This window comes from Thalassophryne amazonica, chromosome 10, assembly GCF_902500255.1.
Source record: "Thalassophryne amazonica chromosome 10, fThaAma1.1, whole genome shotgun sequence".
NCBI lineage: Eukaryota > Metazoa > Chordata > Actinopteri > Batrachoidiformes > Batrachoididae > Thalassophryne > Thalassophryne amazonica.
In genome coordinates, this window is record NC_047112.1 from 57,797,476 (window position 1) to 57,941,654 (window position 144,179).

A 144,179-nucleotide genomic window follows, 5' to 3' on the forward strand; every position below is an offset into this window, starting at 1 on the left:
AGCTTGTTAGTAGTTGCAAGTGTACCGGTGACAATACTGGAATTTATCGGTTATCTGTAACCTCCGATACATTTTTGGGTGGTTTATCGTTTTAGTTTTATCGAAGATAACTTTTCAGTTATCTGATTATCTGTTATCGAAGTTAATTTTTTGGTTATCTGTGCCCACCGCTGCTCTACTCTTTGGAATGTTCTACCTGCAGTTATTAGGCAGTCTAAAACGACGGAGACTTTTAAATCAAGGCTGAAGACCCACTTTTTTTTTTTAGACTGTCTTATCATTAATCTATTCTGTTTTTATGTTTACTTTGTAATTTCCTTTTATTCTACTGTGTTTTACCTTTTTATTGTGCCCTTTTGATTTCAAATTTTGATTTTAAATGACTTTGTGTTGTCATAAATTGTGTGTTGCGTGAAGGACCTTGAGGCGAATGTGTCGTGAGATGGTGCTATATAAATTAATAAATTGTATTGAAATTGCTCTCTTTCTAACTCTTTCCTCTTTTCCGTTTTAGCTCTCTTTTTTCCAGTGCCATCTTTATTTTTACTATAATAATAATAATTATTATATTTTTTATTATTTTATGCATTAGTTCCTATGTTTATTTTATTATTTTTTAATTTTAAGCACCCAATCATTGATTTATTTTATATTTCAGCACCCAATCATTCATAGGAATGTAAACCTATTGTTTTTTTCAAAGCAAAGATGTGATTTTTCTTACCTCACCGACAAAGGGCTGCAACACCAAGTGCAAATGGTACTATATCACTGACAGGTGGCAGCAGCTCACACAATTGTTCAACAAATTAAAACGGCGAGGAAGATGTCCTACGAAACTTCCTGTTTTATCTCCGGACGACAACTGAAGTCCTGCGAAAGAATAAAGTTGGAAAAAATGGCTTTAATCATTTTTTGGACCATATGGACTAAAGTTGCTTAATCACTGGCATTCTCCTGCACACTTTCAGCAGAGACCTCACCGAAAACAAAGGGTAATCAGCAACATGCGTAAGTGTTAGCGAAAGCTAGGCTAAAGCAATGTTAGCCAAGCGTTGTCATACCAAATCTAACCATTTAATGTATTCTAAGTTCAACTATCATCAAGCGGACACTTTTGTTTCCGTCTAATAGGCTGTCCGCTTGATCGATGTGAAGTTATACCGTCAAATGTAAAACCATGTTAGTTATTTAAGACCAGTTAGCCAGTTAGCAGTTATTTGTTAAGCTAATGGTAACCGCACGCAAACCATTGATTAGCAGCTAATGGCGGCACACCTACTCACAAATCGACACCACCTCCTAACTGAACATCAGTTTAACATTCCACAACGAATAAACCCGCATTCCTCGTCTAATACCGCCGTACCATCTCCTGGCCCCAAATATCCCCCAAAACAAATAATGAGAAAAATGAGGATTTCAGCAGTTTATAACTGGTAATCATAGCTCGTCAGCTACCTTTCTTCCCCTGCTGTTCAGAAACTTCCCCCATGCACACAGACAAAACAAAATAAATGCCACATGGCCACACTCAGTGGACAAAGAAATACAACATGGCCACACTCACTTGGAAAACAAAGAAACACACCCATTGGCTTCACTCATTCGACAGAAATATTTAGCATGTTATCAGGACACTGGTGAGTGTATTAGTGAAGTGCCATTTGACTGGGACACTCGGCCCTACGTTTAGCGCACAGCACGCGGGCTGTACACAAGGACTTTAACCAATTAGAAACAAAATTTACAACAAAAATCAGGACACCGGTGGGCGTTTTTTTGAAGCGCTGTTCAACTGGGACACTCGGCCCTACGTTTAGCGCACAGCACTCCGGCTGTATACAAGGACTTTAACCTGGATTCTTTAGCAAAAATGGGAATTCCCCTTTTGTGAAGAAGAAATCCAGCTTTGCCAGGCCTTTAACCTTAATTTCTGGAGCATGTATGCCGACACCACCAAGGATAGAAACCCGCAGCACACCGGCTGGTTTTGATAACTCCTTCTCAGTACAAAACTCCGGGTCAACAATATTGATTCAACATCCGTCCATCAGTTTATCATACCAGAATCACGACCGCAGATCTGTTCAACACTGAACAATGTACGAGCCTATAATTGATATAGGTTGAAGAGGATTTGCAAATCATTGTATTCCGTTTTTAATTCACATTTCATACAGCGTCCCCAACTTCATGGAATTGGGGTTGTATTCTGTCCTAACACGCCAATCCAGCAGGGGGTAGTAAATCATCTATATCGTCAAATGAATGCATGTGTGCGTGCGTGATTTTATTTGGTAAGTTTAATGTAAGTACATAACAGAATTGTAAATACGTTAGAAATACATGGATGACACAAAGTGAAAACACTTATTTGCATTATGGTCCATTTAAAAATCAAATGACAAAATAGAAGTAAAAATAAAATAATAATAATACTGATAGTAATAATAATAATAATAAGTATATCATAACAAGAACCCAAACAATTCATACATACATTAAAACACTAAATTCACATTTAAAAAAAAATTACATAATTAACAGGAAATAAAAGGGATGAATTCTTCTAAAATTGGTTGAGGTCTAAGGTTCTAAAAACATTCACACACCATTCCAGCTCATTATAGAAACTTTGCACAATTTACTACCACCCTTGAATATGTCAGCTATCCATTTTCTAAAACATTACTCAATCTAGGTTATTGTGTTATCATTCCTATTCTCTGAAAAATGGCCAAAATCCAAAAATTCTGCCAGTTACGTAAACCACTGAGCACAATTTACTTGCATTTAACTTACTAAATAAAAATCACACAGGCACACATGCATGCATACACATACACAGATGCCACATCGTTTTTAATAAATGGATGATTTACCGCTCCCTGCTGGAATGGCATATGAGTCCAGAATGTAATTAGCAATGTCCATTGTTCAGTGTTAGCTAATATCCCAGTTCCTCCAAAAATATTAGTCCTATCAATGGTCCATTTTGGTGGCGTTCATCCTTGACCTAAAATACACAAGCATACTAAACGGCAATGTCAGTGCAGTCGAACCCCCAACCCCTGCCCACGGACCAAGTTTAACGCTGCTATCGACCACAATGCAAAAATAAGAGTAACACACAGTGACTTTGAGAAGTACCTTAATCTGATTACTGATTTGGAAAGATTAACGTGTTAGATTACTCGTTACTAAAAAAGTGGTTAGATTACAGTACGCGCTAAGTAACGTGTTCCGGCATCACTGGCAGAAGACATCAAACAATACACATTTCAGTTATGGTAACGGCAATATGAGACTTAATTTACTTATGATAACGGCAACATGAGACTTAACTAAACTGACTAAACCATTGAACTACAAAACGCAATTAATCAATAACACTAACAACACTGTTAAACAAACATGAACCCCAATAACATCTAAAACCCAACCAACCCAGCACCACATGCAGTGGATTACTGGTTAGGTAAAACTGCTAATTTCTCCAAAAATATAGTCCTATCAGTGTTCCATTTTGGCAGCGTTCATCCATGACCCCAAATACATAAGCATACAAACAGCGAATATCAGCTCTCCCCGGTTTCAGAGTGATCAAAGCCACACACACAGGCCTCTTGCTGTTACAATATAGATGGTGTTACGGTCAGTATTTGGTAACAATGGCCTTAAGAAGCAGGATGTGACTCACACGAGAGGTTGGTTTCAACAGATGTCCGGTTTAGGGCACAATGTAAACACACCTTTGTGAAGTATGGACAACAAGACAACATCAGGGCAGACGTTCATCACATCACAGATGCTACACCTCTTCTAGATAACCCTCTCAACTTGAGAGAATGTGTCATTATCATAATCGCTTGTGAACTCGCTGAATCAGCGCATCCACATCCTCGCTAGCCATTGTTTACATGGCCTTGACACGCTGAAACGCTGCTACCATCGCAGCGCATTTGGGAAGCACAGGGGGATTATGGGAAATGTTAAAGTACTGAATAACAGGGGTCCGTCATGGTGCCGTGCAGCTCCGCTATGAATAGTGACGCCACGTGATATCTCTTAGTAGGATTTCGTCTCCATATGTGTCATAGTCATTTTTAAAAATACTACATCACATACCTGCCCCAGAGGCCTGCAGAGTGTGTGTGCGCACAGCTGCAGAGAAAAGAGTTCACTGTCTGTTCTTATCGACTCTGTGCCGTCAAACAGAGAGACATCATCCATCACATCCATTTTCTATACCTGTTTATACCAATTAAGGGTTACGGGGGCTGAAGAGGTATTGTGTGTCGAACCCCTGGAGTGCACTTTAAGTGCATCAACTCACTAATCAAAAAACACCATTATTGGACGGATTCTTACTGGATTTGATCGGGAGCTTTCATCCGTTCATGACAGGATGAACGCAGCTTTTGTGGAAACGCTGCGTTCCACAGCCTCACATGAGGCTTTTTTCACAGGTTGCTGTCACAAGGTGCAAAATGTGCACAGCGCTGTTTGGAAAACACCGGAACTCAAAAGGACAAGAAAATAAATGATTTCACCACTTTAGAGAAGAAAAACTGGACTTGTCTGATTTGGGCAAGGTTATAAAGGACCTGTGCTGTCCAATCACATGTTTTACTTGTCCTGAACAAACAGACAAGCATTTTTTTTTCGGGGCTTGCAGCGCACCTTTCAGCAGATGGTGACCTCCGCGACTGTCTATAGGCCGATGCCAAGAGATGGCTCTGATGACGAATGACAAAAATAAATAAATAAATAAATGAAAGTGAATTTGATCTGTCATTGTTGTACAGTGTTAGTAAATCAGCTGTAGGTATATTTGCAGTGGGATGGGTGTTTGTGGCATGTTTTTACCCATGCAAATATTTAGTAAATTGTGCCCAGAATCATTTTGAAATCATGAACTAAGCGTTCACATGCTACATTCTTTGACAACACTAAGTGGCAACAATAACTCCACAAGTAAATTTGAACGCAGCTATTCTGAATAACCAGTAAAGAGGAGATCAGTCTGCGACGTACAATTTACACTTGAATGTTGCTTCTTTATTTTGACATCACAATCACTTAGTGACACAGCTTTAACATACTCACCTAAAGAACCAGCAGAAAACATTCTCAAATAACAGGAAAAAAAAAGGTGATCTTGCTTCTCACAGAGTCCTTTGCACTGTTGTGAAGCAAACTCTTCCTCATGACTACCCCTGGCATGAAGCACATCATTTTTCAAATTTCCTAAATTTTAATATTGCAGACAAGGGCATGCCCGTCTATGTCTTTGTTGGCCTACTCCTCCTAGGTGTTTTGGCAAATTTTTATGAAACTTATTCTATCAATGAAGGCTGACTTCAAATGGCTGGAAATAAAAATAATTTTGGCAAAATTTTGGAATTTTTAGTGCACATGTCAGAGTGAGGCAGAGAGATAGCAGTCGTGATTAAACTGCCCCTTAAAGTGACAGAGGCCAGTTAGCAAGGAAATTTGCAAATGTATAGCTGGATTCCAGAATGGCCCCTGCAGGGTCATTCGGATGAAGATCACTGGGGTTAAATGTCAGATTGCCATACACAAGGACACTCTTCGCACTCATTGGGTACTATTATCTAGAAGAATGCATTTGTTTCACGTGAGTGTATTCAAACTGAATTGTAATTTTGCACCATAGAGCAGGCTTGTGTTTTTTTAAGTTGTAAAAGCGATCACAGGAAAATGAAAACCACAGCGCTGAACACAAGTAACCACTGTGTCAGATGACTCTGTGCACACAAACTGCATTTCACTGAGATGACTTTCATTTGCAACTCTACTCCAAAAAGTATTTGTGATGGAACAAACTGACAGACATAGCATTACATGTCAGTACTGGTGTAGTTTTAGCACCCCCCCCCCCCACACACACACACTAGAAACTTGTTAGCTTACTTATTTGTTCATATTTTGCATATACTTATTTCATTTTCAATTTAATTTCAGCTGGCTCACTGATGATGAACCACCGCCATCAACATATTGTGTTTCCTTTTAATTTTGCACAGTACCTTATGCATGTGAGAGGAGAGCCTATAACTGACATATACATCCATGCACAGCCTCATTGACCATAGAAATTGTTGGAAAAATCTGCTTAACAGTTGTTGATTTTCACAGCTTCAGAGCCGTGAGTCAGTTTAATCTGTGGGATGAAAGGGTTTCTACAGAAACGATGAGGAAGTGATAATGTCTGCTTATCTGAAGCAGGAAATCACCAACATCACTTCCTGCCAACACAAAACGTAAATGCAGAAGTTAAAAGACAGTCCTGTTGAAAAAGAACGCATGAACAGGAAGACTTCTGCCTTACAGATGTGAAGGTAAGAGTGTAGTTATTGTCTTTTAGTACCTAATGTGTCATTAATTTTCAGGATGAAGTTAATTTATAAAACTGAATAAAAAGAGGCTATCAACTCTGATGTAATATTTGGTTTGTTTGTACTACTTGCGTGGTTTTCTTTGGTTGTTTGAGTGTTTGTACACGAATATACAAGGAAAATTTATTTAAAAAGTGTACACTGAAGTAGATTTTTTTTTAAAACTTTAAGTAGTGAAGCAAAGCCTGACTGTGTTTTTTCTGAGGATATCAATCAGTGGTACTGCAGATTTGAGCAGAGGGACTTTTCTGCAGAAAAGACGCTCTCATAACGGACCTCTCAGGCGTTATCTGCACGAAGAGCTGTAATAAAGAAGGAGGATGTTGAATAAGTCTTCGAAGGAGTTTAATCCCCAGCAAAGCACCTGGTCCTGATAACATACCATGTCGCCTCCTGAAGACCTGCCAGAGGTGACTCGCAGGGGTTTTCTGTGTGCTCTGTCCCTGCCCTCTGGACATCTTCCGTCATCTGTCTCATAACCAAAAACAGCAACCCCACTTGCAAAAATGGCTATTGCCCAGTAGCGCTGACATAAAGACCTTTGAAAAGTTAATTCTTACAAAATTTAAGGTGGAAGTGAGTGGCTGTACTGATCCAATTCAATTGCCTGTAGGAAGAACAGAGGGTGGATGGTGCAGCTTGCTAAGGTGAAGCCTTTTCTCGTGCACCAGCACTTCATTACCTCTCGGCTGGATTACTGTAATACACTGCATTTTGAGTTAGCCAGTCCTCCCTTGCACATCTCCAGTTAGTTGAGAATGCTGCCGCTTGTCTGCTAAGTGGAGTACGAATGAGGGAGCACTTTACACCGATCCTGGCCTCCCTGCACTGGCTGCCTGTCAGTGTTGCCACAGTTACTTTGAAAAAGTAATCCAATTACTGATTACTGATTACTCCTTGAAAAAGTAACTTAGTTACTTTACTGATTACTCAATTGTAAAAGTAACTAAGTTAGATTACTAGTTACTTTTTAGTTACTTTTCCCAGCTGCCGACAACAACCCTCTGCCACCTCAACATGACAATGATACCTGTTTTGCCAAAACTTACTTTATAGTCACCCTTTCTTGACTTCAATGAAAATAAATACTTGTTTTATAAAAAGTAAAATAAAGACCTCTTCTTGACCTCATATTTAACTGTTGACAGCACTGTAACAGTAAAACATGCAATTTCGAACCTACATTGTTTATAAATGTAACTATTAAATTCATTCTAGCATTTTTCTAACATTTAAATTCTCTCTAAATATTTTACTTGTAGAAATTAATATTATTTTAAGTAGTATTAGTAGTTGTAGTAAAAAAAGGCTTCAAAACTGGACCTTTAATCTAGGGTGTTGTGAGGGGGGCACATCCTTGCCCGACGCCCCCATTCCATCTGGATTCGCCCCTACTTTGGCGTTTGAGCACAAAGAATGGATAACATTTATTTATGCAGAAAACGTGACCAGATTACAGGTAATAAAGTTTTATTGTGTTTCACATCATGTGTCCTCAGAAAGAGAGTTTAGGTGCATTTGAGTGGAAAATAGTGTTAGTTGTTTGACGCGTCCGCGGAGGATCAGCTGTTTTAACGTGCAAATACGGAGCGGCTCAGCTCAGCTCTAAATAAAGGAGGAAAAAAAGTATAAAAATGTCTTTGTAAAGCTCAGTGCAGGTGTGCTGATCACCGCGCTTTAAGAGACGACGAGTCGAGCAGCTGCAAAAAACCGCGGATGAAAAGCTCACAGCTCACTGAAAGTGGGCAGTTCAGTCGAACCCCGACCTCCTGCCCACAGACCAAGTTTAATGCTGTTATCGACCCACAATGAAAAATAATATTAACGCACAGTGACATGGAGAAGTAACTTTAATCTGATTACTGATTTGGAAAGATTAACGCGTTAGATTACTCGTTACTAAAAAAAAGTGGTCAGATTAGAGTAACGCATTACTAAGTAACGCGTTACCGGCATCACTGCTGCCTGTACACTTTAGGATTCATTTTAACATTCTTTTATATCTTTAAATGGCCTTGCCCTGCCCTACCTCTCTGGGCTACTTCAACCCCTATGCCCCTGCGTGGTTGCCTCCGGTCAGCTGATCAGCTGCTTCTTGAGGGTTCCGACGTCCAAGCGAACGTTCAGAGGGGATCGAGCATTTTCTGTTGCAGCTCTAAAAATTTGGAATGATCTACCTGTGCAAATTAGGCAGGCCTCTTCACTGTCTGTTTTTGAAACCAATCTTAAAACCCACTTTTATTCATTGGCTTTAACATAGTATGAGACTTATTTTCTTATTTCTTTATTTAAAGGGATAGTACATATTAATGAACATATACAATATGTAAATACGTCACATTTTAGCCATAGGGTAATTTCCATCTGTAGTCCCTGACAGGCTGATGTAAAAGTTAACAAACAATTAATAATAAAAACACACAGACGTCACAAGAACTTACAATACAACAGACTATCATACGTAAGAAGCACTAACTGCTACAGCAACAAGACTGGACGAGAGACAAGAAGAGGGCAAAAAAGTCATGGACACTCACAATTAGTGTCCTCAGTTCCCAATGCTTATTGAGTGTTGTTAGGAAGGAAAGGTGATGTAACACAGGGTAACATACACTGTCCCAGCTTTTTTGAAATGTGTTGCAGGCATCCATTTCAAAATGAGCAAATATTTGCAGAAAACAATAAGTTTATCAGTTTGACCATTAAATATCTTGTCTTTGTGGGGTATTCAATTTGAATATAGGTTGAAGAGATTTGCAAATCATTGTATTAATTATTAATACTTGGCTTCCTTACTGACCACCACCTGACATTCAAAAATGGCACCAAATGACTCTTCATGGAATGTCAACATCTGCACTTCCTTTGTAAGCTACGATGGCTGGATAGGTCAACAAGTCAATCCTCCAGTCATTTTACAATTGTTTCATCTTGTCTGCACTTACTTTTGGCATCCTGGCATGCTTTGGCTCCTTGGAGTGAGCTCAACAAAGATTTTCTACACAAAATTGTCAAAATGAGTGAGAAGCTCAATGGACAATCAAAACCACCCTTACAGCCATCTTTTAGAAAAAAAAAAAAAAAAAAAAGCCACCAGGAAAAGTAGATTATTGCATCTGACCTCATTCTGTTATCACGCCCACCTTTGTGCCGGAATCCGTTTTAAATAAACAATAAGCACCCCCCTCCCCCCGCTGCTTCATTTCTTTTTTTATTTTGCATCTGTTTATTACCTCCGCCAAGGAGGTTATGTTTCGGTCGAGTGTGTTGTCTGTCTGTTTGTCAGAGGATAATTCAAAACGTTTTGAACGGATTTTGATGAAATTTTGTGGAGTGGTTGGAAATGACAAGAGGAACAAGTCATTCAATTTTAGTGGTGATCCGGATCACGATCTGGATCCAGGAATTTTTTAAAGGCTTCTTCACCATTGCGGGATAGGGGGAATTTGACATTCTAGTTTCTAACTCCACAAAAACAAGGGTCAGAAGGCTTGAAAAAATAGGGTGTAACATAGTCAATGTTCTATCAAACAACAAAGTTTGGTGATGATTGGATCCGGATTCCGGATCTGGTGATCCAGAATATACAAAAATATAGGGAAAATAGAAAATGTGTCAGTGTGAGGTGACAAATGAAGCTAGAGATGCACAACTAACACCAAACTGTAGCTGAATCTGTACTGATTCAGTAAGGTGTCATCAGATTTGATGTAGCTTCAAATGTAATGGAGCTAGATCCAGAAGAAAACCGCCATTACCTAAAAATTATTTTTATACAATAACTTTTGAACTAATAAAGACATAAAAGTGATTCCAAGTTCTAGTGGTATGTTTTCATGGTCAAGGATGTCAAATATAAAGGAAAGAAAAGTGTATGTATCATAGTTTTGGTTGTAACACTGAATTGTTGAATAGATCACTGTGCCAAGGAGGGAATCTCTTAGGGTCAGTGACCCTATGGTCTTGTGTAGCACATGCAACACTTAAAAAATAGTTCTATTTCAGAATTTATTGTTATTATTTAGAGAAGTGTTTCATAATGTTTAAAAAATTCATATATTTGCAGTTTAGTTGAATAATAAATTGAATTTTGTCTCATTTGTTTTTGTCTATAAGCACATGCAATATCAATATCAGTGCTCAGATGACAGTAGCTTCTGGGAAAGGTGCAAGTTGCAATAAACTGATGCCAAGCGCTAAGGATACATGCTATCCAGTCATAGCAGATGAAACTTTTTTTACTAGCAAACATCATTATTAGACTTTTTTAGGTTCAATGATTCCACGGCGTGTAGATGTTATGGCGTCAGTGACCCCATGGCCTTGGCGGAGGTTTACACTGAGTGCTTCTAGTTGTTGTGTACTATTACTGTTCCGGTTTTCAAGTTTTTAGCATATACATTTATTCTTGTGTATGAATTGCAGATTATTATTGCTGGATGAATGTACGCGTGTATGTTGTTGCCTAACTACAAATAAAGTTCCCTCGTGGGAAAAATATAGTTCTATTGGTTTGATTTCAGATTGATTGAAGAATTTCAGTTTCATTTTATGCCCCAAAACAGTTTATGTGTGTAGTATGCTTTAGTTCAGCTTGATGTTTCAAAGGGAGGAAAGCTGTACAGTAGTGTTCAGGAATAATAGTAGTGCTATGTGACTAAAAAGATTAATCCAGGTTTTGAGTATATTTCTTATTGTTACATGGGAAACAAGGTACCACTAGATTCAGTAGATTCTCACAAATCCAACAAGACCAAGCATTCATGATATGCACACTCTTAAGGCTATGAAATTGGTCTATTAGTAAAAAAAAAGTTGAGAAGGGGGGTGTTCACAATAATAGTAGCATCTGCTGTTGATGCGACAAACTCAAAACTATTATGTTCAAACTGCTCTTTTAGCAATCCTGTGAATCACTAAACTAGTATTTAGTTGTATAACCACAGTTTTTCATGATTTCTTCACATCTGCAAGGCATTAATTTTGTTGGTTTGGAACCAAGATTTTGCTGGTTTACTAGTGTGCTTGGGGTCATTGTCTTGTTGAAACACCCATTTCAAGGGCATGTCCTCTTCAGCATAAGGCAACATGACCTCTTCAAGTATTTTGACATATCCAAAACTGATCCATGATACCTGGTATGCGATATATGGCCCAACACCTAGTAGGAGAAACATGCCCATATCATGATGCTTGCACCACCATGCTTCACTGTGTTCACTGTGAATTGTGGCTGAATTCAGAGTTTGGGGGTCGTCTCACAAACTGTCTGCGGCCCTTGGACCCAAAAGAACAATTTTACTCTCATCAGTCCACAAAATATTCATCCATTTCTCTTTAGGCCAGTTGATGGTTCTTTGGCAATTGTAACCTCTTCTGCACGTCTTTTATTTAACAGAGGGACTTTGCGGGGGATTCTTGCAAATAAATTAGCTTCACACAGGCGTCTTCTAACTGTCACAACACTTACAGGTAACTCCAGACTGTCTTTGATCATCCTGGAGCTGATCAGTGGGTGAGCCTTTGCCATTCTGGTTATTCTTCTATCCATTTTGATGGTTGTTTTCCATTTTCTTCCACACGTCTCTTTTTTTTTGTCCATTTTAAAGCATTGGAGATCATTGTAGATGAACAGCCTATAATTTTTTGCACCTGTGTATAAGTTTCCCCCTCTCCAACTTTTTAATCAAACTACGCTGTTCTTCTGAACAATGCCTTGAATGTCCAATTTTCCTCAGGCTTTCAAAGAAAAAAGCATGTTCAACAGGTGCTGGAGTCATCCTTACATAGGGGACACCTGACTCACACCTGTTTGTTCCACAAAATTGACAAACTCACTGACTGAATGCCACACTACTATTATTGTGAACACCCCTTTTCTACTTTTTTTTTTTTTTTTACTAATAGCCCAATTTCATAGTCTTAAGAGTGTGCATATCATGAATGCTTGGTCTTGTTGGATTTGTGAGAATCTATTGAATCTACTGGTACCTTGTTTCCCATGTAACAATAAGAAATATACTCAAAACCTGGATTAATCTTTATAGTCACATAGCACTACTATTATTCTGAACACTACTGTATATTCTAAAGTAGTACAGCTCTATGGTTACTGCTTAGTTGTAATTTTTGCATTAATCATCATGTTAGATGCCAGAGTTGTTATTCTCTTTAATCTCAACAATGTATTTGAAAACTTCAAAGCTGGGGATGGGTAAATCTGCAGGGAGTATCGGGGTGAACTCCTTCAGGCAAGCAGAAATGCCATTCTTCTGGCGTTGGCTGGTAGACAGGAGAGAACCCAACAAAAAGTCAGAAATGGCTTGCAGTTCCTGTCTGGAAAGGAAAGAGTAACGACTTGGATTGCAACAACTACAGGAGTATAACACTGCTCTCTGTGCCAGCCAAGGTACATGGAAGCAACTTTTTGAACAGGATTTCGTCCCAGTTACATGCTGCTCAGCAGCAAGCACAGTTTTCACTTATCAAGCCAGAAGTCAACCATCAACTGTACGCTACCTTTGCATGTAATCATTGAACTCAACATAAATTGGAAAGAAGCACGGCAGACATTCGTGTTTGTTATTCACAAAGCATTTGTTTTGGTTGCTCAAGCTGCTCTTCCTGAACATCCTAAGAATTCATGGGAACCTTATAATCACTTGGACATATAGCTGAAGAGTCCTTTGAACATGAACCAGTGAATTATGGAATTTGTCAAGGATGTGTTCTGGCTCTTACTCTGTTCATTGTTTGCATGCACTGAGTGCTGGGTAAGGTCATGGAGTCCAGTGCCTTGGGTACCTTTGTTGCAGTGGTGGGCACAGCTAACCAAAAAGTTAGCTTCAATAACTGGTAATCAGCTAACTGAAAAGTTATTTTTAATGCTACACTGTCTAAAACTTATCAAAGCTACAGATAACCGATAACTTTCAATTTTCCCTCTCATTGCTCTCAGCTACTAAGAAGCCTGATTTTTGAGTTTAAACACTGCCAAAGCTTCTAATAGACCAAACGGCGATCACATACCAAACAGCCAATGAGCCAGCACTTCAGTCTTTGTGTGCTCTGCTCCCTGGTGTATGGAAGCATCATCTACCTTGAAAGGATACAGTGGTCCAGCGATGAGGCAGAGGTCTTGAAATGGAAAGCAGGTTTGAGTTATGGTTTTGCTTTATAAATAAAATTATTCCGGATAGAATAACTACATTAAACTCTTAAAATGTACAAAGTGATATGTAACACATATCTGTTAATTTTAAAATAATGCACTAATTCTGAATATTTGAACATTAACACACCAAGGGATAATGGGTAAACTAAGTCTCCGCTCATACTGATTGGTTGATTCATTCATCTCTATGTAAAAACCAACACAAGTGAATCGATGTAATGTGTTGGTGTTTACAAATAATCTGCTTTTGTAAAATGTCCATTTTTCTCATTTGTATATTAAAAAAGAAAGAAATTTTCAAGATCCCGCTAGACAGCGCCTAAGCGCACGCGTGATGACATCACAACTCTATCCGGTTAGGCAGACAAGGTTTCTTTCAATAACAAGAACTGTCAAAAAACTTTCTCGTGTGTGGTTGGAATTGTGTGGCGATAGGAATCGCCATTTGAAGGCTTGAATAACGATGTCAGTCGCACAAAGAAATTAAATAATAGTGAAAACATGTTCGGTGCGGTATCATAACGCATCAATCAGTCACTCCGTGAGGCGTCATGATATCAAGCCTGGTTCACATGGCGAGATAATTAGGCCGATATCAGACCCGATCTTCCCCTTCCGACAATCTTAAGGACGCTCCAACAATCGTGATAACGCTAAATATAATCTTATCAGATATTCCTGCCGTGTGTGGTGTGTTAAGAAGGACGTGAGGAGCTAAATGTGACATGCAGCCAATCAGAAAGCAAGGTGTTTGACCTGGGAATGTTTGTGTGTGATGTTTTTACCGTGTGGCTGACACCACACACTGTACAACTAAACCTGTCAGATCTATGATTTTTTTTACATCTCCATGTGTGTGGTCTCTCAGGTTTTGGAAACCTACAGGTAATTTTAAAATCCTGCGGTTGACAAAACTGTGATATAACCGGTCGCCAGTAGATGGCAGTGTTCTATGCATTTTGACACTGGTTATAGCACACGGCCTGAAAATGTTAGGCGTCTAAAAATTATCAGACCAAAACTTATCGGAAGATAATGGTGTGATGATGGTTTTCAAAGTTATCTGAAAAGCTAATCCGATAATGAAAACTTTATCTTCGATAGTTAGTGGAGCTGTGCCCACCACTGCTTTGTTGGTCCCGAACAGTTCACTGACCTTGACTTTGTGATCTTTGGGGAATCAAGACTCCCTGATTGCATGCACATGAGAAGTGGAGTGAGGAATCAAACTATCTGGGTTTGGCTCTAGGCAAAGAGCCAGCCTGTGAATGATTCTCTGGATTCAGCCATCACTCAGTACGTATGCAATGTATGTATTTGCTGTGTGTAGCAAAAGTAGCAAACTTGTTGAGAAAGTCACTTATCTCTTCAGTGACATACACATTTCTGGAAGCTTTGTCTTTGATACTGAGAGAGGCCTTTGAAGAGCTCATGGTGTCATGAGGTGGAATCATGAGGTTGCTGAACAGTGGTGTTTGGTGATGTGAATACCTTTGCAAAAGGGTGAAGTACAAGGGCTAAGTCTTTGCTGTTTCCAGTCATATTACATGGTTGTGAGACATAGATCCTAACCACTGACCAAAGGCAATGATTGCCTTTGGTCCTAGGTCTCTCTGGAGGATTCTTGTCTACTGTTGAAAGAAGAAGAACAACAAGAGCCTTTTTTGTCATTGTACATATAAACCACAAATTTCTGTCCACTGCATTTAATCCATCCTAATTACAGTTGGATACAATCCAACTAAAGTAGTGGGGTGCCACAGTCCGGCTCACGGAGACCAACTCTAGATGTAGAGACGCTGCCTTGGTCAGGGGCAGAGCAAGGAGCAGACCCTTAATTAGCATGTTTTTGATTGTGGGAGGAAACCAGAGTGCCCGGAGGAAACCCACACAGACACGGGGAAAACATGCAAACTCCACACAGAAAGGGTGGGAAGTGATCGCACGACCTTCTTGCTCTGAAGCACCAGTGTTAATTTCTAAGCCACCGTGCCACCATGGATGACTTTCTGCCCAACTGAACAGTTACATAGAGAGACTCGGATAAAGCTTAATATATGCCTTGAAAACTGAAAATTCTGTGTTAAGTCCATCACTTTTAGCGACTGTGTGGCCAGTAGATGGCAGTATGAGGAGCATTTGCCACACATTCGCTAAAAGTGATGGGGGAAACACTCAAAACCAATTGTGGTGACGGCCACGAAACACCTGACCATCCACATACAGAGACCCAGATCACAATTAAATATCCAATCACTACGTGGCTGGTGTGTTAGGCCAAGACAAAAGTACAGAACATTACCATATGACATGGACCACTCCGGCATGCCAGGAGCCACACGGTGATTGCATGCACCTCAACGGGAAGGTGTCCAGGATGCCGAGCTCCAGGAGAAACAAGGGAGAACCAGTACAATAGAAGGGCCCAGGGCCACGAAGGGCACCCACCAGGGCCTCTGGAGCAGCCCAACGAGCCACCGAAGGAACAGCCCAGGTGAACCCCCGACACACCCCCACAACCGCACCCCCACGGTAGGCACAGGAAACAACCCAGCACACAAGGGGAAGGAAACACGGCACCGGCATGGGCCTGGGGCACATGGGCCATGACACCACAAGGGAGGAAGCGAGCAGTGAGGGGGAGGAGCGAGCAGTGAGGTGACGGAGGGCTGAAGAGCACACATGTTCGATCCCCAAGCCTGGCAGGAACCACAAAGCCGTCAAGGGTGAGACCCAGCCCCAGACAAGGACAGGACCCATTACCCTCAAGCCGGACCACACGCAACAGATCCCCCTGTGGGTCCCCCAACACAGCCAGCAGGACTGCCCCATGAACCCACCCCAGTCTCCCCCCGATACTCCAACCTGCACACAAAAGACCAAGATCAGGAGACCAGCAGGCCCCCACCCCCAGCAAGTGCCCCACCACAACACCCACCTCCCCAGAAGGATGTGACACACTGGCCCCCACAAGCCCCAGAGTAGGGCCACAAGAATCACGGCAGGACAGGACAAACAGCTCACGCCTCACACCAAAGCCACAGACATCCCCAGCTACCTGGGGCTGACCACACATGCACAACGGACCCTAAATACCAGACCCACTCTTTGTATTATAATTAATCTCCCTTGGTGTGTGCGATCCCCTAAGTCTACAAGAATAAAGTGTTAAAAGCAAGACAGGAATGCCAGGTGGCAGACTACCGTGGGAGGCCATTGCACACTGCTGGACCACAGCCTGCCCTGCGAACCCACCACAGTCTAGTGACCCCAAATCTAAATTGGTTCCCAAATGTGCTTACTAAATGTGTAGAAATAAAGTGCATGCATTAAAATGGCAGAGCAGGAGCAGCAGATGGTAGGTTGCAGCACACTGATGCACCACAATCTGCCCTGCAAACCCAACACCAACATCTGACCCCGAAGCTATATGAACCCTATAATGTGCTACTGAAAACCCAATATAATGTGTGTGCAACTACTAAGCAAGTGAAGTGCATTAAAAGGGTGTGACATGTGAGGCTGAACCCCACACAGCCAACGGAAGTGAGAGGCACGGTGCAGGGAGTGGGCTGCACACTCCAGCCCCACCGGGCACTGTGACCCATGAGACGGGGAGGCAGCAAGCAGTCCTGGAGGAGCTCCAGAAGCCCAGGGGAAGAACCAACCAACAGGGGAACCATCAATGTTCCATTTTGGCAGCAGTCATCCTCGACCCAGAATACATACCAAACAGCCAATGTCAGCTCTCTACAGTTTCTCTGTGATTGAAGTTACACACACACACACACAAAAGCACACAGCGTTTTGTCTTTCCCGCATTCAGCCACAAATAGGTGCTTCTAATTTTAGACAGGCAGGAACAGAGATGGTGGCGGAAGACATCAAACACACCACACTCATGGTACCGGCAACGTGAGACTTAATTAAACTGACTAAACCAATTCAACTACAAAAAACAATAAATCAATAACACGCAACAATTTATCCAAAAATACGAGGTCTGTGATGAAAAAAGCGGTCCTTTTTATTTTTTTCAAAAAATAAATGGATTTGATTCATATGTTTTTACATCAGACATGCTTGAACCCTCGTGCACATGCGTGAGTTTTTCATGCGTGTCGGTGACGTCATTCGCCTGTGGGCAGGGCCTTGAGTGAGGCGTGCTCCACCCGGCCCGTCGGAATCTCTTGTATAGCCGCTGCAGACGGCGCGCGTTGCTTTATCAACATTTTTTTCTGGGACCTGTGAGGGATATCCGAGTGGACACTATTCGAGAAATTAAGCTGATTTCGGTTGAAAAGTTTAACGGCTGATGAGAGATTATGGGGTGTTTCTGTCGCTTTCGGAGCAGGATGCGTGCAGCGCTTCCAGGCACCATCGTCGGCCTGTTTCGACCTGAAACCATTCTAATTTAAGGCTTAATTCACCCAGGATGTCGTGAAAGAACAGAGAAGATTCAGAAGAGGGCCGGCATGAGGACTTTATGCGGACACATTCCACGGTTTAAGGACATTTTGTAATGAAAGACGTGTGGCGCAAATTCGCCGAGTCGTTTCCGTGACGACTCAACGAATCTGTGCGCCGCGACAGGAAAAACACCTCCGTGTATGAAAACCATTTGTAAATTCAGGCGGCTTTTGATGTGCTTTCAACAAGTGAGTAACTGAGAAATTGTTTAACAGCTTGGGCATGTTCCAACTTGCCCGTTAAGGTTTCTAATGGAGGTGTTTTTCCTGTCGCGACCCCCCGTGGTCGGGTCCGGCCCGACATGCGACTCTGCCCGCACGTTCTTTCATTACAAAATGTCCGTTAACAATGGAATGTCTGAATAAACTCCTCATGCTGACTTCTTCTGAAAGTTCTGTTCTCTGACGACTTACTGGGTCAACAGAGCCTGAAATGTGGACGTTTTCAACTTGAAACGGCGAGACGACGCCGCCTCGAAGCGCAGATCGCCGTCAGGCGCTGTGGGCTGTCCTTAAAGCGACACTACAGACCAAAATCTCTCATCAGCCGTTAAAATTCTTACCGAAAACCAGCTGAATTTATCGAATGGTGTCCACTCAGTTGTGCCTTACAGTTTTTGAAAAAATTATTATCAAACAAAGCAGCAGTCTCTGAGCCATTCATAAACAATGAAAAAACGACGAGAGGGTGGGCAACTCCTCACTCAAAGACTGCCCACAGGCAAATGACGTAACTGACAGGCGTGAAAAAACTCTCGCATGCCCACGAGGGTTCAAGCATGTCTGATGTAATCACACGTGATTCAAATCCATATGGTGTTTGAAAAAAATAATAAGGTCCGTTACTTTTATCACAGACCTCGTATTTGTCCTATCAACTTTCTGTTTTCGCAGCGTTCATCCTTGACCCAAAATACATAAGCATGCCAAACAGTAAATGTCAACTCTCCCCATTTTTTTGCATGATTGAAGCCACACACACGCCACTTGGCTAATATAATATAGATAACATAGCCACCTATCTTATTACAGTCTGAGATCTATCTGTAGGAGTGGCTACAGCTCTTCTGATGGTGCAGGCTGTCCACTAATCAAAGGGTTTGTGGATGTGAGAGCAGCTGATTGTCAGATTGTTTTTCAAAAAGAACTGAATACCTAAAACTATTCCACTTTGGAAAATATTGCCCCTTAAACCCAACACACGTGGTAAACCGATGTTGACAATGACGGACACATTAAAAGGTCAGCAAACAATGCTGTTGCAATGATGCAAATGCAATACTTTAGCTGGGCTTATGTGATTCAAGTTCAAAATTCCACAACTGTATGCATGTTGTTAACAATGTCACAAATGAGGGCTTTGCAACCATAGTTTTGATGAGCTCTTCTCTGGATTCTTGTAGTGGCAGAAATGAGATCTGTTGTGCTGTGGGCTGTACAAATTCTTACCCTTTGCATTGCTGTAGTGGAGATAGCAGGGTATTGTTTTCACTGTTGTGTGACTGTGGACAAGATAATTCAAAAACAGCTAAATAGATTTCCCTCAAACATGGTGGGAATATTACTTCAATAACTATCTAGAGGTGATTAGATTTTGGAGTAGTTTAGCCAAAGGTCAAAGTGCAAGGAAAACAGTCTGAAAACACTTTTTGTACAGATGAATGATCTCAAGCATATTGATTAGTAAAATAGTTCTAATTTATGAATTACTTCAACATTATGTCACATAGAAGTCATATGAATAAGTCATACACACTCAAAAACACCACTGCAGATACATGTATATTTAATTATATTGTAGTGTGTAGACCACACAAGGCATGCAACTTGTGATGCCTTCATTTTTTTATGTGGATCATAATAAAATTGAATTGTAATTTAAACCAAAAAGGTAAATAATGCACCTTTTCATCGTGTATGCAGTAGGGTTACCTGGAATATGTGTGAAAAAGACAGACGATGGCAGGTGTTTTTCTGCAAAAACTTCAGAATTCAGAAACAAAAATTTACGTCTGAACTAAAGTTAGCCATTTTTTTTTGCTTCAGAAGTACTCATGGATCTTAATGAAGAGGACTCAGCCCCCCTGTTGAACCGAAACAGGGCAGACAGCCAGATGTCCAGTACCAGCACTGGTCCCAGCTTACAAGTACACCTCTATTTCTTCCCTGCAACGAAGGACGCAACAACAATACACATAACCTCCGGCCACATTTCTGCTGAAAATGTCTGCATCAAAGCAGCCAAAAAGTGTGGTAAGTGTAGTAAGATTTTGGTGAATTCATTTATAATTTGTAAGTTTGCGTGTTTTCTACGTAAACTAGTCCACAAGACAAATATGTCCAACAATGCACATGAACTGTGACAGAATTCAGATTTCAAGAGTATTAGGTAAAAAAAATGTTAAATCCCAGCACCTGCTTAATATGTAAATGAGACATATATGATGTAAATATGCAGCCCAGTGTATTATTGGGATGGAGCTTCTTCACCTTGACATGCTCTATGCTAGCAGACTGAGGAAGAAGGCTAGAGACATTGTAATGGACACAACACACCCCGGGAACTCCTTGTTTAAACCGTTACCATCTGGGAAGCAGTTCAGAGCAATAAAGACCAGCACAAGTCATCTGAGAGACAGCTTTTACCCTAAAACCGTGGCCTCCATCACACCTCATCCCCCTGCTCGGACATGAAACACACACAGCTCACAAACTGTGGGTGGAACTATACAGACTAAGATTTAAGCTATACGCTACACTTACCGTCCTCACCTGCAATTCTGCACTGCGAACACAAACTGCTTTAGGTATTCACACCACCATTGTGCATACATTTTTGATCTGCATATTATATTTTGTTGATTTTATATTTTAAGATTTTTATAAGGAGGAGTCAAGGGAGATTTCACTATACATTGTATAATGACAAAGTGATTCTGAAATATGTACGTCAGTTACATATCATAATGTGTACAACTGACAATTTTCATCTGTATCTAATTTAGATACAGTTGAGTGATCTATTGTCAAGTTGTTGGGAAAGACTGAATAGTTACTGAATGAGATCCGTCTCACTATAATCAGTTTTTTTTAATTGTGTTTTTCTTTTTCAGAAATCTTACCTGTATACCAAAGTCTTTTTGCCTTGGTATCTGCTGATTTCTCACATTGGTATCCTCCATCACATATGTTCAACACTGACGAAAACACACAAGTCCACTTTCGAGTCAGGTAAGTAAAGACTCATTGGATAATTATGCATTTACTCATTTATTCTGGAGTGACTAAACGTTGTCCTCCACCAATTATGCCGTATTTGCTGTATTACCTCTGGCAACTAACAGGCTCATAGGTCATGTGCCCATCTGTGTCTGGCTGGCTGTCTGTGTGCACGGTGACTCAAAAATTAGAGGATAGATTTTAGCACTTTGCAATCATTTAGACATGGAGGATTATTTAGTAAAGGAAGTTAAAGACCTGCGGGGCCTTATTGAGCAAAAGGACAAACGGATCACGTCGTTGGAAAGCAGGGTGACTGAGATGGAGCAGTATATACGAATGAACGATGTTGTTGTATCTGGGCTCTACCTCAGACCCAGATCGTGTGCTCGGGCAGCAGCCTCTGGTAACAGGGGGGAGGCCAATGAACAAGACGAACGATCCACAGAGAAACACGTTGCTGCGTTTCTACAAACAAAGGGGATCGATCTGGATATAACACTATTGAAGCATGTCACCTGTTACCCAGGAAAAATTCAGCAGACAAACCTACAGTCATAATGAGGTTTGTTAACAGGAAAGACAAAACAACTCTGCTCAAACAAGGATATAAACTTAAAGGATCCAATGTTTACATAAATGAACATCTCACCAAACAACACAGATATAGCAAAAAAGGCAAGATACTTGAGAAAAACAACAAAAAATTCAAAACACATGGACTACAAACTGTAAAGTATTCATCAAACTGAACGGGTCTCCAGCTGAAGCATGAAGGAATTGGCAAAATATGACTAAAACATGGTAAGTGAAGGCAACCAACTTTCATAATGACTGACAAACATACAGACATTCATCAGTGCTTCTGAACAGTAATAGTATAACTGAGATCATACATGGTTATGAGAATGTGGAATTACAACCTTTTAAGTACACTGAGCATCATATACAGGATCTGGAATATGAGATAGAGCCGGACAATCATTTCTGTTCCTTCATAGATAGTAACTGTCAGTATTATACAGAGGAACAATACAATAACTGCATTACAAGTGATGGGAAATTGTCAATAATCCACTTTAATAGCAGGAGTCTGTACAAAAATTTTGGGAGTATCAAAGACTATTTAAAACAATTTTGTCAACCATTCAGTATAATTGCCATAACAGAAACATGGCTTACAGAGGGTGATGACACAAACTATGAGCTGGAGGGTTATGAATTTAATCATCTGAATAGACGAAATAGAGGAGGAGGAGTGGCTTTGTATGTTGACAAAAGGATTAACTACAAAATTAAAGATCAAATGACTGTGGCTGCGGAAATCTTTTGGAATCCATCACATTTGAAATAGGTATGGAAAAAGGCAAAAATATAATTATTAGCTGCATATATAGAGCTCCTGGCTCAAAATTGAGGAATTTCAAAATTGGACAGAAATTGTTTTCACAGATGGGTAATAAGCGAGTATTGTTTGTGGAGATATAAACATTGATCTCTTAAACCCGCATCAGCATATAGTAACTGAAGATTTCATTAACACTATGTACAGTCTAAATCTATATCCAAATATTACTAGACCTTCAAGAATCACTTCACATTCAGCTACTCTCACTGATAATATATTTACAAACGATAGATACCAAAACACTAAGTGGCTTATTAATTAATGATATTAGTGACCATTTACCAATTTTTATAGTAACTGATTTGAAGTTTAATAAAAAATGTACTGAGAAAAAACAATATTGCAAGCACCTGCAATCTGAAGAAGCTATCACTGCCTTAAAAATGATTTACTTTTACAGGATTGGAATCCTATTTACAATAAGCAAGATGCGAATTTAGCATATTCTGAATTTGAAAACATATTTCTCAATATATATAACAAAAATTGTCCAATTATACAGTATAATAAAAATAATAACTATAAAGCTAACCCATGGATAACAAAAGGTCTCCAAAAGGCGTGTAAAAAGAAAAATAGGCTATACAGAGAATTCATTAAAAGTAAATCAAGAGAGGCAGAGATTAAATATAAGGACTATAAAAATAAACTAACAACTATTATGCGGAAACATGGAAAATATTGAATAGTATTATAGCAAATAAACCCAAATCAAATAACTATCCAACATACTTTACTTATGACAACAAAGATGAATATAACATGAGCCAAGTAGTGAATAGTTTAAATAATTTTTTTGCTAATGTTGGGCCAGATCTGGGCAGCTGAAATCCCACACAGTACATGGGAAAATCAGCAATTAATCGCCTGAAATCCACACACAATGTTTCTCAGCCCAGTATATGAAAGGGAAATTATTAACATAGTTAGTACATGTAAAAGTAAAAAATCAACGGATCATAATGAGGTACATATGTCCTCAGTAAAGTGAATAATTACTGAAATCACAAAACCATCATCATATATTTTTAACAAATCATTTCAAACTGGGATTGTTCCTAACAGTATGAAAGTGGCAAAAGTGATACCTTTATTCAAATCTGGCAGCAAGCATCTTTTTACTAACTACAGGCCTGTGTCTCTACTGTCATAATTTTCAAAGATACTGGAAAAACTTTACAGCATTTTCAGCATTTTACCCGGATATTCCACTGTTAAAGGAGATTTTTTTAATGAAAGACGTGCGGACGGATTGCAGCGTCGGCTCGCAGCCTCCGCGACGCTCCGCCACAGGAAAAACACCTCCGTGTTGATAACCATTTGTAAAATCCAGGCGGCTTTTGATGGCTTTCAGTGGAGTGAGTATCTGAGAAATTGTTTAACAGCTGGGCATGTTCCAACTTGTCCTTAAGGCTTCCAACGGAGGTGTTTTTCCTGTGGCGGATCGTCGCAGCGGCTGCGAGCTGACGCTGCAATCCGTTCGCACGTCTTTCATTAAAAAAATCTCCTTTAACAGTGGAATATCTGGATAAAATGCTGAAACCGACTTCTTCTGAAACTTCTCTGTTCTCTCATGACGTCCTGGATCAATAGAGCCTGAAATGTTGAGGTTTTCAGCTTGAAACAGGCTGACGACAGCGCCTGGGAGCGCTGCGCGACGTCCCGCTCCGTGGGAAGTCCTTAAAGCGACAGTATCACCTCAAAATCTCTCAGCCGTTAAAATTTTCACTGAAAACCAGCTGAATTTTTTGAACCGTGTCCACTTCGATGTGCCTCACAGGTTTTGAAAAAATTTTGATCAAACAAAGCGCCAGTCTCTCAGCAACTTCTCAGACAAAGGAATTCCGACGAGGAGGCTGGACCACACCTCCCACAAGGAGTGCTCACAGGCGAATGACTTCACCGACAGGCGTGGAAAAACTCACGCATGGGCACGAGGGTTCAAGCATGTCTGACGTAAAAACATATGAATGAAATCCATATAGTTTTTGAAAAAAATAAAAAGGACCTATACTTTATTGACAGACCTCGTACATATATATGTGTGTGTAATTATATATGTATGTGTAGGTGTATGTTGGTGTGTATACATGTATACTGTATATGTATGTAAATATGTATGTAGGCGAAGACAGTGTTCACTAGATATGTTTATGATAATGGGATTTGAGTTTGTGTTGTTAAATGTGTTTGTATCATGGCCCAAGCAGAGGGTCACCCCTTAGAGTCTGGTCTGCTTGAGGTTTCTTCCTCAATACATCAGAGGGAGTTTTTCCTTACCACTGTCGCCTGTGTGCTTGCTCTGGGGGTTGGTAATGTGTGTATATATATATATATATATATATATATGGGGGTGGTGGCCAAGTGGTTAATGCGTTTGGTTTCAGCTGTTAAACATTTAACTTCATGAATTTTCCACATTTTTAGTAGAGTTTTAACATTTATCAGAACATTTTAAACTTTGTATTATCCTTTTGTATTTTGTACTTTTTATTCTTCAAACTCCAAATCAAATGTCACTTATTGCAGATCTAAAGTCAACAAAATCAGTTGCAATGTGTTCCTTAACCAACCAATCTAGACAACACTTAAACGTGAAAGTGAATATACAAAGCAGCAAACAACATGAAAGGTAAAGTAAATAATAATATTTTACTGACCACTGGCATCTTTGGACTGAACCCATGAGTGAACTTGTTGTTTCCCTCTGAAGTCTGTTTGTTTGAATGCCTGAAGATTTCATTCCCTTTCAGGTGCTCCAAATCAGTGGTAGTGACTGATCAGGTAATGAGCAGCTGCTTTGCTCCTGCTGGTGCACTCTGGAAAGTTTTTTTTTATTTTTTATTTATTTATTTTTTTAAGCAAAGTAGTATTAAATATAGGGAAAAGCTCTATTCCTGTGATTCAGCTCATTCTGGTTTTGTCCACTACTTATATCCCATGCTATTGCCTGGGGCTTACCAAGTGGTGGAGAATCTTTGGTGTTGCCCATCCTGAGTGTTGTATTTGCAGCAGTTGGTCTCTTCCTTGGGACTCCCACAGCAGTGTTTCTGTAGGTCGTGAGCACTGGAAATAGGTCTTGTAGGTGCAGTGGGGCCCCTCGTCAACACCCGTCTTGTATATGCTTCTGCTTGAGTGGGGGGTTTGACCCAATGTGCCTACTAGAGCTGTGTTTGCTTTGCTGACCCTGTCTTGGTATTACATGGGTGCTGACTTGGTATTCTCATTGTATGCTTCAGGGGTATCAACAGCACCCCTGTTCGGTGACCTTGCAGCTGTAGACGGGGTGTATTTTTTTGTGCTGGCTTTTTCAAGGCAAAAGTATTTTGTGATAAAAGTATTATATCCAGTCCCTGGTTCGGTTGTGACCTGGGGGCTCATGTGTAAAAACATGTGTGGATTTCCTACTGTAACACAGCGTACGCCAAAACTCCACAAACTGCCGTAAGCACAAAAAATTCCAGTGTATCAAAGTGTGCGTAGGCAAGGATCCACGCACATTCGGTTTGTATATCCCACTGAATGTGGAATTGAGCACACAAGCACATGTACCAAGCTCCTCCCTTTCCACGCGCATATTTAAATATGCAAATGTATTTAAATAGTATGGTTGTGTTATTTGATGGTACCATAAATGTGGAGTGTTGTGTGTTTGATGAAGTCCGCCATTGGCTCTGTGTTGTCGTATGTAAAAAGTAAAGCACTTTTGGAGGCAGTGTGCAAAAAAATGAAAGCTGTGGCTCAGTTGCTGTTCTTCCACACAGTTCACTGCAATGTGAATCAAAAATGAAATGAATGTGTCCGTGCGTGTAAATGCTGAGTCCAGAACAGTGTGCACACACGAAAGTAAAAAAATATTAGGTGCATGGCAGCTGACACTGTGTGACATTCACAACATTACAGGTGCATTTATTGACAATTATATAACAGCTGAGTGGATCCTTGTCATTTGAGTGGTGCTTTGTATGTCACGTGAAATGGATTATTCGTCTCGTGTTGCGTTGCATTTAGTGTGCAATTTGGTTCCATTTAGCCTGCAAATTTGGTTCCATACATTTTGTACCATTGCATGCTGCAAACCCTGCCCACTAGTGGGGACAGTGTTTAGCTAAACATGCGGAGTTTGTTTTGCTGACGGATGACGACTTGAGCTAATTGACGGTGCCAATTCTTCTAATACTCGTACACACACACAAACACATCCACTACGCTGTAAGCCGTGTGGAGGGATGAAGAGCTGTTAGGAGGAAGTTAGAATAAAAAGCTGGACTAATTTCTGACATGACTTTTTCACTGCACTGAGGAAGTACACAGTCTTTTTTTCCTTTCTTTCTTTTTTTTTTGGAAGTTGGTGCACGGCATCACGGACTACATTGTCTGAATTATTTTTGGACTCCTACTTAAAGTTTGTGTTGGATTGTTGATGTCAAAGCAGCAGTGATGCACCAAAATGTAAGTCCCTTTGCTGTTGTTTCTAAATTAATATTATATTAAATGACAAGGATCTATTTTAGCCGTTATATAAAACAAATAATGAATGTTTTCACATTCTGTCAATGGAAAGGTGGAACATACCATTCAACTTGGCTTCCCCTCATTGAATAGTATGTTCCAGCTTTCACCAATTAAATATTAGTACAATTGAACTCATAAACATTCATTATTTGTATAATACACAACACAGGGTGACAATCGGGGGTCTTTTAATTAAGAAGGTCTCCATCTTCATCATCAAGAAAAAGAAAACACAAAGTAATAAAAAACATACTTGAATGCACACCCGACCAGCCTCCAGCCTGATGCACATTTGCACATCACATATGATTTGAACACTGATGGAACCTATTCTGATCCTATTAACAAAAACAAATTCATCATGTGATGGTGCTTTTATAGCAATATGTGTGCAGTCAATAGCACACATATAGTTAATAGGGAAACAGGTCCTCGCTGCAAATTGCACTTTAATGCTGGAATGTGACGTATCTGGATGACATTCGGATGACTGCATTCCAAACTTGGCTCGGCGCAAGGTTGACTGGCACACTCCTCATCAATCGGCCAGCTCCTGCTGGAATGCCCCTGTTGCCAGGAAGCCCAGCGTGGTCAGCACCTGTGTGGGCACAGACAATCACTGACTCCTCATCGTATTGCACTCTGGGCAGTACTTGCAGTTCTGTGCGCAACTCCAATAACAGTGGCTTTGGTAATCAACATGGGTTTATGAGCCAATTATTGTCATTTGCAAGTAAATCCTCACGTTCCCTGAATACACGCTCACGTCAGATGGCACCATTTGCAAGGTCCTCTAACAATGCTCACTTTGTGCATGCTTTTAGGCCCACCCATATAATTGCAAACATGTGGGTGTGTTAATTGTTCATCAGTGTGTTGCTAATGTGCACATCGCTCTGATGACTTCTTGTTTTCACACTATTAACAGTGTCAAAGCATCACCTCTACATGTCAGCAGAGGACCAATAGCTGGAGAAACGTGCATACGCCAGACAGGATTTTTGCATGACACATCGCACATTTCCTCTTTTGATACATCTGAATGTTGGAGTGAAGACGGATGTACGTCACGTTTTTGTGTATACGCACGCTTGGTAGATGAGGCCCTTTCTGTAAATGGTCCTTTCTGTGTGGAGTTTGCACATTCTGTTCGTGTTTGCGTGGGTTCCCTCTGGGTGCCCTCACTTCCTCCCACTTTCAAAGACATGCAGGTTGGCTGAAATGGTGACTCCAAATCAAACAAATCAAAAACAGGTCAAACAAATCAGAAAGGGTCAAGAGGGTGCAGTGATGTTCATCAGTGAATGATCTAAACTGACCGTAGGTGTGAGTGAAAGTGTGAATGAAATTGTCTGTCAGCCCTGTAATGCACCGGTGGCCTGTCCTGTCCCTCGCTCAGTGAGTGCTGGGGTAGGCTCCAGCACCCCCATGACCCTGCCCAGGAATAAGTGGGTTTCAAAAAAAAAAATGAATGGATGGAAGCATTATATTCAGTCGTGCACTCTTTTTCCTCATCACTGTCACGTGTTCTATGCTCATGGGAGTGGGTGAAGTCAAGACCTTACTTGTGTACTGCACTTTCAAATAATTTATACTCTGATTTGGTACTGTTTAAATAAACTTTTTGGTATGAAGGTTTTTCTTTGGCAACTGGTTTGGACAAGGACCAAGAACATCATACCGCTACAGTCTGACCAGAGACCAAATCAATCCAGTGCTTGACTACGGTGTCATCGATTATCTCTTTGCTCAGGTGAAGTGCAGAAATATTTAAAAGCATTTACCTCAGTATCTGTAAAACTGATTTGCGATAAATATCCTGGATGCATGTGTTCTCAAGTCAAGTGAACCGGTGACTGTCACACAAATATTTATGACCCCTGTAAGTTTTTAGTGCCCCTGTAATGGTATCATTGGGGGTTAAATGTTGCAAAAATCAAAAAGTTTAAATCTATAACCAAATGGATGCATTCTTCATTGTCACTGACTGTTTTTTTTTGCACATAGTTGCGAAGTGACTTTGTCACTAGTGAGGCAGGAGTGTCTCCACCTTTGAGTGCACAGGAAGAATGTCTTGGGCTGGCAGTCCTGGATTTGTGGAGAATGGCAAAGGAACGTCACCTGAGTGTACGAGAGCTCTGCAAGACTGTCAGGTGACGGCCAAGATTTGAACAAGTCTTGCAGAACTTTCATTTGTCGATGTCTTTCTTTTTTCCTTTCAGTCACTCATTAGCCAAACTATATATTCTTCCTCCCCAGCTACAAATCCTGCCTTCCAAAAACACATTGTCATGAAATCCAGAAGCGAAACCGCCTGGACCGTTTTCGAATCCGAACCACCCTCAAGCGTTTCCTGAAGAAGCTCGGCAGCTGCTCCATAGATGACTATAGCTTGAAGCTTAAGTACCTGATTGAACTGGCCAGTATCGAGCCTTCATTGGGAAGTGAAATGTTCCAAGTGAGTCCTTCTTCCTCACAGATGAACTCCACTTTCACCATGTTGCTGGGTCACAGGAGGAAGCTGGAATTCAAACGAGTGGAAGGTGTCACCCTGATGGTGCACTGGTAAGGACAAGATGCTCAAGTTAAAGTGAAGAATGAGATGGCGTGGTTTTATTGGATCTCAACTCGACAAGCACATTTACCCTTTATTTCAGTAAAGTTGTCTACGTTGGTTATTTTAACATAATTATGGACAGTTTTAACACTTTGATCATGTACGATCAAAGTATTGTTTTGTATTGTATCGTATTGTTTTGTTGTGTAGTAAGGTGTTGAAAATATTTGTTTGATTGTATTGTGTTGACTTGAAGATGACTGAGGATGTAATTTGGCTAATTTAGCTACTTTTCATTGCCCTTTTGGGGCGGGTGGGGAGGTGATGGTTTAATGGTTAAGCGTTGGGCTGAGACCAGAGGATCTTTGGTTCAAATCCCAGCGTAACTGGAAAGTCACTAAGGACCATTCGGCAAGGTCCTTAATCCCCTAGTTGCTCCTAGTGTTTAGTGAGCGCCTTCTATGGCAGCACCCTCACATTGGGGTGAATGTAAGGCATTATTTTAAAGCGCTTTGAGCATCTGATGCAGATGGAAAAAGCGCAATATAAATGCAGTCTGTTTACCATTTTCTTAAAGAAACTATATTGAAATTACTGCTCTTGTAAAACTTATTTGAGTTTATTGTTTTGAAAACAAAGATTAGTGATTACCTAACAGTGCTTCCCGAATATGTGAGGATAAATATGCATAGATACTACATACAGTAGAGTAATAAATCATTTCCTGGCCTCATGGCCTAATCAGGCTGATACTTATTTTGGGTTCCTGTCACATGAAGTAGATGATAGTCTATGACTCCCCCTGGAGAGGATGCTACTCTATTGGAGGTTACTCCCCAACAATGGCTGGAAGCCGTTTACCACTGGTTGTACTGAGACAATGCAGATGAAGTGCAGGTAGCCTCAAGAAAACATACAGGTGAACCTCTTTAACGCATGCAAGTTGGGGTCCACAAAATTGAACCGCTAGTTATCTGAAACCACAACTTAATGACGTTGACCAAAAACATACAGTAGTCTAAATTTTTGCAGTCCACAAATCAACCATGAGTAAAGCCAAAATACAAGTTACGCATACGCAAATTATCAGGGCTCACCTGTACCTAGAATAGAACATCAGTCAATAGGTCGGCAGTTCAACCCCTATATACGCTGCAAAATCATGGGTGCTAACCATACTATGGTTAGCACTCAAGGTAAGGTTCTAATAAATGGATAGTTAGTCATAGTGTATCTTTTATTTCTGTGAAATTATTGTTTGCTGTTGTTTTCTTGTTAGGTATCCCATGGTGTGGCATTTTAAAGTTATACTAATGGTAAATGGACTGAATTTATATAGCGCTTTTTCCACTCAGTATTAGAAGCTCAAAGCGTTTTTACAGTAATGCCTCACATTCACCCATTCGCACACCAATGTCAGGGTGCTGCCATGCAAGGTGCTCACCACACGCAGGGATTAGGACCTTGCCCAAGGGCCCCCTAGTGATTTTCCAGCCAGATGGGGGTTTGAACTGAGGATCTGACCTCAAGCCCACTGCTTAACCACTAGACCATCACCTCCCCATATAAGCATTGTTTTATATATTTTCTCTAGGGGTTCTTATGATCATGTTGATAGTTCGAATAGTCAGCATAAAAGCAACAAATGTTTTCCTTTTTAGGAGTGGCAGACCTTCTGTGACTTCCAAGAAATTATTGACATCAATATAAAGAGGATGTGCCATGAGCAGGTTCCCCAAGACAGCAGGATGGTCACAATAACACGCAAAGATGATAGATGCTTGGTGAAGGGCACATGTAGTATTTATCTAATTTTCAATAATTCAGCACGTTGATGTGATTTGGCCTGACAATATATCAATGTTATGCACTTTAGGAAGCCAACTTCAAGAGTCTCAAAGAAGCACTTTCATTTGTGTCACTTGTTGATGGCTACTTCAGACTGACCACAGACTCCAGCCATTACTTCTGTCAAGACATTGCTCCGCCAAGTCTTCTAGAAGGTCTCAAAAATCACTGCCATGGCCCAGTCACGTGAGTCACATTGCTATATTTTAAAAAAAGATTTCTCTCTCTCTCTCTCTCTCTCTCTCTCGAGAGAGAGAGAGAGAGAGAGAGAGAGCTGCTACCATTCACAAGCAATTTCCGCAGATATTCAATTCTGTGCAATTTTCTTACACCAGATCAGAATTTGCAGTCAACAAGTTGAAAAAGTCACAATTTAAAGGTGGCACATTCCTCCTCCGACAGAGTCCCAAGAACTACGACAACTTCTTCCTCACTGTTTGTGTTCAGGTAAAAGAATCAGATACCCGCAAAACCAAGATAAAATAACAGAAAACCTTTTGATCAGCAATTCTATGTTGTGTGATTGCCTAATATGCAGATGATATGCTCATATATATATATATATATATATATATATATATATATATATATATATATACATACTGTAAGGAAAATAAGTATTTGAACACCCTGCGGTTTTGCAAGTTCTCCCACTTAGAAATCATGGAGGGGTCTAAAATTTTCATCTTAGGTGCATGTCCACTGTGAGACACAATCTAAAAAAAAAAAAAAAGAAAAAAAAAAATCACAATATATGATTTTTTTTTAATAATTTATTTTTAGGTTACTGCTGCAAATAAGTATTTCAACCCCTACCAACCAGCAAGAATTCTGGCTCACACAGACCTGTTAATTTTTCTTTAAGAAGCCCTCTTATTCTGCACTCTTAACCTGTATTAATTGCACCTGTTTGACCTTGTTACCTGTATAAAAGACACCTGTTCACACAGTCAATCAATCACACTCCAACCTGTCCACCATAGCCAAGACCAAAGAGCTGTCTAAGGACACCAGGGACAAAACTGTAGACCTGCACAAGGCTGGGATGGACTACAGGACAAACAGGCAAGCAGCTTGGTAGAAGACAACAACTGTTATTAGAAAGTGGAAGAAACACAAGATGACTGTCAGTCTCCCTCGGTCTGGGATTCCATGCAAGATCTCACTTCGTGGGGTAAGGATGATTCGGAGAAAGCTCAGAACTACACAGGAGGACCTGGTCAATGACCTGAAGAGAGCTGGGACCACAGTCACAAAGATTACATTAGTAACACATGATGCTGTCGTGGTTTAAAATCCTGGCCTGGCCAGTCTCCAGACCTGAACTCAATAGAAAATCTTTGGAAGGAGCTGAAACTTCAAACCTGAAAGATCTGAGAAGATCTGTATGGAGGAGTGGACCAAAATCCCTGCTGCAGTGTGTGCAAACCTGGTGAAAAACTACAGGAAATGGTTTGACCTCTGTATTGTAAACAAAGGCTACTGTACCAAATATTAACATTGATTTTTCACAGGTGTTCAAATACTTATTTGCAACAGTAACATACAAAGAAATTATTAAAAAAATCATAATTGTGATTTCCGGATTTTTTTTTAGATTATGTCTCTCACAGTGGACATGCACCGAAGATGAAAATTTCAGACCCCTCCATGATTTCTAAGTGGGAGAACTTGCAAAATTGCAGGGTGTTCAAATACATATTTTACTCACTGTATATATAAATATATATATTTATTATAAATTTATATATATATATATATATAAACACAAACAAACACACACACACACAGTGGTGGGCACAGTTAACCAAAAAGTTAGCTTCAATAACCACTAATCCACTAACTGAAAAGTTAACTTTTGTAATGGTAAACAAATAAACCACTAAAAACATTTAGCGGAAGCTACAGCTAACTGCTAACTTTTAGGATTGACTCCAGTACACTGTCAGCTACTAACAAGCCAGTTTAAGTTTAAGGACTATTCGTTTTGCTGAATCACACTTAACAAATGAATTTCAGTTTTGCAAATGCCTTTTTTCCCCTCAATGAAGAAAAAAATCACAGATTTTTTTTTACAAATAAATAACCAACCAACCAGTGATGAGGAGGCTCATTTTCCCATAATGCCCTTTGGCATCTGTGAGTGTTAATGCTCAACACCTTCAGAATTAGCGCATTACTTTAAACTAAAGATATGTGTGGATATTTTCACCTTTGTATAATGACAGAGTTGATGTTAATATCAATAAAGGATTCAAGGATTCAAAGGATTCAAAAGGATTCAAAAGAATTTTATTGTCATATGCACAAAAGAACATGTTCCCTGCACAATGAAATGTGTCTACTGCATTTAACCCATCCTAATTGCCAGTAGGAGCAGAAGTCACCATTAGGCGCCTGGGGACCAGCTCCAGATGTACATTCCTGCCTTGGTCAACAGCAGGGCTGAGCAAACCAAGACCGACCCATAACAAACGACACACAACACACATAGGCCGGCCCGGTACATAAACACATATTAAAAAAGCACACACGAGGGAAAAAGGAGAAAAAAAAACCCCTCATAGCCGCTGCGTTACACAGCAGCAATGAGGAAAAAACCCCATCAGCACAGAAAAACAATAATCACACAGACAAACAAAGACGCAGGACGACAACATAAACTGCCCAGAATTAGTTTAGTTTTTAAAACAAACCATAAGTCAAAACTGCTTTGCTTTTGATGCCTTCTGCCACATGTCTGGGGCACTGTATATTGAATTTAAATGACTTTTTTTGTAGCAGACTTCTGCTGGGGTAGGGTTGAGCTCAGCTCCTCACAGCTGCCTGACTTCTGCAATACACAAAACAGACAGGAACTAACATGCATGATTTTAGGGTTTACAGACGTTTTTGACCATTCGGCTTTACCATCGGGTTCCAAGCTACGGTGGGCTCTCATGTTCAAATTGGTTGTCCTGCCTATGGAGCTAAATCCAGGCCAAAATTTTTGTAATCTGAAAAAAAATAAAAATAAATAAATTTTGAAACTGAAAATTCAATGTTTGTTCTTGAATCTTCTAATAATTTAAAAAGTATTATTAAATAAAAACAAGGGTAAGATATTTCTGTGTAGGCTCTCAGTTGTCCAGTTGTACTACTAAAGTGTAAGATATATATATTTTCAGTTTAAATATACTTTTGATTCAGCTCTGTAATTATTTTGATCAAATAATTTATTTTCATTATTTTACTCTGAAATGACTTGACCAATAAACCTTCCATTAATTCATGCGGGGATGCTGCGCTGCGTTCACAGTCTTATGTGAATTTGGGAAACATAGTTTTTTTAAGTGTAGGTGTTAAACTTTACAATCTGGCATATTTTCCAGTTTTTATACATCAAAAATTACCCAGAGTGGTCTAGAATTACTTGTACTAGACATCTTTGTCCTTAGCATCATTTTATTTACAGGTATCAAGACAACACAGTGGAGAGAAAGTGTTGAGTCATTATCTATCAAAGTACCCACGTTTCCTGAAAGCAACATCATGTGAGGACTGATTGCTCTTCTGTCACTCACAATTCCAGCCCCTCTCAATCGAACCAACGGCCCTCCCATGCCAGAACGGGGCCAAAAGTTGCAACTGAAAAATATCGAAAGTGAAAAAAGATCTGATGGTGAAAAAAAGAAATATGAAACCAAACAAGATAAGATTTGATTTCTGAAAAATTAATCCTTGCAACTGATAAAAATGACACATCACATGTTTACAATATATTTCAGAGGAAAGAAAAATGAAAATAAATTATTTGATCAAAATAATTACAGAGCTAAATCAAAAGTATATTTAAACTGAAAAATATATATCTTACACATATTTTTTATTTTAATAATACTTTTTAATTATTAGAAGATTCAAGAACAAACATTGAATTTTCAGTTTCAAAATTTATTTTTTCCAATCATTTTTTTTTCAGATTACAAAACTTTTGGCCTGGATTTAGCTCCATACCTGCCCACCATGGATTTTCCCAAAAAATGAACTGAAATGTTGCTGAAAAATGTACCAATTCGATCACATTTCAAGCTTATTAGATTCATACTTTGTTTTATTTTGCAATTTCAACCAAATAATTAAAGAAATAAGAAATATATTTCTTATTTTCATCGTATCTAAGTACAAACAGCAGTTAGCTGCTTTCAGCGCTCTGTGAAGCCACAGAATGCTGAAAGCAGAGATAAGAGCGGCTAGAGACGCACTCCGCTCTGACTTAAAGGGAAAAAAAAATCCTCCAGAAAAATGTTTCATAATCCAGAGTTGCTTCTGTGTTGGCAGATGCTGATAATATACTCAGAAGTTTACAGTTTATTTTACAGTTTAACGGATCCCTGTTTCCAAAAAGGTTGAAGGAAAACAGACGTGAGAGTGAGGGGGAGGGAAGCAGAGGAGAAAGAGCGAGAGGAGAGGTGGAGTGGGGGAGGAGCCTCAGTGAATCAGTGAAAGTGCTAAACTTACAATCAAATGAGTCCAGGTTCAGCTCTTGTTCAAACAAGGCAATTACAGGTTATATTGTTTAAAATAAAAAAATAAAAAATAATAATGCTATCCCACTGAAACATATTGGAAAAAACTGTCATAACAGAAAAACTCTGCCTGCTCCACAGGATTAAAAGGTAAAGTGTGTCATTTTTGAAGAAGAGAGCAAATGCTATATGGCCATCAAATATTAATGTGTTTTTAACCTTTTCAGCGTTATTTATTTTATTAACTTAGACTTTGACAGCAACCTTTTAAAAAAGAACTTTGGTATTACCACCAATAACCAGCAAAAATCTATTTAAGCATAAAAATTCAAAAAGAAAAAATAATATAGCACCTTCAACTGCACCACAGACTAAAACAGTTAAATGTGGTCTATTAAACATTAGGTCTCTCTCTTCTAAGTCCCTGTTAGTAAATGATATAATAATTGATCAACGTTGATTTATTCTGCCTTACAGAAACCTGGTTACAGCAGGATGAATATGTTAGTTTAAATGAGTCAACACCCCCGAGTCACACTAACTGCCAGAATGCTCGTAGCACGGGCCGAGGCGGAGGATCAATCAATCAATCAATTTTTTTTTTATATAGCGCCAAATCACAACAAACAGTTGCCCCAAGGCGCTTTATATTGTAAGGCAAGGCCATACAATAATTATGTAAAACCCCAACGGTCAAAACGACCCCCTGTGAGCAAGCACTTGGCTACAGTGGGAAGGAAAAACTCCCTTTTAACAGGAAGAAACCTCCAGCAGAACCAGGCTCAGGGAGGGGCAGTCTTCTGCTGGGACTGGTTGGGGCTGAGGGAGAGAACCAGGAAAAAGACATGCTGTGGAGGGGAGCAGAGATCGATCACTAATGATTAAATGCAGAGTGGTGCATACAGAGCAAAAAGAGAAAGAAACAGTGCATCATGGGAACCCCCCAGCAGTCTACGTCTATAGCAGCATAACTAAGGGATGGTTCAGGGTCACCTGATCCAGCCCTAACTATAAGCTTTAGCAAAAAGGAAAGTTTTAAGCCTAATCTTAAAAGTAGAGAGGGTGTCTGTCTCCCTGATCTGAATTGGGAGCTGGTTCCACAGGAGAGGAGCCTGAAAGCTGAAGGCTCTGCCTCCCATTCTACTCTTACAAACCCTAGGAACTACAAGTAAGCCTGCAGTCTGAGAGCGAAGCGCTCTATTGGGGTGATATGGTGCTACGAGGTCCCTAAGATAAGATGGGACCTGATTATTCAAAACCTTATAAGTAAGAAGAAGAATTTTAAATTCTATTCTAGAATTAACAGGAAGCCAATGAAGAGAGGCCAATATGGGTGAGATATGCTCTATCCTTCTAGTCCCCGTCAGTACTCTAGCTGCAGCATTTTGAATTAACTGAAGGCTTTTTAGGGAACTTTTAGGACAACCTGATAATAATGAATTACAATAGTCCAGCCTAGAGGAAATAAATGCATGAATTAGTTTTTCAGCATCACTCTGAGACAAGACCTTTCTGATTTTAGAGATATTGCGTAAATGCAAAAAAGCAGTCCTACATATTTGTTTAATATGCGCTTTGAATGACATATCCTGATCAAAAATGACTCCAAGATTTCCCACAGTATTACTAGAGGTCAGGGTAATGCCATCCAGAGTAAGGATCTGGTTAGACACCATGTTTCTAAGATTTGTGGGGCCAAGTACAATAACTTCAGTTTTATCTGAGTTTAAAAGCAGGAAATTAGAGGTCATCCATGTCTTTATGTCTGTAAGACAATCCTGCAGTTTAGCTAATTGGTGTGTGTCCTCTGGCTTCATGGATAGATAAAGCTGGGTATCATCTGCGTAACAATGAAAATTTAAGCAATACCGTCTAATAATACTGCCTAAGGGAAGCATGTATAAAGTGAATAAAATTGGTCCTAGCACAGAACCTGCTGTTTCTGTACTATGATGAATTCTAAAACCTGACTGAAACTCTTCAAATAGACCATTCCTCTGCAGATGATCAGTTAGCTGTTTTACAACTACCCTTTCAAGAATTTTTGAGAGAAAAGGAAGGTTGGAGATTGGCCTATAATTAGCTAAGATAGCTGGGTCAAGTGATGGCTTTTTAAGTAATGGTTTAATTACTGCCACCTTAAAAGCCTGTGGTACATAGCCAACTAACAAAGATAGATTGATCATATTTAAGATCGAAGCATTAAATAATGGTAGGGCTTCCTTGAGCAGCCTGGTAGGAATGGGGTCTAATAAACATGTTGATGGTTTGGATGAAGTAACTAATGAAAATAACTCAGACAGAACAATCGGAGAGAAAGAGTCTAACCAAATACCGGCATCACTGAAAGCAGCCAAAGATAACGATACGTCTTTGGGATGGTTATGAGTAATTTTTTCTCTAATAGTTAAAATTTTGTTAGCAAAGAAAGTCCTGAAGTCATTACTAGTTAAAGTTAATGGAATACTCAGCTCAATAGAGCTCTGACTCTTTGTCAGCCTGGCTACAGTGCTGAAAAGAAACCTGGGGTTGTTCTTATTTTCTTCAATTAGCAATCTTCCATTCCAGCTTATTAATTAATCAAAAACCCAGACAGAGCTTTAATTCATTTGAAAGCTTGACTCTTAGTCTTGTCCATCCAAATTGGAAGTCCCAAAAACCAGTTTTATTTGTTATTATCTATCGTCCACCTGGTCGTTACTGTGAGTTTCTCTGTGAATTTTCAGACCTTTTGTCTGACTCAGTACTTAGCTCAGATAAGATAATTATAGTGGGCGATTTTAACATCCACACAGATGCTGAGAATGACAGCCTCAACACTGCATTTAATCTATTATTAGACTCAGTTGGCTTTGCTCAAAATGTAAATGAGTCCACCCACCACTTTAATCATATCTTAGATCTTGTTCTGACTTATGGTATGGAAATTGAAGACTTAACAGTATTCCCTGAAAACTCCCTTCTGTCTGATCATTTCTTAATAACATTTACATTTACTCTGATGGACTACCCAGCAGTGGGGAATAAGTTTCATTACACTAGAAGTCTTTCAGAAAGCGCTGTAACTAGGTTTAAGGATATGATTCCTTCTTTATGTTCTCTAATGCCATATACCAACACAGTGCAGAGTAGCTACCTAAACTCTGTAAGTGAGATAGAGTATCTCGTCAATAGTTTTACATCCTCATGAAGACAACTTTGGATGCTGTAGCTCCTCTGAAAAAGAGAGCTTTAAATCAGAATCCGTGGTATAACTTTAAATCAGAATCCATGGTATAACTCATAAACTCGCAGCTTAAAGCAGATAACCCGTAAGTTGGAGAGGAAATGGCGTCTCACTAATTTAGAAGATCTTCATGTAGCCTGGAAAAAGAGTCTGCTGCTCTATAAAAAAGCCCTCCGTAAAGCTAGGACATCTTACTACTCATCACTAATTGAAGAAAATAAGAACAACCCCAGGTTTCTTTCAGCACTGTAGCCAGGCTGACAAAGAGTCAGAGCTCTATTGAGCTGAGTATTCCTTTAAACTTTAACTAGTAATGACTTCATGACTTTCTTTGGCTAATAAATTTTAACTATTAGAGAAAAAACTACTCATAACCATCCCAAAGACATATCGTTATCTTTGGCTGCTTTCAGTGATGCTGGTATTTGGTTAGACCTTTCTCTTCCGATTGTTCTGTCTGAGTTAGTTTCATTAGTTACTTCATCCAACCATCAACATGTCTATTAGACCCCCATTCCTACCAGGCTGCTCAAGGAAGCCCTACCATTATTTAATGCTTCGATCTTAAATATGATCAATCTATCTTATTAGTTGGCTAGGTACCACAGGCTTTTAAGGTGGCAGTAATTAAACCATTACTTAAAAAGCCATCACTTGACCCAGCTATCTTAGCTAATTATAGGCCAATCTCCAACCTTCCTTTTCTTCAAAAATTCTTGAAAGGGTAGTTGTAAAACAGCTAACTGATCATCTGCAGAGGGAATGGTCTATTTGAAGAGTTTCAGTCAGGGTTTTAGAATTCACCATAGTACAGAAACAGCATTAGTGAAGGTTACAATGATCGTCTTATGGCCTCCATAACAGTGGACTGCTCTCTGTGCTTGTTCTGTTAGACCTCAGTGCTGCTTTTGATACTGTTGACCCATAAAAGTTGTTACAGAGATTAGAGCATGCCAGAGGTATTAAAGGCACTGCGCTGCGGTGGTTTGAATCATATTGTCTAATAGATTACAATTTGTTCATGTAAATGGGGAATCTTCTCACAGACTAAGGTTAATTATGGAGTTCCACAAGGTTCTGTGCTAGGACCAATGTTTATTCACTTTATACATGCTTCCTTAGGCAGTATTATTAGACGGCATTGCTTAAATTTTCATTGTTACGCAGATGATACCCAGCTTTATCTATCCATGAAGCCAGAGGACACACACCAATTAGCTAAACTGCAGGATTGTCTTACAGACATAAAGACATGGATGACCTCTAATTTCCTGCTTTTAACTCAGATAAAACTGAAGTTATTGTACTTGGCCCCACAAATCTTAGAAACATGGTGTCTAACCAGATCCTTACTCTGGATGGCAGTACCCTGACCTCTAGTAATACTGTGAGAAATCTTGGAGTCATTTTTGACCAGGATATGTCATTCAAAGCGCATATTAAACAAATATGTAGGACTGCTTTTTTGCATTTACGCAATATCTCTAAAATTAGAAAGGTCTTGTCTCAGAGTGATGCTGAAAGACTAATTCCTGCATTTATTTCCTCTAGGCTGGACTATTGTAATTCATTATTATCAGGTTGTCCTAAAAGTTCCCTGAAAAGCCTTCAGTTAATTCAAAATGCTGCAGCTAGAGTACTAACGGGACTAGAAGGAGAGAGCATATCTCACCAATATTGGCCTCTCTTCATTGGCTTCCTGTTAATTCTAGAATAGAATTTAAAATTCTTCTTCTTACTTATAAGGTTTTGAATAATCAGGTCCATCTTATCTTAGGGACCTCATAGTACCATATCACCCCCAATAGAGCGCTTCGCTCTCAGACTGCAGGCTTACTTGTAGTTCCTAGGGTTTGTAAGAGTAGAATGGGAGGCAGAGCCTTCAGCTTTCAGGCTCCTCTCCTGTGGAACCAGCTCTCAATTGCGGATCAGGGAGACAGACACCCTCTCTACTTTTAAGATTAGGCTTAAAACTTTCCTTTTGCTAAAGCTTATAGTTAGGGCGTGGATCAGGTGACCCTGAACCATCCCTTAGTTATGCTGCTATAGACTTAGACTGCTGGGGGGTTCCCATGATGCACTGAGTGTTTCTTTCTCTTTTGCTCTGTATGCACCACTCTGCATTTAATCATTAGTGATTGATCTCTGCTCCCCTCCACAGCATGTCTTTTTCCTGGTTCTCTCCCTCAGCCCCAACCAGTCCCAGCAGAAGACTGCCCCTCCCTGAGCCTGGTTCTGCTGGAGGTTTCTTCCTGTTAAAAGGGAGTTTTTCCTTCCCACTGTCGCCAAGTGCTTGCTCACAGGGGGTCGTTTTGACCGTTGGGGTTTTTACGTAATTATTGTATGGCCTTGCCTTACAATATAAAGCGCCTTGGGGCAACTGTTTGTTGTGATCTGGCGCTATATAAATAAAATTGATTGATTGATTGATATTACAAATATTACAACATAAATGTCTTTTTTGTCGATTATTCTTTCTTTCAATGCATCTAAAACCACTCAAAATGAGTTAAAATTGGGCTTGCCAATAACATTTTAGAGGTATAAAACCCTATAGCTTCAGGGAGCTCTGCCGTCAGACCCCCAGCCATGAGTCGCGATCACGTAATTTACCCGGCACTAAAATGATTCTAGCTAGAACCCTGCCAACTATACCAGCAAAACAATGTTAGCGGACTAAAAGTTAGCAAAACTAAGTTTAGCGGAAGCTAACTGGTCCGCTGATGGTTTTTGAAGTTAGCTGAAAAGTTAATCTGCTAACAAATAAGTTAGCTTTGCTAATTAGCAGTTAGTAGATTAGCGGATCTGTACCCACCACTGTGTCAATACACACACACACACACACATATATATATATATATATATATATATATTATATATATATATATATGTGTGTGTGTGTGTGTTTATATACAGGGTGAGCCAATAAAATGTTACCACTTTTTGATTGTACACAAGATTTTGAAATGAGAACTTATTCCAAAATTTTGTTTACAGATTTGTAACAGAAGCATCAAATTAACATTTGATACCAAAGGTTTCCCACTTTGTCTCTTGTTTTCCGCACAGTTCATTAATTGATGACATGTTCAATCCATGCTCCCCTTCTTTGGATTACAAAAAGTGTACATATATATATATATATATATATATATATATATATATATATATATATATATATATATATATATATATATATATACACGAGGTCTATTAGAAAAGTATCCGACCTTATTATTTTTTTCAAAATCCATATGGATTTGAATCACGTGTGATTACATCAGACATGCTTGAACCCTCGTGGGCATGCGAGAGTTTTTTCACGCCTGTCGGTTACGTCATTCGCCTGTGGGCAGTCTTTGAGTGAGGAGTGGCCCACCCTCTCATCGTTTTTTCATTGTTTAGGAATGGCTCAGAGACTGCTGCTTTGTTTGATCAAAATTTTTTCAAAACTGTAAGGCACAACTGAGTGGACACCATTCGATAAATTCAGCTGGTTTTTGGTAAAAATTTTAACGGCTGATGAGAGATTTTGGTCTGGTAGTGTCGCCGTAAGGACGGCCCACGGTGCCTGACGGCGATCTGCGCTTCGAGGCGGCAGCGTCTCGCCGTTTCAAGTTGAAAACTTCCACATTTCAGGCTCTGTTAACCCAGTAAGTCGTCAGAGAACAGAGAACTTTCAGAAGAAGTCGGCATGAGTTTATTCGGACATTCCATTGTTAACGGACATTTTGTAATGAAAGAACGTGCGGGCAGAGTCGCATGTCGGGCCGGACCCGACTGCGGGGGGTTGCGACAGGAAAAACACCTCCGTTGGAAATCTTAACGGGCAAGTTGGAACATGCCCAAGCTGTTAAACAATTTCTCAGTTACTCACTTGTTGAAAGCCATCAAAAGCCGCCTGAATTTTACAAATGGTTTTCAACACAGAGGTGTTTTTCCTGTCGCGGCGCACACAGATTTGCCGAGTCGTCACGGAAAATGACTCGGCGAATTTGCGCGCACGTCTTTCATTAAAAAAAGTCCTTAAACAGTGGAATGTCCGCATAAATTCCTCATGCCGGCCTCTTCTGAATCTTCTCTGTTCTCTCATGACGTCCTGGGTGAATTAAGCCTTAAATTAGGATGTTTTCAGCTCGAAACAGGCCGACGATGGCGCCTGGAAGTGCTGCACGACGTCCCACTCCATGGGAAGTCCTTACACCGACAGAAACACCCCATAATCTCTCATCAGCCATTAAACGTTTCACCGAAAACCAGCTTAATTTCTCGAATAGTGTCCACTCGGATATCCCTCACAGGTCCAGAAAAAATTTTGATAAAGCAACTCGCGCCGTCTCGAGCAGCTTGTGAAACAAAGGAATTCAGCCGAGAGGGCGGGACCACATCTCACTCAAGGCCTGCCCACAGGGAAATGACGTCACCGACACGCGTGAAAAAACTCACGCATGCGCACGAGGGTTCAAGCATGATTGGTGTAATCGCACGTCATTCAAATCCATATAGTTAAAAAAAAATAAAAGTGTCGGTTTCTTATCTAATAGACCTCATATATATATATATATATATATATATATATATATATATATATATATATATATATATATATATATATATATTATATATATATATATGTGTGTGTGTGTGTATATATATAGCTTTGTTGAGCCACTAAAACCCATTGATCGAAGTCTACTTAAATATTAAGCCATCCGTGTGCACAAGCAATTCATTTTCAGTAACATTTGTTAAATCCGGTACTTTTGGTATTATTGTGATTAAAAAAGCGATTGAAAAACATTTTTGCAGACTCCGCTTGGACTTGATTATAAAGATTGTCTCATCATAAGAAATGAGCACTACAGCCTCCCTGGTGTCTCGAAGTCATTTTCTAGTCTGCGGGAGCTCACAGGTTTTTACCAACACACAAAGCTGCTTCTGGCTGACGTGCCTGTTAACTTGCTGCACTGCTGTCCACCCCGACCCAAAGGTATGTTCCTTAAACCACAGGTGTGGGCTGTGAATGTATTGCAATTGGATTGAGAAATCATTTATCACTTTCTTCATCATTGTGCTTTATAGAAATAAGGGTAAGAATAATTCAAAAAGTGTTGGAGAGATATTAGTAAATAATAGGGTGAATCGACAGATAAGAAGCATCACTTGTATTGTGACGGAGCATCAAATTTGACATTTTGGCCATGTGGTCATTTCTATGGATGTGATCCTGCGTGTCCTCCTATGTGTACTACTACTGAGTTCATTTTTAAAATTACTGGCAAAGGCAGTATGAAGGGTTTGTATTCCACATATTTTTCACCAACCTAATATATGTCATAGAGTGTGTTAAAAATAGATGTTAGAATTTGTCTTTTAAAAATACACTGAATTAACACTGCAGGTAAAATAAGTGTTGAACACGTGACCATTTTTCTCAATAAATATATTTCTAAAGGCGCTATTGACATGAAATTTCACCAGATGCCGGTAACAACCCAAGTAATCCATAGATGCAAAGAAACCTTAACAAATAAGTACAGAAATTACGTTATGTGTAATAACAATGGAATGACAAGGAAAAAAATTGAACTGAAATGTATTCAATATTTCGTGTTACAGTAAGATGTGTGATGTACTTATTTTACCCACTGTACATTCTAAGATATACACAATTTTAAATCTGTACAATGTGATTTATTTGTAAATTAATTTATTTATTGTCTGTTGCTTTAAATGGAAAGGAATTGATTTTTTTGTTCCCTCACACCTTCTTTGAAGGAAAACACCCCCCCCCCATCCCGAATGAATTTAAAACATAGACTAAACTACATTAAGTGAAACTGCTCCACACCCATGCAACCTCTTGCCATAATAACCTGACAAACCACACCCCACAAGTAGACAAACATGACAGGACATGTCCCTCATGTCATCAGATTGTACAACTCCTCACTCGGAAGGAAGAGGAGTAACAGGAAGACCAAGGATGTGAAGGAGAAGAACAGTAGTAGCCAGTAAACCAGTAGCGGGTGGTATTTCTGGTATTTATATTTGTATTTAAATTTTGCAGATTGTTTTTTATTTTTACTTTTGATAGTCTGTATGCTTCTTACCCTGTGTGCTGCTATAGAATGCTGCAGGAACCTCAATTTCCCTGAGGGAGACTTCCCATAATAAAGTTCTATCTTATATAATCTAATCTAAAGTCAAACAATCTGCCTTGTGTTCTTGTCTTGACATGTCTAGTCTTGCCAAATCAAACAACAAAAGCCACTCCAAGGTGAAGAATTAAGAATGACACTACATAACTAAACAAATCAATCAACAACCACAAAGAAATGCAGATAGGCAAGTAGATTGTCAATCAGTCTACTTGTCTATCTGTATCCACAGTTATTGGGAAACATTTAAATGGTAAATGGCCTGCATTTACAGTAGTGTTCAGAAGAATAGTAGTGCTATGTGACTAAAAAGATTAATCCAGGTTTTGAGTATATTTCTTATTGTTACATGGGAAACAAGGTATCAGTAGATTCAGTAGATTCTCACAAATCCAACAAGACCAAGCATTCATGATATGCACACTCTTAAGGCTATAAAATTGGGCTATTAGTAAAAAAAAAAAAGTAGAAAAGGGGGTGTTCACTAGTGAGTTCATCAATTTTGTGGAACAAACAGGTGTGAATCAGGTGTCCCCTATATAAGGATGAAGTCAGCACCTGTTGAACATGCTTTTCTCTTTGAAAGCCTGAGGAAAATGGGACGATCAAGACATTGTTCAGAAGAACAGTGTAGTTTGATTATAAAGTTGATTGGAGAGGGGAAAACCTATACGCAGGTGCAAAACATTATAGGCTGTTCATCTACAATGATCTCCAATGCTTTAAAATGGACAAAAAAAAAAAAAACAGAGATGCATGGAAGAAAACGGAAAACAACCATCAAAATGGATAGAAGAATAACCAGAATGGCAAAGGCTCACCCATTGAACAGCTCCAGGATGATCAAAGACAGTCTGGAGTTACCTGTAAGTGCTGTGACAGTTAGAAGACGCCTGTGTGAAGCTAATTTATTTGCAAGAATCCCCCGCAAAGTCCCTCTGTTAAATAAAAGACATGTGCAGAAGAGGTTACAATTTGCCAAAGAACCCATCAACTGGCCTAAAGAGAAATGGAGGAATATTTTGTGGACTGATGAGAGTAAAAATGTTCTTTTTGGGTCCAAGGGCCACAGACAGTTTGTGAGACGACCCCCAAACTCTGAATTCAAGCCACAGTTCACAGTGAAGACAGTGAAGCATGGTGGTGCAAGCATCATGATATGGGCATGTTTCTCCTACTATGGTGTTGGGCCTATATATCGCATACCAGGTATCATGGATCAGTTTGGATATGTCAAAATACTTGAAGAGGTCATGTTGCCTTATGATGAAGAGGACATGTCCTTGAAATGGGTGTTTCAACAAGACAATGACCCCAAGCACACTAGTAAACAAGCAAAATCTTGATTCCAAACCAACAAAATTAATGCCTCGCAGAGTTGAAGAAATCATGAAAAACTGTGGTTATACAACTAAATACTAGTTTAGTGATTCACAGGATTGCTAAAAAAGCAGTTTGAACATAATAGTTTTGAGTTTGTAGCGTCAACAGCAGATGCTACTATTATTGTGAACACCCCCTTTTTTACTTTATTTACTAATAGCCCAATTTCATAGCCTTAAGAGTGTGCATATCATGAATGCTTAGTCTTGTTGGATTTGTGAGAATCTACTGAATCTACTGGTACCTTGTTTTGCATGTAACAATAAGAAATATACTCAAGACCTGGATTAATCTTTTTAGTCACATAGCACTACTATTATTCTGAACACTACTGTATATAACGCTTTTCCGTCTGCATCAGACTCTCAAAGCACTTTACAACAATGCCTCACATTCACCCCGATGTCAGGGTGCTGCCATACAAGGCATGACAGTGCTAAAAGAATTACAGGCTTTTGTGGATGTGAGTGGCAAAAGTGGGAATGGTGCAACATTTGCCTGTTGTATCACCAGTTATAGAGCTTCTTCATTAAAAAAAAAAGTTGGGATGATATGGAAAATGAAACAAACCTAATTATGGTTCTAAATATGTTGTTTGCTGTTCTTTAAGAACTCACCAATCTGATCATTGTACGGAACAGCAGCTCTGTAGAACCTCAGGGATTGCTGGTACAGGAAAGGAGCAAATTCAGTCATATCCAGTTCCACATGATCAAATATGAAGACCTGAAATATGTGAGTATAGAACAGTTCAGCCAGACCCAATATGGCTTCTAATGCAACAAGAGGGGCATTCAGTGGAGAGCGTGCCTTTGCTGAGGTGCAGCAGACCCTTCGCCTATATCAAACCCAACCCACATTTGGCCCTTCAACTTCTAAACTTATAAACTTTCCACATCCAGATCATAAATATCTACTGATTTTTAAATTTTCTATAGATAGGACTTTTTAAAAGTGAGGTCATTGCCACAGATGTCTGAGGAGATTCCCAGTCATCTATGATGAGGATGGTGGTGACGGTTGATTTGTTTGCTGTCAGATTTGCTCAAAAACACTGGTGCAGCTTTGTGATTGAAGGGTTGGAATACAGGTTGGAGTTGTGAACATGGCTGAAGGTCCTGCTGTACTTTGGTGGAAGTGTGCACTCTGCTGAGTGCTTCGTGGGCAGTTGACAAAAATGCAGGAACATTACTGCAAACTGTTTCTGTATTGTTCATGTAAGGGTGAAAGCCTCGGACAGGGATCCTTCACTCGAATTTTTAAGGGCCACAAGACAGACACTCGTGACGGGGAGAAACACTTGACAGATGTTCTACTGAAAGAGCTTGATGTTTTTCACAAGAACTGCTGGGAGGTTGGTCTGTTTAGATGTTACTAAAACAATGGAATAGGATTTTTTTATGGGTTGATTATTGTAATAAAACTTTTTTTTGTCTTGTCAGTCATTCTTTGAAGCTGCCAGCATGATGTGTCAGATTTCACACAAACATCTCCTTCATGTCTATGGTGTCAGTGTTCAGGGAGCAAAAAGTAAGTTCAACATAAATGACACACTTATGATTGTGGATAAACATTTCATTACACCTTGGCAGAAAATTTTCCCCAAAGGAGGATGTTCCATTTTTTTAAACAGTAATGACAATAATAATAACAGTAATTACTGATAATTAACACTTTCAAATAAAACATATACAGTGCTTCAAAAATACAATATAATTACAAATTACATGGTGATTAAAAACTAATGGAAAACTCTATTTAAAAATAATAATAACAGAAATGTATCTCTGTTTTATTTTGTCAGATTTTATTGGGTCACCACTTTACATGAACCAAGATGAACACATCTTTAAATTGCACATGGAAGATTCCAGAAATTGATGGAAATATTTTGAAAAGCTTCTAAATGATTAACTGGCAGTCAGAATCAGTGTTTTCTTGTATTTAAGAGCTGCAGGGGGGGAATTCAGCCAAGGCTTCTGAAGCACATGATTTTAGATCTCCATAAGGTTCCTCCTAAGAAGCAATCTGAAAAAAATTAAGAATATCACAAGAAACTGTAAAGTCTATTATCCAAAAATAGAAGATGCTTGGGAGCAGACAGATGGTTTCCAAAGTTATCAGTCAGGATTACAAAAACTTTTGTCCTAAAGATTAAACAGACTGAGGACAACAACAAAGGAGCTGGAGACATCAGATAGAAATGTGACGTCAGCCACCTTTAAGACAGCGCTCCATCACCACGACATCCATCACCACGACATCCATCACCACGACATCCATCACCACGACATCCATGACCACGACATCCATGACCACGACATCCATCACCCCGACATCCATGACCACGACATCCATCACCACGACATCCATCACCACAACATCCATGACCACGACATCCATCACCATGACATCCATCACCACGACATCCATCACCACAACATCCATCACCACAACATCCATTACCACGACATCCATCACCACAACATCCATCACCACGACATCCATCACCACAACATCCATGACCACAACATCCATGACCACGACATCCATTACCACGACATCCATCACCACAACATCCATTACCACGACATCCATCACCACAACATCCATTACCACGATATCCATCACCACGACATTCATTACCATCAATCAATCAATCAATCAATCAATTTTTTTATATAGCGCCAAATCACAACAAACAGTTGCCCCAAGGCGCTTTATATTGTAAGGCAAGGCCATACAATAATTATGTAAAACCCCAACGGTCAAAACGACCCCCTGTGAGCAAGCACTTGGCTACAGTGGGAAGGAAAAACTCCCTTTTAACAGGAAGAAACCTCCAGCAGAACCAGGCTCAGGGAGGGGCAGTCTTCTGCTGGGACTGGTTGGGCTGAGGGAGAGAACCAGGAAAAGACATGCTGTGGAGGGGAGCAGAGATCGATCACTAATGATTAAATGCAGAGTGGTGCATATAGAGCAAAAGAGAAAGAAACAGTGCATCATGGGAACCCCCCAGCAGTCTACGTCTATAGCAGCATAACTAAGGGATGGTTCAGGGTCACCTGATCCAGCCCTAACTATAAGCTTTAGCAAAAAGGAAAGTTTTAAGCCTAATCTTAAAAGTAGAGAGGGTGTCTGTCTCCCTGATCTGAATTGGGAGCTGGTTCCACAGGAGAGGAGCCTGAAAGCTGAAGGCTCTGCCTCCCATTCTACTCTTACAAACCCTAGGAACTACAAGTAGCCTGCAGTCTGAGAGCGAAGCGCTCTATTGGGGGTGATATGGTACTACGAGGTCCCTAAGATAAGATGGGACCTGATTATTCAAAACCTTATAAGTAAGAAGAAGAATTTTAAATTCTATTCTAGAATTAACAGGAAGCCAATGAAGAGAGGCCATATGGGTGAGATATGCTCTCTCCTTCTAGTCCCCGTCAGTACTCTAGCTGCAGCATTTTGAATTAACTGAAGGCTTTTTAGGGAACTTTTAGGACAACCTGATAATAATGAATTACAATAGTCCAGCCTAGAGGAAATAAATGCATGAATTAGTTTTTCAGCATCACTCTGAGACAAGACCTTTCTGATTTTAGAGATATTGCGTAAATGCAAAAAAGCAGTCCTACATATTTGTTTAATATGCGCTTTGAATGACATATCCTGATCAAAAATGACATCCATTACCATGACATCCATTACCACGACATCCATCACCATGACATCCATTACCACGACATCCATTACCATGACATCCATCACTGCAACATGCATCACCATGACATCCATCACCATGACCAAGACTGTTAACCAAAGAGGAAGCATTACACATTTAACTTGATATCAAAAGCAAGATGAAAGTTTGATCATCAGAACAAGCGTCAAGTCTTTTTAATGTCAATTTGAGATTAATGGCTTTGTCGGTGGTTGAGAGCTTTTCAGGTTGTGGTGATGGAGCATTCTCTTTGTCATTAACATCGAATTGAAAGAGCAAAATAAAATGAAAATAATCATATCAATTAAAGTTTATTAACCAGTGGCTGATTGTTTATTAACCAGTTTCATGGAGTATAATTTACTTTATATTTGGTCACACTCCAGACAGAGTTATATAAACTCTTAAATGTGAATGGCATCATATAAAAATGACATTCTCTGCAAAATTTCCTATGCAAATATTTAAGGTGGTTTAGTTACAGTGAGATTTATTTATTAACTATAAACGGGGACAAAACAAATGATTTATTGTCTATAACAGTATTAAAAGCACGAACTGTGAGGCTGATCAGTTGGCCAGTGTTTGCAGTGGTTGAGGTTGACTTACTTGTGTCTGATTTGAAGTCCAGTTGTACAAACAAAGCTCACTGTGTCTTACAGACATCATGGTGCAGGAGTTTGTCAAGTATGGGGCCCTCGATCTTTATCTGAAGAGAGGGCGATCTGTGTCAGTGAGCTGGAAACTTGACATAGCCAAGCAGCTCACGTCTGCCCTCAACTTTCTGGTAAAAAAAAAAAAAAAAAAAAAAGATTTTCACTGAGCTACAGAATCAAAAATATTCAGTAATCAAAGTATTTATAAGGTGTGCACTTTTCATTAGACTTTGCATTTTGGTAATAACTCAGTGTGCAGCAGACTATTATTGTCAGTGTCTTCTCTTCTAAACTGTAATGCTCTTGACAGGAGGAGAAGAACATTGTTCACGGAAATATCTGTGCCAAAAACCTGCTGCTGGCCAGAGAAGGTGACCCATCACAGGGCAGCTCTCCTTTCATTAAACTGAGTGATGCCGGCATCACCATGGCAATGATGGGAAAAGATGGTAAAACAAATAACAGTATCCTCGACAGCACTGTACACATCCATTTATTGTACATGAAAAGTCTATGCAGTGACCAGGAAAATTAAGAAATATAGGTAACACTTTTGTATTAAATTTTTCTACAGTAACATCATCAGGAAATTTGAATAAATCTGACAAATGACATAAAGTAATGCTACAGTTAACTATGTACAGTTTTACGAAACAAATGAACATAGGAAGAAAGCTGTCTACAGTACACACTCACTGATCTGAATGATCACAATCAGATCAGTGTGCACATTCCATATTCAGCTCCTAATATTTCAGAGTGATTATTTCTGTGCTTAGACCCTGGTATGCATCAAGCCAGCAGCTGCTGTGGTTCACATCTCTGGTGTCTGTTTTCTGTCTCTTGGGATTTTGATAACTCTTTTAAAGTTATTATCTACCATTTCATCTTGCTGCTCTGTGTTTCTTATCCTTGTTAATTATTCATTTCATCCTCCTCTTAGTTATTCCTTGTGCTTTTATTTTTTGGCATCTGCTTCGTGTGTATTGTCATTAGCTTTATTTCCTGTTACTCAGGCTTCCGGCTTCATCTGCACTCTGACTTCTTCTCTGATTGTTCCATGAACTATTTAACCATCCACAGTCTATCACTCCAGTGCCACATTTTCTTGCTCTCATGCCTGCTTTGTCGCATTTATTTCCTGTGTTTGTCTTACACTTGCCTACTCTCGCTGCCTTGTCGTGTCTCCTGAGTATAGCCTGCCATTCCGTGATCTGTTACAACTTCATAACTGGCTCTGCACTGACTCTCCTTATCATGCTATATTACTTGTTTGCTGCTCCTCTCATGGATACTGTTACCTGACAGACTGTCTTGTGGTCGAACTCTTGTCAGTGTCCTTGACCATTCTCCTCATGTGGTTCCACCCAGATGATATTGTTCTCTGGACTTCTTGTGCTGAGTATACTGACAGTTCCAGCTGCATCTGTGTTTAATAAAGTACCTTTTACCAAACACTATCAAAGACATCCAGTTGTTGCCTTAGATCACTGGTTAGTGTCCAAGTCTCACAACCATACACCAAGATAGATACAGTGCATCCGGAAAATATTCACAATGCTTCACTTTTTCAACATTTTGTTATGTTACAATCTTATTACAAAATTAAATTCTTTTTCCCCTCAAAATTCTGCTCACAACACCCCATAATGACAACATGAAAAAAGTGTTTTTTTTTGCAAATTTATTACCTCCACCAAGGAGGTTATGTTTTCGGTCGCGTTTGTTTGTCTGTTTGTCAGCAGGATAACTCAAAAAGTTTTGAACGGATTTTGATGAAATTTTGTGGAGTGGTTGGAAATGACAAGAGGAACAAGTGATTAAATTTTAGTGGTGATCCGGATCACGATCCGGATCCTGATGCTAACGCGTTAGCATATCTACGGCATTTTCAATGTTAAAAGTTAGCATTAAGCAGTTGCAGCTGTCATCACGTTTGGGTGCATTGTTTTCAAATTGTAATATTTCTTACATTTATTTTTGTTGAAATTTTGCGGAGTGGTTGGAAATGACATGAGGAACAAGTGATTAAATTTTAGTGGTGATCTGGATCACGATCCGGATCCCAATGCTAACGCATTAGCATGTCTATGGCATTTTCAATGTTAAAAGTTAGCATTAAGCAGTTGCAGCTGTCATCACGTTTCGGTGCATTTGTTTTCAAATTGTAATATTTCTTAAATATATTTTTGTTTATATATTAATAATCTAATGATTATTATATACAATTTTAGAGAAAGAGACAAAAAGAAACAGATCACTGTGCCAAGGAGGGAATCTCTTTAGGGTCTGTGACCCTATGGCCTTGTTTAGAGAAGTGTTTCATAAATGTTAAAAAGTTCATATATTTGCAGTTTAGTTGAATAATAAATTGAATTTTGTCTCTTATTTGTTTTTGTCTATAAGCACATGCAATATCAATATCAGTGCTCAGATGACAGTAGCTTCTGGGAAAGGTGCAAGTTGCAATAAACTGTGATGCCAAGCGCTAAGGATACATGCTATCCAGTCACAGCAGATAAAACTTTTTTTTACTACTGAGCAAACATCATTGTTAGACTTTTTTAGGCTCAGTGATTCCACGGCATGTAGATGTTATGGCGTCAGTGACCCCATGGCCTTGGCGGAGGTTTGCACTCTCTGAGTGCTTCTAGTTAAAAATAAAAGACTAATAAATCATATGTACATAAGTTCATATTCAGTAAGCTCAATACTTTGACACAAGCATGGCATGCCTATCTTTGCGCAGTTTTGCTCATTCCTCTTTGCAGCACCTCTCAAGCTCCATCAGGTTGGATGGGGAGCGTCAGTGCACAGACATTTTCAGATCTCTCCAGAGATGTTCAATCTGATTCAGGTCTGGGCTCTGACTGGGCCACTCAAAGACATTCACACAGTTGTCCACTCCTTTGATATCTTGGCTGTGTGCTTTGGGTCACTGTCCTACTGAAAGCTAAATCGTCGCCCCAGTCTGAGGTCAAGAGCACTCTGGAGCAAGTTTTCATCCAGGATGTCTCTGTACATTTCTGCATTCATCTTTCCCTCAATCCTGACTAGTCTCTCAGTTCCTGCTGCTGAAAACATCCTCACAGCATGATGCTGCCACCACCATGCTTCACTGTAGGGATGGTGCCTGGTTTCCTCCAAACATCACGCCTGCCATTCACACCAAAGAGTTCAGTCTTTGTCTCATCAGACCAGAGAATTTTGTTTCTCATGGTCTGAGAGTCCTTCAGGTGCCTTTTGGCAAACTCCAGGTGCGCTGCCATGTGCATTTTACTAAGGATTGGCTTATGTCTGGCCACTCTACCATACAGGTCTAATTGGTGGATTGCTGCAGAGGTGGTTGTCCTCCTGGAAGGTTCTCCTCTCTCCACAGAGGAATGCTCGAGTTCTGACAGAGTGACCATCGGGTTCTTGGTCACCTTTCACTCCCAATCGCTCAGTGTCGACTTGCAGCCAGCTCTAGGAAAAGTCCTGGTGGATCTGAACCTCCATTTACGGATGACGGAGGCCACCGTGCTCATTGGGACCTTCAAAAGAGCAAAAATATTTCTGTACCCTTCCTCAAATTTGTGCCCTGAGACAATCCTGTCTCAGAGGTCTACAGACAGTTCCTTTGACTTCATGTTTGGTTTGTGCTCTGACATGCACTACCAACTGTGGGACCTTATACAACCCCAATTCCAATGAAGTTGGTACGTTGTGTGAAATGTAAACATAAACAGAATACAATGATTTACAAATCCTTTTCAACCTATATGCGATTGAATACACCACAAAGACAAGATATTTAATGTTCAAACTGATAACCTTTTTTGTTTTTGCGCAAATATTTGCCCATTTTGAAATGAATACCTACAACACATGTCAAAAAGGCTGGGACAGGGGCAACAAAAGACTGGGAAAGTTGATGAATGCTCACAGGACACCTGTTTGGAACATTCCACAGGTGAACAGGTTAACTGGAAACACGTGAGTGTCATGATTGGGTATAAAAGAAGCATCTCCAAAAGGCTCAGCCGTTCACAAGCAAAGATGGGGTGAGGAGCACCACTTTGTGAACAACTGTGTGGAAAAAATAGTCCAAAACTTTAAGAACAATGTTTCTCAACGTTCAATTGCAAGGAATTTAGGGATTCGGTCATCTACAGTCCATAATATAATCAGACGATTCAGAGAATATGGAGAACTTTCTACACGTAAGCGACAAGGCCGAAAACCAACATTGAATGCCCGTGACCTTCGATCCCTCAGGTGGCACTGCATTAAATACCGACATCATTGTGTAAAGGATCTTACCGCGTGGGCTCAGGAACACTTCAGAAAACCATTGTCAGTTAACACAGCTCATCGCTACATCTACAAGTGCAAGTTAAAACTCTACCATGCAAAGTGAAAGCCATACATCAACAACATCCAGAAACGCCACCATCTTCTCTGGGCCTGAGCTCATTTGAAATGGACAGACACAAAGTGGAAAAGTGTGCTGTGGTCTGATGAGTCCACATTTCAAATTATTTTTGGACATCATGGACGTCATGTCCTCCAGACAAAAGAGGAAAGAGACCATCCAGATCAGGAATCAGTGAAATGGAATCAGTTAATCGGTGAAATCACCTGGTGGAGTCGGTGGCTGCAAAGAAAACCTGCACCCTCTTGGCCCTTTCTGGAACAAGTTGGCCACCCCTGATCCATATTGTCAGCAGTGCAAAGTTCAAAAGCCAGCATCTGTGATGGTATGGGGGTGTGCTAGTGCCCATGACATGGGCAACTTACACATCTGTGATGGCACCATCAATGCTGAAAGGTACATCCAGGTTTTGAAGCCACACATGCTGCCATCCAAGCAACATCTTTTTCAGGGACGTCCCTGCTTATTTCAGCAAGACAATGCCAAGCCACATTCTGCACGTGTTACAACAGCATAGCTTTGTAGTAAAAGAGTGCGGGTACTAGACTGGCCTGCCTGCATCCAGACCTGTGGCCCATTGAAAATGTGTGGCCCATTATGAAGCACAAAATACGACAATGGAGACCCCGGACTGTTGAACAACTGAAGTCGTACATCAAGCAAGAATGTGATTGAATTCCACCTACAAAGCTTCAACAATCAGTGTCTTCAGTTCCCAAACGCTTACTGAGTGTTGTTAGAAGGAAAGGTGGTGTAACACAGTGGTAAACATACCACTGTCCCAGCTTTTTTGAAACATGTTGCAGGCATCCATTTCAAAATGAGCAAATATTTGCACAAAAACAATAAAGTTTTTTTTTTCCCTTCCATTTTATTTATAAAGGGACCATGTACAATAAAAACATAAATGTTTCTATTTGATGCATTGTACCAGAGTTAGCTTAAAGCTAATTTACATCTGCAGTCCCTTGAAACATAAATAATAAAACATCACAAAAACATAAACTCAAAACTGCAAAACTATAACTCACCCACACAGAGATATACTTGTACACTCACATCCACACAAAACACATTCACACAATCCTATTTACATAATATTTCAAAAAAAAATCAGTGGTTGCAGAATTGAGTACCTTTCAGAAACTTTTTCAATTTGTTCTTGAGACTTCCAATAGAATCAGAGTTCTTGATGCTGTCAGGAAGAGCATTCCACTGAGTTCTAGCTTTCACAGAAAAAGCTGACTGACCAAAAGCAGTACGATGGAAAGGCACAGAACAGTCTCTTATTGAAGATATTTTGGTAGATCTTATGGACTGCACCGGACAAATATTAACAAATTCACATAATGGGGAAGGAGCCAATCCATTCAAAATCTTGAATGTAAGACACAGATTAGAGAACAGTTTATAGTTCTCAAAACTAAACAGATGCAGCTTTTCTAGAATCCTGCAGTGATGATATTGCATAGATATTTTATCTAAAATTTTTTACGTTTGTTTATATAGAGATTCCAGTGGCTTAGTAGTTGTTTCTCCAGCCTGCCCCCAACATGTGATACAATATGACAAATGAGAAAAAAATCATAGCATGCATAAAGGTCTTTGCAGCATCCATTGAAAGACAGCCTCTAATATGTCTAAAATGCATCAAATTATATCTGATGGTTTTGGTCATTTTTTCCACGTGACTTAAAATTAAGATTTGAATCAATTACTACTCCAAGATATTTAAACTCCCTCACAAGGTCAATCCTCTCAGCTTTTATAATGATTTCATCGCTCACACACTGGTTGGGTTTAGAAAAAAACGTACCTTTTGTCTTACTTATGTTAAGGCTGAGACATGACTGGTCAAGCCACTCCATAATCCTTTCCATAGCAGCTGTCAGCTTCCTAGCTGCTAGTTCAGCAGTTTTTGCATGTGTGTATAAGACAGTATCATCAGCATACATTTGCAGATCCATGCCCTGACACACCTGTGGCAGATCATTAATACAAAGACTAAAGAGAAGGGGGCCCAAAACAGAACCTTGTGGCACACCCATTGTACACTTAAAATTATCAGTTTGAACATTGAATATCTTGTCTTTGTGGTGTATTCAACTGAATATAGGTTGAAGAGGATTTGCAAATCATTGTATTCTGTTTTTAATTTACATGGTGTGTCTTTCCAAATCATGTCCAATTAACTGAATTTACCCCAAGGGGACTCCAGCTAAGCTGTAGAAACATCCCAAGGATGATCAGTGGAAACAGGATACACCTAAGATCAATTTTGAACTTCATGGCAAAGGCTGTGAATACTTATGTACAAGTAATTCCTTAGTTTTGTTATGTTTTATAAATTTGCAAAAACCTAAAAAAAAAAAAAAACAAAAAAAAAAAACATTTTTCCCCCTATCGTTATTATGGGGTATTGTTTTTTGAATTTTGAGAAAAAAAAATTGGTCCATTTTGGAATAAGGCTGTAACATTAAAAAAAAAAGTGGAAAAAGTGAGTGCTGTGAATACTTTAGAGATGCACTGCAGCACCAGGATCCTAAAGACTTGGACCTTGTTTCTGCTGCAAAAGACATGGTTATCGCCAAACACCTCTGTCCAGCCATCTCATGACTCCATAAGCTGGTCCTTCTCAATCTCATAGGCCGAGGACTCGGAGACATAAATGTCACTGCTGAGATCAGTGAATGTCTCCACAATTTCAACACATTCCTGACATACAGATACACCTCTGATGACAGAAGAAGCCATTACAAGCCTGGATTTTAGCCGTGATCCAGGACCATGAAAACCCGGACGCTCCGACTCCTTACACAGCTTCTCAAGCACTGGAATCAGAGTATCCATTCATTCAGCTTGGATCACAGCATTGTCCGCAAAGCCAAGGTCAGTAAATCTGCCCATACCAACAACAGGACCTAACTCAATGGTTTACACGTATACCACCCTGCCCATCACCAACTTCATGGAAACACTTAACAGCCAGAGGTCTCTAGGATGCTTTGGAGGGTCCTTGATTACTGCTGGAATAACTTGCATTCAAACTAGCAGTTACATGGAGAGACTAAAATGAGCAGTGTCACTTGCACGTTGAGGGAGCGTCAGCTTCAACATTTTTGCCATGTGGTCCTTTTCTCTGTGCCTCAGTGTTGAGGACCCCAGAAGATGGAGAACAGCAAGGGGGTGTCCATGTTTCACCTAACTGTGGCAGACAGATGGTTATTGTAGAGATGGACCAATTGTCTGCTTGGGTGGTCGCCACCCAGGACCCACGGCAGTTCTATAGTGTCATAGATGGGACAAGGTGCAGCACCAGCACGTTTCTAGACTTGACTTGACTAAGAAAATACTGTTGTGCTCTGCTTTGGAGTCTTCAGTCCAGCTGTTAGAGTAGCAGTCTGTCTGCTTTTAACAAGCTCCATTCATGTGAAAGCACAACTGCTTTTTCTCCGCTCACACTTTGATTTCACTGCAACTGTGCCTCAAGATCTATGCAAAGATGGTCTCAGGGCACCATATACATGATAGTGGAAGACAAACTGTGTTGTACCATGATAATGTCAACACAGTTTTACCAATTATACTGTAGTCTATGATCCCAAAGCCAATTTTAACCTCACTGGTACCACCCAAGGGGACAACACTTACAGTCAAGCCTCAGTATACTATGACCGTCGCAAATGTACAGTGGCCATCCCAGGGTGGCAGCTATAGGCAGGTAGGGGTCTGATTACACAGGGGTCAACATATAAAAACCCTCCAATCATTTTGAAAAGTGAACCACATCATTTGTCTGATCATAAATATTCCAAAATAGTGTAGTTTAGTGTATCTATGACTCAGTGCTATGGAGTTATGTTGTGAGTGATCCACATTATTGGTTGAGCTAATACGATTAATAAATGCAATAGTTCTGACTGTGTTGAAAGCTTGGTCTCCAAAGTAATAGTCAATCAAGGGTCGACGTCCATTGGATTCTATGAAATATGACCTGTTAGATCGAGCAAACAGTTCCTTTTAAAACCCCTGTTAGCTCAACCAATAGTCCACTTAAGTGGTACCAAAAACCTGCTTGGCCCTTGGACTAATATACAGAAAAAGCTCTTGGGATAAGATTCTCTCTGTCTCTCTCTCCCTCGTTCTCTCTGTCTGCCTGTGTGTGTTCAGTGATCCTGGACAGGATCCCTTGGGTGGCCCCCGAAGTGCTGGAGGCACCAGAGAAACTGAGTCTGGAATGTGATAAGTGGAGTTTTGGTACCACTCTGTGGGAAATCTTCAACAATGGGAATGTACCACTACAAGGCTGGGATCTGAAACGGGTAAAAACACAAACACTGAATACTCGTCTGCCCTGTGATGGACTGGGGGCCTGTCCAGGGTGTACCCTGCCCCTCGCCAGGTGACTGCTGGCATAGGCTCCAGCACCCCCATGACCTTTAATTGAAATCAGTGTGTGTGTAGAAAATGAATGAAGCACTGTTCATTAACCAAGCGGAAACTTTTGTGCAGTAGTTTAGAACACATGCCATAGAGCTATGAATGCCACTGGAACCAAATAGCCATGTCATATGCCACAGTTAAAATGAGTGCAATATTTGTTTTTATATAACGGCTGAGTGGATCCTTGTCATTTGATTGGTGCTTTGTATGTCATGTGACATGGATTATTCGTCCCATTTGTGTTGTGTTGCATTTAGCATGCGGTTTGGTTCCATTTAGCGTGCAAATTTGGTTCCATATGTTTTGTACCATTGTACACTGGAACCAACGCCCACTAGTGGGGGCGGAGTTTAGCTAAACAGCGGAGTTTGTTTTGCTGATGGACAACAATTTGAAGGAGCTAATTGACGGTGCTAATTCTTCTAACACACACACACCCACACAAAAACAAATCCACCACGCCGTAAGCCGTCTGGAGGCATGAAGAGCTGTTAAGATGAAGAGGATGAAGTTAGGATGAAGAGCTGGACTAATTTCTGATGTGATTTTTTGCTGGACTGAAGTCTTGTTTTTTTTTTTTTTTTTTGTATATACACAATGTCAGTGCATGGCATCACAGATTACATCGTCAGAATTATTTTTGAACAATCTAACTGTTTTTCCAAGTTGACTGAGAACAATTTTGGACTCCTATTTAAAGTCCATGTTGGACTGTTGACATCAAAGCAGCAGTGAAGCACATCAAAATGTAAGTCCCTTTTCTGTTGTTTAGAAATTAATGAAATGTCAAATGACAAGGATCTATTTTAGCCGTTATATAATATTTCACCTCATGAAATATTCGGACCATTGAACTCCTAAATATTCATTATTTGTATAATGTACAATATCCACTGCCACTGAAATATCAACAGTTTTGTACATACTTTTCCCTTTCTCTTTTATTAAATATGTAATCTCTTTTTTTGCTACTACATTCATATAATTTTTTTGTTTTTTTTTATTTGCGCTCTGGACATACCTTTTTCATTCTGTTAAATTTTATGTTTATTTTCTTTTCTTCCCCACACCTTTCAAGTCTGTGCATGGTTTACTCAGGTTTATATTTGTACTGAAAGGCTTACCATATCTTTTGTTATACTTGTTACAATGATGACAATAAGGAATCTGTATTTCTGTATCTGTAGTTACTGATGATATCTTCCGTTCATTAGTCCACTCTCAATGCCTCGCATATGTTTGATTGGATTTTGACTACTTGCTTTTTAAGCAGATGGCAAGGATAAGGCCCAGCACAAAAGACCATCTGGCAACTTTTGAGCAAATGTCGGTGGAGAGTATAGGGCCTACTACGGTGTACTAAAGACTATATGTAGATGAATGAAGCAAGGTGACTCCTAGTTCTGTGTCATACACAAGTAGGAGTCACCATGGTTCATTCACCATCTGAAGTTACACGTTGGCAAATGGGAACACATACTTTGAGCAAATTATTAATTATGTATAGAAACGGTAGCTTTTCCATCCATCCATCCATCCATCCATTTTCTTCCGCTTTATCCGGAGTCGGGTCGCGTGGGCAGCAGCTCAAGCAAAGCTGCCCAGACCTCCCGATCCACACACACCTCCCCCAGCTCCTCTGGGGGAACCCCAAGGCGTTCCCAAGCCAGCCGAGAGATGTAGTCCCTCCAGCGTGTTCTGGGTCTTCCCCGTGGCCTCCTCCCAATGGGACGTGCCCGGAACACCTCTCCAGCGAGGTGTCCAGGGGGCATCCAGAAAAGATGCCCGAGCCACCTCAACTGACTCCTTTCGATGTGGAGGAGCAGCGGCTCGACTCCGAGCTCCTCATGAGTGACCGAGCTCCTCACCCTATCTCTAAGGGAGCACCCAGCCACCCTGCGGAGGAGACTCATCTCGGCCGCTTGTACTCGCGATCTCGTTCTTTCGGTCATGAGTCAAATCTCATGACCATAGGTGAGGATCGGAACGTAGATCGATCGGTAAATCGAGAGCTTTGCCTCCCTACTCAGCTCTCTCTTCACCACAACGATCCGATACAGCGACCGCATCACTGCAGATGCTGCACCGATCCGTCTATCGATTTCATGCTCCATCCCTCCCTCCCTCGTGAACAAGACCCTGAGATACTTAAACTCATCCACTTGAGGCAAAGACACTCCACCGACCTGAAGAGGACAAAGCACCTTTTTCCAGTCGAGAACCATGACCTCGGATTTGGAGGTGCTGATTTTCATCCTGGACGCTTCACACTCGGCTGCAAACCGCCCCAGTGCACGCTGAAGGTCCTGATTTGACGAAGCCAACAGAACCACATCATCCGCAAACAGCAGAGACGAGATTCTGTGGTTCCCAAACCAGACCCCCTCTACACCCTGGCTGTGCCTAGAAATTCTGTCCATAAAGATAATGAACAGAACCGGTGACAAAGGGCAGCCCTGGCGGAGGCCAACGTGCACTGGAAACAGGTTTGACTTACTACCGGCAATGCGAACCAAGCTCCTGTTGCGGCCGTACAGGGACCGGATAGCCCTTAGCAAAGGACCCCGGACCCCGTACTCCCGCAGCACCCCCCACAGGGTGCCCCGAGGGACACGGTCGAACGCCTTCTCCAGATCCACAAAACACATGTGGACTGGTTGGGAGAACTCCCATGAACCCTCGAGCACCCGATGGAGCGTGTAGAGCTGGTCCAGTGTGCCGCGACAAGGACGAAAACCACACTGCTCCTCCTGAATCCAGATTTGGATGGATGGATGGCATTACCCTGACCTCTAGTAATACTGTGAGAAATCTTGGAGTCATTTTTGATCAGGATATGTCATTCAAAGCGCATATTAAACAAATATGTAGGACTGCTTTTTTGCATTTGCGCAATATCTCTAAAATTAGAAAGGTCTTGTCTCAGAGTGATGCTGAAAAACTAATTCATGCATTTATTTCCTCTAGGCTGGACTACTGTAATTCATTATTATCAGGTTGTCCTAAAAGTTCCCTGAAAAGCCTTCAGTTAATTCAAAATGCTGCAGCTAGAGTACTGACGGGGACTAGAAGGAGAGAGCATATCTCACCCATATTGGCTTCTCTTCATTGGCTTCCTGTTAATTCTAGAACAGAATATAAAATTCTTCTTCTTACTTATAAGGTTTTGAATAATCAGGTCCCATCTTATCTTAGTGACCTCATAGTACCATATCACCCCAATAGAGCGCTTCGCTCTCAGACTGCAGGCTTACTTGTAGTTCCTAGGGTTTGTAAGAGTAGAATGGGAGGCAGAGCCTTCGGCTTTCAGGCTCCTCTCCTGTGGAACCAGCTCCCAATTCGGATCAGGGAGACAGACACCCTCTCTACTTTTAAGATTAGGCTTAAAACTTTCCTTTTTGCTAAAGCTTATAGTTAGGGCTGGATCAGGTGACCCTGAACCATCCCTTAGTTATGCTGCTATAGACTTAGACTGCTGGGGGGTTCCCATGATGCACTGAGTGTTTCTTTCTCTTTTTGCTCTGTATGCACCACTCTGCATTTAATCATTAGTGATTGATCTCTGCTCCCCTCCACAGCATGTCTTTTTCCTGGTTCTCTCCCTCAGCCCCAACCAGTCCCAGCAGAAGACTGCCCCTCCCTGAGCCTGGTTCTGTTGGAGGTTTCTTCCTGTTAAAAGGGAGTTTTTCCTTCCCACTATCGCCAAGTGCTTGCTCACAGGGGGTTGTTTTGACCGTTGGGGTTTTTACGTAATTATTGTATGGCCTTGCCTTACAATATAAAGCGCCTTGGGGCAACTGTTTGTTGTGATTTGGCGCTATATAAATAAAATTGATTGATTGATTGATTATTTGTTTTTGTCTATAAGCACATGCAATATCAATATCAGTGCTCAGATGACAGTAGCTTCTGGGAAAGATGCAAGTTGAAATAAACTGTGATGCCAAGCACTAAGGATACATGCTATCCAGTCACAGCAGATGAAACTTTTTTTTACTAGCAAACATCATTGTTAGACTTTTTTAGGTTCGGTGATTCCACGGCATGTAGATGTTATGGCGTCAGTGACCCCATGGTCTTGGCGGAGGTTTACACTCTCCGAGTGCTTCTAGTTAATGTAGTAGAGACCCAGTGAAATATGAAACTTAAAAGCAATGAGCAAGACGAGACATTGCCAAGTGCTGTCTAAGCTAGCATGGAGAGCCAACGTAGCGATATGACCACAGTAGCTACTTGAGAACATACCTCGCTAGTCAGATAACAAATTACCACTTACATGAAGGGAGTCTAACACAAGGAACTTCTACCCTGGGAAAATAGGTCCCTGGGAACATCGTCCTATGGGAACATAGAGCAGTGGGAAGACAGGACCTCGGGAGCGTGGTACTTTAATTGTAAGACACCCTAGTTGCTACTGTTAATTCCAGCTGGCAGGCCTGTTGCAGTATGGTTTATGTATAGCTGAGAAATTATTTAAAATTACTTTTCCACTGTCTATGCATTATTTGTGAAACAACACAGCTTGTCGCTAATTTTTAAAAATGTCCTATTAGCTTGGGTAATTAGATTTTTTCCGATTTTTGAAGTTTACTCACACTTACCATTATTAAGCTCAGCCTCGCCAAAGGAAGAGCCTAGTCCCTTGAATTAGGACTTTTTAAAATTAACATTGAATTGAAACCCAGCCCTGCTAAAGCCGCTGACAGTTAAAGATATGTGCCACTGATGTGTTTTGTGCAGAAGCAACAGTTTTACAAGCGGTTTCAGCAGCTGCCTCCCTCCCAGTGGACAGAGCTGGCCAACCTCATCAGCCAGTGTATGGAGTACCAGGCAGACTACAGACCCTCCTGTCGCAGTATTATCCGGCAGCTTAACAGCCTGATCACGTCGGGTAATACTGTAACACACCTGAAGATGAATATGTTCACTACACATCTATGAAAAACATGGCTTCAGTGCTATTCAAAATGTTTCACACCAACAACAGTAACTCTGTGGGGGGGCATAAACCAGAATTTTTCTGGTCGTTTTCTGCAACTCATTTGTGAGAAATAACATAAACATTATTAATAATAATAATAATAACAACAATAATAATAACAATACAAATGATGTTATAATAATAACAATAATGAACATAAAATGTATTGAAATTGTAAAATATAAAATTATAATAATATAAAGCAAACACAATTGTGTATTAAAACTTTTACCATTTATTAAAATGTAATTAAGGCAACATATTTAATATCACAGTTTCATGAATTTAATATGTATATGTCGTGGACATATGCCTGAAAAAAGAGTCCTCACAATCTCATTTAGGTGTGTCACTCTATTTTCAGTAAACATGCTGGGAGCATAAGCATGGCAAAAGTCTTCTGCTTTTGGGGGCTTCGGCCCCCCAGGCCCCCCAACTATGGCCTTCTTAATTGCCGCCATTTTAAGCATTTCCTTTATTTGTATTCTCACATGACTGGAAAAAAAGAGTCCTCATCATCTCAATTAGGTCCTTCAGATGTTTGTTTTTTTTTTTTTCAGTAAATATGTTGGGAGCACAAGTATGGCAAAAATCTTCTGCTTCTGGGGGTAAAGCTCCCCTGACCCCCCAACTACACCCCTCTTAACTCCCTGTCACTTTAACCATTTTGAATGTAAATTCATGTTCTAACTTTTCAGCTACTTCACAGTATGGCCGCACAATATGGCCAAATTACCTGTACTTTCACGCCTTCTTTTTAAGAAAAACCTCTACACCACTCCATCAGGAAGCTGTATTTTATGTTTTTAATTAAATTTATACCAAGTTGTAGAAATTTGCCATCAATTTGAGTTTAATAAAGATAATTTTAGACATTAGAAATGGCTGTTTACTCACTAATATAACTAGGAGTCTGTGGTTCAGACAATGTGTTCAAATTCAAAACTGGCTCAAACATTTTTCTTCTTCTACTAAGGTGGATTAGAACTTTTTTGTGGAACACAGCTCCAACTACTGCACAGGAGGGACCTAGCAGTCAATATGTGTCACCGATTTCAAAATGGCTCTTTTCAACAAGACGTGCAGTGCTGTGACATGTCAGTCATCCGGGTGGCACCTGGGGTGTCCAGTCAGATTTCAGGGAAGTCCAGTGCAACCCAGCAACACCCATGCCAGGAAGTGTTCAATATTTGATATGTCCAGTTTCACTGTGGACACAAAATTTAGCACTTTGTGTTTCAGTCTCAACCTCCCACTGAATTCCTGCAAGATCCCACGAGATCCAGTTTATTGTCAAACCAGGAAGTGTTCAACATTTGACTCTTTTTTTTTTAATTATTTAATGTGACAAACAAAATGTTACACAGAAACCTTACAGAGGATTAAATGCAACAGCAAAAACAACATACCAAAGAACAGGTTAATAAAATAAAAAACAGGTCGAAACCACAGGGGAAGTATTAAAAAAAGAACACTTTCCAAAGTTAAACACATTTGACATTTCCTGTTTGACTGTGGACTCAAAATTTGCCACTTCCTGTTTCAGTCTCAACTTGCCACTAAATTCCCACAAGATCCCATGAGATCCCACCATGCTTCACGGTCTTCACTGTGAACTGTGGCTTGAATTCAGAGTTTGGGGGTCGTCTCACAAACTGTCTGTGGCCCTTGGACCCAAAAAGAACAATTTTACTCTCATCAGTCCACAAAATATTCCTCCATTTCTCTTTAGGCCAGTTGATGCGTTCTTTGGCAAATTGTAACATCTTCTGCACATGTCTTTTATTTAACAGAGGGACTTTGTGGGGGATTCTTGCAAATAAATTAGCTTCACACAGGCGTCTTCTAACTGTCACAGCACTTACAGGTAACTCCAGACTGTCTTTGATCATCCTGGAGCTGATCAATGGGTGAGCCTTTGCCATTCTGGTTATTCTTCTATCCATTTTGATGGTTGTTTTCCATTTTCTTCCACGCGTCTGTTTTTTTTTTTTTTTTTTGTCCATTTTAAAGCATTGGAGATCATTGTAGATGAACAGCCTATAATTTTCTGCACCTGCGTATAAGTTTTCCCCTCTCCAATCAACGTTTTAATCAAACAATGCTGTTCTTCTTAACAATGTCTTGAACGTCCCATTTTCCTCAGGCTTTCAAAAAGAAAAGCATGTTCAACAGGTGCTGGCTTCATCCTTAAATAGGGGACACCTGATTCACACCTGTTTGTTCCACAAAATTGACGAACTCACTGACTGAATAACACACTACTATTATTGTGAACACCCCCTTTTCTACTTTTTTTTACTAATAGCCCAATTTCATAGCCTTAAGAGTGTGCATATTATTAATGTTTGGTCTTGTTGGATTTGTGAGAATCTACTGAATCTACTGGTACCTTGTTTCCCATGTAACAATAAGAAATATGCTCAAAACCTGGATTAATCTTTTTAGTCACATAGCACTACTATTATTCTGAACACTACTGTATGTCGCGGACATGAACGAGCGAAGCTCGTCAGCATCTCACCATGTCATTTAGGTTCTTCAGACTTTATTCTGAGTAAATGCTTCAGGGAAGCATTAGCATGGCAAAACCTTTCAGCTTCAGGGAGCTCCGCGCTCCCCAGACCCCCCGCCTTTTTAAGCATTTTTCTTTATTTGCCTCTCACATACTTGGAAAAGCTCCTCACTATCTAACCATATCATTTAGGTCCTTCTGATGTTTTTCAGTAAAATTGTTCTTGGGAGCATGAGCATGACTAAAAACTTTTAGCTTCTGGGGGAGCTCCCCCCAGACCCCCTGAATTTTTAAGCATTTTCCTTATTTTGCCATACTAATGCTCCCCTGAAGCCTTTACTCAAAATAAGTCTGAAGAACCTAAATGACATGGTGAGATGCTGACGAGCTTCGCTCGTTCATGTCCACGACATATGCATATAATAATAATTATTATTATTATAAAAACAGGGGGTATTAAGCAGTGGATACTGTGTACTTTAATAAAAAATTACACATATTGGGACATTATTGCAATTGGATATTAATGCACATTTGGTACACTATTGCACAAATATGGGGTATTACCTTTTTTGCACTTAACACATGAGTTCGTTGATAGCACTTGGGTAGAACGCTTTCTGGAATCTGGAAGTGCACATTTTTAATGAGCTGTGGCGCCTTCCATAGGGCAACGGGGGAAACAGCAGTAATGTGGGTGAGATGTTGCTGTGGTGATATTTTTGATCGTTTTGTGTTTGTGCATGGCAGACTATGTGATACTGCATGCTTCAGAGCCCGACATGCAGAGAAATGTTTTATCCAGAGTCTTCAGTGCTGCTCAGCACGACCAGATGGTATTTGAGGAGAGACATCTACGCTACATTTCTCAATTGGGTAAAGTAAGTCTGAAGCATAAAGAAAAACCACAGACTGTTAAATACGCAATGATAAAAAACAAATAATACCTCTGGCATCTTGCAGATTTACTGTCTGTAAAAATACTCTGCAGCCTGGGTTAAAGAAGAGTGGCATTCTTACAGCATATATGGTTCAAAATACGAGGTCTGTTAGAAAACTATCCGACCTTTTTAGTTTTTGCAAAAACTATATGGATTTGAATCACGTGCGCTTGCATCAGCCAAGCCTGAACCTTCGTGCGCATGCGTGAGTTTTTTCACGCCTGTTGGTTGCGTCATTCGCCTGTGAGCATGCCTTGTGGGAGGAGTGGTCCAGCCTCCTCGGCGGATTTTCATTGTCAGGAAATTGGCTGATCGACTGCCGCTTTATTGCATCAAAATTTTTTCAGAAACTGTGAGAGACAGCCAGGTGGAAACCATTCGGAAAATTCAGATGGCTTTCGGTGAAGATCTTATGGGAATCACACAGATTAAGGAGTGTTACAACCGGTTTAAAGACGGCGCACAATGGCAGAGGGCGCGCTGCGCTCCGAGCGGCGATCGACAGGCTGAAACGACCAGATCATTTCCAGAGTGAAGGCAGTGCTGATCCGGGACGTTGTCTGACTACTACAGAAGTGGCAGAAGATGTGGACATAGCACTTTTTCGGCACATTCCACTGTTACAGGAGTTTTTGTTATGGAAAGAGGAGTGGAGAAATATGCCACGGAGCCGCTAATGGCGCGGGACAAAAGCACCTCAGTGTTGGTCTCACAGGACATGTTGTAACATGCCCAGCTCTTGCACCATTCGGAAGATTCAGACGGCTTTCAGTGGCTTTTCAGTCGTGTGACTATCCGAGAAATTGTGGACGAGCTGGACATGGTGCAAGAGCTGGGCATGTTAGAACATGTCCTGTGAGACCAACACGGAGGTGCTTTTGTCCTGCGCTATTAGCGGCTCCGTGGTGAATTCCTCCGCTCCTCTTTCCATGCCAAAAACTCCTGTAACAGTGGAATGTGCCAAAAAAGTGCTATGTTCACATCTTCTGCCATTTCTGTAGTAGTCAGACGACGTCCCGGATCAACACAGCCTTCACTTTGGAAATGATCTGGTCGATTCAGCCTGTCGATCGCCGCTCGGAGCGCGGCGCGCCCTCCACCATTGTGCGCCGTCTTTAAACCGGTTGTAACACTCCTTAATCTGTGTGATCCCCATAAGATCTTCACCGAAAGCCATCTGAATTTTCCGAATGGTTTCCACCTGGCTGTCTCTCACAGTTTCTGAAAAAATTTTGATGAAGCAAAGCGGCAGTCGATCAGCCAATTTCCTGACAATGAAAATCTGCCGAGGAGGCTGGACCACTCCTCCCACAAGGCGTGCTCACAGGCGAATGACGCAACCGACAGGCGTGAAAAAACTCACGCATGTGCACGAAGGTTCAAGCTTGGCTGATGCAAGCGCACATGATTCAAATCCATATAGTTTTTGCAAAAAATAAAAAGGTCGGAGAGTTTTCTAACAGACCTTGTATTAAGATAAACTGCATGATTGTAGAATCAGGAAAAGAAAGAAATCAGTGTGAAACTGAGTTTCATAAAACATGGCTGAAGGTTTGATTTATCTATTTAACTCCAGGACCCAGAGTGACATAATCTGAGACTGTGAGAAGTCTATGGTCATTGTACACTGGTTACTCCATCACTGAAGACTCAACTTCTTCAGTCTCAGTCATTATTTGGATTGCTAGAAGAATTTTTTTTTTCTATACCTAGCATTAGCAAAAGATCAGAGTGCATACCTTCACCAAGGCCCATCACTCATCTGTTCGTCTGTTTGTAACCAAGCTGGTGAGTAACTTAGGGTGCTGTTTTACAAAAGTGTAAATAAGGTGTAAATCAATGGGAGACTTCATAAAAATATGAATTAAAACATGGTCCTGATTCCACAACTGGCTCAAAATCTAGTCAATTCTTCCTTGACCCAAGGCCTTCTTCTCCATCAAATTTCAATAATCTGCTCATTTATTTTAGAGATGCCCTGCTAAGAAAGAAAGAAAGAAACAAACAGTTGCTGGATTTGCACTGTTATCAGTTCAATTCATTTTCTCTTATTGACATAAGCTTGGGACTCCGACGAGGGCGGTCGCATCTCCTCCACTCCCTTATCTCTGTTCTCTGCTTTAACCTTCAAGTCTGTACTTCACCAGACTGTGAATTCCTCAAATTATATTGGATACTGTATCTATTGGACTAACCATGGAATTGATCAGCTGGTCTCTGAACACTATTGACACCATTTTTTCTACAATAAGGTCAGGACCGGGGGATCCTACCTGCCTAGATGGAACGCAGCCTGCGGGCTATGTTCTCGACTCCTGGAGTTCCTGGCATGTGGCATGCTTGGCACCTTTCTCTGTTGAAGGCGTCGAGGATTTATTCATTTTTGGTCTTATGGTAGCAGGGCTGGTACTTTTTGGCTTATGTGCTGCCCTGATCTACTGGAAAATTGGCAAGACGGCGGCATCAAGAACCACGGCCCCTCGCTTGTCCGTCATGATCAAGGAGGTTGGCAAGACAGTGCATTCTCAGACTGCAATGACTCTTGAACTCAGACACAAATTGGATGACATCTTGTAGCAGATGCGCGCCTTGCAGTTGAAGTTGAGGCCGGTGAATATTCTTAATTCATAATTGGGAATATTCTTAATTCATAATTGGGATTTTGTTGTTCAAGGCTGTTAAATGTGTTTTTCACTGCTCAAACCACAACACGGTGGGCTTATCAAGCCTGAAGGTCAAATTGCCCGACTGTTTTCCCTCCAGAGGAATTTCTTCGGCCTGGGGAATATTTGGCTGTTTCTTATCTCAACTCACAAAGACAATAAACTGTTTTCACAGGACTGAAGCATGCTCCATTCCCCCACTCCCCTCCTACCCCCCATCAAATACCCCCCACTCTGGCGTCTGCTCACGTCATCCTCTCCCCTTCTGCGGGGGCAGTGCAATTTTAGCTGCAGCTGGCCTCCGTTCTTCCCCACAAGCTGACGGCGCCGTATCTCAGGGTTGCTGCGTGGCCTTCACCCACTTGCCTCAAGTTGGATAACGGACTTCTTCAAACTTAGTGCACATAAACAATGTCAAATGTGTATGTGCTGTCTTTAATTCTGATGTGTGCCATTATTACGGTAAACAAGTAATAATTGTGGACTAATTGCTGTCTGAGATAACTGGAGTGTAAACATAATTTCTCCACTGTGAGATCAATAAGGATATATCTTATCTCATCTGATCTTATACAGTGCCAAAAGGCACTACACACCGAGTCTAGTCAAGGCTGGAAGCGTGGCTGGTGCCGCGCTTTGCTGCATCCACAATACCATGGAATTGTCTTGTATCATGGATGCCAACCACTCAGACAGACAACCGGCCCAGCCACACCTCTCAAAGGTAGCCATGTAACTGCTGAAGCCAGGTCAAATGTGGGTGTCCCCTTGGCGTTCTCCAGCCACTCAACACTCAGGCACCTATGCACTGGATCATGCACAGAGACCATGGACCGTGACCTTCAATCATTTCACGACTGTTAGTGCCATCTGTCAGTTGCACATCTACGTAGTGCTTCTATTATGTTGTTGAAATGTCCCAACCCACACCAGGCAGGGCCTGGTTTCATAAAGCGTCTACTAAATCTACTAAACTTACTTAGTCGACTACGACTGCTAGGCCGGTAGCGTAGATAAAACATTATCCGTCTAATCACAGATTCAGATTAGATTAGATTAGCCCACTTATGTTAGTCGACGATTTTCACGGGCATAACGGCCTTATGAGTGCTGTTGCCAAGAAACGCCTCCAATGCGCAAGAGTTTTGTTTACTTCAGGGTTGGTCGTTCTCATGAACTATCCAGCCTTTGTTTCATTAACTGGCTTTATTAACATTTATGGACACATAAGAACTGCAGAATGATGTGTTTAGCTCTTAGCCGAGCAGTTCTTCTTCTACATACTTACAGCACTTCCTTCAAGCCTTTTTGTGCGCACAACGCTGCTTAGCATAACAGCGACACCCAGTGACTAATGTGAGAAGTGTTGCAAGTGCATCACAACAGCCATCTGCTACAACCATGGCCAAATGGCCAAAAGCAGAGGCTTGTGTGTCATACATCACACTGACAAAGTGAGGAACCTTGGGGTAATTTTTGATCCTTCGTTGTCCTTTGGCCTCCACATTAGAAATATTACTAGGACTGCTTTCTTCCACCTGCGAAATATAGCGAAGATTCGTCCCATCCTGTCTATGGCTGATGCTGAGACCCTGATCCATGCATTTATCTCTTCTAGATTGGACTACTGCAATGTTCTATTTTCTGGTTTACCGCAGTCTAGCATTAGGGGTCTCCAATTGGTTCAAAATGCTGCAGCCAGACCTTTGACATGAAGCAGAAAGTACAACCACATTACACCTATTTTGGCATCTCTTCAGTGGTTTCCTGTCCCAGTGAGATCAGATTTTAAGGTTCTGCTACTAACCTATAAAATTATTCATGGACTGGCACCTCCCTACCTAGCTGACCTAATTAAACCTTATGTACCGGCCCGGGCTTTACATTCTCGGGGTGCAGGACTACTTTGTGTCCCAAAGGTGAATAAGAAGTCTGCGGGTCACAGAGTTTCTCTTATCGTGCCCCTGTTCAAAGCGCATATTAAACAAATATGTAGGACTGCTTTTTTGCATTTACGCAATATCTCTAAAATCAGAAAGGTCTTGTCTCGGAGTGATGCTGAAAAACTAATTCATGCATTTATTTCCTCTAGGCTGGACTATTGTAATTCATTATTATCAGGTTGTCCTAAAAGTTCCCTAAAAAGCCTTCAGTTAATTCAAAATGTTGCAGCTAGAGTACTAACGGGGACTACAAGGAGAGAGCATATCTCACCCATATTGGCCTCTCTTCATTGGCTTCCTGTTAATTCTAGAATAGAATTTAAAATTCTTCTTCTTACTTATAAGGTTTTGAATAATCAGGTCCCATGTTATCTTAGGGACCTCGTAGTACCATATCACCCCAATAGAGCGCTTCGCTCTCAGACTGCAGGCTTACTTGTAGTTCCTAGGGTTTGTAAGAGTAGAATGGGAGGCAGAGTCTTCAGCTTTCAGGCTCCTCTCCTGTGGAACCAGCTCCCAATTCAGATCAGGGAGACAGACACCCTCTCTACTTTTAAGCTTATAGTTAGGGCTGGATCAGGTGACCCTGAACCATCCCTTAGTTATGCTGCTATAGATGTAGACTGCTGGGGGGTTCCCATGATGCACTGTTTCTTTCTCTTTTTGCTCTGTATGCACCACTCTGCATTTAATCATTAGTGATTGATCTCTGCTCCCCTCCACAGCATGTCTTTTTCCTGGTTCTCTCCCTCAGCCCCAACCAGTCCCAGCAGAAGACTGCCCTTCCCTGAGCCTGGTTCTGCTGGAGGTTTCTTCCTGTTAAAAGGGAGTATTTCCTTCCCACTGTAGCCAAGTGCTTGCTCACAGGGAGTCGTTTTGACCATTGGGGTTTTTACGTAATTATTGTATGGCCTTGCCTTACAATATAAAGCACCTTGGGGCAACTGTTTGTTGTGATTTGGCGCTATATAAAAAATTGATTGATTGATTGATTGTTCTGTGGAATGATCTGCGTCAATAAAACAGTCAGATTCTGTGGAGACTTTCAAGTCGAGACTTAAGACGCACTTATTTTCCCTTTCATATGGCTAGCATACTGGTACAGTTTTGTTTTACGCTTTTTACTCTGTTAATTCATTTATTAGTAATTGGAGCGGGCTGCGGCCTCAACTTTACCTAAATTCTGGGTCTTTTAGTGAAGTTTAGGGCTACTGGCCGGCAATCACCTTAGTATTTCTCTGTTTTTCTTGTTGTTTAATGCTGGCAAATTATACAGTATTTTTTGTCTTTCTGATGCCTGATTCTGTTTTTTCTCTCTGTTTAAGGTGCAGCTCCATCCAGAGATGGGAGTTGTATTCGTGTTGGTGATCCTCCTGTCCTGTGCGCCAATAGCATTTCTTGTATATTTGTCCGTGAATTGTTCTGTAATTTATGTTTGTAGCATGGCCAAAGCAGAGGGTCACCCCTTTGAGTCTGGTCTGCTTGAGGTTCTTCCTCAGAGGGAGTTTTTCCTTACCACCAGTGGCGGTCCTAGAGTGATTTACTCCCCGGGCGAAACCCCCCTGTGTGCGCCCCCCCCCCCCCGCACAATAACGTGGCCACCACCTCCGCCCCACCACCCATGAAAACAATAACTTCGTCCAGAACACCCACAATCCCACAAATTAACTCACAACAGCTATTTTCAAGAACAAATTTCCGGTTTTAATGTCTACTGCAATAACAAACACAAAGATAAACAATAATTACTTCAATAAAGTTTTTGAACATAAAAAACAAAAGACTCAGTGACTTCACATTACAACTATGTACAGTACAGGTATTTAAGAAAGCACAACTGCACTACAGCACCACCCGATGGGCAAAATATTGCACAAGTCATACAGTTTTACCAACAGAGTGCACTTGGCACGTGGCAAAAATGGTAAAGCGCAATCATGTATCATCAATAAATGAACTAACGACAGAGGTAAATTCTATACCCATTACTGTACACATAAGAAGAAATAACAAACACTATTGTGTATCATAAGTAACAGGAAGCAACAAGTGAAGAAGTTAACACTCTTTAAAGGCAAAAATGGCAAACCACAATAATTTGTCATAAATAACAAGAAGTGCAAAAGAAGTAAGAGGAAAACAGTCTATATACAAAAGTTTGCAGGAGGGCATCATAATTGTTTGCCACAGTGCTCACTATCCGTGATGTGAAATTCCATCGAGTAGGAGCATTTCTGGGCAACCTTGAGCAGCCTGCAGACTCAAGAAAAGACATCCTCTTTGTGGATTTTGAGAAAAATGTGGCAAACCCAGAGAGTGATGCAAAAAATATTCTGCACTCAGATAAGCATTTAGCCCCCTGAGACAGAACCAGATTCAGTCTGTGAGCATAGCAATACACAAATATTGCACTGGGGGCTATTGCTTTAACTTTGGCCTGCAAACCATTGACAGCTGAAGCCATGACAGCAGCCATGGCTTCTTCGTAAGGAAGCCTATCAAATGGCTTCGCCAAAATCCGGTCCACAACATTTAAATTGTCTGCCATTATGTGCAGCTTGCTACCTAGCTAGCTCGCTAGCTGGGACTGGCGCGAGGCTAGTGTGAAGTTTGTCCACCTGTGAGTGCTTTGTGACGGTGGAGGGGCTCAGCAGCACCCGCTGCTCGGTAGGGACAGAAACTGCAATAGAAGTCAGAGTGATAGAAGTCAGTCTCCAAACACAAGCAGCTACAAAAAACCACACCAGAAATAGAAGCTCGATTTGTCGCTAGTTGTTTTTAACAAAGAAAATGCCGCTAAGAGAATTAGGAAAGTCTCCGGTTCAACTCAGAACAGAATGAAAATTTAAAAATGCTCCCACGGATGTTTACACCAAAAGATCGCTGATTCGCTCATTTCGCTGTCAATCAAAAAGGGATTCAGCCTCAGACAGATCATCCAATCATCAAGCAGAAGCTGTGCGTCCGGGCCAGCCGAGGCCAGCCCACTGCCCCATAGACCCCCTGACACGTTGAGTGTCTGATGGGCGGGACAAAGCCCAGCATTTATCCAATGACTCATCTCGTTTCGCTGCAGTCTGCTTCGCTATTAAACTCTGTGGACGCTCAGCGTCATCACTGTTTAAAGCACTGTGAAGTTGCGGGAATCCATAAATCAATACATACCTTTTTCCTTTGCTCGTTTCTCCTTTTCTTCTTTCTTTTTCTTTCGAAACTGGGCACCTGATGGCTTTGATCATTTCCTATCCATGATTATGTCTTACTCCGTTTCGACCACCTCCTCGTCCAAACATTGAATGATTCCCCCCTCCCCCTGCACAAACTCTGCACTGTGCAGCAAAAAAGTTGTTTTAGCCATCGTACTTATGTTTTAAAGTTCTCAAAATGTTTTACTCATTATTCTTTTCCAGGGAAACTTTGGCAGTGTTGAACTCTGTCGCTACGATCCATTGGGTGATAACACTGGTGAACTCGTTGCTGTAAAGAAGCTGCAACCCAACAAGCAGTCGACAATCGAAGACTTCCAGAAAGAAGTCCAAACCCTCAGTGTTTTGCACTGTGACTACATTGTCAAGTACAGAGGAGTCTGCTACAGCACAGGTAAGGGCTCACTCACACCAGGAAAAACAGTGGTTGGAGACTGCAGCATGACCACAATTAGTACCGCCACTATTTTCAAACAGACATTCAAATATCCTCTGTCCATCTGCCGCATACTTTTGAAGGTAGGTGAGATTTCCTTGTTATCATTTCCAAACCACATAGCAAAATGTCGCTGTCGAAGTTAAAAAAAAATCTGCACACACATTAATCATGAGTGTGTTTCAAAACCCGATGTTTTGAAGCTACTTAATCGTTTTAATCATTATACGTAAACACCCATATTAAAGCATAATTCTCAAAGCTCAGCCACATGGGGTGTGCAGCCAGTACATTCTGAGTGACAGTCCCAAGCCTGGATAATGAGGAGGGTTGCGTTAGGAAGGGCATCCAATGTAAAACAAGCCAATATATCCATGCAGAGTACAAATCAAATTTCCATACCGGATCACTCGAGGCCTCTCTGGGAACAATCGCCTTACCATGGTGGAGAGGTTTGTGTGCCCTATGAACCTGAGAGTTGTGTTGTCTGGAGCCTTTGTTCTCCTGGTAGGGTCTCCCATGGCAAATTGGCCTCAGGCGAGAGGCCAGACTAAGAATGGTTCACAAGACACCATGATAGAATGAGGTAGAGGAAATGTGACCCGGCCCGGAGGAAGCCCGGGGACCTCATCTGGAGCCAGGCCTGGATGTAGGGCCCATCATCAAGCGCCTGGTGGCTGGGCTTGCCATGGAGCTCAGTCGGGCACAGCCCAAAAAGGCAATGTGGACCTTCCATCTCCACCCTGTGGGCTCACCACCCGCAAGGGGAACCTCTGGTGTCAGGTACGCTGTCCTTTGGGTGGTAGAAAACGTCAAGGGCCTCGACAGACCAGGGCCGGGCGGCAGGGGCTAGCTGCGGGGGTGTGGAATGTCACCTCGCTGTGGGGGAAGGAGCCGGAGCTTGTGCGGGAGGTGGAGCGATACCAGTTAGATCTGGTGGGCCTTGCCTCCACGCACAGCCTTGGTTCCAGAACCACTGTCCTTGATGGGGTTGGACCTTATTCTTCTCTGGAGTTGCCCAGGGAGTGAGGCGCTGGTCGGATGTGGGGATACTCACGAGTCCCCGGCTGAGTGCTACTATTTTGGAGTTTACTCCAGTAGATGAGAGGGTCGCCTCCTTGTGTCTTTTGGTGGTGGTGGGGGAAACTGTGACTGTTATTTGTGCGTATGCACCAAACAGCATTTTGGAGTATTCGGCCTTCTTGGAGTCCCTGAATGGAGTCCTGTATGGGGCTCTGGTGGGGGACTCCATTGTTCTACTGGGGGACTTCAACGCACATGTGGGTAATGACAGAGACACCTGGAGAGGTGTGATTGGGAGGAATGGCCTCCCTGATCTAAACCCGAATGGTCGTTTGTTATTGGACTTCTGTGCTAGTCATGGACTGTCCATAACGAACACCATGATCGAACATAAGGATGCTCATAAGTGTTCATGGTACCAGAGCACCCTAGACCAAAGATCAATGATCACTTTTGTGATTGTATCATCTGATTTGAGGCTGCGTGTTCTGGACACTCGGGTGAAAAGAGGGGCAGAGCTGTCAACTGATCACCTTCTGGTGGTGAGTTGGATCAGAGGGTGGGGGAAGGACTTTAGACAGACCTGGTAAACCCAAATGGATAGTGCGGATGAACTGGAGGAGCCCACTGTCTGACAGATCTTCAACTCACACGTCCGGCAGAGGTGTGAGTTGAAGGCATCCCTCTGGCATCCCTGTCGAGGTTGGGGCATTGAACTAGAATGGGAAATGTTCAAAGCTTCCATTACTGAAACTGCAGTGGGGAGCTGTGCCCTGAAGGTCTTAGGTGCCTCAAGAGGTGGCAAACATCGAACACCGTGGTGGACACCAGTGGTCAGGGAAGCCATCCGACTGAAGAAGGAGTCCTTCTGGGGTATGTTATCTGGGAGGACTCCAGAGGCAGGTGCAAGGGACCGACAGGCCCGAAGGGCAGCAGCCTCTGCTGTGGGGGAGACAAAGCAGCAGGTGTAGAAGGAGTTCGGAGCAACCATGGAGAAGGATTTTTGGTCGGCACCAAGGTGCTTCTGGCGGACCGTGAGGCACCTCAGCAGGAAAACGGAGAACCATCCATGTCTACAGTAAGGATGGGACTTTGTAGACCTCAACTAAGGATGTAATCCAGTGCTGGAAGGAATACTTTGAGGAATTCCTGCATCAGACTGGAGTGCCTGCAATAGTAGGGGCAGAGCTGGAAGCTGATGGAGGATTTTCATCAATTTCCCTGGTGGAAGTCACTAATGTAGTCAAACAACTCCACAGTGGCAAGGCCCCGGGGGTTGATGAGATCCGTCCAGAAATGCTGAAGGCTCTGGGTGTGGAGGGATTGTCTTGGATGAGACGTCTCTTCAACATTGCGCTGAGGTCTGGGACAGTGCCTAAGGAGTGGCAAACTGGGGTGGTGGTCCCCATATTTAAAAAAGGGGACCAGAGAGTGTGTACCAACTACAGGGGCATCACACTACTCAGCCTCCCTGGTAAAGTGTACTCCAGGGTGCTGGAAAGGAGTGTTCGGCCGATAGTCAAACCTCTGATTGAAGAGTAACAATGCGAGTTCCATTCTGGTCGTGGAACAACCGACCAGCTCTTTACTCTCACAAGGATCCTGGAGGGTGCCTGGGAGTATGCCCACCCAGTCTACATGCGTTTTGTTGACTTGGAGAAGGCGTATGATCGGGTACCCCAGGAGATACTGTGAGAGGTGCTGCGGGAGTATGGAGTGAGGGGGTTCCTTCTCAGGGCCATCCAATCTCTGTACTCGCAAAGTGAGAGCTGTGTTCGGGTGCTTGGCAGTAAGTCGGACTTGTTTCCAGTGGAGGATGGCCTCCGCCAGGGCTGTGCCTTGTCGTCACCAATCCTGATTGTGATATTCATGGACAGGATATCGAGGCGTAGTCAGGGGGAGGAGGGTTTCTGGTTTGGTGGGCTCAGGGTCTCATCACTGCTTTTTGCAGATCAAATCAAATCAAATCAAATAAGTTTTATTTATATCGCGCCAAATCACAACAAACAGTTGCCCCAAGGCACTTTATATTGTAAGGCAAAAGCCATACAATAATTCCAGAAAAACCCCAACAGTCAAAACGACCCCCTGTGAGCAAGCACTTGGCGACAGTGGGAAGGAAAAACTCCCTTTTAACAGGAAGAAACCTCCAGCAGAACCAGGCTTAGGGAGGGGCAGTCTTATGCTTGGACTGGTTGGGGCTGAGGGGAGAGAATCAGGAAAAAGACATGCTGTGGAAGAGAGCAGAGATCAATCACTAATGATTAAATGCAGAGTGGTGCATACAGAGCAAAAAGAGAAAGAAACACTCAGTGCATCATGGGAACCCCCCAGCAGTCTAAATCTATAGCAGCATAACTAAGGGATGGTTCAGGGTCACCTGATCCAACCCTAACTATAAGCTTTAGCAAAAAGGAAAGTTTTAAGCCTAATCTTAAAAGTAGAGAGGGTGTCTGTCTCCCTGATCCGAATTGGGAGCTGGTTCCACAGGAGAGGTGCCTGAAAGCTGAAGGCTCTGCCTCCCATTCTACTCTTACAAACCCTAGGAACTACAAGTAAGCCTGCAGTCTGAGAGCGAAGCGCTCTATTGGGGTGATATGGTACTATGAGGTCCCTAAGATAAGATGGGACCTGATTATTCAAAACCTTATAAGTAAGAAGAATAATTTTAAATTCTAGTCTAGAATTAACAGGAAGCCAATGAAGAGAGGCCAATATGGGTGAAATATGCTCTTTCCTTCTAGTCCCCGTCAGTACTCTATCTGTAGCATTTTGAATTAACTGAAGGCTTTTCAGAGAACTTTTAGGACAACCTGATAATAATGAATTACAGTAGTCCAGCCTAGAGGAAATAAATGCATGAATTAGTTTTTCAGCATCACTCTGAGACAAGACCTTTCTAATTTTAGAGATACTGCGCAAATGCAAAAAAGCAGTCCTACATATTTGCTTAATATGCGTATTGAAGGACATATCCTGATCAAAAATGACTCCAAGATTTCTCACAGTATTACTAGAGGTCAGGGTAATGCCATCCAGAGTAAGGATCTGGTTAGACACCATGTTTCTAAGATTTGTGGGGCCAAGTACAGTAACTTCAGTTTATCTGAATTTAAAGCAGGAAATTAGAGGTCATCCATGTCTTTATGTCTGTAAGACATTCCTGCAGTTTAACTAATTGGTGTGTGTCCTCTGGCTTCATGGATACATAAAGCTGGGTATCATCTGCGTAACAATGAAAATTTAAGCAATGCTTTCTAATAATACTGCCAAAGGGAAGCATGTATAAAGTGAATAAAATTAGTCCTAGCACAGAACCTTGTGGAACTCCATAATTAACCTTAGTCTGTGAAGAAGACTCCCCATTTACATGAACAAATTGTAATCTATTAGATAAATATGATTCAAACCACCGCAGCGCAGTGCCTTTAATACCTATGGCATGCTCTAATCTCTGTAATAAAATTTTATGGTCAACAGTATCAAAAGCAGCACTGAGGTCTAACAGGACAAGCACAGAGATGAGTCCACTGTCTGAGGCCATAAGAACATCATTTGTAACCTTCACTAATGCTGTTTCTGTACTATGATGAATTCTAAACCCTGACTGAAACTCTTCAAATAGACCATTCCTCTGCAGATGATCAGTTAGCTGTTTTACAACTACCCTTTCAAGAATTTTTGAGAGAAAAGGAAGGTTGGAGATTGGCCTATAATTAGCTAAGATAGCTGGGTCAAGTGATGGCTTTTTAAGTAATGGTTTAATTACTGCGACCTTAAAAGCCTGTGGTACATAGCCAGCTAATAAAGATAGATTGATCATATTTAAGATCGAATCATTAATTAATGGTAGGGCTTCCTTGAGCAGCCTGGTAGGAATGGGGTCTAATAGACATGTTGATGGTTTGGAGGAAGTAACTAATGAAAATAACTCAGACAGAACAATCGGAGAGAAAGAGTCTAACAAAATACAGCATTACTGAAAGCAGCCAAAGATAATGATATGTCTTGGGATGATTATGAGTAATTGTTTCTCTAATAGTTAAAATTTTATTAGCAAAGAAAGTCATGAAGTCATTACTAGTTAAAGTTAAAGGAATACTTGGCTCAATAGAACTCTGACTCTTTGTCAGCCTGGCTACAGTGCTGAAAAGAAACCTGGGGTTGTTCTTATTTTCTTCAATTAGTGATGAGTAGTAAGATGTCCTAGCTTTACGGAGGGCTTTTTTATAGAGCAACAGACTCTTTTTCGAGGCTAAGTGAAGATCTTCTAAATTAGTGAGACACCATTTCCTCTCCAACTTACGGGTTATCTGCTTTAAGCTGCAAGTTTGTGAGTTATACCACGGAGTCAGGCACTTCTGATTTAAGGCTGTCTTTTTCAGAGGAGATACAGCATCCAAAGTTGTGCTCAATGAGGATGTAAAACTATTGATGAGATAATCTATCTCACTCACAGAGTTTAGGTAGCAACTCTGCACTGTGTTGGTATATGGCATTGGAGAACATAACAAAGAAGGAATCATATCCTTAAACGTAGTTACAGCTCTTTCCGAAAGACTTCTACTGTAATGAAACTTATTCCCCACTGCTGAGTAGTCCATTAAAGTAAATGTTATTAAGAAATAATCAGACAGAAGGGGGTTTTCAGGAAATACTGTTAAATCTTCAATTTCCATACCATAAGTCAGAACAAGATCTAAAGTATGGTTAAAGTGGACTCATTTACATTTTGAGCAAAGCCAATTGAGTCTAATAATAGATTAAATGCAGTGTTGAGGCTGTCATTCTCAGCATCTATGTGGATGTTAAAATCGCCCACTATAATTATCTGAGCTAAGCACTAAGTCAGACAAAAGCTCTGAAAATTCACAGAGAAACTCACAGTAACGACCAGGTGGACGATAGATAACAACAAATAAAACTGGTTTTTGGGACTTCCAATTTGGATGGACAAGACTACGAGTCAAGCTTTCAAATGAATTAAAGCTCTGTCTGGGTTTTTGATAAATTAATAAGCTGGAGTGGAAGATTGCTGATAATCCTCCCCCTCGGCCCGTGCTACGAGCATTCAGGACAGTTAGTGTGACTCGGGGGTGTTGACTCATTTAAACTAACATATTCATCCTGCTGTAACTAGGTTTCTGTAAGGCAGAATAAATCAATATGTTGATCAATTATTATATCATTTACTAACAGGGACTTAGAAGAGAGAGACCTAATGTTTAGTAAACCACATTTAACTGTTTTAGTCTGTGGTGCAGTTGAAGGTGCTATATTATTTTCCAGATGATGTGATCCTGCTGGCTTTATTGGCCGGTGACCTCCAACACTTACTGGATTGGTTCGCAGCCGAGTGTGAAGTGGCTGGGATGAGGATCAGCACCTCTAAATCTAAGGCCATGGTTCTCAGCAGGAAACTGATGGATTGCCTACTCTGGGCAGGGAATATGGCCTTGCCCCAAGTGAAGGAGTTCAAGTACCTGCCTTGTACTTGTACTTGTTCATGAGTGAGGGGACGATGGAGCGTGAGATTGGCCGGAGAACTGGTGCAGCAGGGGCGGTATTGCATTCGCTCTGCCGTACTCTTGTGACGACAAGGGACCTGACCCAAAAGGCGAAGCTCTTGATCTACTGGTCAAGCTTCGTTCCTACTCTCACCTATGGTCATGAAGGTTGGGTCATAACCGAAAGAACTGGACTGCGGGTACAAGCGGCCGAAATGGGCTTCTTCAGGAGGGTGGCTGGTGTCTCCCTTAGAGATAGGGTGAGAAGTTCGGTCATCCGTGGGGAGCTCGGAGTAGAGTCGCTGCTCCTTTGCGTTGAAAGGAGCCAGCTGAGGCTGTTCGAGCATCTGGTAAGGATGCCTCCTGGGTGCCTCCCTAGGGAGGTGTTCCAGGCATGTCCATTTGAGAGGAGACCCGGGGGAAACCCAGGACTAGGTGGAGAGATTATATCTCCACACTGGCCTGGGAATGCCTCGGGATCCCCCAGTCAGAGGTGGTCAATGTGGCACGGGAAAGGGAAGTCTGGGGTCCTCTGCTGGAGCTGTTGCCCCTGCGACTCGAACCCGGAAAAGCGGTTGAAGATGAGTGAGAGAATGAGTGATGAGAGTGATCACTCGAGGCCTGGGTTAACAATGACGAGCACCGGTGCCATTGCCCAAGAGGGTGCCGGCTGAAATTGGACTACTGCTGGGTGAAGATGAAGAACAGGAAAACATGTCCAGAGACAGTTGGAGAAGAGGAAAAACAGAAAGGTGGAAGTGAGAGTCAGAACTTTGAATGATGGCAGTATGACTGGTAAACGGAGAGAGCTGGATGATGTGTTGGAGAAGAGAAAGTTAAACATATTGTGTGTGCAGGAGACCAAGTGGAAGAGAAGTAAGAGCAGGATAATTCAGAAAGGTCTTGTCTCAGAGTGATGCTGAAAAACTAATTCATGCATTTATTTCCTCTAGGCTGGACTATTGTAATTCATTATTATCAGGTTGTTCTAAAAGTTCCCTAAAAAGCCTTCAGTTAATTCAAAATGCTGCAGCTAGAGTACTGACGGGGACTAGAAGGAGACAGCATATCTCACCCATATTGGCCTCTCTTCATTGGCTTCCTGTTAATTCTAGAATAGAATTTAAAATTCTTCTTCTTACTTATAAGGTTTTGAATAATAAGGTCCCATCTTATCTTAGGGACCTCGTAGTACCATATCACCCCAATAGAGCGCTTCGCTCTCAGACTGCAGGCTTACTTGTAGTTCCTAGGGTTTGTAAGAGTAGAATGGGAGGCAGAGCCTTCAGCTTTCAGGCTCCTCTCCTGTGGAACCAGCTCCCAATTCAGATCAGGGAGACAGACACCCTCTCTACTTTTAAGATTAGGCTTAAAACTTTCCTTTTGCTAAAGCTTATAGTTAGGGCTGGATCAGGTGACCCTGAACCATCCCTTAGTTATGCTGCTATAGACGTAGACTGCTGGGGGGTTCCCATGATGCACTGTTTCTTTCTCTTTTTGCTCTGTATGCACCACTCTGCATTTAATCATTAGTGATCGATCTCTGCTCCCCTCCACAGCATGTCTTTTTCCTGGTTCTCTCCCTCAGCCCCAACCAGTCCCAGCAGAAGACTGCCCCTCCCTGAGCCTGGTTCTGCTGGAGGTTTCTTCCTGTTAAAAGGGAGTTTTTCCTTCCCACTGTAGCCAAGTGCTTGCTCACAGGGGGTCGTTTTGACCGTTGGGGTTTTACATAATTATTGTATGGCCTTGCCTTACAATATAAAGCGCCTTGGGGCAACTGTTTGTTGTGATTTGGCGCTATATAAAAAAATTGATTGATTGATAATAGGCGGTGGGTTCAAGTTATTTTATCATGGTGTGGATAGGAAGAGAAATGGTGTAGGGGTCATTTTAAAGGAAGAGTATGTTAAGAGTGTGTTGGAGGAATAGAGTCAGAGCTCAACAAAAGATCAGATGGTGGAAGCTGAAGGCAGAAGACCGCTGTGTGAAATTCAGTGAGTAGGTGAGACAGGCAGTGGATGGAGGAGAAGAAATTTTGTACAACTGGAAAAGTACTGCAGATGTGGTGAGTGAGACAGCTAGGAGGGTCCTACGTGTGACATCTAGACAGTGGAAGGAAGACAGCTCTGAGTCCTTTCTTCCTTGCAGTGGTGATAGGCAGGTTGACAGATGAGATCAGACAGGAGTCTCCATGGACTATGATGTTTGCAGACAACATTGTGATCTGTAGTGAGAGTCAGGGCTGGACTGGGGAAATTTTTCAGGCCGGGCATTTTTAACCAAGACCAGGCCACCACCAGGTATCGAAGGGGAAAAAAATTAAGCCTGCTGTGACAGCGTGTTTTTTTTTTTTTTTTGGTCCCTTAACCGATCAATGTGCACCAGGAGACACATACATTTTAACACTATAAGAAGCATTATGAAAAGTTCTCCCGAAATACAGTTATCATAGGCTTATCAAAAGTATGATCTATTGACAGTAGGTCACATTACTTTTTAGACATAATAAGCCGTCATTTAATTCAGCCTTGTTACTTAAATTTAGAAATAGAAATTATAGAAAAACATTTGTTGTATAAATACTGTAGGCTATACTATAAATAATATACCATTACTTGTGTGATACAGTTCATCATATAAAGCAAGAAATGACTGGATGACTGGACCAATGACTGGATACAAAGGTTGAACTTTTGAAACTGCAATACACAAAAAGGCAGTTGTCTATCTCACTACAAGCTACAAGTAACATCAAGGATTTCTTTTATTACCAATTTGTGTTGCTAATCAACTTAGAGAATGACTCTCAATTTAAAGTAAAATGTTAGGTATGTGAAATTATGCCAGGACTTGGAAAGAATAGGATTTGTTTCATCCATTTAATTTAGAGTATAAAATAAAAAGGCATGAGTCACATAATAACAGAAGTTCAATAGTTAGACAGCACTTTACTTCGGACCAGAAGATCAGAATGTCTCTCTCACACACAGATGTCTGATTTATGAACAAGTTAGGTTGCTGTTCATCAATTAATAGCTGAAGTTAACCTTCACTTACCATCATGACCATAGTGGTCCCCGCCTCGTCCACCTGTTGAACTTCTTTTCCGCCACTTCCTGAGGCTGCCGTAGATGTGGATGCTCCGCGTCCACGCGAAGCAAACATGTCTGTTATTTTAAGACATTTTGCAGCATCTGCCTGAAGGGCTACTCTCTTCTGATCCCTGGCTCTTTCAGCGCCACCTGTCCTCTTCTTGCCACCATCCATGTCGCTCATTATCGCTCTGTCTGGCACTGGTGCACTGTGTAGCCCAATCAAGGCCCGAGATGGAGGGGTAATTGGCCTGCCCCTCACCTCATTGGTCCAGGCCACAATCAATCATGACTAAAGGGCCGATCTACCAGTTTATGCACCAATAGGAGGGTTTATATACCGGTATCCACCTATAGCGTTATGTTTTAAATTATTATTATATTATATATTATACTTCGTAAAAAAAAAAAAAAAAAATCCGCAGGCCAGTAGGCCATCAGGCCAGTGGGCAAATGCCCGGTGTGCAATACTATCAGTCCAGTGGTGGTGATAGTAGAGAACAGGTTGAGTCTAGCCTGGAATTGCAGAAATATGCTCTGGAGAGAAGGGGAATGACATTCAGTAGGAGCAAGACTAAGTACATGTGTGTGAACGAGAGGGAGCCCAGCGAAATAGTGCAGTTACAAGGAGTAGAGGTGGTTAAAGTAGATTTGTTTAAATACTTGGGGTCAACTGTCCAAAGTAATGGAGAGTGTGGGAGAGAGGTGAAGAAGAGAGTGCAGGCAGGGTGGAGTGGGTGGAGAAAGGTGACAGGAGTGATTTGTGATTTGGACATCAGCACTTTTTTGGCACATTAAGACAGACGTGCGGAGGACTTCGGCGCGTCGTGGTGCAGCCGCTCGGCGCAAAGAAGAGCGTGTCGCGGCGGAGCTGCATGGCGAAAAGAAACGCCGTGATGAAGCCTCACAGGACATGTTCTGGCATGTTCAGCTCATGCACAATCACAGTTGGATATTCACACGACTGGAAAGCAACCGGAATCCATCTGAAATCCACCTTTAAGCCGTCCTGTGAGACCAACACCGAGGTGGTTTTGTCCCGCGTAATGAACGGCTTCGTGGCGCGTCCCTCGGCTTCTTTTCCATGAAAAAAAAAAACCTCCTGTAACGGTGGAATGTGCCGGAAAAAGTGCTGATGTCCACATCTTCTGCCTTTTTGTGAAAGTCAGACGAGGTCCCGGATCAACAAAGCTTTCACGTTGGAAATGATCTGGTTGTTTGTGTGGGGTGTCAGCCTGTCCATCGGCGCTGGGAGCGCGCTGCGCTCTCAGCAGGTGTGGGCCATCCTTAAAGGGACAGTAACACTCCTTAATCTGTTTAATTCCCATAAAATCGTCCCTGAAAGCCATATTAATTTTTTGAACGGTGTCCACCTAGAGGTTTCTTACAGTTTCTGGAAAAAAGTTGATGCAGCAAAGATTCAAATCGTTCAGACATTTATTCGCAATAAAAAATAGACGAGAGGGGTAGACCACACCTCACTCAAAGCCTGCTCACAGGCGAATGAAGCAACCGACAGGCATGAAAAAACTCACACATGCGCACGAGGGTTCAAGCTTGGTTGACGCAATCACACATGATTCAAATCCATATGGTTTTTGAAAAAAATAAGGTCGGATACTTTTCTAACAGACCTCATATTCGTACCATTGAACTCATAAACATTCATTATTTGTATATTGTTTGATAATGCAAACTATTTCTTCTTCTGCCCCATGTAATTATTATCACGTCTTCAGTATGATTGATTGATAAATTTCTTACAGCATAAAGCCTTTATATGGCTTTATAAGGGGAGGTTGGGTGAAGTAATTACTACCAGAAATTTTGCTGCATCAAATCATGTGCCATGTACCGTGCACATTCATGCATTCTGTACCTTCTACCTTCTATTGAACGATTCATAAATGGTAGCAGATGACCTCATGTTATATTAGTCTTGTGTGAACACAAGCATCTGCATAAAAACAGATGTCTACTGTTTATGTCAAGCATAGAGACTTTTAAAAGGTGCATTTTAAAAACATCATATGGCACATTTCATTCAACTTTGCAAAATAGTCCACGGTTCTGTGTGCAGATAAAAACAAAAACACAATCCAAACATGATTGTTTTTGTATCGATGAAAGGTGGACAGATCACCTGTTTTTAACAAGGAGCACATTCAACCACAATTTCAGCACCAGAGCTGTCTGTCCATCTCTTTTCATTTTGTCCTCTTTCTCACAGTCAGTGTCCACAACACAAAACATTTCCTCCATGATAATGCAACTAAAGTACATTGTCCCACCATGAACTTTACTTGACACTGAAATTATTTCTCTGGACATGTCTGTTGTGCGCCCGTCATGTAAAATGTGTAGTTAGTTCGGCTGGTCACTAGAGGGCACTAGGGCATCACCCCTTCAAAATACTGAGAAAGGAAAATATACATTATTAATAAATAAGAAATAAGCATGGTATGCTGAGAGCCAGAATATGCAAGTACTAATCAGTGTCAGTATGTATTTAAATGTGTTCCAACACTTACTTAATTTCAGTGTTTTTCCATTTCATTTACTATAATTTTGCCTACTGAGAGTAAAGCCACTTCCTCACTTCTGAGTTTTAATTAGAATTTGTTTTTTTTGTTGTTGTTTTTTGGTCAAGCCTTCCCTCAGAGATACAGCTCTGTGTGTCATGGTCTAATTTTTCATGTTTTTGTCATCAGTTTTTTCATACAAATCACTCACGCCCAGTGCAGGAGTTTCATTCATCTGCTCAGACACTGGCCTTAATACGCTGTACAACTGCTGTGCCTCAAGTACCCACAGCGTTTGTGTTCCAAGTCCAACTTCCAGCTACATTTGTCTTATTACGTCCACCAAGGATGTCATAAAATCATCTGCATTTATTTATTTGTCTATCTGTTTGTCTGTCAGCAGGATTACGTCAAAAGTACTGCACGGATTTTGACAAATTTTTCACCACAGATAGATATTAGGCCATGGAAGAGCCCATTAAATTTGGAGGTGATCCAGATTCTGGATAAAGTTTCACTTTATAAAGGCTTTGAAGGATTAGTGATAGCAGCATTACGTCAAAAATACTGCACGGATTTTGAAATTTGAAATTTTCAAACCAGATACATATTAGGCCATGGAAGACTCCACTGAATTTTGGAGGTGATCCAGATCCAGAGCTTGATTCTGGATCAAGATTTCCCATTATACAGGCTTTGAAGGATTTCTTCAAAACTACTTCACAGATTCTCACCAAATTTGCACCACAGATAGATATTAGGGCATGGAAGACTCCACTGAATTTTGGAGGTAATCTGGATCTGGATTGGTGGACGTCAGAAATCTCTAATTGTTCTTGCTTCATTTGTGTGCGTTTACAGTTGCAATATGAAGCAGTCTTTGGAATCTTAAAGGCACACTGTGAATCGTAAAGCGCAACGTGTCTCCATTTATGATGGCCTGAGTGAGCGCATTCAGTCCAAGTCAGATCGCGGTTGTTTGGGGACAGGGTGCCTCCCACCAGGCAACCTGTGCAATTGTTGGGATAGAATGTGGCCATGTGCAGGTTAAGCGTGCAGCACCCCCAGTTGGTCACAGCAGCTCCTGGCAATCAGTTGCCAGGAGCAACACAATTCGCTGCAGTGGCCAGGTAGCCTCCCATTTTTACCCGAGGCCATCAAATATGGCCATCGGGTAAAAATGACCATATTGTGAAGGCTTTTCTTCTGTCCATCCATCCGTCTGTGCTTAGCATAAGGCCAGTCCTATTACTGCCAGACCCTTGAAATTCACAGGGAACATTCTTCGGACACAGACCTTAAACAAGTTCAAAGATGGCTAACCTTGACCCATTTTAAGAGGTTAAAAAGTCACATTCTGTTTAAATCTGATCCGTTTTCTATTTGAGTGATGCAGGGGACAGCCAATCAGAGTAGAGCTGCATTGTGATGTCAGTTGCTGGTCTATTCAAAACCGCTTTGTTTTCTGTGTTTATATACATTTCGTATATATTATGTAAAAGATAGCAAGACATAAACACTTTTAAAACTGAAAACGCTGTTTTTGCAACCTAATAACACATACATGTCAACCCATTTGAGGGTCTACCTGTATAACCAAGTGAGAAAATCCATAAAATCAAATCAAATCCTCCAAATCACACCAAAATCAGTTTTGTTACAGTACACACAACCGCATAGCGGTATCACATAACTGGGGTTTTATCCTCATATTAATAACTAACACCAGGGATCTCCATGGGCTCTTTTATGGTGGAAGTCCTCCACAGTTAAATCCTCTTGCTCCACAGTAAAATTGCTTGCTCTCAATAAAATCAATGTCTATAAGTACATTGTAGGTATTTTGTACAAACTCAATATATTTCCTATGAATATTGTGTCACACAGCTGTCCTATTACATACGTAGACTATAGATATACAGTATCAGTATGGTTGTGAGTTGCCACAATGACATTAAAGTCAGGAACATTAGTATTTCCTACCTTGATGTCTCGCACACAAATTGTGCAGTGCGCATATTCCTCATTCTTCGCCGGCACAATGACTCCATTAAACATCTCCTTCCATTCAGGGAGATAACGCCCACTGGACTTCATTCTTTTTTAGGTGTCCCCATTCTTTTGCTCAGCAATACACAATTCAGAATTTCTCAGGTGTAAACAGACGCTGTTTAATTAGAAAACCACGCAACAATGACCATTTTGCGCTTTATTGTGCGCATGACCGGATACAAATGAAGTCTTGTGATTGCATACACTGGGTCACTTGTCCCCACATTACCGTAATGTAATGTAATGGGGTCCCTGATACATAATTTATGTATCAGGGACCGGCAGACCAGTCTAGAAGTTACCGTAACCTACGGTAATGCGCGAGACTTGGAAAACAAGCATCTGGTTTTATAATCCTTTGTTTAGAACGATCATTTGTCAATGTTTAAAAAAAACAACAGTAAAATAAATTTACAACAGAAAACCCTGAATATCCGTAAGACTGTATTTGTATGTCCGTATGACTCTGAAACTCTGAAAAATCCGTATAATTTATGGACAATCCATATAGGTTGACATGTATGATAACACCTTTGAACTTATTTACAAGACGTTAAGCAGAGGTTAGCATAGTGATGCCACTTCATGGTGTAGGTACTTGGTAACAGCTTTGTTTCTGGTATGTTATGTAAGCTAGTGAGAAATAAACACTTCTAAAACTGAAAATGCTGTTTTTGTAACCTGATAACATCTCTGGAGTCATATACAAGACATTTTGTGGACATTAACTCAAAGCTAACTTCCGATTAATTGTCTCATTAATTCCTGCAAATGCAAAGAGGTCTACATTTCAAACTGTTGTCCATTAGATTTGAAGTTTTTCGTAGTTTGCTTTGCTCATTTTAAACTCATTCATTCATAGGTCGCCTGAATATGAGCTTAGTGATGGAGTACCTCCCCTACGGTAGCCTTATCGGTTACTTGGAAAGTAACCGACACAATGTCAACAGCAAGCGGACCCTCCTTTTTGCATCTCAGATCTGTAAGGTAGGAGTTTATATAGTATGAACTTGAAACAGTTCAGTACATGCATACGTCAATCCAGCTTTCTGGAAAAGGTGTCCTAAATCGAACTTGTAACTGGGTAGTGGTGGGGACAACTAACTGAAAAGTTTGCTTCGATAACAGATCATTTGCTAACAGAAAAGTTATGTTTTATAAAACTAAACCGATAAATCACCCAAAAATTTAGCGGAAGCTACAGCTAATCGATAACTTCCAGTATTGTCTCTGGTACATTGCAACTACTAATAAGCTGATTTTGAGTTTTAACACCACGATCGCTTCTGGTAGCATCAAAGGCGACCACAGACCCAAACAATGAGTCAGCAATTCTGTCTTTGAACGCCCTGCCCACTGCTAGAAGCTCCTGTTTACTACATAGCTTGCAGAAAAGAAACAGTGCTGACTTATGGTTTTGATTTATAAATTACATTAATACCAATAGAATAACTCCATTAATGTCAATTCTGTCATTTGTACAAAGTTAAAATATAGCATATATCTTTTAATTTTAAATAATGCACTAATTCTGAAGTTTTGTAACAAACACAGACAGATGCCAAAGGAATTCTGGGTAAAATGTGCCTCCGCTAACACTGATTGTTTTTTTCATTCTATGTAAAAACCAACATGTTAATATGAGGTGTGTGTTGGTGTTTACATATAAATGTGCTTTTGTAAAATATGCCATTTTTTAATTTGTAAAAAAAAAAAAAAAAAGGCATTTGCAAAACAAAGTGTCAAAATAAATATAACACTGACATCTACTGGTGCCCAGATGCTCAGTACTTAGGGCGAATACTGCCATGAACACTACTGGCCAGTAGATGGGAGTAGAGACCGTGAAAACTTGCAAAAACAAAATTCCAGATAATCCGTGTCTGCTACTTTTAAGATGCATGGAATCTAATAAACACAAACTGAATTTCAGACATCTTATATATATTACTCTGGAACAAAGACAACAAGACAGTGTTTGACATAAGTAAGATGTTAAAGAGCAAACAGGAATCGACTGCAGTGATTTCAATTGAAAATAATGGAGAAGCAACCTGGGCTTCATCCGGCATTTTTACATAAAACAAACACAATAACAATGTCTATAAACCCAGAGAATATATTCACGAGAGTTTTACGCACAATATACAAAGAGTTTAATGCTGTTGTCTGTGTGGAGCCTGATCAGAGCATCTCAAATGCATTTTTTCCTGTCGTGAATGTACTGAGATTACCCATAATGCACCTGGACACAGCATGTCCACACTAAAACCTTCAAAATTAGTGCATTACTTTAAAACTAAAACATATATCTGATATTTTATTTTTATAAAACTTCAGACATGACATTAATTTAAATAACTTGTCCGAAATTAGTTTGGTTAAAATTTTAACCATAAGTTAAAACTGTATGCCTCTGGATGACTTGGGTGATATTACCAGCATATCAGTAGGGGGTCAAAAGAATTTAACTTTTTTTCTTTTCAGTGACCAAATAAATGTTTGTAACTGTTCACCTTTGTTTTGTTCAGCTTTGTTCACCATGTCTGCAAATTATCAGACCAAAACTATTCGGAAGATAATTAGTCCGATGATGGTTTTCAAAGCTATCTGAAAAGCTAATCCAATAATGAAAACATGAGCTTCGATAATTAGCGGTTAGTGGATTAGTGGAACTGTGCCCACCACTGGTTACACCAAGAGGAAAAATTATTTGTGTGGGGCAGCATTTGCACCACCTTCAATTCCATTGCTGTCGCGCTTCTCAGTTGCCAACTAGTCAATAGCCAGGTGTGAATGTGCCACCTGAAAAACACATCGGTTGGCTATTTTCCTCATCATCTGAATCTGTCCAATATCATAAAAAAAGTTTCGTTTTCCTAGGGGATGGAGTACCTGCAAAACCTGCGCTATGTGCACCGTGACCTTGCTGCCAGAAACATCCTAGTTGCCAGTGACTCACTGGTGAAAATTGCTGATTTTGGCCTGACCAAGCTCATCCCCTTTGACAAAGAGTACTACAGAGTCACACAGCCTGGAGAGAGCCCCATCTTTTGGTAACTTTGTTCACACTCTAACATAGAAGACAACTGTGATGATAGATTTAGTGACTTGTCTACAGGTACTACAACCCCTGGCAAAAATTATGGAATCACCAGCCTCGGAGGATGTTCATTCAGTTGTTTAATTTTGTAGAAAAAAAGCAGATCACAGACATGACATAAAACTAAAAACTAAAGTAATTTCAAATGGCAACTTTCTGGCTTTAAGAAACACTATAGGAAATCAGGGAAAAAAAATTGTGGCAGTCAGTAACGGTTACTTTTTTAGACCAAGCAGAGGGAAAAAAATATGGAATCACTCAATTCTGAGGAAAAAATTATGGAATCATGAAAAACAAAAGAACGCTCCAACGCATCTCACTAGTATTTTGTTGCACCACCTCTGGCTTTTCTCTGAGGCATGGACTTAATGAGTGACAAACAGTACTCTTCATCAATCTGGCTCCAACTTTCTCTGATTGTTGTTGCCAGATCAGCTTTGCAGGTTGGAGCCTTGTCATGGACCATTTTCTTCAACTTCCACCAAAGATTTTCAATTGGATTAAGATCCGGACTATTTGCAGGCCATGACATTGACCCTATGTGTCTTTTTGCACGGAATGTTTTCACAGTTTTTGCTCTATTGCAAGATGCATTATCATCTTGAAAAATGATTTCATCATCCCCAAACATCCTTTCAATTGATGGGATAAGAAAAGTGTCCAAAATATCAACATAAACTTGTGCATTTATTGATGATGTAATGACAGCCATCTCCCCAGTGCCTTTACCTGACGTGCAGCCCCATATCATCAATGACTGTGGAAATTTACATTCTCTTCAGGCAGTCATCTTTATAAGTCTCATTGGAACGGCACCAAACAAAAGTTCCAGCATCATCACCTTGATTCGAGATTCATCACTGAATATGACTTTCATCCAGTCATCCACAGTCCACGATTGCTTTTCCTTAGCCCATTGTAACCTTGTTTTTTTCTGTTTATGTGTTAATGATGGCTTTCGTTTAGCTTTTCTGTATGTAAATCCCATTTCCTTTAGGCGGTTTCTTAGTTTGGTCACAGACGTTGACTCCAGTTTCCTCCCATTCGTTCCTCATTTGTTTTGTTGTGCATTTTCGATTTTTGAAACATATTGCTTTATGTTTTCTGTCTTGACGCTTTGATGTTTTCCTTGGTCTACCAGTATGTTTGCCTTTAACAACCTTCCCATGTTGTTTGTATTTGGTCCAGAGTTTAGACACAGCTGACTGTGAACAACCAACATCTTTTGCAACATTGCGTGATGATTTACCCTCTTTTAAGAGTTTGATAATCATCTCCTTTGTTTCAATTGACATCTCTCGTGTTGGAGCCATGATTCATGTCAGTCCACTTGGTGCAACAGCTCTCCAAGGTGTGATCACTCCTTTTTAGATGCAGACTAACGAGCAGGTCTGATTTGATGCAGGTGTTGAAAATTTACAGGGTGATTCCATAATTTATTCCTCAGAATTGAACAAGTCCATATTTTCTAAAAAAGTAACCGTTACTGACTGCCACAATTTTTTTTCCTGATTTCTTATAGTGTTTCTTAAAGCCAGAAAGTTGCCATTTGAAATGACTTTAGTTTTGTGTCATGTCTGTGATCTACTTTTTTCTACAAAATTAAACAGCTGAATGAACATCCTCCGAGGCCGGTGATTCCATAATTATTGCCAGGGGTTGTATGCTGCAATCGCAGCTTGTAATCACATCTAATGTTCATTCCATTCTGCTCTGATCCAGGTATGCCCCAGAGTCCATCAGCGAGTCAAGATTCTCCCACAAGTCAGATGTGTGGAGTTATGGAGTGGTTCTTCATGAGCTCTTCTCCTACTGTGACATGAGCTCCAACCCAAAAAGAGTTAAGGCTCACTATCCATACAATCATATAGTACACATTTTGGCAATACTTCAGGAAGAACCTTGTCACACATCATCATCAACAAACTGCATTAATATAATGTTTCCTCTTTTGATGTGGTTCATTCATGGCTTTGTTTTAGCTCTACATGCAGGAGATCGGAAGCGGTGTGCAGCGTGTGTCCATCTCAATACATCTAGCAGCGATCCTAAAGAATAACTGGAGGCTGCCAGCCCCACCAAACTGCCCACCCAGAGTATGTCATGCTATATTCTTAATAATAACTTTACTTATACAGCACTTTGACACAGGCCAAGTCAGTCTTTCAAGAAGCTAACATAAAAATTAGACAAAGAAGCAATGTACAAATTAAGGCAAACATCAATTTCCCAGTCAAACATGATCATAGTGAGTTAAATAAAAACATCTGCTAATTATAACTGGTAGGTTTAGTGAGTCTTATTTCATTCTGGATGTGACTGTCTAATTGTTCAATAATAATTGGTACTACAGTTTTTTTTTAAAAAGGAAGTGCAGCTGTTATGATGTGAGCTGTGTTACAGTTTAATACTGTAGAACCCCAATATGCAGACAGCCAGGGCTCAAGGATGTGTTGCCAGTCCACAGTGATTTAATAATAAAAAACAACTGCAGACACTCCAAATAACCAGGAGCAGGAATGTGAATACAAAAAACAGTCCTACAGAAATACAGGGCAGAGGTCTAACAGGAAGCACGAGGCAAAACAAAATCATAGATAAACAGTCGGTAGAGATAAAACATGGGATATGTTGTGAAAGTGTAGGAACACGGACCCACAACAGGGGGCGTTAAATGAACGGGCAATGGATAAGCCAAACAGTAACAATTTAATGTTGTGAAGTGCACAACGGAATACAGACAAATACAGTTTTGGTAATACAGACAATTATATGTAGAATGACGTGTGGGCAGGCTTGAGGATAGAAGACGTCCGTCCAGAACCGAGCCGGATCCCACACGGCCCTCACCGCCAACGGATCTGAAGAACACCGGAGCCGCCAAGTCCTGGATCCCCAGGTGGCCACCGTCTCCAGCTGTCAGACCTGGTACTGCTAGCAGAGAACAGAAACAGTGTAGATGAGTGTGTGTTCGCACACTCAGTAATTCCACAGTCTGTGTTCTTTTGGGAGGGAGCACCTCCACCTCCAATCACACACTCATGCAGCTCCTGTCTAACCACTTATCTGGTTGGAGTGTGAAGCGAAGCCGTCGCTGATCACACCAAACGCCAATTCCACAGATAAGGAAAACACCACAGGAAAACGGCTGCAAAAGAGTTCAGACTAAGACACAGTTTTAAGTCAACAAAGAAATTACCTCTTACGGTAGCTGATTTCTCTGCGGGGAGGTGGAGTTGCAGTCCGGCTTTTATGGTGATGTGGATGATGAGTGACAGCTGGTGCTGATGATGAGTGACAGCTGTCACTCTCTGTTGCTCCGACGCCCTCTCGTGCTTGAAGCCCGCACTTCAAGCAGGGCGCCATCTGGTGGTGGTGGGCCAGCAGTACAACAGGACCCCCTCCTCAACGGGCGCCTCCTGGCGCCCGACCAGGCTTGTCAGGGTGACAGGTGTAGAAATCGGCCAGGAGGGCCAGGTCCAGGATGAAGCTCCTCTTCACCCAGGAGCGTTCTTCAGGTCCATACCCCTCCCAGTCCACCAGATACTGGAACCCCCGACCCTTCTGACGGACATCCAGGAGCCGACGCACAGTCCATGCCGGCTCCCCGTCGATGATCCGGGCAGGAGGCGGTGTAGGTCCAGGGGTGCAGAGTGGTGAAGTGTGGTGAGGCTTGAGGCGTGACACATGGAAAACCGGGTGGATCTGCAGTGAAGCTGGCAGCTTCAGCTTCACTGCGGCCGGACTGAGGACTTTGAGGATGGGAAATGGTCCAATAAACCTTCCTTGAGCTTCTGTGAGTCCACCTGAAGAGGGATGTCCTTGGTTGACAACCACACCTCCTGCCCGGGCTGGTATGCAGGGGCCGGGGAACGCGGGCGGTCTGCATGGGCCTTGGCCCTCGTCCGGGCCTTTAACAGGGCAGAACGGGCGGTATGCCACACCCGACACCACTTTCTGAGGTGGGCCTGGACTGAGGGCACCCCAACCTTTCCCTCTACGAGCGGGAACAATGGGGGCTGGTACCCCAAACAAACCTCAAACGGGGAGAGGCCGGTGGCAGACAAAACTTGGCTGTTGTGGGCATACTCGATCCAGGCCAGATGGTGGCTCCAGGCCGTCGGGTGCGCAGAGGTCACGCAGCGGAGGGCCTGCTCCAAGTCCTGGTTATGTCCGTTCATCTGAGGGTGGTACCCGGACGAGAGACTCACGGTGGCCCCCAGTTCCCTGCAGAAACTCCTCCAGACTTGTGAGGAGAACTGAGGACCACGATCTGAGACAATGTCTGATGGAATCCCATGCAGACGCACAACATGGTGGACCAGGAGGTCTGCAGTCTCCTGGGCCGTCGGGAGCTTTGGGAGGGCCACGAAGTGGGCCGCCTTGGAGAACCGGTCCACTATCGTGAGGATGGCAGTCATTCCCTGGGACGGCGGGAGGCCCATGACGAAGTCCAGGCCGATATGAGACCAGGGGCGATGAGGCATGGGCAAAGGCTGGAGAAGGCCCTGGGTCTTTTGGTGGTCCGCTTTGCCCCTGGCGCAGGTGGTGCAGGCCTGGACGTACTCCCGGACGTCGTCTTCCAGAGATGCCCACCAGAAGCGCTGCCGGACAACTGCCACGCTTCTTCGCACCCCTGGGTGGCAGGAGAGTTTGGAACCGTGACAGAAGTCCAGGACTGCAGCCCTGGCTTCTGCTGGGACGTACATCTTGTTCTTCGGGCTGGTCCCCGGGTCCGGATTCCGTGTCAGGGCCTCCCGGATGGTCTTCTCCACGTCCCAGATGAGGGTGGCCACGACAGTGGACTCGGGGATGATGGTTTCAGTCGGGTCTGACAGCTCGGTCCTGACTTCCTCGTCGTGCACCCGGGACAGGGCGTCAGACCGTTGGTTCTTCGTCCCTGGGCGGTATGTGATCTGAAAGTCAAAACGCCCGAAGAACAGTGACCAGCGGGCTTGCCTGGGGTTCAGACGCTTAGCGGTCCGGATGTACTCCAGGTTCCGATGGTCTGTGAAAACCGTGAATGGAATCGAAGCTCCCTCCAACAGATGTCTCCACTCCTCCAGAGCCTCCTTCACCGCAAGAAGTTCCCGATTGCCGACGTCATAATTCCTTTCAGCCGGGGTCAACCTGCGGGAAAAATAGGCACATGGGTGGAGAACCTTGTCGGACTCCCCACTCTGGGACAGCACGGCTCCTATCCCTGAGTCAGAGGCGTCCACTTCAACTATAAACTGGCGGTTTGGATCGAGAACCGGTGTTTCAACTCCCTAAACGCAGCTTCGCACCGATCCGACCAGGTGAAGGGGACTTTAGTGGAGGTCAGGGCTGTCAGGGGGCTAACTACCTGACTGTAGCCCTTGATGAACCTCCGGTAGAAATTTGCAAAACCGAGGAACTGTTGCAGTTTCCTATGGTTTGTGGGTTGGGGCCAATCTCTCACCACCGCAACCTTGGCCGGATCAGGGGCGACGGAGTTGGAGGAGATTATGAACCCCAAGAAGGACAAAGAAGTGTGGTGGAACTCGCATTTCTCGCCCTTCACAAACAGCCGGTTCTCCAACAACCGCTGCAGGACCTGACTTACAGGGAGTGTAACCAGGTGAGACCAACTTAATACGAGAGCACAAATGATGAGGTAACAATACATCAAACACCCGGCAACTGAACAGTGAAAAATGTGCCGCTTAGGAACAAACTGAACTAATAAACAACAGGTGCAATGATGATGAGAACGGAACAACAGAGACATATGACATCTGAAAAAACACAATAAGACAGAAAGACTAAGACAGATAGACATCAGGTGGTAAGTGAAAATAACACGTAACAATGAAATATAACCGAAGACATACCACCAAAAGACACAGCAGGTAACACAAAGCAAAAACCACTGAGGAACTCAAGAGTGAGTGCAGCCCTGGCAACACTGACATAAGACTCAAAAGAAGCAGGAAGGCAATCAAAGCACAACCAGCAACATGAACTGCAATAATCAAAAATTAAATCCAAATACACACGCGAATAAGGCACTTGGAACTCGAAAAGGGAGACGGAGTGCCAAACATGAAAAACCAAACACATGACACTGCAGGAGAAAAAGGACACGGGGGGCTTGTGAAGTTGAGACCACACAGGACCACACAGACAGCAGACAGATCACATAAACAACAGAGTACAAACATGCACACACCCATAATGCACAGAAACAAATCACGGACACACGCACACACAGCCATAAGGCACAGAGACCAACCATGGAAACAGTGGTGGTTCTACACTGAATTACTCCCTGGGCAAGACCCCCTCCCAGTGCCCCCCGAGCCCCCCCAATAAAACCACGAACTTTTTGCGCAAACAACCATTTTTGAAATTATTTTATTATTAGTATTATAGAAGTGCCCCTGAAATTGCAATTGAAATTGACAACAAAAGGCTACATTATAATTCTGAAACAAAACATCCATGAATTGCAAATTTGAATAAACATGTCCTTACATGATAAATGTCTGCCATTAGACGCTTTATTAATCGGTCTTTCAGGGATGAACAATTAGCTTTTTTTTATTGAAGTGCATATGTGTCTCAACATTTAGCTAAATATGTAGCTTAATGTTTGCACATATTAGGCTAAATGTGTAAATACTTATCTAATCTGCAAGTTTTAGATATGACAGAAATTTGATAATGTAGTGTTTGCCTTTTTTTCACCCTAATTTTTGCTCTTCATCTGTGGATCAAAAGAAAATCTAAACTGAAATGTTTCTAGCATTCCCATGCAAATGAAATGAAATCTGATTCTTTTTCTCCATCAAATAAACCAGTTCATTATGAAGATAAGTCTCATTTTAAATGTTATTATTATTATTGATTATTATTATTATTATTATTATTATTATTATTTTGTCAGTGTACATGACAACAAAAAGAGTTGCCAGCTGCTGGAAAATTATTGTAAATATACACACTCTTGCAGGCACACAAAAAAGGGTCAGGTTCAGTCACTTCAGCTAGTAATGTGAACACAGCACAAGTTCTAAGCCGTCTTTACAAATAGGCAGGCTCTGCTTTATGCTTTTTTCCACAAGTGGGCAGTTTGTCCTCTCCAGTGACATTCAAACCTGTTCTTACACTTTGTATTTCTGCTTTCAAAGGCTGCCTGCCTCGTTTGCTGGATGATCCACGGATGTTCCTGCTGCACACGGAGAGGATTTATCTGAGCCCAGCTCGGAATGCAGCTGAATCCTCTCTGTGTGCGGCAGGACATTTCACACAATTCAGAAACGTGCAGGAATTATGAGCCTGTATTTATAATATTATTATTAATGAGATGTGCGTTATTTGGAAGAAAGTCGAAGTGTAACCGACTTTAGCCCACAAAATACGCCCCCGCCTCCCCCGGCTTGTCCCTAATATTACAAACAGGTGAACTGTCCCCCGGCCAGATCCAAATAGTGTGAGGAAAATAAGTATTTGAACACCCTGCGATTTTACAAGTTCTCCCACTTAGAAATCATGGAGGGGTCTGAAATTTTTATCTTAGGTGCATGTCCACTGTGAGAGACATAATCTAAAAAAAAAAAAAAAAAATCTTGAAATCACAATGTATGATTTTTTAAATAATTTATTTGTATGTTACTGTTGCAAATAAGTATTTGACCCCCTCCCAACCAGCAAGAATTCTGGCTCACACAGACCCGTTAATTTTTCTTTAAGAAGCACACTTATTCTGCACTCTTTACCTGTATTAATTGCACCTGTTTGAACTTGTTACCTGTATAAAAGACACCTGTTGACACACTCAATCAATCACACTCCAACCTGTCCACCATAGTCAAGACCAAAGAGCTGTCTAAAGACACCAGGGACAAAACTGTAGACCTGCACAAGGCTGGGATGGACTACAGGACAACAGGCAATCAGCTGTTATGATTATTTATTAGAATGTGGAAGAAAAACAAGATGTCTGTCAATCTCCCTCGGTCTGGGATTCCATGCAAGATCTCACTTTGTGGGGTAAGGATGATTCTGAGAAAGCTCAGAACTACAGGAGGACCTGGTCAATGACCTGAAGAGAGCTGGAACCACAGTCACAAAGATTACATTAGTAACACATGATGCTGTCATGGTTTAAAATCCTGCAGGGCAGCAAGGTCCCCCTGCTCAAGCCAGCACATGTCCAGGCCCGTTTGAAGTTTACCAATGACCATCTGGATGATCCAGAGGAGGCATGGGAGAAGGTCATGTGGTCAGATGAGACCAGAATAGAGCTTTTTGGAATCAACTCCACTTACCATGTTTAGAGGATGAGAACAACCCCAAGAAAACCATCCCAACCGTGAAGCATGGGGGTGGAAACATCATACTCTGGGGGTGCTCTTCTGCAAAGGGGACAGGACGACTGCACCATATTGAAGGGAGGATGGATGGGGTCATGTATTGCGAGATTTTGGCAAACAACCTTCTTCCCTCAGTAAGAGCATTGAAGATGGGTCATGGCTGGGTCTTCCAGCATGACAATGACCCCAAACACACAGCCAGGGCAACTAAGGAGGGGCTCCGTAAGAAGCATTTCAAGGTCCCGGAGTGGCCTGGCCAGTCTCCAGACATGAACTCAATAGAAAATCTTTGGAGGGAGCTGAAACTCCAAACCTGAAAGATTGGGAGAAGATCTGTATGGAGGAGTGGAACAAAATCCCTGCTGCAGTGTGTGCAAACCTGGTGAAAAACTACAGGAAACGTTTGACCCCTGTAATTGCAAACAAAGGCTACTGTACCAAATATTAACATTGATTTTCACAGGTGTTGAAATACTTATTTGCAGCAGTAACATACAAATAAATTATTAAAAAATCATACATGTTCAAATACTTATTTTTGTCACTGTACATACACAGACATAACCAAGAGGACATATCCACAACAGGACCGTACTCACCTTCAGGGTTGTTAAAGTGGATTTAACATGCATAATCTGCTTCTATCAAGCTTTTTCAGTTAAACAAGCAACATAAATGCTAGTACACGTACAGGCCCTTCACTGAGTGCATCATAATCTCTAGAATTTTTGTACATTGTTGTAATGTACTTTTATTAATAGAGTTTCTTTTGCTTTGTGCATTGATTCCCAGGAAAGCTCTATATAAATTGCCGTTGGCAGTGGTGGGCACAGTTCTGATAATCCGATAACAGATAATTATTGAAGATAATGTTTTCATTATCGGATTATCGTTTTAGATAACTTTAAAAAAGCATTATCTGAATAATTATCTTCCGATACATTTTTGTCCAATAACTTTTAGACCAATAACATAGTAAACAAAGATGAACAGTGACAAACACTTTTAAAATTTAAAATCAGTTGAGACCTACCTGTTAAAAGTTTCCTAACAAATGCATAGTTCTACCCTCTGCAAACAGAAGAGAGCTGCTTCCAGAAGAAACCACTCTATCCTCTGCAGGCAAAAAAGAACTGTTCTCACCAATGTCTCACCAATAGACAAACAAAAAAAATCACTTCTTTTAACACCATACTGATATGCTGGCAATATCACCCAAGTCATCCAGAGGCATACATTTTTAACTTATGCTTCAAATTTTAACCAAACTAATTTTGGACAAGTTATTTAAAATTACTGTCATGTCTGATGTTTTATAAAGTGAAAATATCAGATATATGTTTTAGTTTTAAAGTAATGTGCTAATTTTAAGGTTTTAGTGAGCACACGCTGTGCCCAGCAGTGCATTATGGGTAGGATAGTCTAATCTCAGTATGTTCACAACAGGACAAATGCATTTCAGACACTCTGTTCAGGCTCCACGGACAGCAGCATTAAACTCTAGTGCCTAAAACTCTTGTGAATATATTCTCTGGGTTTATAGACATTATTGTATTTGCGTTTGTTAAATTCCACGCATCTTAAATGGAGCAGACACGGATTATCTGTGATTTTGTTTTGGCAAGTTTTTCAGGCCTCTACTGCCATCTACTGGACAGTAGTGTTCATGGCAGTCTGGGCACCAGACTAAGTGTCTGGGCACCAGTAGATGGCAGTGTTCTATTTATTTTGACCCCGGTTATATCAGATGGTTGTCAAATCAACTTTTTGGCTTTGCAAATTTTATTTATTTTTTTTTTTTTTTACAAATTAAGTTTAAAAACAAAACAACAACAAAAAATAACATTACAAGACAGCTCTGCGGTGTCTGAACAGGCACAGTGCGAGCGGTTGGACGCTTGTTGCTCTTCAGCAGCAGGATAACCTCATGACGGCCGACCAGAATAATATCAAACAGGTTTGATTTTCATTCGACCATACGATCGGCGACCAGGAGGTGGTCGTGAGATGTTAAACGCAGCTTGTTACTCCACGTACACTACACGAAGCAGGACGCGCAATTAACCTGAAACTCGGTCCAAAAAATTCTCGCACAAATGAAAAATCATCTGAAAAAGGGCCAAAACTCGCACAGTGTAAAGGAACATTTATGTGTCAAGACAATATTGAGTGCACGTTTTACAACATCATCACACATGTGCACGGCACTGATAAAATGAGCGCACATTCTCTCCACATGCAAAACATTTTGCGATGACACTTCCAGGGCTCCATAAAAATGCCTGTTTTTACCAATAAAAAATGGAATATTTTACAAAAGCACATTTATCTGTAAACACCAACACACCTCACATTAACGTGTTGGTTTACATAATGAATGACTGAACCAATCAGTGTTTAGCAGAGGCACTTTTACCCAGAATCCTTTGCAGTCTGTCTGTGTTTGTTACAAAACCTCAGAATTAGTGCATTATTCAACATTAAAAGATACGAGGTCTGTGAGAAAAGTATCCAACCTTTTTATTTTTTTCAAAAACTATATGGATTTGAATCATGTGCGCTTGCATCAGACAAGCTTGAACCTTTGTGCACATGCGTGAGTTTTTTCACGCCTGTCGGTTGCGTCATTCACCTGTGGGCAGGCTTTGAGTGAGCACTGGTCCACTCCCCTCGTCAGACTTTTATTGTCAGTGAAATGGCTGAGAGGCTGCTGCTTTGCTCCATGAATTTTTTTTCAGAAACTGTTAGAGACAGCCAGTTGGAAACCATTCAAAAGAATCAGATGGATTTCGGTTAAGATTCTGTCGGTATCACACGGATTAAAGACCATTAAAACTGGATTAAAAACGGTCCATGGCGGCGGAGGGCGCCCCGCGCGGCCATCAACAGGCTGGAACAAGCAGATCACTTCCAAATTTAAGACTCTGTTGATGCAGGATGTCATGTGACTACCAGAGAAGTTTCAGAAGAGGTCGGGATCAGCACTTTATCGGCACATTCCACTGTTAAAGGAGATTTTGTAATGAAAGATGTGCGGACGGATTTGCGCGTCGGGACGCAGCCACTCACAGCCGCTGGACAAACAACACCTCCGTGTTGGAAGTCTCACAGGACAAGTTGGAACATGCCCAGCTGTTAAACAATTTCTCAGATACTCACTCGACTGAAAAACCATCAAAAGCCATCTGAATCTTTCGAATGGTTTCCAACTGGCTGTCTCTTAACAGTTTCTGAAAAAAAAATTCATGGAGCAAAGCGGCAGTCAATAAAAATCCGACGAGGGGGGTGGACCAGTGCTCACTCAAAGCCTGCCCACAGGCGAATGATGCAACCGACAGGCGTGAAAAAACTCAGGCACGCGCACGAAGGTTCAAGCTTGTCTGATGCAAGCGCACATGATTCAAATCCATATAGTTTTTGAAAAAAATAAAAAGGTCGGATAGTTTTCTCACAGACCTCGTATATGTTATATTTTAACTTTGTACAAATGACAGAATTGACATTAATGGAATTATTCTATCGGTATTAATGTTATTTATAAATCAAAACCATAAGTCAGCATGACTTTATTTTCCAAGACCTCCGCCTGACCGGCGCGTTGTGATTGACAGAGAGCTGGGCTTTATGGCTGCTCTCAGGGTGCGTCTGTGCTGGAAGCTGTGTAGTAAACAAGAGCTTCTAGCAGGGGCAGGATGTTCAAAGACGAGAGTGTGGCCTCATTGTTTGGGTCTGTTGTCACTTTTAATATTACTAGAAGCTATTGTGGCTTTAAAACTCAAATTCAGTTTATTAGTAGTTACAAATGTACCAGAGACAATATTGGAATTTATCGGTTATCTGTAAATTCCGATACATTTTTGGGTGGTTTATCGTTTTATCTTTATCAAAGATAACTTTTCAGTTATCTGATTATCTGATTATCTGTTATCGAAGTAAATTTTTTGGTTATCTGTGCCCACCACTGGCCGCCGGCCATTAATATTAATATTAATAAGGATAAGGATGCATGATTTTTTTTTTTTTTTTACTTTTGTTATACAAGTTGCACTGGAGTAAAAGTTGCATGACTGCCAAAATAATAATAAATAATAATAATAAAAAAACCTTAACTTATGTTTCAACAGCAGAGGGTGCAAATCAAGTGGAACATTTCAAAAAGTTGCTGATGCATTGAGGTCTGATTTAGCACAGCACATGATGTCTTATTTTTGATACAATGCTTCAAAACATGGGTGTTACAAAGGTTTTAAAATGTTCTGGAGCAGTGTGTCAAGCTAGCCATAACTCATTTGCAGTACACAGAGTTTTGGTATCATGCCCAGTCATATGTTCTGCCTGTTCTTTAATTTGTTGGTTTTGACCGTTACCACGGTAATGCTTGGGTTTTAGAAAATGTTTCATTATGGGCCAATGAAACTTGTAATTTACAAATTATTTAACATCAAACTTAAAACTGTGCAACCAGCAGTTTCTGAAGTATGATGCAATTACACTACATTTTAATTTTTTATTATTTCCCTCCAAATTTAAGTTGTTTAGCTGGCATAGTCAATTCTGTGAAATAGTTGGGGCTCTGGCCTGAGATAAAGATTGCAGTTCATACAGTTATTGTTACCAGTAATCATTGCCACCAAAAGATTTTATCACAAGCTTATAACAGAGTGTGACTCCATCAATAATCCTTCGCGATGGCTTCTATTATAAAGACATGCATTTTGTGTTGTTGTGCCACCACCAGGTGTACGGCTTGATGAAGCAGTGCTGGGAATACGATTTCGAGGACCGGCCATGTTTCTCCAACTTGCGAGATCAAATCGAAAGCATTACTCAGGAAGAGATGGAGAACTTCAAAAGCTGACCACACACCTGGAGCTCCACACTCAATCAAAATAACTTTTTTTTCCCCAAATCATTGTTTGAAATGGAATACGAGGTCTGTCCAAAAAGTAACAGACCTTTTTATTTTTTCAAAAACTATATGGATTTGAAACACGTGTGATTGCATCAGCCAAGCTTGAACCTTCGTGCGCATGCGTGAGTTTTTCACGCCTGTCGGTTGCGTCATTCGCCTGTGGGCAGGCTTTGAGTGAGCACTGGTCCACCCCCCTCGTCGGATTTTTATTGTCAGTGAAATGGCTGAGAGGCTGCCACTTTGCTCCATGAAATTTTTTTCAGAAACTGTTAGAGACAGGCAGTTGGAAACCATTCGAAAGATTCAGATGGATTTTGGTGAAGTTTCTGTCGGCGTCACACGGATTAAGGAGTGTTAAAACCTTTTTAAAGATGGCCCACAGCGGTGGAGGGCGCGTGGCGCACCGAGCGGCCATCGACAGGCTGGAACGACCAGAATCATTTCTAAACTGAACGCTGTGTTGATCCGGGACATCATGTGACTACCACAGAAATGGCAGGAGAGCTGGACATAGCACTTTTGTGGCACATTCCACTGTTACAGGAGATTTTGTAATGAAAGACGTGCGGAGGAATTCACGTGTCGGCACAGAGCCGCTCATTGCGCGCAACAAAAAAACATCTCCGTGTTGGAAGTCTCACAGGACATGTTGTGGCATGTGCAGCTGTTACACAATTTCTCGGATACTCACTCGACTGAAAAGCCATCGAAAGCCGTCTGAATCTTCTGAATGGTTTCCAACACGGAGGTGTTTTTTTTGTTGCGCGCCATGAGCGGCTCCATGCCGACGCGTGAAATTCTCCGCACATCTGTCATTACAAAATCTCCTGTAACAGTGGAATGTGCCGCAAAAGTGCTATGTCCAGCTCTCTTGCCATTTCTGTGTTAGTCACACGATGTCTCGGATCAACACAGCGTTCAGTTTAGAAATGATCTGGTCGTTCCAGCCTGTCGATGGCCGCTCAGTGCGCCGCGCGCCCTCCGCCGCTGTGGGCCGTCTTTAAAAAGGTTTTAATAGTCCATAATCCGTGTGACGCCGACAGAATCTTCACCGAAATCCATCTGAATCTTTCGAATGGCTTCCAACTGACTGTCTCTAACAGTTTCTGAAAAAAATTTCATGGAGCAAAGCGGCAGTCTCTCAGACATTTCACTGACAATAAAAATCCGACGAGGGGGGTGGACCAGTGCTCACTCAAAGCCTGCCCACAGGCGAATGACGCAACCGACAGGCGTGAAAAAACTCACGCATGCGCACGAAGGTTCAAGCTTGGCTGATGCAATCACACGTGATTCAAATCCATATAGTTTTTGAAAAAAATAAAAGGTCCGTTACTTTTTGGACAGACCTCGTATCAGTGTGCACAGGTGTCACACAGTGCTGGCGGCCTACTGTTCAGCAGAGCTCTTCTCTGGTGCGAAAACATTACGATTTGTTCAACAATTTTTCTTTTGTGTTCTCATCCCACCCATTACCATGTTGTAGTTTTTTTTTTTTTATATTTCTCATTTATAAAATAAATGACAGTTTGCAGCAGTTTATCTAGAAATGCTGTTCTTAAGTTGAGTGAAAGGATAATTAACACAGTTAGTTGTATGAATGTGTTTTGGCGTCCTGTCCGGGGTGTACCCCGCCTCGCGCTCTATGACTGCTGGGATAGGCTCCAGCCCCCCGTGACCCTTGATTGGACTATGTGGTTGAAGATGAGTGTGTGTGTATGAATGTGTTTTTTTGTTGTTGTTGTTTGTTTGTTTGCTTTTTGCATACTAAGTGTCAGGTTCTGTTTTATTCTTATTTTGTTTGTGTTTGTTAGTGATCTGTTGTCTGGCTCCATCTTTCTGCTTGGGTTTTCTCTGTCCTGCTCTTTCTTGCCTCTCTCTCTGGGTCCTTGGTGGTGGCCGTTTCTCTCTGGCTGGCCACACCCCGGTTCTGGAAGTTTCACCACGCACCTGTTCTTGATTTGTTACTCATCACCTGGGTGCTTTATAAGCCTCACAGTGTGTCCTGGTCCTTTGCCAGATTGATGTGCCTTGTGCCTCTTTCCAGCTCAGTTCTTGTATTTTTGCCTTGTTCTGATTGCCTCATCATGCTTTTGACTACCTGCCTGTGGACCTCGACCAAGCCTTTGCCTGATGTTTTTGATACTGTTGCTCTGTTTGGACTGCCTCTCTGTGTACCGACCCCAGCTTGTCAACCCAGTAAACATTTTATCTCTGCTAACCTGCTGTCCTGCGTCTTGCAATTGCGCCCAGTCTGTCTTGCTTGTCAAACCTCATACTAAGTTCTCATCATTAAAGTCAAAGGTATGTTATTTCCCCCAGCGCTTTATGTAACACTGCCCCACACAAAGTACAAACTCGAACTATTCCTCGCTTTTAAATTCATTCAAAGTCACAATGGAAATCAGGCCTGGTTTCTGAAGGACTTCTCTCACAGAAGAGATCCGCCCTTTCAGAACCAAGAACAGTGGGTACAAACAGTTTTATAAAACACTCCATGGGTGTAACAAAGGCAGACCTTATTTCACAAAATCCTTCCCTTATTGGTCCCTGTGGCCATTCGAGGGAGGTCCCACCCACTGCCAGTGACCTGCGTGATAACGGGACAAGTGTTGTGGTTAGGGGTCCAGATGGGACCGGACCGTTAAGGAACTGGACCCAAATGCAGGGAACAAGGAGAAGACCAGGTGAATGAAAGGAGTTTTATTCACAATAATTTGCAACAGAAAGAGTCAATTCATCAGGAAGCCTGGAGAGTGCAGATAGGGCCCGCTCCAAGCTGTTGAAAGCTGAGAGCTGTGGTGCATCTGTGACGCAGTTCAATTAAGCTGGAACTCTGCTTTAGGAATGACTTGGAAGTTCTTCGTAGTTCTGCACACAGTTCATACAGTTCTTGGGAATAAACAAAATAAGACACAGACAGGAGCTGAATGAGAGGTGAAAATCTCACAAAGTCAGCAGGAACTTAGCTGACGGAGCAGAGCGGCATGCTTTGAGACAGGCTACGGATGAACAGCGGTTCAGCTGAGAGTTCCATTAGTGGTGTCGTGGTTTGTAGATAATGCAGGAGACATTGCAGCATGGAAACTGCACAGGAAGGTGTCTGGAAACACCAAAGATCAGAAGACTCTACTACGGGAATTAAAGCGGCCAGGTTACCTTAGAAACTGCGGGAAGCTCAGGATTCACATTGAGGAACTCTCTGTGAAATCTCTCAGTAGGTTCTGGTATCAGACTGGTCTCAGGCTGACTTCAGATTCTGATGTTGTCAGAACGGGCGGGAGCCCATCACCAGGAGCGGCTGGACCCGCAATGCAAACTCCCAGACAAGGCTTTGGTGTAGGAGAAATCATGGTCTTTATTCCAGGCTTGGTTTCGGTACACATGTAATCAGTCAGCGTGGCAGAGGTACACATAGGATCAGGCTGAGACACAGTCACAAACGAGCAGGGTTCAGAGGCACGAGCAAAGTCAGACATCCGGGATGAAGCAAAAGGCATGGTCAAGAAAAACAGAGCAAGGATCGGAACACGGCAAGACAAAAACAGGATTATGAAGGGCGCTGGAAAGTGTACTAAGACAACAATCTGGCAGTGTGCTGTGAGACTGTAAGGGCTTAAGTAACAGGTGCTGTGAACAATGTGCATGTGCAGACTGATTAGGTAACAAGGTGCAGATGTGGAGGGAAGATTCCAGAAAGGGGGCGTGGCTAGTAGACAAAGATCAAACACTGTGCAAGAGAGTGATGTAAGGAGCAAAGATACTTGGGCTAGTGTAGGGAGTGTGAGTGAGGTGAAACAACACAGACAGAAACAAAGTGAGGGAAAACATAAAGTCAGATGCAGGGCGTGGAGTGAACATAAATAACTGGATGTGAGTGCAATTTAAGAACAAAACTGAAAAGCAAACCAGAGGATTACAAACACAGAAAATAAACTTCATAAAAACTGCTCTGAGAATAATAGACAATAAAACACTAAGACAAAACTAAACTGGAACAGACTAAGAAACCAAAGTGGCTAAACAAAAATAAAACAGAGACTGAGATAACAAAACCTGACACTAAAGCACAACAGATAATATAACAAATGAGAAGAACAAAATAAACAAGTGGTAAACAATGAAAACACAAACTGGCTGAACAAAACAAGAATGGAACTGGACAATGGCTAAAGTATAAAAGTAGCAAACAGACAAAGTGACAAAGCAAAATAGAACATAGAAAAAACACATGATGAAAATAAACCACTAATAAATCAAAGTGGGAACAGAAGATGCAGCAAAGAAAGGGGCAAAAAAGGGATCAAAGCCTGGATCAGGGCCGGTCATGACAGATGTAAAGTTCCGCTGTTAGATCCTGGCGTCTTCTGGCACAGATTCTGGAGTACTGGCCAAACTGGCAAAAGATTCGAGCACTGATGAGATGGAGCACGGGGTTTAAGTACACAGGCTGATTATCTGAAGCAGATGAATCACAGGTGTGAGAACAGATGAATCACAGGTGTGAGAACAGGTTTTTCTGCTCCACTTGCATGCCACCTGGAGGGAAAACAGATGAACACCACACAGAAACCAGCCAGACAACAGGGCCAGAGCAGACCCTGACGGTACCCCCCTCAAAGGGCTCTTACTGGTGACCAAATAGGGCAGGACGGAATCACCCGACCAGGAAACCATGAGTTGGGGGGGGGCCATCTAGAGCCCATGACGGAGAACACAGAGGCCGTACGACCCACAAGAACTAAGGCGGACAAAAACCCAGAACTGGTCTGGGAACCCGGAGACATAAACACAGGACTGGGCTGGAACCTAGGGCACATTAAACTGGAATTGGTCTGCAAACCAGGGGACTATGACTAGGAACAACCTGGAAGAGACTAGGAAACGGGAGACTTGGAACAGAGTAGGAACTGGTTGGACTCGGAACAGCCTAGGAGACAAAATCTAGGGAACGCCTAGACAAAAAATTATTTCTAGGGGACTGAGGACAGACCAGGAGACTAAGGAACTAAAGAGTGATTAGGAACTAGGAAACAGACTAGGAACTTCGACTAAAGTCTGTTTTAGCTGCAGGAGGAAACAGACGCCGAAATGGCTGAGGTCTCTGAGAGCTGAACAGCAAGCTGCGTGAAGAGAGTGTCTGAGTCATTAACCTGGGCTGAGAGTTTCAGCACCTAGTCCCCAATGAAATCCATGGATTGTTGGATTTGGTCTGCTCCCGCTGGGTCCACAATATGGCTGGATTCTTCTGTTATGGTTAGGGGTCCGGATGGGACCAGACCAGTACTTGGTGATGGACTTACACGCTAGGAACAAGGACCAGAACAGATTGTGAACAAAAAGATTTATTTACAAAAGGGATGAATATTGATAAGATTTTATCGATATCGATGCCATTATCGATTCTGCTTATCGATCTGATTCCTTATCGATTCCCTTATCGATACCTCTTGTGAATTTTCTTTGTACTAAAAGTAGGCTTCACAGGTTTTCTATGTCAACAACATTTCATTGAGTCTTAAAGTAAATAAATATGAAATTGGTCACTGTATCCTTGATCTCTGGACATAAATAAAAATAAAATCCGTAGTTTTTGACAAAAGCATTTCCTTTCAAACATTTTGGCATGAAGATCTCTCCATACCTCTGAGCTGAGCCTAGCCGGCTGCTGCACATCAGCACAGGACGTCTCATTTTGAGAAGAAAAAACCTTTTGATCGATTGCAGTTTAGAATAGAATAGAATGCTTTTTATTGTCATTATACACAGGGTACAACAAAATTAAAAGACAACTCCCATAGTGCAAAGGTGTAAAGTAAATATAAAACGACAAATAAGAATATATACATGTATTTACAAGGGAGCCAGTGCTATTCATTGCATTCACCTTTATAAAAAATAAATGCAATGAATAGTGCAGACTGTAGGCTAATATGCATTCAATACTCGTATTGCACTTGGGTAGAACATGTTGTTGAGTCTGGATGTGCGGGCCTTGATGGACCGGTACCTCTTTCCTGAGGGCAGCAGTGAGAACAGGCTGTGCCTGGGGTGTGAACCATCTAAGCTGATGCTTCTGGCCCTGCACAGACTGGTGTTATAGATGTCTGACAGAGAGGACAGCTGCGCTCCTATGATCTTCTGTGCTGACTTCCTGACTCTCTCCAGAGCCTTCTTGTCAGCCTGAGAGCAGCTCCTGTACCACACCAAGATGTTATTGGTGAAGACGCTCTCTACAGAACACCTATAGAAGGACAGCAGCAGTTCTGTGTGAACAGAACGGAGGATGATGTTGTGTGGGCTGCCAGAAGAGGAGGTACTGCTGGCCACCACCAGAGGGCGCCCTGCCTGAAGTGCGGGCTTCAGGCACGAGAGGGCGCTGCCGCTACGGACACAGCCGGGGGTGACAGCTGTCACTCATCATCTCATGACAGCTGTCACCCATCTACACTTCATCATGCTACTCCATAAAACCCGGACGTCATCTCCACCTCGTTGCCGAGATATCTTCGACCTGTGAAGGAGACTTTCTCAGCCGTTGTTTTTGTCTTTTCAGACAGTGTTTGCTTGTGTCATTTGCAGTCAGTTCTGTGAGTGCTCGCAGCTGGAGGCTGAGTTTGTGATACGTGGAGAGCTGACGTCTTCGCTCCCCACGCCAAACTGTTGATAAGTACTAACTACTACTGCACGTACCAGTTTTCTGGATTTGAGCAGTACTAGATCCGACATTCGGAGACAGTGGCCACCTGGGGACTCGGGACTTGGCGGCTCCAGTATTCTCCAGGTTCGGTGGCGGTGGAAATCATGTGGTTCCGGTTCTTCTCAGGACAGACGTCTTCTATCCTCGAGCCTGCCCACACGTCACCTTTGTGATTGACTGTTTGCAAAATTTTACATTCCTCTGTATTGTGGTTATGCTCATTCACGACAGTAAAGTGTTCATATTCGACTCTTTCATTGTCCGTTCATTTACGCCCCCTGTTGTGGGTCCGTGTCACTACACTTTCCCAACAGACGATTCTCGTTTCTTTCTCGCAACAAGACAGGAGTCCCAGTTAGTGACTTTAATCTGCACAAAAGTGACTCACGATTGACATATTCATGGATGAAAGTGGTGAAAAACAAACAAACAAACAAAAAAATCCCCCCAACACCACCCGCACGAAAATGTTTGAATTCTAGAAGCTCTGAAATGCAATCTGGGACTATTCCAGACAATAAACTGCAGTGAGTGCAGCATCCATTTAGGTGAGAAAAAAAAAAACAAACTTCCATCCATCCATTTTCTTCCGCTTTATCCAGAGTCAGGTCCTTATTCAAATTCATTCCAGTAGTGTTCTGCTCTTACTAGGATGCAGCAGTTTTCTAACTTGGCAGATAGTTCTGGAGGAAATCACTGAAGAAATTAACACATTGAAAATATGGTTTGACCAAAACAAATTGTCATTAAACAAATAAAACAGGGATGAAGTGGGGGTGTAAGAGTCACTAGGTGTTCACAGGAAAGTTATTTATTTACATATTTAACTATTTATATTCATTGTTAGTTGGTTTTATGTTTTCTGTTGTGTTTTAATCAGGTTCTTTTTGTCTCTTTCTCTAAAATTGTACTGTAGCATTACTATTGTTGTTGTTGCTGTTATTATTAATATTTAACCCCTTAATGCCTGAATTTATATAGCTGTATATAAAAAAATGTTTTGTGTGTGTTTTTGCCTTTAAGTAGATGATAAATAATGTTGAGATTATTAATTTCAGTTTTGCACAAAAAATAAATAGTAATTTTGGTATTTTGTTAATAATTTATGTTATAATGTTATAATAATAATACTGGTATGTTGCAAATATGCGACAACAGGCATACTGGTCAATTTGGTATGTTGCATATTTGAGTCAAATACTGCAGCATATATGCGAAAATAGGCATTAAGGGGTTAAACAAAAATACATTTAAAAATTACAATTTGTAATACATTTGACTTACGACAACAAACGCTGAGCCATTAATTATTATACAGAAAACAAATGCACACAAACGTGCTGAGATGCAAACAGCTTAATGCTAACTATAACATTGAAAATGCCATAGACATGCTAACGCGTTAGCATCGGTCCCATTTTTAAGTTATAAAATACATCTCTCAACTGTTTCAGAAGACCATAACAGGTCAGTTTAACATAAAAAAGGTAAATATTACTCACAGACATATGCTCTTTGGGGTTTTAGTGGGGAAAATTAAGATAAAGTGAAGAAACAAAGAACCAACAAAGCAGTGGGTTGGATCAATGCTTCATTGCTTCAAGCTTCAAAGAAGAGCCGCACTTCAGAAACGGATGATTACAGATCCTGCAGGGGTTCTGTAATCAACGTAGAGACATGATCATTTTTCTGACAAACACCCCCAAAATCAACAGCCACTCTGAAAGCCCGATAAGGGAATCGTTGAGCAAAAAGGCTATTGATGTTGGTGGATCGAATCATTTCTTAACGATACCCGAAAAGAACCGATTCTCGATACCCAACCCTAATTTACAATAAACTTAAGAACAATGCTGCACTGGTTAGTTGGCCTGCTGAGCCAAAACAGGGCCCGCTTGTAGCAGTGGAAATCTGGATGCTGCAGTACACACATGGACAGACTTGGGAGTCTGAGAACAAATTGGAATCCTGAGGCCAGGTGGGCGCACCAAGTCAAGGACAGGAACTAGGACAACGGAGGAGAGGAGACGTGAGTGACTGCACTCGTAACACTGAAGCTTTTAACACCAGACAGTTCACTGAAGGCTCAAAACAGGAATGTTCACAGTTCTGGGAATATTGTTCACAGTTTAGGAAATAAGGTTTGCTGTTCAGGAGTTGTTCACAGTTCATGAATTATCTTCAGAGGTCAAGTGGGGCCATTTGAAGATGGGTCCCAGGACACTCCCTGGACCCCCACACTGTGGTCCTATCACAACAGAACTGTAACTCAGAATTCTTCAAAGCAGTCCTTTAAACCTGTATCAGTGAAACTCCGGTCAGTGGAAATTATGTGACATTATAATTGCCTCACGTCAAGACCAGAGACCCTCCAGACCCACCCGAGGAACTCTTGTAAGATAAAATGGCCATAAACGTAGAGCCTTGACAACCAGCTATTATTTCTAGGTTTAAGTGAAGAAAAGGAGACCTTTGTTTAAACAAAAAAGGAACAGTATTTTATCTGCATATACTTGTAGGCCCAGAGAACAGAAAATCCCCCCAAAGTTTAGCATACGACCAACCTCCTCCCCTTTGTTATATAAATGAGCCAAGTCTAATATTCAAATTTCCTTACATTTCTGGTCTGCCCATTTGATTCTAATAATTATTAAATCTTAAAATTGTTAATTATTTTGGTGACCTGCTGAAGGAGGTCCAGCCCGATTTAATTTAATTTAGGATTTTCATAATTCCAGTCACTAAATATTAATGGTCCCCAGCGTGAGGCCAATAACACATGAGGCTCAATTAAAATAATTTACACTTAAATTTGTTACACCTGCCTGTCTTTAGATGTGGGAGGAAGTCGGAGCACTGGTAGAGTACCATGTAAATACAGAAAGGACATGCAAACTCCACACAGAAAGGCCCGAGGTGGGAAGGGATTCCACAATCATCTTGCTGTGAGGCAACAGTGCTAACCACTCCTCCAGCATGCTACCACCATCATTACTCCACATCTTATTTTCCTAGGATTACTTCACAGGTCCAACCCCTCCTGATGAGGTCAACTTGGCGACATCAATTTACGATGACCAGGTCCAATCTGGATTTTTTGCCAAGTCCAAAATAGTCTTTTTACATACTTTTTCTTCTAAAAAGTTTAAAACCTACTTTTTACTCAAAGGATTTAAAAGCATTTAAGACTTTACCTGAACCTCTTCCTTATTGGTCACACCTTCATTCTCCATGTCACAAGACGTAGAGACATAACTCACTACATCCCAAAATTCTTGCCCATGAAAGAACGGTTGAGGATTTTTTTTGTTTAATTTTATTTATTTATTTGTTTTGGCTCCAAGTCGATTGATGGAGTGATGCTGGAGAGTTATTGGAGGTCACCAGTTTGTAACAAAAATTCTCAAACTCCAATAACTTCAGGATTCAGGCAGGTCTCAGTTCAAAGTTTTAATCTTGCAGTAAGGGAGCAAGTGACAGTATACAACAATACTGTATTACAGCATTTGCTCAGATGACATTTTCTGAGCTTCCTATTTATACATGAACCTGCAGGAGTTACGTTTACTGATAAGACCGTCCCAGGGAGTCCCTTCAAGGCTGGTTTGCAGGCAAACTGGGTTCTTCCATTCATTATATGGTCATCTCATTCTACAAGGCTAACAAGAGCACACATATGCATTCACGCAGTAACATTACACCACACCCATCCCATCTTCGGCTGTTATAAGGCATCTGGTAAATAAATACACTGAAGATAAACAGCAGTTCTTCTTAATCCTTGTACACAATAGTCAAGCTAAAACTTGTCATCTCTTACAGTGCATCCAGAAAGTATTCACAGCGCTTCATTTTTTCCACATTTTGTTATGTTGTTATGTTATTCCAAAATGGAGTAAAGTCATTTTCCCCCCAAAATTCTACTCACAACACCCCATAATGACAACATGAGAAAAGATTGTCATTTTTGCAAATTTATTAAAAAAAAAAAAAAACCTAAAATCACATGTACACACCTTTTGCTCAATACTTTGCTGATGCACCATTGGCAGCAATTACAGCCTCAGGTCTTCTTGAATATGATGGCACAAGCTTGGCGCACCTATCTTTGGACAGTTTTGCCCATTCCTCTTTGCAGCACCTCTCAAGCTCCATCAGGTTGGATGGGGAGTGTTGGTACACAGCCATTTTCAGATCTCTTTAGAGATGTTCATTCAGATTCAGGTCCCAGTCTGAGTTGAACATCACTGTAGAGCAGGTTTTCATCCAGGATGTCTCTTTACATTGCTGGATTCATCTTTCTCTCAATCCTGACTAGTCTCCCAGTTCCTGCCACTGAAAACATCTCCACAGCATGATGCTGTCACCACCATGCTTCACTGTAGGGATGGTGCCTAGTTTCCTCCAAACATGACAACTGGCGTTCACAACAAAGAGTTCAATCTTTGTCACATCAGACCATAGAATCCTGATCCTGATCCACAGAGTCCTGATCATCCCGAGCTTGTATTCAAGGGGGTGGTTTGAGCCAATGAGCAGATATTGGTCAGTGTGAGTGGGTTTTCTGTAACCCCCTGTCTGGAGCTGCCTGTTTTCTCCAATCATAGCCAGCGAAAAGAAATGGTTTGAGAGAGGAGTGAAGGAGGCATTGTATGTGAAACAGTTGAAACCCAGCCTTAACCGGGGAGGGGGTCTGAGACACGCTTTGTCCCCTGTTTACAATGGGGTACTCAGGTCTAAGCAGTTTCGGTCCTTTGTTCATGGTAATGAGTCATTCACGTCGTCAGAAGAGGCATCAGGAGAGGCGTCAGTCCCATCATTAGGTGGGACAGTTACCTGTCATTAGGAGGGTGCTAACTAGAGCACAATAGGTGCTAATTAGAGCAATTGTTAAGTCACTAGCAAATAACAGTCTGCCTCTCGTTAGGAGGGGTCTGGTTAGGTTTAAAACTCCAGCTTTTGTGGCTTCTGTTATTCTTCTCTACAAGAGTCAAGACAGAAGTCAGACTACCAGAGCAAGAATTTTAGCTGAGGAAGCTTTTGCGATTTGAAGCGAAACGTCCTTGAGTCAAGCAACCCAGTCCAGTTGAAGATTCAAGCTTCTCTACTATGGAAACCAACTGGACAACTGAGAGCCTTCACAGAAAGATATAGCTAAGGTGTTGACACAAATACGAGGTCTGTTAGAAAAGTATCGGACCTTTTTATTTTTTCAAAAACCTGATTGATTTGAATCACGTGTGCTTGCATGAGCAAACCTTGAACCTTCGTGCGCATGCGTGAACTTTTTCACGCCTGTCGACTGCATCATTTTCTGGTAAGCAGCCTTTGTGAGAGGTGTGTGTCGTGCGCTCGGCAATTTTTCATTCCAAGGAAAAAGACAGAACGACTGGAGCAGCGCCACATCAAATTTTGCCAGAAACTGGGCGACAGCCAGGTGGAAACCATTTGGATGATTCAGACGGCTTTCGGTAACGATCCTGTGGGCATCACACAGATTAAGGAGCGGTACAACCAGTTTAAAGACGGCCGCACAACGGTGGAGAGCGAGCCACGCTCCGGTCAGCCATCAACATGCTGAAATGACCAGATCATTTCAAAGTGAACGTTGTGGTGATGCGGGACCGTCGTGTGACTATCCGAGAAATTGCAGAAGAGGTGGACATCAGCACTTTTTCGGAACATTCCACTGTGACAGAAGATTTGGGCATGAAGAGATTGGCGGTGAAAATCATGCCGATGGCTTCGGCATGAAGCTGCCGATGGCGGAGCAGAAGCGCCTTTGTGTTGAAGTCTCACAGGACATGTTGTGACATGCCCACCTCTTCCACAATTTCTCGGATAGTCAAACGACTTAAAAGTCACCGAGTTTGGAACACAACATCTAAAAATACTTTAATTCCTTGTGTGGTTGGAAAAAAAGTTCCTCCATGAGTTCGGCACTTTGCGCTACAGTTCCTCCATCAGAACTCAGATCAGGGCTTCAGCGGCAGAGATTGTCCATCAGGTTGGTGATGTGAACCTTGGTGTGGGTGTTCAGGTGTCTCGGTCCGCTACAGGGGTAATTAATTTGCAGAATCTCTGTGGCGCTGCTTCAGAACCCCTGCTCACTTCCACGAGCTGCTCTTTACACCAGAAGTCAGTTCACTGTGCAACTCATTCATTAAACGGCTACAGGCAATGGGCTATTCTGTCTGAATGCGAGGAAATTATCCCATGATCCACAAAGGAAAATAAAATAATGTTAAAATTACTATGTTTTGCCTCCTTGTGTTGTGACACCGCACGTGTGTGTGTGCACGCACACGACATCGTGTGTGCATTCCCTGTGCTCCTCCAATATTACATTTTCCACCTTTTGGGGGGGATTACAGTTTAAAAAATAGTGTGGAGAGTGAAAAACTGTTTAGCTCAGTATTGTAGATAAAAACAGAAACAGGCTCACAGGCTTTTGTTGTTAAATGGTAGCTTTAAACATATTAAACAAAGTAAACAAAGTAGCTTTACACATATTCATATATTTGTTTGATAATTTTCTTAATAATAATTGGCTTCAAATTTCATTACTAAATTCAAATCAGATTTATTTGCTTAATTGCTTAAGCTTTATTCCATTGCCTTCTTTCAACGTCTCATGAGTAAGCAAAATGTGTCCATAAATTAACTTATTTAATCAATCTCCAGACTCACAATACCAGTAAACTGTTAATTTTTTTCTTGTATATTTGTAAATAATATATTTTTTTGCTGTGGTTCATTTTATGTTCAGATGGAAACTCTTGTTCAATCCTATCGTAGAATTCATGACACTCACCTTAGAGACACATGCACATGGTTTCCACCTGGCTGTCGCCCAGTTTCTGGCAAAATTTGATTCAGCGCTGCTCCAGTCGTTCCGTCTTTTTCCTTGAAATGAAAATCCGCCGAGCGCGCTGCACACGTCCCACACAAAGGCTGCTTACCAGGAAATGACGCAATCGACAGGCGTGAAAAAGTTCACGCGTGCGCACGAAGGTTCAAGGTTTGCTCATGCAAACGCATGTGATTCAAATCCATCAGGTTTTTGAAAAAAATTAAAACGTCCGATACTTTTCTAACAGACCTCGTAAATCAAGGACTTCTTCTCACCATTACGCTTGCTTTAGAAACATGTTTTTTCTAGGAAATAACATTTCTACCTTTACAAAAATGTATTACTGTGTGTTAGTATGAAGCACAAACAAACTGACAAAATACAAGGTTATTTCTTTAACATTCAACTTTAAATGATAATGCTAAATATCAATGTCACACAAAACTGATGAAAAAGTGCTATTTTCGTGCATATCTCTGGAACCGTGCGGAAGTTTTCCATGAAATGTTCAGTACCTGTCAAAGAGACTATAGGCAACCAGGCTTGGGGAGTAACGGAATATATGTAACGGCGTTATGTAATTAGGATACAAAAAAAGGGTAACTGTATTCCGCTACAGTTACAGAAAAAAGATGTATTCAGATTACAGGTATATTTAGTAAAAATGGGGATTACTTTGCAGGATTACAATTTTAATGCATTTTATGATATTATCTGTATATAATATATATTTTTTTAAAGGAAAATGTCCCTTCATGAACAACGACATGATGTCTCCTAACTGGGCAAAATATTGATGAAGTACCCGGATGTTAATGCATTTTCAATGGGGATCTGCGACTGAACACACTCAGAAAAATGCTTGCAAAATACGTGTTAAAAAATGCCATTTTGACCTGGATATCGAGCCATTAAAATTAAATTACATTAAATTATGTCAGGAAAGTATTAAACTTACTCGGACACACACACATTCCCAAATATTAGTGTTGAAAGTTACACAGCTCTGCGCTGTTCAAGCTGCTGAGCTGAGGCGTCCTGCTGCAGCTGTTCAGCGCAGCGCGGCTCCTAAAACCATTACAATACATTTACATACATATTATATTTTTACACAATTATCCTTTATTGACTGAGTTTCATTCATGAAGTCAGTGGTGTGGGTACACATCTCTATGTGTGGGTGTGACTGTGAGCGGCACAGCGCGGGTCATTATAATCTCATTATTTTAAGGTACAAATAAAAAAAATCCCCAGTCTTGTTGAACTATTTTAATCACTAACGACAAGTATTTTAACTAGACATTGGTCTAGCAGTGGAAAATATCAACTAGACATAAGTGAAGAGTTAATGGTCCGTGTCATTGGGCGACACAGGTACGGCAGGAGACATACAGCTGTTTATCATCCAAATATCATGGACAAAATGACAAGAAAACCACTTACTTATGGAAGGAAATATTGTCTCCCTTGTTCCTTTGTTTGTGGCTTTCCGGCATATTCCACCTGTTTCTTGAACTTCTATGCACGCAAATCACTAACTTGCCCGGAAATAAATGGCAACCACGCCTCCTTACTGACAGTATTTACTTCATGGTTTTCATTATGCTGTTCTTATTTTGAAAGTTCAATAAGTGGACTGATATGTTAAACATGGTGTGAATTTACTGAACAAGTAGTAGACTTTTTTTTTGTTTTGTATATTGTTCTGCAAGCCACTTTTAATTACAAATTCATCCGCACACGCCTGAGTTTTCATTATCCTTTATTTGTTTGCCATTTTTTGTTGAAAATTTAGCAGGTGAACTGGGTGCTGCCTTCACACTGGGTGTGTTTAAAACAATATTGTGGGTGCTCTTAATTCACAATGTGAAGTAAAACAGAGCATGCCATGTAAAAGAAACAGTTTTATTTTTGCTTAATTAACTGTACTATGGGGTCAAGACTATTTATATTTAGTTTCTTTTGTCTGTATTAGCATATTTGATATTGGAGTAATCCAGAAGTAATTGAAAGTAATCAAATTACATTACTTTAATATTATGGTACTTAGATTCCGTTACTGATTACATTTTTCAACAGGTAACTAGTAACTGTATCTGAATATATTTTTGAAGTAACCCTCCCAACCCTGTAGGCAACTCACAGATAAATCTGGATGGTGCTAAATAAATTAATGGCTTGTTCATGACAAATGCAATGCAAATCAGCAGTTAGTCTTCATTATTTTTGAACTAGGCTTATTAACGTGATGAAAAGCATAAAAAATTACATTTGCCATTGTCATCATGTGGATTCTCCATGTTTAGACTGCAGCGACACTCTGGCACACAAGGGATTATGCGATATCTCAATAGGGCAAGTATATATATGTGTATGTGTGTATTTGAATAAATATTCACAGCCTGTGCCATGCAACTCAAAATTGAGCTCAGGTACATCCTGTTTCCACTGACGATCCTTGAGATGTTTCTACAGCTTAATTGGAGTCCACCTGGGGTAAAAATCAGGTGACTGGACATGATTTGGAAAGACACACACCTGTGTACATATAAGGTCCCACAGTTGACAGTGCATGTCAGAGCAAAAACCAAGCATAGACCTCAGAGACAGGATTGTCTCAAGGCACAAATATGGGGAAAGGTACAGAAACATTTCTGCTGCTTTGAAGATCCCAATGAGCACAGTGGCCTCCATCATCCATAAACAGAAGAAGTTTGGATCCACCAGGACTCTTTCTAGAGCTGGACACAAACTGAGCAATCGGGGGAGAAGGGCCTTAGTCAGAACCCAATGGTCACTCTGTCAGACCCCTGGCATTCGAGAGCCTTCCAGAAGGACAACCATCTCTGCATCAATCCACCAATCAGGCCTGTATGGTAGTGGCCAAACAGAAGCCCCTCCTTAATAAAAGGCATATGGCAGCCCACCTGGATTTTGCCAAAGGTCACCTGAAGGACTCAGACTATGAGAAAATTCTATGGTCTGGCTTCTGTTATTCTTCTCTACAAGAGTTAAGACAGAAGTCAGACTACCAGAGCAAGAATTTTGGCTGAGGGAGCGATGTGAAGTGAAAACGTCCTCGCGTCAAGCAACTCAGTCCAGTCGAAGATTCAAGCTTCTTTACTTAGCTATATCTCCTACTCTGCTTCAATAGAATAATTATATTACTTGTTCAATAATACCAGGAACTAATGGACAGAATTTCTTTGTTTCAGGCTTCTGCAGACTAAAAAAGATACCTCCAACTGCTGTTGCAAGCGTTACGCTCTAGCACATTGTAGTATATATGCACTGATAATTTCTAGCAATGACTGAACCGAGACCAATAGAAATATTGAAACTCTGATATATAACCATATAATATGAACTCTGATATATAACCATACCTAAAATGATAACATTTCACAAAAAAGACCACTTTTAAATTTTGATGGTTATGTCACACTTTGGCTTCATTATTTTTGAACTAGGCCATAAGAGACTGCTGCATGAGACCCTGAAAACTTGCTAAAACAAATATTCTAAATAATCTGTGTCTGCTACATTTAATCTGCGTGGATCTTCATGAACCTAAACCGAATTTCAGACATTTCATATATATTACGGTGGTAAAGAACAATAAGCAGGACATTAAAGACCAAACTTTCCCCCAGAACGATATGAACAGGAAGCGATCGCAGCTCACAGAGAATCCCACTGAAAATAACGGAGAAATAACCTGAGCTTCTCACACGTTTACATAAAACAAACACAATAACAGCATCTAAACACCCAGATAACATATTCACGAGAGTTTTAGGCACAATATACAAAGAGTTTTATGTTGCAATGTTAATGCTGTTGTCTGTGTGCAGCGGTTAAAGTGCAGCCTGATCAGAGCGTCTCAATGCAGTTTTCAATGTTACTGACATCTCACAGCGCGGCAAACTCTCCTGCATTTTACGAGATTTTGCGGGATTTGAAACCTCAATAGGGCGAATATGATTTCCTAGTTTTATTTATAATAAATTTTAAAAAAATCTGAAAAGAAAACTTTTTTACATTGTCAATATGCAGTATTGTGTGTATAACTTTGAGGGGGAAAAAAATAAATTCATCCATTTTGGAATAAAGCATGCAACAAAATGTGGTAAAAGTGAAGCACTGTGAATACTTTCCATATGCACTGTATGCAGCACTTAAAGCAATAAAATGCTTCTATATAAGATATGATAAAATGGCAAACAATAAGGAGTATATATGATAATTGATAAAAAGTAAAGAACAAAGAACCCAAAATTTTAGTCAATATCCACACCATATATTTAAAAATGATCATATATTTTGTATACTTCATACAAACTTTATATTAATAACAATGCGTATTAACAACGTGCTTTTTGGTGAGTTATTTCAAAGCTGTTTTCAATAAACCACAAAACACACACAAAAAGAAAAAAGCAAATATGAATGAAAAATTCTACATCATAATTAATGAGTATACTAAATTTAAATCACTCAAGATCTTTGCTTTTTATACATACTAGAAAAGAGTCGAGATTTTAGTCGAGATTTAAATTCTTCAGCTGAACATGACCATCCAATTTTGCCAAGCAGATCTTCCAAATTTGGGCCATAACAAGTCAGCACCCTGAGACCACAGGGCTGCATGTGGAGAATATCATAGCTCAGGCTGGTGAACCTTGTGTGGATGTTCCCTCTACTACAATACTTTCATGCTCCCAGAAAAGATTAAAATAGTAAAACTAGCTCCGTGTTGCGTGGTTATTGTTTTTAAAGAGGCTTGTAGACCCAGGAAGTATCTAAAATGTTCTATACCTCGATTCAACAATCTTCTTCATATCTAATATTTGTGTTTGAAAAATCTTATGTTTAGAGAGAACTGAAGTTGAAAGTTACTCATTTAACAAAATTCTTCAAATCAAGTCTAAATTGGGGCAGTTTTTAGTGAGGTGTGTTGACACCAGTGATGCCGGTAACACGTTACTTAGTAACGTGTTACTCTAATCTGACCACTTTTTTTTAGTAACGAGTAATCTAACGCGTTAATCTTTCCAAATCAGTAATCAGATTAAAGTTACTTCTCCATGTCACTGTGCGTTACTATTATTTTTCATTGTGGGTCGATAACAGCATTAAACTTGGTCTGTGGGCAGGAGGTCGGGGTTCGACTGAACTGCCCACTTTAAGTGAGCTGTGAGCTTTTCATCCGCGTTTTTTGCAGCTGCTCGACTCGTCCTCACCTCTTAAAGCGCGGTGATCAGCACACCTGCACTGAGCTTTACAAAGACATTTTTATACTTTTTTCCTCCTTTATTTAGAATTCTGAGCTGAGCCGCTCCGTATCTGGTCGTTAAAAACAGCTGATCCTCCGCGACGCGTCAACAACTAACACTATTTTCCACTCAAATGCACCTAAACTCTCTTTCTGAGGACCACATGATGTGAAAACGCAATAAAACTTTCTTACCTGTAAATCTGGTCCTGTTTTCTGCATAAATAAATGTTATCCATTCTTTGTGCTCAAACGCCAAAGCAGGGGCGAATCCAGATGGAATGGGGGCGTGGGGGAGGGATGTGCCCCCCTCCCCCACAACAGCCCTAGATTAAAGGTCCAGTTTTGAAGCCGTTTTTTACTACAACTACTAATACTGCTTAAAATAATAATAATTTCGACAAGTAAAATGTTTAGAGAATTTAAATGTTAGAAAAATGTTAGAATTTAATAGTTACATTTATAAACAATGTAGGTTTGAAATTGCAAGTTTTACTGTTACAGTGCTGTCAACAGTTAAATATGAGGTCAAGAAAGAGGTCTTTATTTTACTTTTTATAAAACAAGTATTTGTTTTCATTGAAGTCAAGAAAGGGTGACTATAAAGTGAGTTTTGGCAAAACAGGTATCATTGTCATGTTGACGTGGGTTGTTGTCGGCAGCTGGGGAAAGTAACTAAAAAAGTAACTAGTAATCTAACTTAGTTACTTTTACAATTGAGTAATCAGTAAAGTAACTAAGTTACTTTTTCAAGGAGTAATCAGTAATCAGTAATTGGATTACTTTTTCAAAGTAACTGTGGCAACACTGGTTGACACAGGAGAAATCTAAAATGTTCTATACCTCAATTCAACAAGCTTCTTCATATCTAACACTTGTGTTAGAAAAATCTTACATTTAGGGAGAAATGAAGTTGAAAGTTCCTTATTTATCGAAATTCTTCAAGTCAAGTTGGAATTGGGGCAGTGGTTAGCACTGCTATATTTACAAGAAGACTCAAACCAGTCCTTCCTGTGTGGTGTTTGTCTGTTCCCCTTTTGGGAGAGTTTTCTGCCACGGTCCAAATTTAAACGGTTTAGAATATAATCATTCTAAAGTATCTGTTGGGTGAGTAGTGGCATGCATAGCCTTGAAAAGAACTTGTTAGCTAAGTCAACTGTTTGAGAAATAAGTGTTGTGAAAGTGTAGGTACACGGACCCACAACAGGGGGCGCAATGAACGGACAATGGAGAAAGGTGAATAACAAGTTTTACTGTTGTGAAATTAGCACAACTGATACAATAATTCACAATTTGGAGGTGTAAGCCGAAATCTGCTGGTGTCTTGTGGGCAGGCCCGAAGGTAGGAGACGTCCGTCCTAGTCGAACCGGAACCACCCAGATTTCCTCTGCCACCGAAACCCAGAAGTACTGGAACCGCCAAGTCCCGAATTCCCAGGTGGCCACTGCCTTCGCTCGTCGGATCCGGTACTGCTGGCGGGAAAGAACACAAACACACAGGTTGGGATGCGACCGCACCCAGTAGATGAGAGGGGCAAGCCGCCTCCACCTCTTGTCACAATAAGCAGGAAGGTGAGTACTTATCCGATCACTCGGCTTTCGGTAGTCAGCTGTCCTGAAAGGTTTAACAAGTATTATAGGATTATACTTAAATAAGCTGCAGAGAAGATTACCTTAGGCTCAAGGCGATATCTCGGCACTGAGGTGGAGACGCCGTCCTGCTGATATACCTCCGCCCTGAGTGCAGTCAGCTGTGTCCAGTAATGGGTGACAGCTGTCACCCTGACAGCCTTCGTCGGCGGCAGCGCCCTCTGGTGCCTGGAGCCCGCACTCCAGGCAGGGCGCCCTCTGGTGGTGGTGGGCCAGCAGTACCTCCTCTTCAGCGGCCCACACAACAATAAGTCCTAAATATAGACAATCAAATCCAGGTCTCTCTGTCTTGTCAAATGCACCGCAAACGTTATGAAACAAGTTCACCAAGTACAGTAGTGTTCAGAATAATAGTAGTGCTATGTGACTAAAAAGATTAATCCAGGTTTTGAGTATATTTCTTATTGTTACATGGGAAACAAGGTACCAGTAGATTCAGTAGATTCTCACAAATCCAACAAGACCAAGCATTCATGATATGCACACTCTTAAGGCTATGAAATTGGGCTATTAGTAAAAAAAAGTAGAAAAGGGGGTGTTCACAATAATAGTAGTGTGGCATTCAGTCAGTGAGTTTGTCAATTTTGTGGAACAAACAGGTTTGAATCAGTGTCCCCTATTTAAGGATGAAGCCAGCACCTGTTGAACATGCTTTTCTCTTTGAAAGCCTGCGGAAAATGGGACGTTCAAGACGTTGTTCAGAAGAACAGCGTAGTTTGAATAAAAAGTTGATTGGAGAGGGGAAAACTTATACACAGGTGCAAAAAAGTATAGGCTGTTCATCTACAATGATCTCCAATGCTTTAAAATGGACAAAAAAAAAACAAAAAAAAAAAACAGAGACGCGTGGAAGAAAACAGAAAACCACCATCAAAATGGATAGAAGAATAACCAGAACGGCAAAGGCTCACCCACTGATCAGCTCCAGGATGATCAAAGACAGTCTGGAGTTACCTGTAAGTGCTGTGACAGTTAGAAGACACCTGTGTGAAGATAATTTATTTGCAAGAATCCCCTGCAAAGTCCCTCTGTTAAATAAAAGACATGTGCAGAAGAGGTTACAATTTGTCAAAGAACACATCAACTGGCCTAAAGAGAAATGGAGGAATATTTTGTGGACTGATGAGAGTAAAACTGTTCTTTTTGGGTCCAAGGGCCACAGACAGTTTGTGAGACAACCCCCAAACTCTGAATTAGTGAAGGTTACAAATGATCTTCTTATGGCCTCAGACAGTGGACTCATCTCTGTGCTTGTTCTGTTAGACCTCAGTGCTGCTTTTGATACTGTTGACCATAAAATTTTATTACAGAGATTAGAGCATGCCATAGGTATTAAAGGCACTGAGCTGCAGTGGTTTGAATCATATTTATCTAAAAGATTACAATTTGTTCATGTAAATGGGGAATCTTCTTCACAGACTAAGGTTAATTATGGAGTTCCACAAGGTTCTGTGCTAGGACCAATTTTATTCACTTTATACATGCTTCCCTTAGGCAGTATTATTAGACGGCATTGGTTAAATTTTCATTGTTACGCAGATGATACCCAGCTTTATCTATCCATGAAGCCAGAGGACACACACCAATTAGCTAAACTGCAGGATTGTCTTACAGACATAAAGACATGGATAACCTCTAATTTCCTGCTTTTAAACTCAGATAAAACTGAAGTTATTGTACTTGGCCCCACAAATCTTAGAAACTTGGTGTCTAACCAGATCCTTACTCTGGATGGCATTACCCTGACCTCTAGTAATACTGTGAGAAATCTTGGAGTCATTTTTGATCAGGATATGTCATTCAAAGCGCATATTAAACAAATATGTAGGACTGCTTTTTTGCATTTACGCAATATCTCTAAAATTAGAAAGGTCTTGTCTCAGAGTGATGCTGAAAAACTAATTCATGCATTTATTTCCTCTAGGCTGGACTACTGTAATTCATTATTATCAGGTTGTCCTAAAAGTTCCCTGAAAAGCCTTCAGTTAATTCAAAATGCTGCAGCTAGAGTACTAACGGGGACTAGCAGGAGAGAGCATATCTCACCCATATTGACCTCTCTTCATTGGCTTCCTGTTAATTCTAGAATAGAATTTAACGTTCTTCTTCTTACTTATAAGGTTTTGAATAATCAGGTCCCATCTTATCTTAGGGACCTCATAGTACCATATCACCCCAATAGAGCGCTTCGCTCTCAGACTGCAGGCTTACTTGTAGTTCCTAGGGTTTGTAAGAGTAGAATGGGAGGCAGAGCCTTCAGCTTTCAGGCTCCTCTCCTGTGGAACCAGCTCCCAATTCAGATCAGGGAGACAGACACCCTCTCTACTTTTAAGATTAGGCTTAAAACTTTCCTTTTTGCTAAAGCTTATACTTAGGGCTGGATCAGGTGACCCTGAACCATCCCTTAGTTATGCTGCTATAGACTTAGACTGCTGGGGGGTTCCCATGATGCACTGAGTGTTTCTTTCTCTTTTTGCTCTGTATGCACCACTCTGCATTTAATCATTAATGATTGATCTCTGCTCTCTTCCACAGCATGTCTTTTTCCTGATTCTCTCCCCTCAGCCCCAGCCAGTCCAAGCAGAAGACTGCCCCTCCCTAACCCTGGTTCTGCTGGAGGTTTCTTCCTGTTAAAAGGGAGTTTTTCCTTCCCACTGTCGCCAAGTGCTTGCTCACAGGGGGTCGTCTTGACCGTTGGGGTTTTTACGTAATTATTGTATGGCCTTGCCTTACAATATAAAGCGCCTTGGGGCAACTGTTTGTTGTGATTTGGCGCTATATAAATAAAATTGATTGATTGATTGAATTCAAGCCACAGTTCACAGTGAAGACAGTGAAGCATGGTGGTGCAAGCATCATGATATGGGCATGTTTCTCCTACTATGGTGTTGGGCCTATATATAGCATACCAGGTATGCTGGATCAGTTTGGATATGTCAAAATACTTGAAGAGGTCATGTTGCCTTATGCTGAAGAGGACATGCCCTTGAAATGGGTTTTTCAACAAGACAATGACCCCAAGCACACTAGAAAACGAGCAAAATCTTGGTTCCAAAACAACAAAATGAATGCCTCGCAGATGTGAAGAAATCATGAAAAACTGTGGTTATACAACTAAATACTAGTTTAGTGATTCACAGGATTACTAAAAAAGCAGTTTGAACGTAACAGTTTTGAGTTTGTAGCGTCAGCAGCAGATGCTACTATTATTGTGAATGCTTGGTCTTGTTGGATTCATGAGAATCTACTGAATCTACTGGTACCTTGTTTCCCATGTAACAATAAGAAATATACTCAAAACCTGGATTAATCTTTTTAGTCACATAGCACTACTATTATTCTGAACATTAGTGTATCTTTAAATACCATACAAATTGAAACAGAGACGAATTGAAGAAAACCTAAGGAGTACTGAGAGAGCAACGTGAGCAGAGAGACGTGTCTGTCTAGAGAGGGTAGGCACAGCGTCAGCGTCAGCAATACGATGCAGTTAAAACTGCGTTTGATAGACATTTTGTCCTGAGGAAGAATGTGATTTATGAACGGGCAAAATTTAACAAGAGAGTGCAACAGCCTTCAGAACCAGTGAACTCATTCATAACAGCACTTTATGCACTGGCAGAAAACTGTGAGTATGGTACACTTCATGATGACCTCCTGAGAGATAGGCTTGTTGTGGGCCTTAAAGATTCTTCGCTGTCAGAACGAATGCTGCTTGACAAAGATCTTACCCTGGCTAAAGCTATCACAATGGCAAGGCAGTCTGAAGAAATAAGACAGCAGACTGACCTGAGAAGTGAAGTGAGCACAAATAAAACTGCTGTGGACGCAGTATACATCAGGAAAGCTACGCCAAACAAGTCCAAAGGAAAAGAACAAAAACAGTTTAAGTCCCCAAGACCTCAGCAGACAAAACAAAATACTAAGACATGTCCCAAGTGTGGCAAAGCACCAGTCCATTCAGCTGTACAGTGACCAGCTAAAAATGCAGAATGCCATAACTGTGGAAAACGTCGACACTATGGTCAGGTTTGTAGGTCCAACCCAACAGTGAGTGAGGTCGCTGACAGTGCAGATGGACTTTTTCTGGGTGAATTGCATTCTGGAGAGGAACCATGGCTGGCCCGAGCCAGAAGCACAACAAACACCAGGTGTTGTTCGAACCAAGTCTGGTAGAGAGGTGATAAAACCCAAGAGACTGGATCTGTAATGGTTACGTATTAGTGACTCTGAGTTTGGGTTCTAAAGTGCAATGTGAGTTGTTTTTTTTTTTTTTTTTTTTGCATAAAACTATTCTGATACAAAAAAAAAATGTTTGAAAAAAAAGAGAAACAAAATGTTAGTGAATGGTTGTAGTGGTAATAACCTGCCATAGAGTCAGTTGACCAACTGTAATTAAAATCTTATGTTGTGATATGTTAATTGTTAAGAAGGTTCAACCTAACTTCAGTAAAGTTGATGTGGTGTAATCCATAGCACTACCACTAGAAGGCAGACCATGTCTGTATATTAGTTGCTGTAAATGGCAGAGCAAGAGAATCACATTGATGTGCCAGTCAGTGAAGAGGCTCTGTAAAAACCAAAAAGCAGCAGTCTTTATCTGTATAAGAACCCAACACAACAGGCTCAACCCTAATATCAATCCAAATAAATATGAGTTGAACATATCTTTGTCAATTCATTTACTTGCAAAAAACTTCAAGAATAAAGATGACAATGTTAAATAATTCAGCAACTGATATATACACATTTACAAACTTTTTACTGTGTAACTTCAGCTTTGATGATGCTAGTCATCCAAATGTATTAATAAAAATTGCAGTGGACACTACGAAATGCCAAACTACCAGTGATGATGGTTTTCTACTAAATACCATGTTTATACTAGACATTGTTTTGCTGGCACGGTATGTTTGACCATGTTAATGGTTGTTTTTCTCCATAGTTAATGTAACAGTATAGAATAAATGCAGTTAATGTGGACTGTCACAGTAGTGAATACCAGCTCAGCTAATCAAATATCAGCTCATTAGCAAAGGTAACTTTTTGTTTGTGAGTTAGCTTTTCAGACAACCTTCTAAACCATTAGCAAACCAATTAGCTTCCAATAAATGTAGTTCTGCTAACTTTAAGTCAGTGTTTGTTCCTGTTGGAGCTTCTACACCAATTCAGTAAATGACAGTGACACTGTGTGAAGGCAACAAGCGTCACCACGAGGACATGGAGGGAAAATATGTCAAACCAGCACAAATGCATTAACTAGATTACTGAAATTTTGTTCCATGTGTATTTTTATTTCTCATTCAGTTAATACTTTGATTATTTAACTGTTTATTTTAATTTTGTTTCTTTAATTATCTTCATTTATTTAATTATTTTTATCTTCATCATCATCTGTTCTTAGCATGCTTAACCTGTTTGGGAGCCTCCATGATTATGCTTCAACATATCAATATCATCCAGCTCTTTTGGTCCGTCTTTCAGGGTTTTAGAGCCACAAAAAAAGGCCAAAGCTAAATTTATGGAATAAAATGTACTGATTATCAGTTATCAATTCATTTCATTAGGAAAAGGGGCAGGCCGTGGCCTCAACTTTATCTAAATTCTGGGTCTTAGTGAAGCTTAGGGCTAGTGACCAGCAATCACCTTAGTATTTCTTCTATTTTTCTTGTTGCTTAATGCTGACAAATGACACTGTATTTATCTTTTGGATGCTTGATTCTGCTTTTTTCTTTTCTCTCTGTTTGAGGTGTGGATCCATCCAGAGATGGCTGTGTCGTCTGTTCCAGAAACCATCCTGTGCACTGGCAACATTTCCTGTATGTTCGTTTTGTGAATTGTTTTGTAATTTGTGTCTGTAGCATGGCCCAAGCAGAGGGTCACCCCTTTGAATCTGGTCTGCTTGAAGTTTCTTCCTCACCACTGTTGCTCTTGGGGTTGGTAAGGCTAGACCTTATTTGTGTGAAGCGCCTTGAGGCAACCTTGTTGTGATTTGGCACTATATACTGTAAATGAAAATAAACAAATTGAAATCAGCATCTACAGCTACATGTTTTAGTGGGTTATTGTTTTTGCGTTATCACAGTTAACTTTTCAGTTAGAATTTTACTGGTTATCAAAACTAAATCTTAGGCAAGCTGGAATCCACCACTGGACTGTTGGTAGTCAAACGTACCTTGACACGGTAACGATGGGACTTACCTTATACTCTATATTCTAGAAATTCACAGAGCACTGTCATCATTGACTAACATTGACAGTCCAGTACTCAACTATATGCAACACCCCCAAATAAATACCAAAAACCATTAAAGTCTAAAATCTAAACCCTTTCCTCCTGAAACAGTGCCGATTGACACCACATTTTAGATTAGGCTCATGTATTCTATGCCACATGAGAAAGATCTGGACAGGAAGGAATCTGTGCACTAATAAGAGGTCTACATAAAAGCAGGGGTCCTGTGTGTCCATTCTTTTAGATGGAATTTCCAGTCCAAGGGTCCTGAAACCAATATGGGAAATAGGTGCAAGTCCTGCTTTAGCCAAACACATTCCCATGTAAGCGTCATCAATAGGATGAATGGCAATTGAGTGTGACATATTGTATATGACCAAAGCTGTATAGCCAGACATGAGGAAGCCACCACCTCCACAGTAGGGAGGGTAAACATCTGACTCCTGCACCTGAACTGGAATAAAGTATTTGCTCTTTGACCATCGAACTGGTTTGGTGTCCTGGAACACATATCCTGCAAAGAGGTGTTTACTTCCATTATTATCCTCCAGGGTTAGGAGATATTCCACCATGTTGTCCGTGTGGGCAAAGACGTCATCGTCACCATTCAGGAGAAAGCGTACATTAGGGCAGTTTCTTTCCATCCATTCCAGGAACAGAATCTGCTTCAAGGTTAGGTTGTACAAAGAGTCATTAAAGTCCCACTGGAGAATGTCATTGTGGTCCTGTTGTTCCAGCTCCAGCACCATGTTGAGTCTCTCCTTTTCAAAACCAACAGCAGTAGTCCCCATGATGAAGGTCCGCCGGATCCACATGCCATTGTGTAGTCTCTCTTTAGCCCAGGTTTTGCGTAGCACCTCTCGTCTCTCATAGTTGGCTGGGGAACTTTTGATGACCAGCAGAAGGAAAACATTTGAAGATCTGTCAGCTTGTCCACATTTATCAGGAACATCTAGGAGCATGGGGAAATGGCGACAGTGGCGATAGTAAAGAAACTCCTGGATGGCGACAGGAAGCGAGCTGAAGTCGGTGATGCTGGCAGCAGACATATTTTGTTCACATTTTGGACTGGAATACGAGTTGGAGTTCTTACTGGTGGGTGGGCTCTTTTTGATGGTATCCTTTTTAATGAGATGGTGGTCGGTTGCATAATTGGTAAAGACAACTTTCCACAGATGGAGAACAGAAACACCACAAGCTGCAATCAGCAGGAGAGTCACTGCCTTGATTATTCTCATCCTGGATTCTCTACAGTGTCAAAACAAAACAGATGGGATCAGGAAAAACTGGTACCACCAAAATACATCAAATCAATAAAAGGTAGTATTATTGGAGACAATTTGGAAACTTTACATGACCAAAGCCCGGAGCACTTACAGCTGACAACCATTACCCGATGAATACAATGAGTGATTAACTGAAAGCAATGTACTAAAAAACTAGTAGCTAACAAGGTTGCGGCCAAATGTGTACATACACCCTGGCCAAAACCTTTCAAACACATTTTTCCCCATCCATCCATCCATCCATCCATCCATCCATTTTCTTCCTCTTTATTCGGAGTCGGGTCGCGGGGGCAGCAGCTCAAGCAAAGCCGCCCAGACCTCCCGATCCACACATGCACATATTCCATTTTAATTAAAAAATGCTTGTTAATGCAATTATGCCTACATTATATTCATAAACTAAATTAAAAATTAACAGCTACAACAAGATATAAATTAATTATGCCAGCTATTCAGTAGGTTAATGGTGTATACCGCTGTCACACATAGCCAGAATCACGCAGAACGGCATCAGAATGATGAACTGGCGCACATCCGAAAAGCGAGAGTCCACACAGTTGGTCAAAATTGGCCAGCAGCCCCGAGTGTGATGAACATGTTCAAAACCCTCCGAGTGCCGTCAAGATTTGATACCTATCCGAATGCGGTCCATGTGCAACCTGAGGACCATCTGACCATGATTTACATATTCCGATGGTGGCAAAACAAGATCCAAAACAATTTGAGAGCATATGAGGGAACCTTGAGATGGATCTTGCATGGCAAAGCCTGCCGGTATGACCTGCACGTGCCACGTATAATAATGTCCACCCCTCAGGAGCGCAAAGGAACTGTATGTGGCACGCTTCATCATGATAAGAATTATGAATTAATAACATGTACAGTGAATGTGAACAGCAGCTATCAAACCGAAAGCACCGTGCACTACTGTGTGCATGCTGCCGCCTATCTGAACAGGCTGTTATATCCACAATAGACCTTAGAGTACAGATATTTGTCCATTCCTTCTCATGGGCAACATAAATTATGTGAACTATTGTCTCCATCACAACTGTATATAACATGGACAGCTGTGCCTCTCCATGGTGCACAGTAACGCGTCATCGCACGCATCAGGCTCGGAGCTGAACAGATCTCACCGCTGTAATATATGATCGCCTTCTAACTCTGTAAGCGATATGACATGGAACTGTTGTGCCAGGCTGTGACAGCATTAATAAACACGAATCTCACCTCCAGCAGCAGTCCATGAGTGTTTCACAGAATGGACATGGATATGGAGCCATGCATGACCGCAGCCTGTGGTTAAAATCCTCTTACCCAAAATAAAAAAATAATTCCATGTGATGAACCAACCATCGCGGTGTCCAGAGTTGTGTTGTGCTGCTGAAGTTAGCCAAAACACAAAAAAATGGAATTAAAGTTCCCTGGAAAGCCTCTGTCTGATGCATGGGACAGCATGGCCCACTGCCAGCAAACTTTCAGCAAAGCTGTCCAGTCGCACGTGCGCCACTGGAAAACTGGATTTGATATCAGCCTTGAATTTTTCAATACACTATGCTCAAGATTTCTTATGTAATGGTTTATTCACTGCAGATATGAAACATTTAGGAATAGATCCTGAGGTTAATGACAGATTAATAATTTCCAACACAGTAGGCCCAAGAGTGGGTCACAGGTCTTTAAACAGTTTTGTTGGTATTGCGTCAAAAAAGCAAGTTGTGCTTTTAGCAGATGTTACAAACACCCAATGAGACATGATCAGATTCTGTAAAACTAGGTAATATATCAGTGATAGCACCCACCTCGATAACAGGGTGTAGTGGCTGGAATAAGGCATGCTGGGACATACTTAACCTAATGTCATGTATTTTCTTCTCAAAGTAATATAAAATATCTTGTAATGTAAAAGGACAGCGACTTACAGGTGGTTGTCCACAAATAAGCATGTTGAACAGCAACTTTGAATTATTCTTGATTTTGTTGATCAAATCAGAGTAAAAGGCCCACTTTGTAGGCAGTAGCAGGGGTGGTGGCCAAGCGGTTAATGCGCTTGGTTTCAGTGCAGAAAGTTCCGGGTTCAAATCCCACCCCTGCCACATTTCTCCATGTAATGTGGAATTGCATCAGGAAGGACATCTGGCATAAAACCCTGTGCCAATTCAACATGCAGATCCACCTTGGATTTGCTGTGGCGACCCCGAGTGCAAACAAGGGAGCAGCCGAAGGGACTTACTTAGTGCATGCTTATAGTCTAGAACAGCACTGCACCATGCAAGGTGGAATACTTCTAGTTTTGAACTACGCCATTTTCATTCTAGACCTCTAGTAAGTAATCACTGAACCAAGGTGACTGTGTTTTAGGGGGCATGGTTTTAATATAAGTGGTGTGATCATGTCAAATATGGTTGTGAACACTGAGTTTAAACTGTCCATAAGACTGTCTACTTGAATGGTCATTTTCCGAAAGTGACTCTAAGGTATCAGGCAGTCTGGCTCTAAGTTCAATTGTACGAGCTGAAGAGTTGATGTGTCGCCACAATGATAAATAAGGTTCTTGTTCCAGCAGACATGGCAACAAGACTGTAAACTTAGTAAGTGAGTGATCAGATACCACTGACTCAAGAGGCATGATGTCAATATTTGTGACAGCGATACCGCAAACGAGGACCAAATCCAGGGTATTTCCACAAATGTGTGTCAAACCCTGAATGAATTGCTGGAATCCTAATACATCCATAATGGCCATAAATTATTTGCAGAAGGGGACAGAAGGCTTATTTATATGAATGTTGAAGTCACAACAAAGTGACCAGCTGCTAGATTTTGCATTCTCAGTAAAAAGAGACAAGTGAATTTAGACAAGTGACAATTTAGACAAGTAAATTGTCTCTATGCTGTTAAGGCCCTGTCCCACTGGGGAGAGGATAACTGCGCATGAATTGAGTATACAAATTGCGGGCGTTCGTTGTCGTCCGCAACAAAAATGGCCAAAAATGACAAATGTCCCAGTATGAATTACGGATATATTAATAATATATAGCGAATATATGATGAACAATCACGGTTATATAACGCATGTAGTGAGGAAACTGATCCAACACATTGAGATTATCATAGCAGTATTACGGGTGTATTATGAATGCATCGCGCACGTGTTGCGCGTGCACGGCATCTGCATTGTGGTCATAAAAGAAGCGCACTCGGGCCTTTCAGCATCACTATTCACACCAACAATACAGGCTCTGAAGCAAGTACTGGACTTGGACAATTTGATCACAGAGTTCATGTCATCATGTGAGGGTTAACTGTTCATGAGTTTGGGGAGCGGGAAGGGGAAAGCCGCTCGGGGTGTGAGACAGTGTTTTTTTTTTTTTTCTTTTGAGAGTGTCACAGAAAAGAGATTTCAGTGCGAGTTGTGGCTAAACAGCAACTCTTCCTTTTGTTGGTGTTAAATAAAAGTCCTGGAGGAGCCCCGATTGCAGCAGCTATGTCTTTGTGGATCTGCACAGCTGAACCGGCACTGACTGGCAGGTATGTCGCTTTGTGCCACATATAGTACTTTGGGTTTACATGACATGTTTGTTATGCATTCGCAGATTGTCCGCAAATCAGCTGCAAAGCAGGTGTAATAAAAATGCATTATTCATGGCCAATTTGTATGCATTTGCTTGCAACATATTTTAGTTTGTGATGTGGACATGATAGGCACGATATATATCTGTTTTACACACTGTCCCAGTCCGCTGCCAAGCCGCAAATCCCCGTCAGTTGCGGATATCAGCGGTTAAGGCAGATATACAGCGCACAGAGAAAGCATGTATTGTGTATGAATTGAGTATGTAAGGTGGATGTCATCCGCATCCAGATTTTTGAGCTACTCAAAAATCCTGGCTGCGGACATGCGTACCTTTGCGGATGATCACGGCCGACTCACACAGGCATGTTACACGGATAATGCGAATGTTTGGCGAATATGAGCCAATTTTGTGCGCACTCCATACGCAAATCCTCCTAAACGCCAGTGGAACAGGGCCCTTAGGTAGGCGGGGCCAAAATAGATGAGAAGTCTTTATGCAAATGCTGAGTGATGCAACATGGCAACTGCCAATCCAAGTGCTGGCCAGTGTGGCTTTTGTTGGTCAATTCCTTGAATGAAATAATCGAAGATGGTGGAAAACACTCCCATACAGCTGCATTTCTGTAGAAATTGAATGTGTCAAGAATTGTTCCTCATATTTTGTAAGAGGTGGATAGAAATAAATACTTTTATATATCAGCAGATATCTACAGAAAAAGTGTCATGGATGTGGATCTTCAGTGAGGGGGGCCTACATACAGTGACAAAATAGCATGGTTGATTTTTGTTCTTCTGACCTTGGCTATATGTAGTATCCTGGGCAAAGCGGAGAGTGAGATGTTCAAACAAATTATATTTTAGACCCCCAACAGCTAGTACACTAAACACAGATTTATACATTGGAGCAACAACCCCGCCTTGCTTTGTATCACGAGGGACGTGACTAAATGTGTATGCCTGTGGGCATGCTTCATTTAAGGGAAGGACAGCAGTAGGTTTAAACAAGGTTTCACATAAACATCATATCTAAGTGGTGGAGATGGGAAAAACTGAGTTTCAATGATTTTTGCCAAGGTATATATAAACCTAAGGAATCAAATGTACCAACAAGTAAATAAAAACCTTAAAAACAGAAATTGGACTTGACAGCTTCATTGCTCATTAACTGCAAATCCTGCATTAAACAGCAAATGCTTGTGAAATAGTTCATTATTAACTAAGCAGTTTTCAGTTACAATACACCTAAATGTACAATTTAAAGACTGTACAGTTTAAAGAATTCACAGCTTATAAACAACTCATGAAATTTCAGAGTATTATTTTTTTTAAGAAGACCTATTTCCCCTAAATTTAACTCTTTCCAACACAAAGATGTCATGGATGATTAACCATTTACCCAACACTGGCGTGTTTGGTTTGACCTACTTCTGGATAAGCGCGTTTTTTTTTTTTTTTTTTAAACCAGTGACACTCTATTGTAAACAGTTTTTGGCTTTTGTTGTAGCTTGCTTGTATAAGCTTGAAAGAAATGTACACAAGTAAAACAAAAAAGTTCCTCCAAATAAGTAACAATCATGGATAAACCCATAGAGCCACAGAATTTATTCACATTAAACCTGATTTTGGTCCGCAAATGGAAAGAGTAAACTCAGCACAGAGCAAACTTCCGTTTTTTGCACATGCACAAATAGCAAATACAGGTAATCTCAGTTTAACATTCCGTTGTCACGTACTATTAGCTATTAGCCTTTTTCACAAACTCAACTAATTCTGCCTTTTTTAGTTGTTTGTGATATTTCTTTTATTAAAATACTCGTGAATGTCTTTCGCTATCTGTCTCTGTGCCGTAAATGTCTACATTTATAGTGACAAACGTCCTGCTCAAACAGCCTAGCTTCAATTGGGCAATCAGGGATCTTCCTAACTGTGATGGCGTCTGTTGTTAGTCTAAACCAGGGGTGTCCAAAGAATTCCAGAAAAGGCCAACATCACTTTGAGCAGATGGGATGAGTTCATCAGTGAAATCACCTGCTGGAGTCAGTGGTTGCAACGAAAACCTGCACCCTCTTGGCTCTTTCTGGAATACTTTAGACACCACTGCTCTAAACCTTTCATCATCTACTGTGAGAGGATGGAAAGTGGTATGGTGGATTAATGGTTACCACTTGTGCTTCACAGCAAGAAGGTTCTGGGTTCGCTTCCCGCCCTTTCTGTGTGGAAGTTTGCATGTTCTCCCTGTCTGCCTGTGGCTTTCCTCCGGGCACTTCGCTTTCCTCCCCCCCCAAAAAATGGTTATTTTGTGTCTACTCCTTTCTCTGCCCTTGACCAAGGCAGTGTCTCTACATCTGGAGTTGGTCCCCGGATGCCGGACTGTGGCTGCCCTCTGCTCCTAGTGGTTGGATTGTGTCTAACTGTAATTAGGGTGGGTTAAATGCAAAGGACAAATTTCACTGTATGTATGTACAGTGACAATAAAGGCTTTTCTTCTTCTTCTTCTGAAGAAGAAGAAATTAACTCCTCCAAAGGGAGTTCCTCAAATTTAGAATTCGCCAATATTCCATCTCTCATAAAAAAAAAAAAAAAAAAAAATCTTAACAAAACAGAATTAGACATTATACTGCAATTAAATGCTTTTGTAGCAAACCTTGCTTGGTAAAAGATGATAAACAAAAAATATGAAATTTACAGTCACACTTTGATAACATATACAGTAAAACTCATCTAAACAGTCATCGTATAAACCAGATAGTCACAGTCACCAGACAAAGACAAACGTCTCAGTGCTTTTGTATGGTTTTCCATGTAATAAACACTGTATACACCGTATGAATTTTTGCTGACATCAGACAAAACCTCCCATGTGACCGCAATGCAGTTCCATTAAAAAACCCTCGCATATACTGGACAGAGCAGTCTGGACGTGCACAGTAAAAGAGGTACAAAATGAAGTTCAGTGCTGACATTCGCTTATTTGAGGAATATGGGATCGGAATCATTTCGGTGATAAAAAACCCGACCGTTTATTTTTCAAACCGTGCTCAGACATGGACTGCAGCCTGACATGCACCTGTTAAATCAGACACAACAAAAGGCTGTGATTTGACACTTTTCTGGTTTCACTGTTTCCTTTAATATTTTAAAAGCTTTTGCAGCGCGCACGCTGATACATTTTGATAATGTCGATGAGATACATTTGGCAGAAAAGTCTGTAAATATGACCAATTTTACAACATGCGTGGCCATGAAGTTACAGAGCTGCAGTAGAGGATAAATCAGACTTTAGGATTTTTAAGGTACACATCATAACGGACTTGGAAAAAAACAATGACTTGACCAAATGTAATCTTTTTCATGGGCAGAATGCCCAACACTTATTTAAGGCAGACCTTTATTTTGTTCATAGGAAGTTTTGCCCCTGTCATTAAATGAGGCAGGTCCCAATTCAGGATTCCCCTTAGATCATTTGGCACCTCCTGGCCGTAACTAATCTGCTACATAAATATAATGGATTTTGTCCATTTTATACATATAACAGATTTTGTCCATTTCATATACATATAACGGATTTTGTCCATTTCATATACATATAACAGATTTTGTCCGTTTTATACATATAACAGATTTCAATTATAACGGACAAAATTCGCTGGTCCACCTGAATCCATTATATGCAAGATTTACCCTATACTCATAGAGCCCAAGTTGCATTTATTAGGTCCAGAGCAAAGTGGACTGAAGAAGCGGAGAAAAATTCAGTATATTTTTGTGATCTACAAAAAGAATACAAGAGAATAATAGCTTCAGATCTCTTATATTAATGATAAGGAGTACTGAGATACACCTTAACGTGCAACCTGGCCCCTTTTTCAGTGATGTAACCAGAGCCACGGGGTGTTTCGGCTCTTACATCAGACACCCTCCCCTGGGTGACCCAGCCGGGGTTGATCAAGCCCCAAGTTGTGTCCAGGTAGTGCACTATGTCACACATCCCCCCTCCTCAACCAGAGCCAATGTGAAGCCTTTTCAGCAGCTTCCATAATTTTTCAAGTCTCTTCGCCTATGCAGTCCACAGATCCCTAGGACTTCCAAGACCCGATGTAGAGACTGGCCTGCAAAGCTCCTACACCCCACTTCAGTGGACTCGCAGTGGGCCTTCCACTCATTCCTATGACTCTCAGGCACCAGGTCAGTATACCTGGCCCTCTTCTGCTCCCAAGCTTCCCCCATCTGATCTTCCCAGGGGATTACCAGTTAATTACTTTTTAAAGTTACACTTTACAGTTACTTCATTAGCAGCTGCGGACAACTTGTTGGCAGCTGCTGAATGTAACTAATAAAGTAACTAGTAATCTAACTTGGTTACTCTTAAGATTGAGTACTCAGCAAAGTTACTATTAGTAATTTTGCTGATTACTTTGCTGAGTACTCAATCTTAAGAGTAACGAAGTTAGATTACTAGTTACTACCTACCAAATTAGTTACATTACTTATTAGTTACAAGTTGTCGGCAGCTGCTAATGAAATAACTGCATAAAGCTGCTAGTGAAACAACTGTATAAAGTAACTAAAAAAGTAACTTTCAAAGTAACTGTGGCAACACTGCCCAGAGGACAGTTAGCTTCAGTCTCACAACCTCCTGGCTTGCCCCAGACATCAATACCACATCTGGCCGGAGCGATGTTGCCGCAATGATGTCCAGGAATCTCAGCTGTCTCCCAAGGTCAACCAGTTGTTGCCATTCCCTTGCTTTTGAAAGCAGGCTCCCCTGGGTCTCTTTAGGAGGCTGGGTTTTCTCGCCTGCTCGAACAAAGGTGATGGTACACTTAGAGAGATGTTGCCAGTGCAGATGGTGTCTGCTACTGTCCACAGAACCTGGCTGTGGTGCCAACAATGATAACCATCTCCCAACCATCTCCTTGGGCAGCAGCTGAGGATGTATTCTAAAGATCCCCTTTTCTGGCAAAGTTGGCAAGCAGGTGAGTCCACCAGACCCCAGATGAACAGGTTGACAGGTCTTGGGAGGATGTCACACACTGACTGGACAAGGAACTTGAAGTGGTGTGGCTCCATCTTCCAGAGTTCTGCCCATGTTGTCTTACGGCAGCTGAATGTTCTCACTTGGTCCAGGCTCCCTGCTTGGACATGCCCACCATTCTGCTCAAGCGAGCTTCCACCACCTTGGCATGGACCTCCTCATGGATCAGCTTCCGCATCCACTTCCTTTCCACTGGCTTTTGTGTAATTACT

General features: G+C 41.3%; 2 protein-coding genes across 4 annotated transcripts in view; one reads left to right on the forward strand and one right to left on the reverse strand.

The window, feature by feature from the left end:
* The first annotated feature begins 20,122 nt into the window (after positions 1–20,122).
* Positions 20,123–107,445, forward strand: jak3 (Janus kinase 3 (a protein tyrosine kinase, leukocyte)). Its single transcript, XM_034180034.1, is given in 24 exon segments — positions 20,123–20,321; positions 21,182–21,299; positions 28,846–28,963; positions 29,218–29,363; positions 29,470–29,719; positions 29,722–29,775; positions 31,429–31,551; positions 31,644–31,801; positions 31,951–32,062; positions 44,159–44,339; positions 47,504–47,628; positions 48,116–48,247; positions 48,336–48,423; positions 51,268–51,392; positions 51,572–51,710; positions 59,846–59,997; positions 64,859–65,009; positions 68,365–68,495; positions 76,572–76,761; positions 91,862–91,986; positions 93,883–94,055; positions 95,825–95,942; positions 96,085–96,198; positions 107,180–107,445. Coding segments are annotated over 24 exon segments (3,342 nt in total). The 3' UTR covers positions 107,300–107,445.
* Positions 107,446–133,763: 26,318 nt separating this feature from the next.
* Positions 133,764–144,179, reverse strand: part of LOC117518802 (N-acetyllactosaminide beta-1,3-N-acetylglucosaminyltransferase 3-like) — a 19,849-nt gene continuing 9,433 nt past the window's right edge. Inside the window, exons 2-3 of one of the 3 annotated variants that reach the window (XM_034180036.1) lie at positions 144,083–144,086; positions 133,764–135,314 (exon numbers count right to left, since the gene is read on the reverse strand). In XM_034180036.1, the coding sequence (XP_034035927.1) occupies positions 134,147–135,304 (1,158 nt within the window). In that variant the 5' untranslated portion in view covers positions 135,305–135,314; positions 144,083–144,086 and the 3' untranslated portion in view covers positions 133,764–134,146. Of the gene's footprint in view, positions 135,315–135,453; positions 135,459–144,082; positions 144,087–144,179 lie in introns of all 3 variants that reach the window. The other 2 variants (XM_034180035.1, XM_034180037.1) reach the window with 2 other exon arrangements.